Source organism: Bos javanicus, chromosome 1, assembly GCF_032452875.1.
Source record: "Bos javanicus breed banteng chromosome 1, ARS-OSU_banteng_1.0, whole genome shotgun sequence".
Taxonomy (NCBI): Eukaryota; Metazoa; Chordata; class Mammalia; order Artiodactyla; family Bovidae; genus Bos; species Bos javanicus.
The window spans coordinates 3,020,452-3,142,347 of record NC_083868.1 but is presented as its reverse complement, the minus strand read 5'-3'; the positions used below and the strand labels follow the sequence as shown (position 1 = coordinate 3,142,347).

Below are 121,896 nucleotides of genomic sequence, written 5' to 3'. Positions count from 1 at the left end.
ACAGTGTAGAAGGGTTCCCTTTCTTCCACACTTTCTCCAGCATGTTACGTGTAGATTTTTAAAATGATGGCCATTCTGACCAGTGTGAATTGGTACCTCACTGTAGTTTTTATTTGCATTTCTCTAATAGTGACATTAAGCATCTATTCATGTGCCTGTTGGCCATCTGCATGTCTTCTTTGGAGGAATGTCTATTTAGTTCTTTTGCCCATTTTTTGATTGGGTTTTTGTTTACGTATTTTGGAAATTAAGCCCTTGTCAGTCATATCATTTGCAAATATCCCAATTTGTAGGTGTCTTTTTCTTTTATGGTTTCCTTTGCTGTATGAAAGTGAAAGTGAAGTCGCTCAGTCGTGTCCGACTCTTAGCGACCCCATGGACCACAGCCTACCAGGCTCCTCCATCCATGGGATTTTCCAGGCAACAGTACTGGAGTGGGGTGCCATTGCCTTCTCCCCCTTTGCTGTATAAAAACTTGTAAATTTGATTAGGTCCCATTTATTTTTGCTTTTATTTCTATTACCTTGGGAGACTGACCTAAGAAACCACTGGTATGAATTGTGGTAGAAGATGTTTTGCCTACATTCCCTTCTAGGAATTTTATGGTGTCATATCTTATATTTAGGTCTCATTTTCCTGAACATCGTTTAAAGTAACAGCCCCTGAACTGGTGAACCACAGTATACATTCTGAGAAACGCTTTGCTAGGCATTTTCCTCGTACTGGATGAGTCTAACCTCTGAGCCTCTGTGAGAGTTAGGGGTGATGGGGTTGGGAGGAAGCCAGTACAATAACTGGGGCTCAGAGGTCCAGAAGCAGGCCAGTGACCAGTCAACATTGTGTATCAATACTGATTCCATGTAACAATTTTTAGCCTGTCTGCCTTTGCTGAGCAATCTGCAGTCTCTTAGAAACTATGAACCCAATGCCCAGAGACAGTTCTTATTTTCATTTACTTGAAACAACAAAGTGTTGTTTGTCATAATCAAGGAATGGCAACACTCTGTTTACTACATGGATATTTTAGTGTTAGAAATGAGAAGAGTCATTGTAACCATAAAAAAACACAATGTAGCAACTGACATTTTCATATTGTATCTTGCAGCTCTAAAACATATGACTATTTTTAGGAGGATGTCATAATTTCAAGGGAAATTCTCATTTAAAACAAAATTAGGCATTTGTCCAAATGCCCTGAACTATACGTGTTTATAGAGGGTAAAACATTTATAATAAATCATACCCCACAAACCTATCTTTAAAACAACCAGGGAACTCTGTATTTTAGTATATTCTCATGAGGAAGTCACTTAAGATTCCTGAAAATTCTGGGCCAGTTCTGGGTGATGAGGTCATCACTGCAGACAACTCTGGTTCAAGTCAACTGCAGCCTTGTGAGAGATGACATGGATCATACCTGTTTTCCTGAAACTAGGAAGCTGGTATGTTCAACGTGAAAGCATGCTCCTTTACATCTCCAAAGAGTGGCTGTGCTCCTCAAGAACTGTCCTCTACCCCTTACTGAGCTGGTAGAGACACAAAGGCAGGCCAGCTCCTGGAAACACAAAACTCCTCAGGACAATGACTTTGTACTGAGGAATCCGTCAGCCTTGCTCAAACTTCCTGAGGACTCCACTGATGTCTGACACCTTCCTTAATTCCTTCCCACTCACCCTCAGAGGTCACACTTGCTCACAATCTCTTGGCTCTAAAGCTCTCTCAGCCTCCTCCCGCTCCCTTCTCCTTCATTCCCATCATCATTTCCACCCCTCAAATCTCTTGTATATCCAATGCCATCTCAGGGACTACTCCCCAGAGGACCTGAACTAACACACTGGGGGACTTACCCTCCCCCTCCTTTCTTTGGCCAAGGGTTGCTCCCAGAGGTGGTGGACCCTCTAGCCTGTAGCACAGGCTGAGAAAGGCCTCCGGCAGAGCTGCAGGTGTTTGCACCATGACATCAATAAGGATGTGGCTCACCAGCATCATCTGGTACACAACGGTAGTTATCGGTCTTTATGACTGTGGTTTATAGTATCTCAATAACTTTCCTTTTCGAAAACCCTCCTCATCTATTTTGCAAGTATTTTGGAAGACTGCGCCAAAAGAAAAAACTGAAAAGACAAAAACCTCAAGCTTTATTAAAATGTCACCCTCTTTTAAACATTTGACAATTTCCTTCCTAAGAAAGAATGTCCTTTACCTATTTCAGGAATAAAAAACTTCTGGTTGAGATATGAGAACTACTTGTTTAACGCACAGTTCTATGCTAAATTCACCTTATACCAAACTCATTCCTGAAAGTATAAGAGCCTGATGGATTTTATAGGATGAAGAATCTGAGTTTAACTTCGAGTCCTTAAAAGCAGATATAGGAAAAGTAATCAGTCCAATAGGTTTCGAAAAACAAATTTAAGGCACAAATGATGTGCATGTCATATACATATATACATGTTTATATATTTTAGTACACTGAAGTTGAGAATAAGCCTTCTATTTTAGTTCTATTTAGTAGGCCACTGAGTTGTAACAAAATTTATTGAGAATGAATCTGTAGGGATACGCAGTGTTCCTACAATAAAGATAAAATTGACAAGAGCAATAAAGAGTGCATGACACTGTTCTAAATAGTATTTGACTTGACCAAGGCTACTCATGCTAATGATCTCACTATATTAGTCATCTGAAATGCTCTAACTAAAATTAGTCACCAGCCAAATACAACAATGGTTCTATTTAAAAATTAATTTAATGCTTGGCTAAAGCCTAATTACATATGTAACTATCCAACAGTAGTTCTTAATTTCCAAAAAGTTCCTCTTTTGAAAATCACAGAATCATTTACAACATGGTATAAATATTATAGGGCTTCCCTGGTGGTTCAGTCAGTAAAGAATCTGCCTGCAATGTGGGAGACCTGGGTTTGATCCCTGGGTTGGGAAGATCCCCTGGAGGAGGGCATGGCAATTCACTCCAGTATTTTTGCCTAGAGAATCTCCAAGGACAGAGGAGCCTGGTAGGCTACAGTCCATGGGGTCTCAAAGAGTCAGACACGACTGACCAACTAAGCACAGTACATAAATATTATAGAAGACCATGGATATTAAACTGCCTGGGTGTGGGGAATCAGCAAAATGTGTTCTTTATTGCATATATAACTCACATATGTGGGGTTTTAAATATAATGCTAGACTACTAAAATACAAATGCATGTATTTAAGCTGGTCAGGGAGTAAAATCATGAATGAGACAGGACAGTCAGCCCAAAACCATGCAGTTAGGTTGTGGGTCTATTATTTCCAGAAATGAAATGTCTGTGTTCTCTTCAGAAACCTATGTTGCATATATTATTTAGAGCTCACATTAAACGAACAGTTGACTGTAATGCTAACTCAAGGAAGAAAAGTTCACCATTCACCAATGACTAAGTCCACACTCAACTCTCAATTTTAAGGCAGCACAGCTTCAGTGACAGCAACTGCTAACCAAAAGTGATGAATAGTCACTTGCCAGCCCTTTTGTTGCAACAGTGTAGTAATTTCCCTAAGACAATTTGCTACTGACTAATTTTTCTGCTGTTAAAAGGCTTACTCTGTAGAAAAACACCACAAATTTCCAGTGTGAAAGTAACTCCATGGTGGTATAAATATACATATGCATAACTATACAATATACACTGCACCCATCCTTTACAGAGAACAATTAACTGAGAGGGTTAATTTAATTGACCATATAAAATACTTCTGTAAACAAAGTATTGGCAGGCAGTAAGGAAACCATTCATAGACTTCCTAGAAATTGAATTCCTTTCATTGTGAAGAAACTGCATTTAAGGACACAGTATTGAATATTAATAACATTCTTTGTATTAAAATCAGTCAATATTTTACAGTTTAAGAAACTTTACATATATACAAATTTTTTACACTGGGAATGGTATTAGAGCAAATAGGCTTTTTTTTAGTCTCAAAGATCTATTTTCCTTCGATCAAAGACTTAAATTCTTTCACATTGTGGTCACTTGCAACAGACATAGCATGATCCAGAGCTCGAACACTTGCAAGGAGTTTTACTATCTGTTTTATGTTTTCTCTAAAAAAGAAAAAAGGAAACAGAGATAAGCAAGTTATAGCATGTGAAAAAAATTAACCATATTAAAAAAGAAAAAACTTTCCTGTTTAGATGAGTAGCCAGAAAAAGGACTCATTTAAAAAAAAACAAAACACCCCACATCTTGTTCAGATCCATGATTTTCATTTATATCTAGAAAGGAACGAAAGCAATCTATTGCCTAACTACTTCAGAGCCCAGCCACCCATTCCTTCCAAACCCAAGTCCTAGCTCTTCCAGAATATACCAGGAACACAAATTGTATTTGTGAGTATTCATCACCAATCTATCAAGATCCAGCATAACTTCCATTTCTCTAAAATCCAATAATAAAGTATAATCTGGCTTCCTTTATCACCCAGCTACAAGTCATTCTCAGCAATCCTCAAATTTTAGCATACATCAGAATTAGCTAGAGGAGTGCTGAAACACAGACCACCAGGCCCCTCCCTCGGAATTCTGTTCAGCAGGTCTGGGGTGAGGCCTGAGAATCTGTGTCTCTAACAAAGCTCCCAGGTGATGCTGCTGCTGCTGGTCCAGGAAGTACGTTTAACATTAGTTTGAGTCAGTGTGACATTGTCAGTTGTCTCTTCTCTATATAACTGTAGTAAGCACCTTTCTGGGAAGGATTATAATTTGTAAGATGTTGTGACCCACATGGAGCCTACTTTATGTGCACTGCACACAGCAGGTATTTAAATAGTTGCTAAATTCTTTTCTGTAGAAAAGTGAATACTGTTTGTTTATATTTAAACTCCTCAAAACACTGCAACCAACACCAAAATGATATAAAACTTAACATAGAACACAAACATCCCCAAATTGGGATATAACCTTCAATATACTTGGGGTTTCAGTGGCTATTTTTTCTTGGGTTTATATCTGTAAAATGAACCTCGAAAGACCAAGATGCATGACATTCTAAGAGTCTACAGTCTCCTCAATTTTTCATGGGGGAAGGCAGAGAAAATAATGATTCATTCATTCCCCTTACAGCTGGTGCTTACTAGAAGTAAGTCTTCCTTAATATTTTCATGAATAAATAACATACTGAAAAAAGATTAAGAGTTGCAAAAGTGAAAAATACAATGCACATTTTTGGTAGGTTTATCAATATGAAGTCAATGTACAATTTAAAGTAAAATATAAACATGTCTCTACCAAAAGCATTTTAATAATACTAGACCAACAACTAAGACTCTAGATCACTGTTTCATTCAGTAATTATAAATAATTACCTTGCATTTCTTTTTTCCACATCAGAGCACCCAATACTGTTTCTGTAAATTGTATCTGCTAAGTGTACAAGGTATCGACAGAAGTTTTCTAACTGAGAAATAGTTCTTTCTCCTTTAAGATTCACGAACCACTGCTTGGGGAAACAATTAATTACCTATGGAAAAGAAAGATGTAGAACAGTTAAAACAAAAATAAAGTGTCTAAAAGCCAAGTCTAGACAACAGGTATAATGTATTTAACTGGAAGATATGCTATTGAGCTATGTATTAACTAATTACTTAGCAGGGATATTCTTTTAAACCAGATTTTCTACATAAGCTATACAAATATACTTGGATATACTCTAATTTTAAACTTTGACAGACACCCAAAGTAAAAGATAATTTCTCCAAAATTTAAGTACATTGGGGACATAAAATTGATAACTAACTGCCTCACTTTCCAGTCTTCCAAGCCCTACATGAATTGAGCTGCCCTTTTGTCAGCAGTTTTTGGTGTAATAATATGTATAGCATAAACACCAAATCGCAGCCCCTCCCCCGCAGAACGGTTCGGTCAGCAGGCATCCATGCCGACAGCGGGAGCCACACCAGCCCAGCACAGGGTGGAGAGAGCATCATGCCAGAGGGGCAGCCTAGGGCAGGCACCTAAGCAGGGCCAGCACGGCATGGCAGCAACTCAGCATGGGGAACCGAAACCTGAGCAAGGGGAAGCCTGTTCCCACTTGCGAGAAAGCGGCCAGTGGGCAGACAAGGCGCCCCACCGAAGAACCTGGGGATGCTTGCAGAAACAACGGATTCGAACTGGGCCAAGCAAGTACCAGGTGTGCCTGGAACATCGTGCCAGGAAACAAAGAAATGCTCCCCCAAATTAGAAACAAGGTCACAGAGGTCAACCTGAAGGAGCCCCTACTAATCAAGTCTAGGACAATTCTTGCCAAAGATGCAAAATGTGAATATAGCCATGAGAGAATATCAGAAAAACCCAAACTGAAGGACATTCTACAAAAAACTGGCCTATCATTTTCAGGGGTATCAAGGTATGAAGGTCAAGGAAACCTTCAAATGACAACTGAATGCAAAGGATGATCTGGAAATTTCTTTTGCCAATTTCTTTGGATATTATTGAGACAGCTGATAAAACTTGAAAAGAGCCCTAAGAATTAGGTGACAATATATAAATGTAATTTCCTAATGTTGATGTTTATACTGTAATATACAACAAAATCTATGTTTACAGGAAACAAGACACAAAAATATTTGATGGTGAGGGAGTAAGTCAGAGAATTACTCTGACATGGTACAGGTCAAAAAGCTATACTGTACTTGCAGAATTTAATTGTATTATTGTTTAAAAATTAAAAAACTATCAAAATTGTGTATATAACACATGCATATAAAGTAAACTCATGTATATAAAGTGAAACAAAATTAACTAAAATTACTTCTTAAATGAGAAAAGAAACCATTTCTTTAGTAACACTTAGAATAGTATTCATTCAACTGTTATAAAACTATCTCCAAGTTAAAACTTTTATTAGTACCTACAAAAATAAATATTGATATAGATAGATGGATAGAAGGATAAACATAGACATACAACAGCACAAATTTTTACATAAAAAATGCTAAGGGGATTTGGGACCACCTGGGAGGCAAGCTGACTGTCAACATTACAGCAAATTCAATAATCAAAGGGGTTTTCATAAATTCCTCAAATCTCTTCAAACAAAACAATTCATCTTAACGTATATGCTTTAAAAACTACAATATGTGTCATTTAACTCACATTTTGGGCTTTTTTGATGCTGTCATCTCCATATTCTGAATTCTGAAAAGCCATGAGAATGTATCTATTTAATAAACCGTCTATTGATAATTCCTGAAGAGTTTTGTTTGAGAAAATGCCATACCATTGAAGAAAATTCCCTAAGAGCTAGAAAGAAGAGAAAAATTATTTTTCCCAGTTCCAGTGAGATATAATTGACATGTAACATTGCACAAGTTTAACAATTTAAACATATAGTGATAGTTAAAATATATATTGTGAAATGATTACCACAAGTTTAGTTAACATCCCTCTCTTCACAGAGTTACACATCTTTTTTCTATTCTCTTAGCAATTTTCAAATACACAGTACACTATAGTTAATTACAGTCATCATGTTGAACTTTACATCCTGGATGTTTGTATCTTTTGATTACTTTACCCCATCTCCCCATTTAGACAGCATATTAAAAAGCAAAGACATTACTTTGCCAACAAAGGCCCATCTAGTCAAGGCTATGGTTTTTCCAGCAGTCATGTATGGATGTGAGAGTTGGACTATAAAGAAAGCTGAGCACCAAAGAATTGATGCTTTTGAACTGTGGTGTTGAAGAAGACTCTTGAGAATCCCTTGGACTGCAAGGAGATCCAACCAGTCCATCCTAAAGGAAATCAGTCCTGAATATTCAGTGGAGGAACTGATGCTGAAGCTCCAATACTTTGGCCACCTGATGCAAACAGCTGACTCATTGGAAAAGACCCTGATGCTGGGAAAGATTGACGGCAGAAGAAGGGGACAACAGAGATAAGATGGTTGAATGGCATCACCGACTCAATGGACATGAGTTTGAGTTAAACTCCAGGAGTTGGTGATGGACAGGGAGGCCTGGTGTGCTGCAGTCCATGGGGTCGCAAAGAGTCGGACTCGACTAAATGAAATGAACTGAACCCCACCTGTTGCAACCACAAATCAGATCTCTGTTACTACAAGTTTGTTTTTTTGAGAAGGGAAGAAAAGTACTGAGAGGCAATGTAAAGCGATTAAATTAAGTACATACAAAGTAAATTACTTACACACTAAAACACCTTATGAAATACCATGGACCATGTCTTGCCCAAGCACTAAGAAGCAGTTTTGAAGGGCCTGAATATTTCCTAGAATGACTGAGATGTACTAAACTTTAAATAGCCACACAGAGTTAGTAGTTACTGTAGTGGACAATGCAGGTAAGAACAGTTTCCATCATAACAAGTACTGGCAGAGAAGTGATTATTCTTAGATAAATGTCCGCCCTTGAAAATCATGAAAAACGTCATAGTCCTATGACTATGCCAAAAGATGGAAATTTTCTTTCCGACTACCATATTGCATGCTTCCCTGGTGGCTCATTGGCAAAGAATCCACCTGTAATGCGGGAGACTTGGGTTCAATCCCTGGATTAGGAAAATCCCCTGGAGAAGGAAATGGAAACCCACTCCAGTATTCTTGCCTGGAAAATCCCATGGACAGAGGAGCCTGGCAGGGTACAGTCCATGGGGTCGCAGAGTCAGACACCACTGAGAGACTAACCTGTAAGACTTGCATGTTTACCAGACCTCATGAACCAGGACACTGGAAGCTACTTAAGCTCAATACCCAAAAGCCCCCACGCATTCTACCATAAATACTTCTATGTTCTCAGTATCTCTCATCCTAGGAAATACAACATTATCCAACAAATCAAGCAGGCCACAGCCGACATGTCACTCCCAGCCTCTCCCTCAAGCTGTCTCACCCCGCCCCCACCCCTGCTGTCCCTTCTCTCGGTCCCCGCTGCCATGCCCCTAACGGAGGCTGCCGTCATCTCTTTATGGCTCAGGGACAGCTCTTCTCAAGCAGGGTCTGTGACAGAACTCAATCCTACAGAAAATGATCTGCGTAACTCTTTAGTTTTCCCAAGGATGGGACAAACTAATACCATTCCAGATACATACACGATAGAGGTCTGAGGGCACCAGGACCTAAGTGTTTGTTCCCAGAACCGCAGTTGAGAATAACTGCTGAAGAGTCAGACTGGCCTGAAGGAGACTCCCATCTCTACCAGTTAACAAAGGAGTAAGCCTGGGTAGGTGATTCCGCACCCCACTGTCCCATCAGTGGAGTTAAGCTCACAGGACTGTTGTGAGGATTCAAGAGAATATAATCTGAATAAAGAGTGTGGTACAGCGCTTGGAACACAGTAAATATGTGGTAAGTACTAATTCCCATTTTCATTATTACCATCTTTACCTACTTCAAACCATTATCTCCACACAGCAACTGCAATATCTAAAAAATGGCAATATTTTGCAAGTCACCTCCCTACTTAAAAACCCTTCCACGACCCATATAAGGGCAGATGATTTTCAAAAGCAAATGAATTTAATAAAAGATCATCTTTTCAACAAAGTGTGCTGGGGCAAATGAACCTGAACAACCAGGCCTCATGCCATATATAAAGATTAACTCAAAATGGATCACGGACTTAAATGTAGAGCTTAGCCATGAAATATCTAGAAGAAAGGCTAGAGAAAAACTTAGTGGCCTTGTGTTACACAAAGATTTTTCAGATGTGACATGTAAAGCACAATCCATAACAGGGTAAAGTAGTAACTGGACTTCATCAGAATGAAGAACTTCTGAGAGAATGAAGACAAGCTACAGACTCAGGGGAAAAAGTTTGCAAATCATGTATGTGAAGTATTTGTATCAAGAATACAAAACTCAAAGCTCAATAGTAAGAAAACCCAATTTTTAAAAATGGGCCAAAGATTTGCAAAGACACTTCACTAAAGAACATGAGTGTTAGTTGCTCAGTTGTGTCCAACTCTTTGCAACCCCATGGGTTGTCACCCACCAGGCTCCTCTGTCCTTGGAGTACTCCAGGCAAGAATACTGGAGTGGGTTGCTATGCCCTTCTCCAGAGGATCTTCCTGACCCAGGGATCAAACCTGGATCTCCTGCACTGCAGGCAGTTTCTTTACCATCTGAGCCACATACAGATGGTAAGTAAGCACATGAAAACATGCTCAGCATCATCAGTCATTAGGGAAACACAAACCTTAACAAGACCTGAACATACACTTGGAGAATGGCTTAAAAAATAAAAACCCTGAAAGATACTGAGGTGTGTGAGAAAGAAATAGAACACTAATACTGTTGGTTTAGAAAACAGCTTTCAGATATTTACCTAATAATCTAGATATTTATCAAACAGAAATAAAAACTTATATACCCAGAAAAACCTGTATGCTGACAGGTTTATTCATAATTACTCCAAACTGTAAACTATCTAATGGATAAAAAAATGCACCAAAAAATGGTATATCCAGAAGAATCTGAGAAAGGATATGATTCAGTATAACTGAATCACTCTACTATACAACACTGTCAAGTCAACTATATTTCAATAAAAAATTTTTAAATGCTGTATTCACCATTTGAAGACAGGAATGAACATAAAATAACACTAAATCATGAATGCATTATGTTACATGAATGCACCCAGATTCAAAAGGCTAACTAGTATATAATTCCATTCCTAAGACATTCTTACAAAGAAAACTATAAGACAATAAAAAGGTCTTAGGAATTGGGGGATTTGGGTTATAATCTTGATTAGAGGAGTCTCCTATAATGTTTCCACGTAAATTATAGCTTCTGTATCATCTGGATTGCTTATCTCTTCCCTAACTCTAGCCACCCTGGACTTCTCTCAGTTCTAGTATATCTTTCTCTCCCTCACCTCAGGGCCAACTAACAACCTAAATATCACTTCTCAGGATGGATGGGAATCTTCTATGCCCCTTGTCATATGCTCTAATACAACTCTGAATTTCTTTTTTCAAAACTCCTCCTACCTGAGGTTACTTATTTGCTCTAGTCAATTGTGCTGGGTTATAAACACCATGATGGCTCTACTTCTATCTTATTCAGTGCTATATTCCCCCAACTTAGAAGAGTACCTGGTACTCTATTTGCTGAATAAATCAACTGTGGTTTAGTAAGGCATTTTGTTGGGTAGTCTGGACCTTATTGGGACTCAGAATTCATTTTCTCCTCTGGAAACATCAAACCTATGAAGTTACTTAACCAAATATTAAAATACTTTTTGGAAATATACTGTATGAAAGTCAAACAAAACCCAAAGCTTTCAGATAGCTTGTAGACACTTACCTTAACTGAAGACCAAAACTGTCGTTGAAAAAACAAGTAAGGCCCAGAATTTTTATTTTCCAAGACACTAAGGAAAAAAAGAGAAACACATCATGATCAAAAGTTGTGCGTTAAGTTCCATCTTATTTCTAGAAGATTTCTGTTAAGTAAGAGGTGAACAAAGGAAGCAATGAATTTTTCTGATTTTCAATTGTATTCCAGAAGACAGTAATTTTAAAAGGTAATGGCTATGTATTCTGAGATAACGGAGCGCTATTTGTTTTATTCTGCTTAAGGGAAGCGGTTTCCACAATGAGCTCCTCAATCTGGGCTACACGTTTAGACTACTTAGGTAAAGTTTACATTACAAACTACGCTTAGTTTTCCCAAAATTTAAGAAGCTTTCTCTGAAAAACAATAGAGAATATTATCATCTTTAACATTTTTAGGAATAACTCACTTTTTGGGATACAAGGGCATGAATACATCATCATCTAAAGTTCTCCTCATTCTCAATAGAAGTGCTTTTAGGTATACCTGAAGAGTTAAAAATAGATCATGCGTTATAATAAGGGTTATGGTAAAAGTTTAGGAAATAAAACTAAGCCACATTCCAAAGCACCTAATTGAGTATTCAATTTTGAGTGAACAGCTCAAATTTACTTTCTCACCAAAGGTCTTTCTTCTTAGTTCACGCCTCATCAATTACCAAGTAATAAAGTCATTTAGAAATCTTCCAGCCCCTTAATCTACTATATAAAGGTTTAAAATCAGACCTGTAAGTCTGGTTCTTCTCAAAATGAGGTCAGAAAGTAAAACAATGATAAAGAGTACTTTCCTATGTCTATATTGCTTGTAAGAAAGTTCAGTGGGGGCAGCAGCAATTTAAAGTTTGGAAACTAATTATGCAATAACAACACCTGATTGTTTTACATGCTATTACATGTTTCGGGATTTAAATTATCAATTGGTACACATCCCAGTACTTTTCTGCTTTTCTTTCCCTCCCCCAAAATTAAGTTCTTTAAGGGATGTCTGATTGTGAATGGGGATGGGGCGGTGAGAAGGATGAAAACAGTATAGATAAGAAGCTATCTAGACTCTTTTAAAATTAAAAACCACTATCTCAGATTTTCTATATAAAGGACCAGATACCTCAAGTGGGATCAGATTTTCTGACTATAACCCACTCGTTTTCTCAACTTGCTCGTTTTCAAAGGGAGAGAAGATACATAAAAATTTTTAAACTTTTCATAAATAATAACTAAATTACCTGTGTATTTTTATTTTCTGCATTCACCACTGAAGGATATCCATTTATTAATTTTAAAGTAATTCCAACCATTCTTGAAGTCTGTGTTGTAGAAAAGGGGTCCCACATATTTTCAGCAATCACTATTAAGGAAAAAAAAAGGTAGAAAGTACTGAGATATAGACGTAAACTGCAGCTGACGTAACTCTGATGTCAAGCAGTTCTCCATTTAGAAATGCCAATCGTGACTCTTCCTCTAGAGCATGAGCTTCAGTTGTCTTTGTCCAATTAACCACAGAAATGTTGACAATTAGGCAAAGGTGAAGAGGAGACACAGATTCCTATTATTTTCTGCTTCTTGGTGAAAATAAAGATTGGGGATTTTTATATCCCAGGAGATTCTGTCCCAGTGTCAAGAATCTCTAACTGAACCTAAACTTTTTTCATATTTTAAACAGCTCCCTAGGTCAATGATTTCTAAACTTTTGTGAGAAATTGATGAAAGAAATGAAACTGCTCCCTGGAAAAATGCATATTGTTCCCAAAACTATGTATTCAGTTTTGTTCAGGCAGTCCTTAAGAGTCTAAAATCTCCCTACTGCCCCCAATTCCAGGCCCTCCCCAAGGTGGTCTTCAAAGTCCCAAGGTAAGAGACAGGTACCCTTTAGCCATCTCTGGGTCTGATTGTAACTTCATTATTAATAATGTAATTTCTATGAGAATATATGCTCTGATTAAAAACTCCTAACAATAGATATGAAAAACCCAATGCGTGTGAATGTTCAATTCCGTAATCTATACCTGTTAGTTTAGGAAGAATCACCTTTTCAACAATGGTAGGCAACAGTGCGACATCGACATCGTCCTTTTCTTGCTCTCGCTCTTCACAACCATAAAACAGCAAAGATTCAAACCACAGCATGTTCTCAAAGTCACGACATTTTGCCTAGAAAATATTTAAAAGGTTACCCAAACATTTAAAACAGTGGCTAGTTCTGCTTCTAGCCACAAAGAGAGTAACTGGAACTGGATTCAGCCTTCAGCCATAAACTAAATATGCGACACTAAATATAGGAAACATCTATTCTTAGACAATGGACCAGCAGAGGCAGCACAGGGCTATGGCCCCTGAAAGAAGGCAGTCAAAGGAGGTGACTCCTGGTCAGGAGAGCAGAGCAGGGTAGGGAACCCCCAAGCAGAGCAGTGCTGCTGAGTCAGGAGCCAGAAAGGCAGCTCAGGGAGGCTGAGACAGCTGGCGGCTGCGGGACAGAGGGAGGAGCTGTGAAGATGGAGAGCTTGCAGGGGCGCACCACCGCGCCGTGAGCCTCTGCTGTGCACTGGGACACACAGCGCCACGGGGGCTGGGCAAGCAGGAGCCAGGAGCCCAAGAGTCCCCAGAGCTCATGTTTTTCTCCTGTTGTTTCCAGGGCTTCCACCTCAGCCTTCTTTTTGGTATAGTTTACATGCTCAACCCAGCCCATCTCATTCCTGCCCACGGCTCCACCCGTATGTTGCTAACTTACAAAACTGTTATCTAAAACATGACCACTAGATGTACATACACAATTCAACAATTACCTAGACAATTACCTCCCTTAGGTAACAGGCAAACAGTTTCTACTGATTGCACCTCTTAAATCTCATCCTCCTGATTTCCATCACTACTGACTTAGTTCAGGGCCCCACTTCACATCTTCTTCACTGAGCTTTCCCATGACGTTCTACAGTTTTCTGGGATCAAAGGACCAAGTTCTTATTCATTCATGTTCCTATTTCCATGTCAACACTTGTAATTTTAGTTGAGAAAGATACTGTATACAAATTGAGAAGCAATAGATGGTGCTCTTAAAAAGGGACAGAACATAAAAGGAAAGATTGGTAAGATTACACCCAGTGATACTCTGTATCACTTATAGCCCTGAGCATGAGGTACCTCCTGGGAAAAATACTTTATTCAAGCTTCATCTCTTCCCCAAGCATCATGGTATCCTGCCTTCCAACAGTGAGAGAAGACACTCACCTCAAGCGGAGTCCAGGTGAGAAGCTGCAGCCTTATGAGGGGGTTGAGCAGCTTTGGCAAACAAAGGCCGATGTAGGCATGCTTATAGGATGTGTAGTATTTTGAACGCCAGGCTTCAAACTGGGATTTAATACAATCGATTGAATAGAAACTTTCAAGGACATCTTCAAAAACTTTGCTAGACTCTTTTGAAATGCGATCTAAAACCAACAAAAACAAAGAAACCCCACAGAGAAATGTTAACTTAGTATGCAGTAGAAAAAACACAGTTCAATTATTTTCAGCATTTTATCTGTAGCCTGAGTAAGTAATAAGATAGGCTCATTAACAAAGGAACGGTCCATGGGGTCACAAAAAGTTGGACAAGACTGAGCGACTGAAATGAATTATCAACTGAAACTTAAAGGAAAGGAAACAGAGATAAACTTAGCCTCCAAATGTCTATCACACAAACTACAGTGCAGGCAGTTGCCATTCTGCATAGTTCTAATATGTACCATTATCTGCTACCATAGTCTAAATAACACCCGTTCCCCAAAACTCAGTTCAAATTTCAGTTACCATGGAACAGTAAGTGTGAGTAATTGCATAAAATACAAACTCTGTATCCAGCTCTTCAGCCCACAGATCACCATTTAAATAACAGATGTGCGTGATCATCAATAACCAATCATATCTGTTCTTCCAAAGTTGCTTGGTGACTACAATAACTAACAGATAAGAATCTGCAATGGATGCTAGGATCTTTGAGTGAAGTTATTTGATGCTCTATATGACTCTGAACAGTGGACTCTTTATAATGAAGAGACCTAGTCATGACAATCTACTTCTTAAGATCCACCTAAACACTACTTATAGAAGGCAGCCTAACATTTGCCATCTACTATTATATATTAAGAAAGAGCATCTTGTATGAAGTATTCTCACCAAAAAGGTTTAACCTGAATCTAATTAAGACTCCAGACTTAAATTCCAGTTTACAAGAAATACAGTGACTGGAGGAACAAGTTAATACCACGAGGAAACAAATTTAGAATGTAGGACATTTTATAAGACAAATGGCCTTCAGAAAGCAAATGCCTTGAACAAATAGTAGGAGTGTGTGTATTATAAGGTACTCATGATATTCATTAATTCTAGATTAAAAAGGTGCAATGATCAAGTGCAATGCAGAAGCCTTGTGTGGATCCAGGTTTGGAAAACACAGAGCAACCCACAAAAACAGTCCTGAGAATTTGGGAAGTACTGAATACAGATATGATACTAAGAAGTTTCAGTTAATTTTTCTCAAGGGTGGTAATAGTGTTACAATAAGGTAGAAAAGCATCCTTTTTCAGGGGGGAGACATTAAATATGTTAAAGTTTTTAGAGGCAAGTGCCATGATGTCTGTAAGTTAATTTCAAATGGTTCAGCGAAACACACACATATCCGAAACAAACTTGGCCAACTGATGGAAAGAACTGCTGGATTTGGGTGACAGGTAGACGGTGATCACTGTGCTATTCTTTCCAATTTCCTGTATGTTTAGAAATGTTCACTATAAAAAAGTGGGAGAAACAAAATAAGCTTATCCAACTATGTTCCAAAGTTAATAAATGACAGATAACTGCAGCCAATGGTGGGAAATAAAGACTTTTACTTGGGGTTCCTTCTGGAAACGCCTTCATGTAACAGTGCTAACTATTCCCCGTGGTTGAATGATTCAGGACTCCCCAAATCAGGAACTCCCTTTGGGGCTGAGAAGGGCTCCCTACTGCCAACCTTTACCTTTCTAGACCAGACAGGCTGCATTAGGGTGGCCCTTGGGATCTGAAACATTCTCCTGTCACTTTTAAAATTCTACGATTCTGAAGAGTAATATTATTTATAATGCAAATAACTAAGTAAACCCCACAACAAAGTGTTACCACTAATTGCGAGAATTCATCACGCTATTCAGTAATAAAAACAGGTAAAAACAGGTGCAAGCAAGCAACAAGTGCCAAGTTCTAAAGCAGAGGCCACAAAACCTCACATTATTTCATGGTAACAACTACAGCCAAGCAGAAAGCACAATGACAATGAATTTCACTTCCAAATAAAAGTCTAACCTTTTTCCAGATTGAAATTTGTGATATCCGTAGAAGTTTCTTCATCATCACTGGAAAGGCCTTCAAGGTGATCTGCCATCTTACCAGTCTGCTCTCTGGCTTGTCTACGACGAGTCCTAAATAACAAGCAGTGAGTTTCCAAACCAGGTAAAGGAGACTCCTCCCTTCACAATCCGACCAACAGCAAGCATCTGGAGATTACCTCCTGGCCTCCCGTTCTGCAATCCGACGTTTGGCATGTTCTTGATACAGTGCCCGATCTCGTCCAAAGGAGTCAAGATTTGGTGCCATCAGAGCTTTATCTGGAAAACAACAATGGTTAAAATTAAAAGCCTTCCTCCAACAATCTTGAGGAAAGAGTTTGCACAGAATAAGCCATAATGACAGACTGCTTTCTAATCTCAACAGTGGGATTCTGCAATAACTGATAAACCAGATAGTTTGCTAATTTAGAGCAAATCTCAATATTAATCCATGTTTCCACAAAAAGGAGCAGAGAAATAGAGAGTCTGACAACACTACCCCAATGCAAACTGGCTGAATCCCTGTTCTTATGTCTAAGTAACAAAACCAGTTTATGCTATCATGATGACAAAGTAAGTTAAAAACCTAAGTTATTTGTGTAAAGGGAAAAATAATACATTACTTTTTTAGGAATGAACTTAAGCATCATATTGTTGAATGATATGAAATGATAGCAAAGAGTGATTGCTAAGTAGGAAGTATGAAAAAACATCTTTGTTGTAGTAATTTAATGATTTATTCTATTTTGTTCTAATTTTTCTTTGCAGAAATTTATTCTCTATTACTATTTTAAAAAACAAGGGCAGAATCAACAATATAGACTAAAAATCCTATCTGAATAGGACCAAGTTGTGCTTTCTCAACCGCTACTTTCAAAGCACAATTCCCTTATTTCTTTTTTTCCCTTTTTCCATCTCTCTCTCTTTTTAATTTCTAAGACAAATTTTCTAACTTAGCTTTCGACATTCCTATTTATATTTATATATCAGTTACCATTTTTTAGTTTCCAAGGTATGGCTATTCTTCTTAGAATATTTCTTTTTTATAGCGTCTTCTACTTGTGCTACATGTAGGGTCTCTTCTGCCATCTCCCAAGGACAGCAATTATGTTTTAAATTTTCTCCTGCCACCTGCATGTGTGTCCTCAGTCTCTTTGGTCCTACTGCTTGTGTTGGTCTCCGATGATCATTAACTACACAGGAATGAGACTGGAAATTTCGTGGATGCAGGTGGGAGCTGTCTAACAGAGGCGTCTCCATCAGATCACTGGGTAAAAGTCAACCTTTTCTTGGGGCCCCCAGATAATAGTGTCTCATGGTCTTTTCTCTGGACCCACTCTCTTTGTCCAGAGAAGAATCCTGGAGACTCTCTTGCCTAGGGTAGAAGCAGAAATGGGGGAAACATCTCTCTGTGATGCTCTATTTCTACATTCAAGTTCGACACTATGGAGACATCCTGTAATACGCAGGATAGTAATGGGAAGCAAAAACCCCAGAGGGTGTGTGGGGGGTAGGGGGGCGGAATGATGTGAAAAATGAAAGACATCAACTGAAGTTTTTTCCCGATACCAAAGACGTGGCACAGCAACAGGGAAAATAAAACCAAAAAAAGCGCTGGTGTCTACTTCAGTGTATCCTAACTACCCTAGATCCTACTTCTTCTGTGTACACCCGTGGCGGATTCATGCTGATGTATGGCAAAACCAATACAATATTGTAATTAGCCTCTAATTAAAATAAATAAATTAAAAAAAAAAGTTGACTCTTTTACTGCTTAATAAACAAGATGCCCCGGCTTTACCTCAACTGGGACTCCACTACATATCACAGATAAATTAGCTAAAAAGTCTCAAACTACAGAAATGATTCCTGCCTCTTTAAGAGGCAGCCATCATTAAAGAAGTACTCTAAAGAAAATTATGTTAACTTAGTATAATACTTAAAATGTTTATATTTAGAGACTTTTTAAAATATATATTGAAAGAGACAGAGCAGACAACTCAACTGATAGCTTCCTTCTTTCTGTAAGAACTATATGCAGTAACTGTGGTAAAGCACTTGCAAATCTAAACAGAAGAATTTCAGGCTGTATTTTTGTTTCTTTAAAAAAAAGATATCAGAAAAAGAAATCGATAATTCAGTATCCCATGCAATCTTCCTCAAATCTTTGGCAATAATGAATACTCCCTTTAGGACAATACTTTTCACTTTCTCATTACCTTTCATTTCTTTCCAACTGTCAATCTATTGATAATTAACACCCATCATTCAACCCTTACTCTGAATCCCATGTAAGTAAATACCTCCAAATTATAAAGAACAGATTATAGCTAGGAAAAGGTATTTGATGAAATGCACAGCTCACACAACCATTTAACTTAAAAGGAAATTACTTCCCATCATAGATATGATGATTACCTGTAATCTGCCCCAGAAATCTGGTTCTGTCTGGATCAAAAGTGATTTGAGAGGCATGCATTAGTTATTTAGGTGCCCCAAATGGCACTAATCCAAATTTAAATGTGTATGGCAAAAACAGAAGGTCAAAGCCATTCACATGGCTTACACTGAGTCTGACTCATCTGAGGGCCATGTCACCGTCTCTTTATGATGCTCCAAAACCCACTCGGCACACAGGAGAATGCTTTCCAGGGATTCAATGTCTCTCTAATTTAGAGGACACACTATATGACAAAGCATTGTTTTCAGAAAGAATGAGAACAGGGCACTTTGCACTTGGAACACCTGGAGTGGCTGTTTAACATGCAGACTACTGGACACGATCCAAGACCTGGCAAGAATTTCTGGAGACAGGACCAAGAAATCTGCATTTTAAATTAATATCATGGGTAATTCTGATGTATACATCCATTTAAGAACTGCTGACACAGGGACCAAAGAGATGACAAAAAAAGCCAGGAGAAATCCAACATAGGAAAATTCCTATTACAGTACTCAAGAATATAGAGGGCAATGAAAAAGTGGAATTAAAATGTTTTTTAATATGTCTGGTTAAAGAGTTTCAGCTAAACTCTTATTAAGAGGTTTCTAATTCATTTTGGTTTTCCATAACCCACATCACAATGAAAGGAATATAAATTTAAAATTTCCAGATTTTTAGACTATAATTTCAAGAAGTGTTGGCATCAACTGACTTACTAAAAAAAAACCCCCAAAATAAAAAACCTAGTTATATAAGGCAAAACAGGAAAAAAAAAAAAAATTTCAATACAAAAAATTTTGCTTTATGCAAGGGGTGAAGCTCAAAACTCCCCTAATCTTGGAATTGTATCATTTGTTATGTAATAAAACCCTCTCTCCCATCCAAAATTTCCCAATCCCTAACTCAAAACCTTATGATCAACAACAGCATTTGTGTTAGCGTTTATATTGATGTTAAAATGGGGGAAAAAATATCACTTAGGGACAAGTAGATACTGGTTTTAAGATAAAATACTGATGATGTCCTTACTATACTTTGAAGAATGAAAAAATATGCCCAAAGAAGAATAAGACAGAATATTAGTACATGATTTGCACTCCTTTGTGAAGCTATATTTTCTTAAACACAATCCAAGCACATGCCATTAATAATTTTAGATCTACCTGACATAAGAGCAAGGAAATTTGTTTCTTTAAAAAAAAAAAAAAATGCCCTGAGATGTCTACGTTTCAATTAGGATGTACTAAGTAAACAAGGTTGTTTAATGAATAATAAAAACCTTCAAGATGGACTGACTTGAATGGCTTGAAAACTCCGAAGATTCATCTTTAATATCATCTTGTCGTCTTTGGACAAGGCGGGAAGCTCGCTGTTTGTACAGCTGATGTATTGCTGATTCAAGTTCATTAATCAGTGGCACCTGTAAAAATACAACACACTCCGTAACACCAAACTCCTCAGATGCTTATTTATTTGAGGGTTCCATATTATTTCCGGATTTCTGAAGGAGTACCCTCTGGACAGAATAATCATGAATTTCCAATGAAATACAAATAGTAATTCAGTTCTACGACGTCTGGGAAGTAACACTTCTTCTTTTATTCCGTATATGGAACTATAATGTCCAGTGCCTAGTTGTTGGAGCAAAAGTTTAGTTAGGAAACTTAAACACTTTAACAATAGTAAAGAGAGTGAGTAAAGAAATGTCAGAAATTTTAGTGCTTTTCTTTTAAAGTACGTGAATCCATTTTTAGTGTTCTAGCAGCATGATCTACCTTGCAATTTTTGTAGCTTAAAATAAACTAATATTGCTGTGTAAGACCAAAAAAACGGCTCTGAGTAGGTAAAGAGTTTGCTAACTGCCCAATTTTGGACATTTCAATTGCTCTCGTTCACAAGGACCAAGTACTTTACAGTAATGTTATACTACTTTGTGGCTTTATTACACATTTAAAATGTGAACTGCATTCATTTATATTAATAAAGTGAATAAAATTTCTAGCTATCATTAACCTGTCTAAAAATCAATCTATTTGAAACTCAGAAAGTTCTTCTGTTCCCATCAAATATTTAATTTTTTCCATATTTTTAAATAAAATTGCTTGCATAAATTGTTGCTTTACAAAGTCAACAGATTTTTCCAGGTTAACAGCCACAGCTAAACATTCAATTGGTTCATACAGAATACAAAAAGCTTATGGAATGAGACCTAACTTAAAAGGAAAAACCAGAAAACATTCTCTTTTTATAAATACCTTATGCTATATAATCAAATGCTATGAAACTTTCACAAAACACTAACAACCACTAGACATACCTGAGGAAACCAGAAATTCTAGTTTCCTGATGGTTAGTGCGAATAAAAAAACACACTATTTAGAGTTGGGCAACACTGGCACCAAGTGTTATAGCAGCTTCCTGAACTGAACAGACTGCAAATGGAAAATAAAAAGAAGCAGGTGGAATAAAAGCAATTTCATACACTTGAATGATTCCATTGCAAAAGCAACAAATGTTCACAGAAAGGTCAAACTGATGCAGTTATTTCATTCTTTCATATGCTACAGCATGGGCAGCAGCATCCCCAGACCTTGATGATATCAGCTGAGCCCACAGACTCTAACTTGAAGATTAAGCATAATCCATTTTCCAAGCAATTATTGCCATATTGTTGTGACTTACACTCACCCACCCCTCATTTTTTTGCAAACCGTACAGGACTAAGGACGAATGAACCTATGTGCCTGCATGCACTCCTTTAGTCCTGGAGGCTATTAACACTCTTCTTACTGCCAAGAGCTAGATGCCTGAGGCTGCATCAGGCAGAGCCTTAATTATCCAATTTACAGTTAAAATTCTGATAATGTAATTTTTGTTTAGGTAATTAAAATGCCTTTTAACAAAGCCCTGAGAAAATTCTGAGAATAAAAGTCCTAAAGCACATTTTCACCTCTCTTTCATGTTTCTTAACAATATTGATTTATGATTTATTACAAGAGTGCACTGTGACAATTTCTTTACCCTCTCCAAACTCAAAACTGCTACTGACTACCATTATTTCAAGACCAAATTTAAGGCAAAGAACACAAGAAGGAAGACGACTCCAGGAAAACAAAACAATGGAAAGTTAAAATAATCTGCAAAAATAAAAATCTAAGCTTGAAATCACTTAAACCTTTATAATGAAAGAGAAAAAAACAAAAGAAAGCTTATCTTTTTATGGTCTTACCCTGACACAGTATTTCCAGAATGACAATTTATGACATTATTAACTCAGCAGCAGGCTCCGTAAAATCAAATGGATATGGAAATGTCAAAACGAAATAAAGTTATCTTCAAAAGGGAATTACCTACTTCTCTTTTAATTAAAATGTAGCCACTATATAACAGATATGGTTTAAGATCTGCTTCAAAAACATTTACCTAAGTGACTCTGTAAAAACCTCAGCATAGTCTGAGGTATACTTCCCTAGGAACAGAGTAACCAGGAGAGAGAAAGCATACTACTAAATGTTTTCAAGATAATAAGCAACTGAAAACAATATGAACTAGATATTCTACTAGTCTCTAACTCAAGAGTGGTACAATCTAGTTGATCGTATTACTGTCAATATTTTTTAAGAGCTCAGTTTGCAATCACAGTGTTTAAGTTTACTCAATTAAGTTGCAAAGCAAAGACCAAGATATTTCCAAGAAAAACTCCACAGGGACAAATTTTACTTACACAGTATGGTTTAAGACAAAGATCCTTTCTCTAGTCACAAAAGCTTACTGGGCCAGCTCCCACCACCATGCCCCCTGGGTTCACAAGGGCTTTGTTAGTAGGACACACCGCCAGCTCTGACATTTCTGTCCACTTTCCCGCTTAACTCAGCTCCTCTGCACACAGTCGAACTTACGTTTCCTTCTCACCCTGGTACTTATCACCCTAAGCCACAGACCTGCCACACGGGCAATTACAGCCCACAATGTAGCTGCTTCTCCAGAAATCAGATGATCAGGACAAGAACACAAATCCTCCAGAGAAGACTTCATGGATCTGACCAGACTGGCTGGAATCACTAAGACTCATTAGGAAGACACAGTTTGGCACCGTTCTTTAGCCAGTCTTTGGCCTTAAGATACTGATCAAGAGATAATAAAAAGTTAAAATACTCATTTAAACATACTATATGCCTACAAATCCTATGCTAATTCATATGGCCAAGGATAAGAGAGAATGTGCCTTCTAATCCTGTATCCCATGAAAGTTTAGAGACAGGATACTCAAAAGTACTATGAGTTTAATTCTTTTTAAAGACAAGGCTGTGAAGTCCACGAATGCCTTTTTTAACCAGTGCATCAAACAATAGATCTGTCTTAAAGAAAAATCAATTAAAAGTTGCTTGAAAGAGAATTGTGTGTGCAGGTAACAAAAAATGCAAACAAATGGTACAACAGAACGCAAATAACTGCCAATTGACTATCATACCAAAAAGAAAAAAACTCGGAAATGAGACCTTAAAACAAATTATGGTCAATGAATGGTTTCTGAAATGGATAAAGCATAGGCTTATTCAGATGAAAACTATTACTAGCAATGGCAATCAACTTTATCTAGGGTAAAAAATAAAAACTAATAAAATTTTACAACTTTATGCTATACATATTTGGAATTACCTATACAAACAGTTTAAAGATAAGCTTAGATCTGAACCATAAGAAAGAAAATTTCATCAGTGAGTCCCTTATATTCTAATAACCCAGGACAGGCTGGTAATCCATCATTAAGTTATGGCAGGATCTGCCAAAGTCTTTAAATGTGCTTTGATTTATCTTTTTAGTTTTCAACAAAGGCACTAACTAAATTGCCCCCAAGACAGAATGCTGCTAATGAAGTGGAGAAAATGAAGCATGACTTTTCATCACTTCTAAAGCTAAAGTCAGTGGATATTCTCTGAGAAATACAGAAATCTAGACCTCCCTAGGTTTTGCCTTATTCAAAGAGATTAATATTTTTGCATTCTTACCTTTTCACTGAAACACTCAAGCAAGTCTTGGACATACCCTCGCATTTCTTGCAAAAATTTATACCGTTCACCAATACCCCCAGAAGACCCTTCTAATCTCTCAATGGCCCTGGTGGAGTCCGCGCGGCTTTGCAGGTGTTTCTCGTGCTGCTGTCGGTTTGTTTTGTGCAGTTCTTTCATGGAGTCCAACCTTAAGAACAGAAAAGGATAAATATCACACATTTACATCTGGAAGTCTATGCTGTCAGGACACTTGCAATATTTATAATAATGCATTTCGTTCCGCTATTAGAATATAAAAATGCTTGGAGTAGATCTTTTCATCTGTACTCCTGTTTTGCTCAAGAAAATGGCAGTCTACAGACTTCTTATATAAAGTTATTTGGTGGGCTAACCAAAATCTCACTGTTTTGCCTTTCCCCCCATATCCTGACTACACTTTTTTCAGAGTCCAAGAGGAGAAAACTGAGAATTGTCTTCAACCAGATCATGGAGTGGTATTTAAAAAAAAAACTTCGAGGCTTCCACAGAAGGAATCCAAGTAGGTAGCAGAACAAAGTATGAAGTCATCTTCTGGTTAGATTTTGAAGATAGGCCAGTCAATCTTCTTTGCCGATATTCTGTATCTGCTACCCCAGACTACATGTTGCCTGAGGGAATGGAAAGCTAGAAGACAGGTCTTTAAGAAGTTGATCTGCCCTACCTGTCTTTAAGCTGTTTCTTTACCAAATCAATAGTAACGGGAGTCATCTCATTACTGGGAGTTTTGAAAGGGACTGTATTATCTGTTTTTTGAGATTTGGCATCGGATGATCCATAGGCTGAATAACTATACGGAATGCCATAGGATGAACCATAAGGCATTGTCTGGTAGGTGTTCTGGTAGTACATGTTCACTTCCGTGGGCTGACTTGCTTGAACCTAGATGAGAAATGGGATATATATTAAAACCAGTAGCTAAAACTACAAAAAGAATAAAAAACTAACAGAAAATAATAAACCCATTTTTTTAAACAGTATGTAATTAAAGTAAGTAATTGCAGAGCTTCTCAAAATCAAAAGTAGGGCTGGATGAAATTTCTCTTATGGGATTACTGGATTCATTTCCAATAACTTTCAGGAAAACAATAATGAAGAGATTTTGAGTTAGTAGGGACGTTAAATTGTGTCAAAACACTAACAGAAACTTTGTATGACATTTCCATTGAACTACTTACTTCTATAGAACAAGTTGTTATAACTACTTTGGAAGATATTTTTCATCTACAGTTAAAGATTTTTGCACTACTAAGAAATCCATCTTCTACAAAATAATTTTTAAAGTCAGGAAAAAAACAGTTGTGCAAGAAAGAAACATTTAATCTATACAGTGGACAGCTTTTTTTTTTGGCAATATGTTTTTTCATTTCAATAAAACAGGCTAGAAATCTTAATTCACTTTTTCAGGTTTGAAGCTTAGCTGTTTAGCTCTCACCTGCGGGATATTGATTCCTTTCCTTATCTGCTCCTGTTCCCATCGGCTGAGCTCTTCATCCTGCTCCCCAGTTACCAGAGCGTCATCATCACTCCCCTCGATACCTATGGCCATAAGCAGGGAGAAAATAAGTCCAAAAAGCAGCAAGGGAAGAGATGCTACCCTGATATTTCACAAAATCAAGCAAGAATATTGGCATGAACTCAACTTTACTAAAATTAAAGTGTCTGTTATGATCTGTCTCATATCTGACTCTTTTGCTTTACTTGTCTTAATACACAGTTATTCCTTAAGCAAGAGGCAGTATCAATTTAACAGTTAAAACCTTAGACAGGCTTCCTAACCTCTGTTAGTTTGACATCAATTCAACAAAGAGAAGAATGAAACCTAATGCCTCCTCAGAATGAAGAGACAATTAAATCTATTTATAACATGTTGGGTGCTTAGCACAATACCCGTCACACAGTCCTCAGTAAACATTAGCTATCAAAATCATGCTACACTTCCCCCAAAATTCCAGTAAGACACTTAATATCCAAGCAAGAACAGTTCTCCAACATTGAAAGTGAAGTGAAAGTCGCTCAGTCGTCTCCGACACTTTGCAACCCCATGAGCCATGGAATTCTCCAGGCCAGAATACTGGAGTGGGTGGCCTTTCCCTTCTCCAAGGGATCGTTGTCCCAACCCAGGAACTTTACTCAGGTCTCCTGCATTGCAGATGGATCCTTTACCAACTGAGCCACCAGGGAAGCCCAAGAATACTGGAGTGGGTGGCCTATCCCTTCCCCAGGGGAATCTTCCTGACCCAGGAATCGAACCAGGCTCTCCTGCATTGCAGGCAAGTTCTTTACCAACTGAGCTATGAGGGAATCTTCAACATTAAACATAGTTTAAATAAAGGTGATACATTTTACTTGATTGTAGTATCAAATAAAATTTAGTAACAACAAGCTTACTACTGCACTAAATAAAGTTACCTATTTCCTCTGCAATTTTCTGTCTCTGTGACTTTTCTTTCACAGAAAAAACTATGCGGCGTTTCTCATCATCATCTTCATCATCGCTGGCATCGTTCTCATCTTCTCTAACAAGGCGGCCTTTCCCAGGCTCACTATCATGAGGAGTGAAATCTCCCAATTCCCGGGCCATCTGACGCTTTTTCCTTGCCGCATGTATAAAAGCTGCATCTGGAATTTCTCCTGGAAACAAACAGTAAGGATTAGAACCCATGCCATATTAGGAAGAAAGGTTCTATTTTCTTGAAACTATGAAAGATAAAAGAATCTCTCCAAGACAGCCGTGCATAAATGATGTTCTAACATCCCTTGCTGGCATCCCCGCCCCTCTCCCCAAACTCTGCCTGCTGTACGACTGATTTATTTTTTTAACTTAGTTTAAACAGAAACTGAAAGAAGCTAAGGAAACAAAATATATACAATGGCAATATATACAGGAAGGCAGGGAGGGGAAAATTCATGAAAACAGTTTTATTTTAATGGTTTTTATTTTTCATTTTTAAGAACTAAACAAAAGTAATAAAGTCATATTGATTACTAAACTGGAGAACAAAAACAAAAAAGGGATCTACACTCTTACAACCCTAAAACACACTATTAGATTTAGAGTGTATTTCACCTGCAAATAGTTTTCAGTTCACCAGAAAACACATTGAATATATAATCCTGTGTCTAATTTTTCTTCATATTAAAATAGAAGCTTTTCCATGTTGTTTTGCATAAACAATTTTTAGTGGTTTACAACATTCAATAGATAAAGCATAATCTACTACATAATCAAATTAACACTTTTACCTACAGTAAAAATTAACGCCTTGCTACTTTTCTAATTTGTTATTTAAGTAGCTATGGGATATCTCATCATGTAAATGCACCGTAACTTAACTTACTAAGCTATTCCTCTCTTACTAAACATTTTTTCTAAATGTTTCTCATTGCAGTTAATGCTACAATAAAAACATTATTTCCATCAGATACATTTACAGCTATGGAATTACAGGTCAAAAAGTAAGCACATCTGAAATCTCCTGATTCATAATGTCAAACAGCTTCCCATAAAGACTGTACCAATCAGAATGCTATTAGATCTATGTATGTAATTTTTCACAACTTTACAAACCCAGAGCAAACATTTTGACTTTTTAAAAAAATTATTATCAGTTTCTTGGCTGTGTTGCACGGCTTGTGGAAGTTTTCAGACCAGTGATCAAACCTTGGTCACAGCAGTGAAAGCTCTAAGGCGTTCCCACAGAGTAAGCATTTTTAAATTTTATAATGAGTTAAATGCTTACTCTTCATAATTTAAATCTGGTGACTAAGTACTTATTCAAAAGCTGATTAGCCAGTGAATAGATCTGCAAACTATTTCCATTAAAATGTAAAAAAAAAAACCCTGAATATAAAGCTAGCAGCAGTTTTGCTTTTGGTAGCAGTTCTTGAAAAAGTTAAAATCTTAATCTGAAATACATTTTAAAAAAAAGGACTTTTGTACTATTTATCCGTTTACCTGAACCCCTCATTTGTTTTGATAATAAAACTACCTGTCTGAGATGAACTTGAGAACTTTCTAGTTCTCCTTCTTTCTGTATTTGCAAAAGGAAACAGCCTGGCTCCAAACAGATGTCGGAAGAAACACCACTTAGCTAACTCCTTCCTTAACGACCATCATTACAGATGGCTCATTCCTGAGGGATCACTTCGGTTCTGAGGAACATCTGCAAGTACATACCTGGACGGAGAACATTTAAAGAAGATAAAGCATTTGAAAAGGATCCACCAGCCTTTGGCTTTTCTTCTTCCTTCTCACTTTCCATATCCATTTCATCTTCCCCGTGTTCACTGATGATAACTCCATCTTCTAGACTGGTGTCCTTAACATGACCTGCTTTGTCCAAAGGTGGTTCGTCTACATTTTTGGAAAAAATAAATAAATAATACAACATATCTAAAACAAAACCCATAAATTAAGGAGGCACTTCTAATGCAATTATAGGCTCAATTCATTAAAGCATCAACTATTCTAATTGTTTATAAAAATCCTCAAACTTCTGACATGTGACATGATCACAGTAGCCAGCCAGGAGGCAGAAACAATACAGAGGGTAGAGGGACGCATGGCCCTGCCCAATCCCTGCCTTTAGTTAACGTTATTGAAAGTTTACCACTTTACCAAAACTAACTTCTTCCTCTCAACTCTCATAGGTAACTGTTCTCACCTCTTGGGAGCATTATTCACTTTATATGTCAGTATTTCATCAAACTCTAAATCCATCTGTGTTAGTCTCTCAGTCATGTCCAACTCTGTGAGACCCCCACGGACTACAGCCCCCAAGGCTCCTCTGTCCATGAGATTCTCCAGGCAAGAATACTGGAGTGGGTTGCCATTTCCTTCTCCAGGGGATCTTCCGGATCCAGGGATCAAACCTGGATCTCCTGCATTGCAGATTCTTTAACGTCTGAATCACCAGGGAAGCCCATTTGAGGCAGCTTTCTATCAAGAACAAGATAGAAACTTCTCTGTAATGAACACTTTATAGGATATTGTCATAGGTTATAACCATCATCTGAAGAGTGGAGACCCAAAAGTCACAGTTACATTGTGTAAACCCCTGAGGCTGTTGCCACAACTGAATGTTTGGAACAGTGGATTTGTGACTAAACCTGATTTTTCTGGCAACCTGGAACTGGGACACAGAGACAAGTTAGAAACTAGTTAGCACTAAAAACCACCGCATGCAAACCAGGAAGGCAGCTGTGGAGTCGCTACACCCCATCACATGGACAGAGAAGAGAGCTCTCTCTTCTGCAGGCCATTCCGGAGGCCAGCTTCAGACTACTTTCCTGCCACAGGGTTCCAGGGGGCACCACTGTCACAGAGGTTTATACCAAATGGTTTACTTTACTTATAACTATATAGTCCTATTACACCTTCCACCCCAGGCAAAATGCAGAAAAACAGGCATTTTTCGCCCTCAATCACTGAACCTGGCAATGCACATACGAGGCACCAAGAATATAATGAAAGAGTGAAACAAAAAGTTCATTCTAAATATGAAAGATACACTTCTGTTGTTTCCCTAGCATGTGCCCCTCCCCAAAACTGCTTCGAACGTTCTCAAACCATCTCCTACATCTCCTACTCCTCTAAAGAAGAATCCTGGAGATAAGATCCTACCCCGCCTCACCCCCCGCCCCACAACTTTACTTAGAAGATTTAGGTCACTCTGCTTCAGATCTCTTAAATTTTTTTAATTCACCACTCTACCTCATTGCCACAGATTCCCTCTGAAGTGCATTCTGAGGCTGATTTTAAAACTCACTTTATCAGATGCATAAAGATACCGGGAGTCAAGAACTACCCATTTGCTTTTGCTCTCAATTAACACTAAATCAATGGCTTTTAACAGACAAACAGAATTGCGAAAAGGTTTACTTGATCCAGTATGCCCAGATGATTCCTGCAGACTCAGTGTTGTAATAAGTTCATAAGTTATTTGCTTGTGACAGAGCAAATACAAAGTCCAGAACATGGTGACAGGTGAATTTTTGTTAGTCCTGTATTATCCTTCCAGACAGCTTTATAAAAAGAGAGGCTGAATAACCTTTTCTGAGGCTCCTCTTGGGCCTCAATGTCTTCGCTACTTTAGGAAACCTGAGGCCACAAATATCCTCCTCTGACTGTGGGCACGTGTTCCATCTCCTCTATTCTGTCTACAAAGCGACACAGGCTTCTCTTTAGCAAAAGAACTTCAACATGATCCCAACTATTTCTCTAGCTATTGCCATCTACTCTCTGCCAAATGTTCCAAAGCAGCCATGTGGACCTGCAACCTCCAACTTCCTCACCAGTTTGCCAGTCTCGACCTTGGCAAACAGTCTTTGATATCTCCCATTCCAAGCTCACCAACTAAAGCAGAGGCTGCAGCCACAGCTAACTGATACAGTATCACTGAGCAATTTAGCAAACCATGTTCCTTCCCCTAAACAGGCAGAGCTTGGCAAGTAAATTAGTCTCTTTTGCCAGATGCCTCCCCTGCTCCCTGCAAAACCCAGCCACCACACCAACAGCCCTTCCTTTTCCTGACCTTCCTGATACTATTTCATACAACTGACACTCATCAACACTCATCATCTTGAAACTTCCCTATCTGTTCTCCTTTGGACTTTATGACTCTTTGTATCTCTTGAGTAAACCATCCTCTCTATGTGTACACTTATTACAGGTGAAGTCTTTGGTCCTCAGGAATATTTCCTTTATGCTGCAGCCTCGATTCCATTTACCCCTGGCTTCAATCATCACCTCAATGAACAACAAAACAAAATCTACATCTCCAACTATTCACTGGCTATTTCTACCCAAATTCAAGTTCAAAGGTGAACTCATCAATTTGGAATATCCCGAAGGTAGGTTTTCTAAGTTGATACTACCCTTGTTTTCCAGTTAATGCACCTCTGCCTATCTAAGGAGGGTTGGGGGTAGGAAAAGTTTGGGATTGTGAGCTGATTAATGAAACAGCAACAGCGACCTCTACCTTTGGGGAGGATATTAATTGAGTTATCTGCTAAGTAGGAAATCAGTTAATATGAAAACAAGGTGGCCACATAAAACTTTGCACATGCTTCAATTTTTAAACCCAACAGTAAATGGTCTTTTCTCAGTTCTCACTTTTCCTGAGCTTTCTTCTTCAATTTCATCATACACAGTTGGTTCTTAAGAGATCTGGAAAAAATGAAGCAGCTTCCTAGACTCCAAAATAATCAGTTCCCCTAAAAATACTCCTCCTCCCACCTGCATTCCCTATTTCTGTATATCATACATAATTATCCTCTCAGTCACCTGGCACAAAAGCTCAAATCTATTTCTTTTAGATCCAATAGCTGAAGCATACATTACGTCTACCAATTCTTCCTTTGGAATACTTCTTAAATAATCTTTTTCTATTCCTTTCCCCACACCCACAGCAAACATTTTAAATTCACCTACAATTTCCCACTGAGTCAGGAAAAGCCTCAGTCTTGCTCAACTGAGACCTTTTTAAACCCACTCTTACTGGATCAAAGCTGGCCCTTGCATTTAAACTGCTTTAGGCCTCTAATGTTTCCTGTGCCAATCCATGCTGCATGCTAACACCTGGTTAAGATTTCAAAAGGCATTTATCATGTCACCATCCTGGCAGGCCCCTGAAATGGCAACTCTAAACCTCATACTAGATACTAAACACCCTTCACAATCTGTCAACAACGTACCTTTCACCTAAACCTCTGCATCCCCCACACATCATCTATTCAGCCTGTCACATGTACTTGCTCTTTTCCAAAACAGCAAGTCTCTGAATAATAGCCCCACACCTCCCCTATTTTCTTTGCAATTTAAAAGATCAAAAATCCAGCTCAAATTCCACTTTATCTATGAAGCATTCCTTCACCCATCTCTAAAAAGAAAAGTGCAGTTAAGCTTTAAGTCACTCACTAGACATTTTGCCAAATTCGGGATCCAGTTATACACTGAAGTGATGTTGTCTCCAAAATTAGATTGCAAACTTGAGATATAATGACATACGTTCCCACATCAAGCCTATAGTGGAGAACTGGGCAATAATAATTTCTATCTTTAATTCCACAAAATAAAAAGATCTCCCTAAAGCATTTGCGTGAGAATAACTAGACCACAGCATATTATCATGAAACCACTTTCCTAAGGACAAATAAATGCTTAAAAGTTTAACTTAGTCTGTGAGAAGACATAAGAGATGGTTTGTACAATGTAGGCAGGTGCCACACACCCAGGAGTGTGCATTCATGTATCTGATAAGGCTGCTAAATGGGAACATTATCAACATTAGACTTAGGGGGTTCCTAAACGTTCTCGAAGAATTAAAATGACTGTGTAAATAAAACCAAAGGAACCCAAAACTTGTCTCTACAAAATATAAGTACAGAATACAAGTACAGAAATTTGCACAGTACTCCTTCAAACAAAAACAAACTGTGTCTCAGGTTTAAGTGGGAAACCTCTCTCTGTTCAACAGCACTTGGAACACTAGTCAGAAAACTGGAAGAATTTAGTCACTGCAGCAGAAACATTCCAGTGGCAACGGTTCTGTCTTTCTAAATAATGCATTCACAATGCAGTCATGTTGGAATTAAATAAAACTGCATCATTACTCAACTTGAGCCCTTGACAATGACAGAATCAAGCAAACAAGTTCACTGTATATACACCAAATCTATTCAATCCCTGTGAGAGTTTCATTTTGTCACTTCAAAAGAATCAAATTAGTACTTACTGTCGGCAGATGAGTTGAGTTCTGTCTTAATCTTAGATTTTTCAAGATCTTCTTTATATTCTTTCTTAAGCAATTTTACTATCTTTTTGCTGTAACTTGATTTCTTCACTTTGAAAACTTCTTCATTTTCTTTAAAAAATAAACAAAATCTGTAGCAACTATTTTCATTCAATATTTTCCATTCTAACTTTTGAATTCTTCTAAATATACTCAAACATTCCAAATCATTACACAAGTTGAAATTACTTAAAATCTGTAATCGGCTTCTAAAAACTGAATCAACTTCATAATCTGGAATAAAATGCCAATCTGAGACTTTTTAAAGGCATAACACATGTAACTGCACAAAGTTCTGTGTTCTACTGTCTTTCTTAAATCATTTGTTTCAGGAGAGGAAAAGAGATCTTCAAAAAAGCACCTAATTATCAAATTCTTAAGGTATCTTAAATAAAATATCCAAAATCAAAAGGTGCTAGTTTACAGACCTGTCAAGACTGAGTAACTCTATAACCCATCACACACGGACACAGTTATTTCAAGACCAAGCTGAGAGCTAATCAACTTTTCAAAAATAAATTTCGATGGTGTATCCATCATCTTTGATTTGAAAACTTTAAACGTCAATGCAAACACTTTACCAAGCTGTCCCTACATCAGCGAAAACGAAAATGTGACTGTACTCCTGGCAAACTTCAGAAACTGCCTATTACTGGAAACAAGAAAACATCGCGCATCAAGATGCAAGTCAGATTTCCAAAAGTCTTAAATTCTTTTTTCATAACATAGACTTAACTGGATTATACAAACATACACTCAACAATTGGGGAAGTAAAATGATAGAAGGCTCATCTACGATCAGAAATCTAAATCCACTGTAGCCTGGCCCCTCACACCAGATTGGATAAACCGCCTTGAATTACCATTACACCGTCTCTTTTCACCATCCAAATGTTAATGCGAGTTAAGGTCGCACATTTGTACCCCTATTTGCTTTTACAGGGAAACTGAGGATCGGAAACAGGATCGGCGATCGCCAAGGGCTGGCCCAAAGTGACTCGGAACCAGAGCTTCAACTATAGGCTTCTCTTTCCAGACCTAGCACTCCTCTTGACACACTAAGCCTTTCTGGTCAAGGATGTCTGGCCCCTTCCTACTCAAGGATGTCTGACCAGGGCGAGCATACCAAGAGGCGTGGGCACGGGGACCTACGGAAGGCCCGGAGAACGTGCCCAGGGCAGTCCAGGGAGCCATCTAATAGAGCAGTCTGGTTCTCCCTAAAACACAGCGGCTAGGAACGAGGCAGGACAAGGAGACACTGAATTTCCAGGTGAAAAAAAACTCAGAATGACTGATCTTAGGTCCCCATCCCCTCGGGACAGGAGATGCTCGGGAGGCCGGCGAGGAGGAGGCGGTAGTTAAGAGAAGGCCGGCGGCGGCGCGGGAACACATCCCCCCCACCGGCCCCCCCACCCTGCCTGCGCAGAAGGCCGGAGGCGGGGGAAGACGTGCAGCGGGTCGGGGCGGGAAGAAGCGACTGGGTTCCCGGGGCGGGGGGCGGGGATGCTGAGGCTGGGAGCGTCCTGGGAACGCAGGGACCCGCGGTGGAGGCCTAGCTAGGATAGAGATCCCGGGGTCCGGGGGGCCCCCCGAGGCGCGGCGGTTTACCTTCGTCCTCGTCCTGGAAGCTGAGCAGGCTGGCCCGGGGCACCTCTTTGTTCTCGCGCGGCCTCTTGCGCGGCTTCAGCCCGTTGCCGGGCTCCAAGCCGCCGGGGAGGCAGCCCCCGGCCTCTGTCCCCGAGGTCAGCGCGGCCGGCGGCGGCGGCGGCGGCCCCGGGCCCAGCAGGGACTCGCCCGCGGGGGCCCTGTCGCCTCCGCCGCCGCCGGGGCCCGAGCCGGGGCCAGGCTCCTCGCCGGTGCCAGGCGGCGGCGGCAGCAACGGTGGGGGCTCCTGCTCCTCATCGCGCTCTCGCTCCTCCTCCTCCGAGTCATTCCGCTTGCGCACGTTCACCCGCCGGGCCTTTCGGAACATTGCCCCGCGTCCCGCACGGCGCTCTCACACACACACCAGCCGGCTCCCAACTCAGCCGCCCCGGCAGCGCCGAGCTCGCGACAGCGCACGCGCGATCTCCCCGGGAGTCCAGCCGGGCTCCTAATTTCCCTTTCCCAGCTACCGCGCACTGCGGGGAGCGCGCAGGCGCTCACGCGCTCAAAGATTGGAGAGAACTCCTCCCCTCTCGCGAGAACGTGAGTTTTGTTTTGTTCCCCACCCCCCCATCCCGACTCCACCCGCGGCGTCCCCCTGTCGGCCCGGAGGACTATTGGAACGGAACTCTGGGAGTCCGGAGCCGTCCGGCCGGTCACAAAGAGAATCATAGAGACGAGAGGAAAGAGTCAGCCCCGGGTGCTGCAGTGCGTCTCCCTCACTGACGTAGTCACGCGAGGAAACCTCCCGACAAGCGCTGGGAGGAGCAGATAGTGAAGGAGGAGACGGGGGAAAGGCGGAGAAGTAGTGGGGAGGGAAGGAGGAGATCCAAGGTGGAACGGGAGGAGGTAGGGAGGAGCTGGAAGTGGAATCCCAAGGGTGCGATATTTTTTCTTGAGACTGAATTGAGTGAAGTGAAATGAAGGTCGCTCAGTCGTGTCCGACTCTCTGCGACCCCTTGGACTATACAGTCCATGGAATTCTCTAGGCCAGATTACTGAGCCGTGATGTATTAATATGCCTAACCTTATTAGTACGTCATATTTCTACACCTTCATGATTTAAGAGCACTTTCAAAAAGACGGAGTGTCATATAGGATAAAATGTTATTTGGCCTTTTTTTTTTTTTTTTTTTTTAGCACCTTTCCCTCTATTACAATGAAAGCAAAAGTGTCCTTGATTTTTTCAAAAGAAGGCCAGGTTTGCTAGCCGTTCCTCAACTTGGCTGATTTCAGAAACAAGTGTAGGAAAAAATCGACGTAGCGAGACACATTTCAGACATGTCACAGAGGTAACCCTTTAAACTGGCAAGGGCACATTGACTCTGAAGTTGAGTTCACCTACTTTCTCACTGTGTCACCGAATGTAGGGCCTTCTCCTTCGCCTATGTGCCTATATGTGAATTTTCTTGTTTCAAAATTGAAAAGGTTACAAGAGGTATTCACATCCATTTCTAGGCACTTTCCAGTTCGCTGGCAATGTTGAACGTTTTTTGATCCTCCAGAGGACTTCTCAATTAAATGCACCCATTCCCGTCCATTTTAGTTCACTGATTCCTAAAATGTTGGTGTTGACTCTTACCGTCTCCTGCTTGACTAAATCTAATTTACCTTGATTCATGGACCTAACATTATAGCTTCCTCTGCAATATTGTTCTTTACAGTATCAGACTTTACTTTCACCACCAGACACATCCACAACTTAGCTACATTTCCACTTTGGCCCGGCCTCTTCATTCTTTTTGGAGTTATTTCTCTGCTCTTCCACAGTAGCCTATTGGACACCTACTGACCTGGGGAGCTTATCCTTCAGTGTCATATTTTTTTTTGTTTTTTCATACTGTTCATGGGGTTTTCGAGGCAGGAATACTGAAGTGGTTTGCCATCCCCTTCTCCAGTGGACTGTTTTCTCAGAACTCTCCACCATGAGCTGTCAAGTCTTGGTGGCCCTCAGGTGGCTGTCAGCATGTTATGGCTGATAGCATCCTTGAGAACAAGACTGTTATCTGTGTGATGATTTTGGTTAGCTTTGTGTGATCCTGGTTTTCTGGAGGGTGTGGGATTATAGTTCTTGCTTCCTGGTGGGAGAGACTGGTTGTGGGAAAATCTGGGTATTGCTCTGGTGGTTAGGGCCATGCTCAGTAAAGCTTTAATCCAATTGTCTGCTGATATTTGGATCTATGCTATGTTAGTTATGCCCTGATGCAACTCAATACTGGAGTCTACAGGCTCTATGGTAGAACTACTGGCAACCTTCAAAAAGGACTTATGCCAATACATGCCTCCCAGGATTGCTGCTGCCGGTGACCCTGTCCCCCAGGCAGGCTACTGCCAACCCATACCGCTGCAGGAGCTCTTCAACGCTGACAGGCGGATCTATCTCAGTCTTTAGTGGGATCACAGGAATTTAATTCACACCATTATATTTATTACTGTGGGCAAAAATCCCTTAGAAGAAATGGAGTAGCCCTCATGGTCAGTAGAAGAGTCTGAAATGTAGTACTTGGATGCAATTTCAGAAACAACAAAATGATCTCAGTTCGTTTCCAAGGCAAACCATTCAGTATCACAGTAATCCAAGTCTGCACCCCAACCATTGAGGCTGAAGAAGCTGAAGTTGATTCTTTCTATGAAGACCTACAAGACCTTCTAGAACTAACACCAAAAAGAGATCCTTTTCATCATAGGGGGTTGGAATGCAAAAGTAGGAAGTCAAGAGATACCTGGAGCAACAGGCAAGTTTGGCCTTGGAGTACAGAATGGAGCAGGGCAAAGGCCAAGAGAACACACTGATCATAGCAAACACGCTTTTCCAACACAAGCGACAACTCTGCACATGGACATCATCAGATGCTCAATAGAAAGTGAAAGTGAAGTCGCTCAGTCCTGTCCGACTCTTCGAGACCCCGTGGACTGCAGCCTACCAGGCTCCTCCATCCATGGGATTTTCCAGGCAAGAGTACTGGAGTGGGTTGCCATTTCCTTCTCCAGGGGATCTTCCTGAACCAGGGGTCGAACCCGGGTCCCCTGCATTATAGGCAAACGCTTTTACCGTCTGAGTACCAAAACCAGATTAATTATATTCTTTGTAGCCAAAGATGGAGAAGCTCTATACAATCTGCAAAACCAAGACTGGGAGCTTACTATGGCTCAGATCATGAGCTCCTTATTGCAAATTCAGACTTAAACTGAAGAAAGTAGGGAAAGCCACTAGACCATTCAGTTCAGTTCGGTTCAGTTCAGTTCAGTCACTCAGTCGTGTCCGACTCTTTGTGACCCCCATGAATCGCAGCACGCCAGGCCTCCCTGTCCATCACCAACTCCCGGAGTTCACTCAGACTCATGTCCATCGAGTCAGTGATGTCATCCAGCCATCTCATCCTCTGTCATCCCCTTCTCCTCCTGCCCCCAATCTCTCCCAGCATCAGAGTCTTTTCCAATGAGTCAACTCTTCGCATGAGGTGGCCAAAGTACTGGAGTTTCAGCTTTAGCATCATTCCTTCCAAAAAAATTCCAGGGCTGATCTCCTTCAGAATGGACTGGTTGGGTCTCCTTGCAGTCCAAGGAACTCTCAAGACCAACACCACAGTTCAAAAGCATCAATTCTTTGGTGCTCAGCTTTCTTCACAGTCCAACTCTCACATCCATACATGACCACTGGAACAACCATAGCCTTGACTAGATGACCTTTGTTGGCAAAGTAATGTCTCTGATTTTCAATATGCTATCTAGGTTGGTCATAACTTTTCTTCCAAGGAGTAAGCGTCTTTTAATTTCATGGCTGCAGTTACCACCTGCAGTGATTTTGGAGCCCAAAAAAATAAAGTCTGACACTGTTTCCACTGTTTCCCCATCTATTTCCCATGAAGTGATGGGACCAGATGCCATGATCTTAGTTTTCTGAATGTTGAGTTTTAAGCCAACTTTTTCACTCTCCTCTTTCACCTTCATCAAGAGGCTTTTTAATTCCTCTTCACTTTCTGCCATAAGGGTGGTGTCATCTACATATCTGAGGTTATTGATATTTCTCCCGGCAATCTTGATTCCAGCTTGTGCTTCTTCCAGCCCAGCGTTTCTCATGATGTACTCTGCATATAAGTTAAATAAGCAGGGTGACAATATACAGCCTTGATGTACTCCTTTTCCTATTTGGAACCAGTCTGTTGTTCCATGTCCAGTTCTAACTGTTGCTTCCTGATCTGCATACAAATTTCTCAAGAGGCAGGTCAGGTGGTCTGGTACTCCCATCTCTTTCAGAATTTTCCACAGTTTATTGTAATCCATACAGTCAAAGGCTTTGGCATAGTCAATAAAGCAGAAATAGATGTTTTTTCTGGAACTCTCTTGCTTTTTTGATGATCCAGCGGATGTTGGCAGTTTGGTCTCTGGTTCCTCTGCCTTTTCTTAAACCAGCTTGAACATCTGGAAGTTCACGGTTCACATATTGCTGAAGCCTGGCTTGGAGAATTTTGAGCATTACTTTACTAGCATGTGCTGCTACTGCTGCTGCTAAGTCACCTCAGTCGTGTCTGACTCTGTGCGACCCCATAGAGGGCAGCCCACTAGGCTCCCCTGTCCCTGGGATTCTCCAGGCAAGAACACTGGAGTGGGTTGCCATTTCCTTCTCCAATGCATGAAAGTGAAAAGTGAAAGTGAAGTCGCTCAGTCATGCCCGACTCTTAGCCACCCCATGGGCTGGAGCCTACCAGGCTCCTCCATCCATGGGATTTTCCAGGCAAGAGTACTAGAATGGGGTGCCATTGCCTTCTCCAACTAGTATGTGAGGTGAGTGCAATTGTGCAGTAGTTTGAGCATTCTTTGGTATTGCCTTTCTTTGGGATTGGAATGAAAAGTGACCTTTTCCAGTCCTGTGGCCACTGCTGAGTTTTCCAAATTTGGTGGCATATTGAGTGTGGCACTTTCACAGAATCATCTTTCAGGATTTGAAATAGCTCAACTGGAATTCCATCATCTCCACTAGCTTTGTTCGTAGTGATGCTTTCTAAGGCCCACTTGACTTCACATTCCAGGATATCTGGCTCTAGGTGAGATCACACCATCATGATTATCTGGGTCTGACCTAAATCAAATCCCTTATGATTATACAGTAAAGGTAATGAATAGATTCAGAGGATTAAATCTTATAGAGCGCCTAAAGAATTATGGATGGAGGTTTGTAACATTATACAGGAGGTGGTGACCAAAACCATCCCAAAGAAAAATGCCATAAGGCAAGTGGTTGTCTAAAGAAGCCTTACAAATAGCAGGAGAAAAGAAGTGAAAGGCAAAGGAGAAAGGAAAAGTATACCCAACTAAATGCAGAGTTCCAGAGAATAGCAAGGAGAGATAAGATAGCCTTAAGTGAACAATGCAAAGAAATAGAGGAAAATAATAGAATGGGAAAGACTAGAGATCTCTTCAAGAAAACTGGAGATTCCAATGGAACATTTCCTACAAAAATGGGCTCAATAAATGACAGAAACGGCAAGGACCTAACAGAAACAGAAGAGATTAAGAAGAGGTGGAGAGAATACACAGAACTGTACAAAAATGTCTTAATGACCCAGATAAACACGATGGTGTGGTCACATGCCTAGAGCCAGACATCCTGGAGTGTGAAGTCAAGGGGGCCTTAGGAAGCATCACTATGAACAAAGGTAGTGGAGGTTATGGAATTCCAGCTGAGCTATTTCAAATCCTAAAAGATGATGCTGTGAAAGTGCTGCACTCAGTACACCAGGAAATGTGGAAAACAGCAGTGGCCACAGGACTGGAAAAGTCAGCTTTTATTCCAATCCCAAAGAAAGGCAATGCCAAAGAATGTTCAGATTACCGTGTGGTTGCACTCATTTCACATTCTAGCAAAGTAATGCTCAAAATCCATCAAGCTGGGCTTCAGCAGTATGTGAACCAAGAACTTGCGGATGTAAAAGCTGAATTTAGACAAGGCAGAGATCAAATTGCCGACATCTGTTGGGTCATAGAAAAAGTAAGAGAGTTCCAAAAAAGAAAAAACATCTACTTCCATTTCATTGACTACGCTAAAACCTTTGACTATGTGTATCACAACAAACTGTGGAAAATTCTTAAAGAGATGGGAATATCAGACGACTTCATCTGTCTCCTGAGAAACCTATATGTAGGACAAGAAGCAACAGTTGGAACCAGACATAGAACAATGAACTGGTTCAAAATTGGGAAAGTACAAAAAGGCTGTAAATTGTCATCCTACTTATTTAACTTATATGCAGAGTACATCATACAAAATTCTGGGCTGGATGACTCACAAGTTGGAATCAAGATTGCCAGGAGATATATCAATAACCTCAGATACGCAGATGACACCACCCTTATGGCAGAAAGCAAAGAGGATCTACAGAGCCTCTTGATGAAGGTGAAAGAGGAGAGTGAAAAAGCTGGCTTAAAACTCAATATTCAAAAAACGAAGACCATGGCATCTAGTCCCACACTTCATGGCAAATAGATGGGGGAAAAGTGAAAACAGTGACAGATTTTATTTTCTTGGGCTCTAAAATCACTGCAGATGTTGATGGCAGCCATGAAGTTAAGACACTTGCTCCTTGGAAGAAAAGCTATGACAAACCTAGACAGCATATTACAAACAGAGACATCACTTTGTCAACAAAGGTCTGGATAGTCAAACCTATGGTTTTTCCAACAGTTGTGTACAGATGTGAGAGTTGGACCATAAAGGAGGTTGAGTGTTGAAGAATTGATGCTTTTGAATTGTAGTGCTGGAGAAGACTCATCTTCTTGAGAGTCCCTTGGTCTGCAAGGAGACCAAACCAGTCACTCCTAAAGGAAACCAACCCTGAATATTCACTGGAAGGACTGATGCTGAAGATGAAGTTCCAGTACTTTGTCCACCTGATTTGAAGAGCCAACTCATTGGAAAAACCCTGATGCTGGGAAAGATTGAGGACGGGAGAAGGGGGCGGCAGAGGATGAGGTGGTTGGATGGCATTACTGACTCAATGGCCATGAGTTTGAGCAAACTATCGGAGATAGTGAAGGACAGGGAAGCTTGACATGCTTCAGTTCATGGAGTCACAAACAGTCGGACACATCTTAGTGATGGAACAACAAGAGATATTCTTTGAACATAAAAATGAAGATGTGTATTTTATGAATTACCTTTTTTTAATACAATGTGTAACTTACTTTTTTAGTCTAACATACATTGGACATCAGTTCATATCTGTTCATAAAGTGTTGTCCCTTCTACCAACCTGCATAGTGATCCATTGTTCAAATGTACCATAATTTATTAATATTTAAGTAGTTTCGTAAGAATTGGTATTAATGTTTTTTCCAGTCTTGCTATGATAATCAATACTGTGATGAAAAGCTTTGAAAAATGGTCATGAGTAGGATGAATTGGTATTGAAATTACTAGATCCACAGGTGTGCATTTGTAATTTTGCCAATTCTAAGCCGCTCTCTATAGCAGCATGCAATTTAAAAAAAAAATTTTTTTTTTTATGTAATTGTTGTTCAGTTGCTAAGTCACGTCCAACTCTTTTGCAACCCCATGGGCTATAGCCTGCCAAACTCCTCTGTCCATGGGATTTCAGGCAAGAATACTGGAATGGGTTGCCATTTCCTTCTCCAGGGGACCTTCCTGATCCAAAGATCAAACCCACATCTCCTAATTACAGGCAGATTCTTTACCACTAAGCAACCAGGGAAATACAAATGAAGTCACCTGACATATAATATTATATTGGTTTCACGTGTACAACAGAATGATATAATATTTACATATATTGAAAAATGATCACAAGAGTTTAGTTAACTTTCATCACGTGTAGCTACAGAGTTTTTGTCTTGCCATGAGCACTTTTAAGATCCATTCTCTTAGCAACTTTCAAATATGTAATATAGTATTTTTCTGTAATATAGTATTTTTTACCAAATCAAGTTATATTTTATCACTACATTCCCATGACTTATATACGTTTTAACCCCATTCATTCATTTCGCCCACTCCCAACCATGCCAGTTTGTACTCCTACCACAGTGTCTGTTTGCCTACACCATTCTGTCAAAATTTCACTTGAGATTTAAGTTGCAGGCTGAAGCAAAATATTCCAAGCTCAAGATTTCATACACAACTGGCTCTTTTCACTGGTTTTCTTTGATTGCATTTGAAATCTGCCCACCCGTGACTCACTTTTGAAAGCTAGAAAGATGATCTAGGCTGAGAGTGTCCTCTGTAACATTTTCTTCCAGTTAGTAGAGAAAGTTAATAACATCTGGCTTCCATTCTACTCGCATTACTCTAAGTTCTTATATTCTGGCTGTTCAGCATTAAGTTCTGATTCCAGCAGAGTGTTTCGTTGGTGAAATTGAACTCCAGTTCTCATCACAAAAGCTTCAAATTGTGCCTGGTCAGCCTGTAGACACCAGTGCCAGTGCCAAAAGACAAATTTGCAGTAACATGATTAGGACAGAGGTAAGAAAGATAAGGTTCAGAGCAGACTGTGTTAGTATCTTGGCCTGAAACTTCAGAACGGTCTTCCAGTATGAAAGTGATGATTAAATATGGATAGAGAGGAGAATGTTGGTTGTTTAAAAACAAATAAAAAGCCACGATGTATTTATAACTTTTATAATCTACCTATTCAGATAATTGAAGGGCAAAGTTAAAGATTCAGAAGTTATCTTGCTGCTAACACAAGTCAAAGGCCCTTCTAGAGATTACAGACCTTGTGGAAATTAAATTCCTGAAACAGAAGAGCTGCTTTCATCGCCTGTCGGCCAGTATATGATCTGAAACTAATTATTTTATAAACTGCTCTGTGCACTGAGTATTAAACTGACTGTTTACAGCATAGCATCACTATTTAATGTTGGAGTGTTTTTAGACAAACATCGCTTTCGTAGAATGCTTGCGTCCATCATTTTGTTTGAATCAGTTCAGTGCTTTTTTAAGAAAATAAATTTTGTTGTATTTTTTGATCACGTGGACCATTTTGAGAGTCTTTCTTGAATTTTTTGTTTATATTGCTTCTGTTTTACGCTTCATTTTTTAGCTGTGAGCCCTGTGGGATCTTAGCTCCTCGACCAGGGATCGAAACCACACCCCCTCATCAGAAGGCAAAGTCTTAGTTGGACTGCCAGGGAGGTCCCCAGTGATTTTTTTTTTCTTAATTAGAGTGTAATTACAGTACTGTGACAGTTTTTGCCATTCATCAACATGAGTCAACATTAGATATACCTATGTCCCCTCCCTCTTGAAACCCCCCCTTCCCATCCCTCTCCTCTAGGTTGTCACACAGCACCAGCTTTGGGTTCCCTGTGTCATACCTCGAATGCCCACTGGCTATCTTTTTTACATATGGTAATGTATGTTTCCATGCTATTTTCTCATATCATCCAACCCTCTCCTTCCCCCACTGTGTCACAAAATATCGGTGTCTCCTTTGGTACCCTGCCAGTAGGATCGTCAGTACTATCTTTCTAGATTCCATGTATATGCATTAATACATGATATTTGTCTTTCTCTTTCTGACTTACTTCCCTCTGTGTAATAGGCTCTAGGTTCATCCACCTCATTTGGACTCAAACGTATTCCTTTTTATAGCTGAGTAATATTCCACTGTGCATATGTGTCATACCCGGTGCTTTTTAAAGTTACCTTTCCAAGCAATAATCCCAATTAGTTTTTTTTCCTACTAAATTGTGACTCTGCATGGAATAACTGACCCATGATTTCATACAAAATAGGCAAACCACTTTTGTTTGTTTTGTTTGCCAACTCAGTATTAGACTCTGTAACCTGAGACGATGATTACCAAATGTAGCTCTGTGAGCCCGTGAAGTTTTCCCTAGTCAGTTGCCAAATGAGAAGCACACGAACAGTCTGCTCATGTATAGTAGCCAGATGTCTCTTATCAGGGGGGAGAAAATGGTGCTTTGTTCTGAGGTCATCTTCCTCCTTCCATACTAAGATACTAAAATCTCTTTCCTTAAATGAAATAATGATGATGGTATATTTTGTTTCTTTTCATACCCTTATTTGACAAACTGAAAAGTAGTGAAAGCTATAAGTCCCCCCAAATTGTTTGTTATATCTAAAAATTTTATGTGGCATGCAAAATCTAATAGTCTAGGAATTCCTGGTCTACAAATTTTTCCTTTCTTCCTAAATAACTCAAGAATTCTATTCTGGGGGGCAAAAAGCTGGAGAAAACATTTAATTATTTCATTAAATTTCTTGTCCTTGATTTAGCGAAGACAGTTTTGCATTAACTTAATGTAAAATGTAAGCTTCCTGGGGGAGGAGTTTTTTTTGTTTGTTTGTTTTTTTCACTGCTAGCTTCACAGTCCTTCCCAGGTGGCTCAGTGGTGAAGAATCCGCTGGCAATGCAGGAGAGGCAGGTTCCATCTCTGGGTTGGGAAGATCCTCTGGAGAAGGAAATGGCAACCCACTCCAGTGTTATTCATGCCTTTTCATACTGTTCATGGGGTTCTCAAGGCAAGAATACTGAAGTAGTTTGCCATTCCCTTCTCCAATACTTTGGCCACCTGATGCAAGAAGCTGACTTATTGGAAAAGAACCTGGTGCTGGGAAAATTTGAGGGCAAAAAGAGAAGGGAGAACAGAGGATGAGGTGGTTGGATCGCATCATCGACACAATGGACATGAGTTTGAACAAACTCCGGGAGATAGTGAAGGACAGGGAACCCTGGCCTGCTGAGTCCACGGGCTCACAGAGAGTCAGCCACAACTTAGTGACTGAATAATAACAAATCATTTTGTCTGATTTAGTGTTTTATATCTTCCGGTGTTAGTATGTCAACAAGTACAATTCATAATCATAGTACCATGTGATATTTATATTACATTCACAATAAACTCTTTATAAATACATCTAAGGACTATACAACCAATACAGAAGCAAAAATAGCTATGCATCCTTTCTAAGAGAATTCACCTCTATTAGCTCAAAATCGTTCAGACATTGTTGTCTTTCCTTCTTGGGGAAAAAGTTAAAAGCAGATACCTTATCAAAGACAACAGAGTTACATGTATCTCTTTTGGGAGGAAAGATGAAGGAATGTGTCTTTTTTCTGTGCTATTTAATTTTACTCCAGGGCAGCAAAATTGCGCAAGAAATACAGAGTAACAGTATGGTATGATTACAGAGCGAGGCATCAAATCAAGCTTTGAATTTTTAAGATCTTTTAAAATATCCTGTTTGCTTGTTTATTTTTGGTTGCACTAGGTCTTCACTGCTGCTTGTGGACTTTCTCTACTGCAGTGACAGGGGGCTACACTCTAGCTTCGGTTCATGAGCGTCTCATCCTGGTGGCTTCTCGTATTGTGGATCACGGGCTCTAGAGTGTTCTGGCAAGCAGAATCTTCCTAGACCAGGGATCAGACCTGTCTCTCCTGCACTGGCAGGCAGATTCTCAATCACTGGACCACCAGATAAGTCCCCAAGCTCCAAATTTTTGAAAAAATGAAGTGGACTTTTAAAAATAACCTTTGAAAGTATTAGTTGCTTAGTCCTGTCTGACGCTTTGCTTCCCCGTGGACTGTAGCCCACCAGGCTCATCTGTCCATGGGATTCTCCAGGCAAGAATACTGGAGTGGGTAGCCATTCCCTTCTCCAGGGGATCTTCCCAACCCAAGGAATGAACCCAGGTATCCTGCATTGCAGGCGAATTGTTTACCATCTGAGCCACTAGGGAAGTCCCTTATCTAATTATAAAAGTGCTACCTGCATTACTACATTTTAGAAATTTTGAAAATGCAGAACAATACAAAGAAGGAAATAATTGTTATTAATCTTAACACTTAATTTTTGGAGCATTTCTTTCCAGAATTATTTTATGAACATTCACTCTCTCATTCTTCATGTTTTCAACATTCCAGTGCAACTTCTACTTGGAGTTAGTTCTCTAACCTCCTCACTCTAATCTTATCATAAGGACTGCATCTTGGAGTTTGCAACTTGCGTCTTCTCCAAGTTACTAGGGAGTTACTTGGCATCTTCCTTGGTAAAACTTCCAACTCATTCCAACTTCTCAATGAAGAAGGAAATGGCAACCCACTCCAGTACTCTTGCCTGGAGAATCCCATGAAGGGAGGAGCCTGGTAGACTACAGTCCATGGGGTCGCAGAGTCGGACACGACTGAGCGACTTCTCTTTCACTTTGGTAAAACTTCACTTCCATCTTCTAGTTTGTCTATTCCACCTCCAGTCCAGAACCCATCACCTTTCACTGCCCATTCTCTTCCTCCTGCCTTTGTTTCCTGCCTCATCCAGATTGGATTTCATGGGGACAAGATTATAGTCACTCCCTTCCGACAAGCTCAGCTTCCTTCCCCTCTCCTGCTTTGTTGTTGTTGTTTAGTCCTGTCCAACTCTTTGCCACCGCATGGACTGCAGCAGGCCAGGATTCCTTGTCCTTCATCATCTCCTGGAGTTTGCTCAAACTCATTGAGCTGGTGATTCAGTCCAACCATCTCATCCTCTGATCTCATCCTCTCATCCCTTCTCTTCCTGCCTTCAATCTTTCCCAGCATCAGGGTCTTTTCCAATGAGTTGACTCTTTCCATCGGGTGGCCAAAGTATTGGAGTTTTAGCTTCAGCATCAGTACTCCCAATGAATATTCAGAGTTGATTTCCTTTAGGATTGAATGGTTCGTTGTACTCATTCAGAAAAACCCTAGCCATAGCTGAGCCAGACTGTGGCCTTCTCTGTATCTGTCCCTGGTTAGTTAACTTTCCAGATTTCCTCTTAAATTAACTGAAGACATCAAATGGACACTAAATACATTATTTTTTATTATTATTTGTATGTGGGTCTCTGTCTGAATCATGCAGATGAAGTAGTCAAATAATGCATAAGTTTATATAGGATTTTAATAATATAATCAGTGAGCTCAAATATATAGATTAATAAAATTATGTTCTCTCCAAACAGAGACTATTTAATTACCCATGGCATCTGTGAAACATTTATAAATATCAATCATTAACCTGGGTAAACAAATAACTGAACAAATTCTTCAAAACAGAGATTTTTACAGGGAACGTTCTCCAACCAGAGAAAAAAGTTAAATGATGAGCCAAATCCAGGAAGCTGAATGACCCCTCCAATACAAAAAAAAAGTCTTAGCTATTTGGGAATTAATGAACACTCATCTAAATCTCTAAATCAAAGGGGAAATAAGACATACATTATCTAAGATCTCTAGAAATTAATAAAAGTGTCATTTTTATGACACTTATAATGACATATAAAAGTGTCATTTCCCTATATGGTACATACCTAAAGGGGTACTCACAGAATAATGTATAACTTTAGCCCAGAGATAAATCCACACACCTATGGACACCTTATCTTTGACAAAGGAGGCAAGAATATACAGTGGAGAAAAGACAATCTCTTTAACACGTGGTGCTGGAAAAACTGGTCAACCACTTGTAAAAGAATGAAACTAGAACACTTTCTAACACCATACACAAAAATAAACTAAAAATGGATTAAGATCTAAACGTAAGACCAGAAACTATAAAACTCCTAGAGGAAAACATAGGCAAAACATTCTCCGACATAAATCACAGCAGGATCCTCTATGACCCACCGCCCAGAGTATTGGAAATAAAAGCAAAAATAAACAAATGGGACCTAATTAAACTTAAAAGCTTTTGAACAACAAAGGAAACTATAAGCAAGGTGAAAAGACAGCCTTCAGAATGGGAGAAAATAATAGCAAACGAAGCAACTGACAAAGAATTAATCTCAAAAATATACAAGCAAATCCCGCAGCTCAATTCCAGAAAAATAAACAACCCAATCAAAAAAATGGGCCAAAGAACTAACCAGACATTTCTCCAAAGAAGACATACAGATGGCTAACAAACACATGAAAAGATGCTCAACCTCACTCATTATCAGAGAAATGCAAATCAAAACCACCATGAGGTACCATTTCACACCAGTCGGAATGGCTGCTATCCAAAAGTCTACAAGCAATAAATGCTGGAGAGGGTGTGGAGAAAAGGGAACCCTCTTACACTGTTGGTGGGAATGCAAACTCGTACAGCCACTATGGAGAACAGTGTGGAGATTCCTTAAAAAACTGGAAATAGAACTGCCTTATGACCCAGCAATCCAACTGCTGGACATATACACCAAGGAAACCAGAATTGAAAGAGACACGTGTACCCCAATGTTCATCACAGCACTGTTTATAATAGCCAGGACATGGAAGCAACCTAGATGTCCATCAGCAGATGAATGGATAAGAAAGCAGTGGTACATATACACAATGGAGTATTACTCAGCCATTAAAAAGAATACATTTGAATCAGTTCTAATGAGGCGGATGAAACTGGAGCCTATTATACAGAGTGAAGTAAGCCAGAAAGAAAAACACCAATACAGTATACTAACACATATATATGGAATTTAGAAAGATGGTAACGATAACCCTATATGTGAGATAGCAAAAGAGACACAGATGTATAGAACAGTCTTTTGGACTCTGTGGGAGAGGGCAAGGATGGGATGATTTGGGAGAATAGCACTGAAACATGTATATTATCATATGTGAAATGGATTGCCAGTCCAGGTTCGATGCATGAGACAGGGCGCTCAGGGCTGGTGCACCGGGATGACCCAGAGGGATAGGTTGGGGAGGGAGGTGGGAGGGGAGTTCAGGATGGGGAACATATGTACACTGATGGCTGATTCATGTCAATGTATGGCAAAACCACTACAATATTGTAAAGTAATTACCCTCCAATTAAAATAAATAAATTCATATTTTAAAAAAGGAAAAAAATAAACTAAGTTTATAATTACACAAGTGAAAAGAGAAATATTCAGCCTCAGAAAAACAAAGAAAAAAAAACAGCAAAACAATTCAAAGAATGTGTATAGTAGAAATAGTCAAAGATAAAATGATTACTAATAAAAAATAAATTAGAAAATAAAATAAAACCCCAAACATAGGGATTACCAAGAAAAACTCAAGCTTAATTAAGGAACATACATATCCCCCAAAACTTTAACTATAAGTAGACATGACAAACAGCCAAATTAATTGTGAGAAAATGTTGTATGGTACCCAGTGACAATACATTGGAAATTCTACAGAAAATGTATATTTTGGCAAAATACAAATTTCACAACTGATTTAAGAAGAATATAATGCTTTCAAATTGTGGTAATGGAGAAAACTCCTGAGGGTCCCTTGGACAGCAAGGAGATCAAACCAGTCAATCCCAAAAGAAATCAACCCTGAATATCCACTGGAATATTGGACAGTAAAGCTCTAATATTTTGGCCACCTGATGCGAAGAGCTGACTCATTGGAAAAGACCCTGATGCTGGGAAAGATTGAAGGCAGGAGGAGAAGGGGACGACGAAGGATGAGATGGCTGGATGGCATCACCGACTCAATGGACACGAGTTTGAGCAGGCTCCAGGTGATGGTGAAGGACAGGAAAGCCTGGAGCGCTGCAATCCATGGGGTCACAAAGAGTCAGACACGACGTAGCGACAGAACAACAACAACGGCTCTTAACAAACCAATAAGCAAAGAAGTGGGAAAGTTTTGGAAGAGGTAAATAGATTTTGAGTTAATGACATGGGAATAATCATGTGTTTTTATCGTTTCCTGTTCCCATCACTCCAGAGAAATAATGGCAAAGTTTTAAAACATGTGAACATATGGCAATGAAGAGATCATGAGAGAGCCATCTGTACCTTTGGGATTTCAACAAATTTATCTGTCCCGTATTTTTAATGTTCCCTTGTTAAGTTTACTTTCCCATAGAAAGAAAAGAAAGTGGAGTTGCTCAGTCGTCCAACTCTTTGCGACCCCATGGACTGTAGCCTACCAGGTTCCTCCGTCCACGGGATTTTCCAGGCAAGAATACTGGAGTGGGTTGCCATTTCCTTCTCCAGGAGATCTTCCCGACCCAGGGATTGAACCCGGGTCTCCTGCGTTGCAGGCAGACGCTTTAACCTCTGAGCCACCAGCTTTGCCAAACCATGAGATTATGATACACCTCTTCTCAAATCCTTCCTTCTATCCCCAGCTAATAACTAGCTAATCCTTTACCAACAATAGAGAAGCATTGGAGGGAACCACATCTACACACCCACTTTCATCTGTACTTCTCTTGGCTTCACTCAGGAAACTGAAAAAAGTGGCCTTCTTCCTATCAAAGATGAATTTATCATTGTGTTCAGAATTTTTTTTTTTGTATTTGGAACATGAGTTGTTTTTTTTTAATTATGAAAACATAATAACACATTTATAGGAGACTCGGAAAATGCAGAGCAAGGTTACATATAGTTCCACTGTATACTAGTTACGTTTTTCTTGTTCGCTTGTTAAAGCATTGTTTTGGGTTGCATCGGGTCTTTGTTGCTTTGTGCAGTTGTGGTGGGCGGGGGCTGTCTCGCATGCGGTGCTCGGGCTTCTCGTTGCGGTGGCTTCTCCAGTTGGGGAGCAGAGGCTTCAGTAATTGCAGTGCGTTGTTGCAACTGCTTTGTTGTTGCAACAGTTGTTGCAACAGCCCCAACTGTTGCAGGGCTCAGCAGTTGCGACTCCTGGGCTCTAGAGCTCCGGTTCAGTAGCTGTGCACGCAGGCTTAGTTGCTCTGCAGCATGTGGGGTCTTCCAGGATCAGGGATCAAACCTGTGTCCCCTACATTGACAGGCAGATTCTTTACCACTGAGCCACCAGAGGGGACCCAAGAAGTATTTCTTGTAAGAATTACTTAAAACATATGTGAAAGAGCTCTGAAGCTATTAAAAGTCACCAAATGGAAGATATACACATTAAGATACTCATAATTTGTAGTATCAGTAAATTTTATACTTTATAAATAAAAATTATTAAAATTCCATTTGTTACATTTTCAGTAACTAATGACAGTAAATACATTTAATATTAATCTTTTCATCTATATCCTTCTTGCCATTCTTTCTCTCTCTTTTGTTTCCTTATTTATCTTTTTCTACCACTTTAATCTTACCTCTCACATACAATGTCAGTAATAAGGTCATCACATCTTTCTATTAAAATTGGTATCTTGGTCTTAGTTCTGGCCTAATTCAAGCACTGATATTATAGATGCATGCTAATTAGTCTGAATGGCCAAATCTCTCATCAGTTAAGCAAATGGAAACATTTCAGGTTATTTCAGCTATCTGGTGTTGAGGCTAAGAGAAAAATACGTGTTATTTCATGGTAGAACTATTTCTTATCATTACGGTATCATGCATCCAATACGTTCCAACTTTCTGCCTTCTGGGTTTAGGTGTTTGTACCATAATTGCCACAAATTCTTTATATCCCATTTTAGTGTGGAGTTGGATTTCTGTGAAGGAACATTTTCTTTGTCCAATGATGAGTCAGTTTAATTTTTAAAAATGGATACTATCTATAGAATAGATAACTGATGAGAACCCACTGTCCAGCACTGCGAACTCTCCTCTGTGCTTGCTGGTGACTTAAACGGGAGGAAATCCAAAAAAGGGAGGATACGTGTATCCGTTTGGTGATTCACTTTGCTGAGAGCAGAAGCTGACACAACTTTGTAAAGCAGCTATTCTCCAGGGAAAATTAATGAAAAATATTGCCTTGGTTCTTTGTATGAACACACATAAAAGCATTTTATGTTAACCCCATCATACAGAGTGTCTTCACTTTGCAGTCTTAAACTTCCAAATGGACTGAGCCCTAAAAATTCTTCTGTTAATTATCTATAAGTAATCTGGATGTATTTACCCATGCGAGTAGTGTTATAAAGGGGTTATTACATTCCCAGGCTAGCCCCTAATGTAGTCAAACACAGTTCCAGTGGTATTAATCTAAGCTCTGATTTCTGGAGCAGGAGGAGGAGGAGGGGAGGAACAGTGGGGAAGCTGTGTAGCTGGGCCAAAGGTAGGAGGTGGCAAGGCAAGAGAGGGAGAGAAGGGCTAGAGGGAGAGAGCATTCCCCGGATTTAGGCCTCTTTCTAAACAACAAAAATCCCAAATGCACTTGGCTTTTGTGACTTCCCTCTCGGACCCTGATGTTCTTATTCAGCCCTAAGTTTCCACCATATCCGCCAGGCTTCAACCCTCCCCACCGGCACCACCTGCCACTCCCCGTCACTGAACACACTCACAAGACTTCCCTTTCTCAGTGTGAATGTGCTTTACAAGATGTTTGGAAAATACCAGTCTAAGAGGATCTAATCATTTTGAGGGGCTCCTTGTCGCAAAACCACTGAAGTCTGTCATTCTCTATGTAGGGGAATTCCAGCCTATGTAAGAACATGAAGGAGGGGACAAAAAAGGCAATGTTTTGAAGGAAGATGCTTTTCTTTTTTTTAAGGGCTTCCTTGGTGGCTCAGATGGCAGATTGTAAAGAATCTGCCAGGAGACCCAAGTTTGATCCCTGGGTTGAGAAGATCCCCTGGAGAAAGAAATGGCTACATATTCCAGTGTTCTTGCCTAGAGAAGTCCATGGCTAGAGGAGCCTAGTGGGCTACAGTCCACTGGTTGCAGAGTGAGACAAGAATGGGCGACTAACACTTTCAGTTCCCTTTCAGTTTTTGAAAGTCTTTATTGAATTTGTTACACATTGCTTCTGTTTTATATTTTGGTTTTTTGGCCACGAGGCATGTGGGATCTTAGTTCCCTGACCAAGGATCAAATCGGCACCCCCTGCATTGAAAGGCAAGTGTCAATCGCTGCATCACCAGCGAAATCTGGAAGACTCCTTTCTTTAGGGTTTATCCCCTCTGCTGAGCTGCACTAAGCAGTCCTTGGGGTGCACTGATCTGACATTTCCCTACCCTCCCTTAGTAGCAAAAACCTAGCCTCTAGCTGGCCCCCAACATATGTTTATAGACTGAATCAAGTAGGTTTTTTTTATTATTTTTATTTTGTTTTCCCAGGGCCAGGTGTGGGTGGAGCAGAGGGCTGGCTCTGTGTGAAAGAGGCTGGAGGAGAAGTGAAGTTGAGGCTAGGAATACCCATGACCTTGTTCACAGATCCCTTGTTGAGATGATCCAGCAGATGCCAAAGTCCCCGGAGGATGGGCACAGCCACGATGTTAGTAAATGAAGGTGACCACATAGCTTTTGTTGTTTAGAACTGGGAAGGTTTTAAGGTAGGAAAAGTAGGGGAAGTTGTTGGCCACGCTGGCAGAGTTTGCAACACTGTATGATTTTAAGGCGGACTCCCTGTTGAAGAGTGCCATGTCTAAGAAGGAGAGATACATACAGGTTTGCCAGCCTCGCTGTAACGTGGGCTTCTCTCTGGGTTCACTCTCCCCACCGTCGTGGATGAGCAAACTCTGTTCAGGGGAGGGATGCTTGGCCTCCGTGCTGACCCGAAGCCTCTTCAGACCGCAAATAGCCAGGTACTCAGTGGGGAGAGTGTTGGTACTGCACAGGGAAAGCTTCAGGTCCCGGACCAGCGTGAAGTTCAGCAGGAGCCCCAGCGCAGACGTGTCTGTGAACCAGATGGTCAGACGGTCACTGTAGCTTGTTTGCTCAACGGCAAGAGGCAGCACGGTTTTACAGCTGCACATCAGGTTGGCCAAACTGTAGTCACAGTCGCGGATGTCTGCTGAGCAGCTGCACTTCCGAATGGTGTTTTCCTTGGTGAAAATGAGCGTGCCGTTCCTCTGAGCTCTGGTGAAGCAGTTGAGTGCAAAGACGCCCAGCGCACCGATCAGAAAGAAGCTGTGCCCAGAAGGAGGTGCCATTCTCGTCTCAGCGCGGGCCAGCCAGGTTCCCCTTCATGAGCCGATTCATTGAAACTCACCTGAAAGAAAATAAGCAGTTTTGTTATCACAGCCTCTCCTTAGAAATGAGCAGCTTCTGGGAAAAAAAGGAACCCCCGAAATAACATGTCGTAAACTTTCTCACTTGCAGTTTCAGCAAAGGCAGGCGATGCTAGGAGCCCAAGTCCATGCTGTTTTCTAAGAGCCTGGGGTGAGGGTGGGGGGAGGCCAGCAACCAGGCCCCTGAAATCTGAAAAAGTGAGCTAGAAAACTCCCGGTAGTGTCTGTTGGTGGTGAGATGAACACGCCAATAAGCAAGCAAAGAGTAGATGCGGGGGGAGGAGACCCAGTGCATCCTGTCTGTGGATGGAGAATTGGAGTGATTGGAGGGTACTGTCTGTCTTATCCACTTAAGCACGCACATTCCCTCCTCCCCCTCAATATCTGACTTCCTGGAATTCAGGAGACAAGCGGTTTCTTGTTGGAATCAGCTACCCACGTGCTGTCTGTTAACGCAGCATGCATACCGATGATGAAACAGTTAATGGTAAACCTCAATGTCTAACTAGACAAACACGCTCCCCTCCCTCTTATCGCTCTGTTTATACGACCGTTCATATTTTCCTGGTCTCCGAGACCAGGACTGTAGTCCACATTAACTGTGTCACTAGACAAGGAAAAGACCCACTGCACAGCAATTCATCACAGAGATCTTGATTTACCAACTCCTTTCCCCCAAACAAACCTTATCAATTGATTTAAATTTTTTTTATTTTTCAGTTGGTTGCACTGGGTCTTTGCTGCCGCATGGGCTCTCTCTCGTCGTGGCTAGCAGCGGATACTGCTCCTTCCAGCGCTCAGGCTTCTCGTAGCCGTGGCTTCACTTGTTACCAAGCACAGGCTCGAGTTCGCAGGCTCAGTAGCTGTGGCACGTGGGTTTGGTTGCTCAGCGGCATGTGGGATCTTCCCAGATCAGGGATCGAACCCCTGCCCCCTGCATTCGCAGGTGATTCCTATCCACTGTACCCCTAGGGAAGTCCTATGAACTGATTTCTCCAAAATGTGAAACAGTATGTAAACACTGTTAAATGATCAAATTAGGTAGGAACACATGCTGAATTGAAAGAGCAACCCTGATGTCCAACTTGGGTGAAAATGCCCTATGGGTGTCTGGCGTTTAATTGATGTGTGTGTGGTCTTCTTTTATGGTGTGATTGAAATGACACACGTTGTGAAAAAGGACACCAGATTCCAGTTTTTCAAAAATAAGTAAATTTCCCCTGACTTAGCTGATGACCAAAGAGAGAAAACAATGTAATCCAGGGTATCTATCCATATGGCGGTGGGCACGGCAAGATGCTGGGAATGAGACCTCTGAACAGGATCTGGGGACAGCTCCCGCAGGAGGAGTGCTAAGGAGACACTGATGGAAAGTCAGTGCCCAAGGGGTTAAACATGTGTCCAGAGAAGATGGTGACAGTGGGAAAGAAGCTAGGCTGACCCGCACCGCTACAAGAGGGCAGCGCAGGTCAATGCAAAACCCAAGGGGGACAGAGCTAAGAGTGCTGGGGCGGGTACACAGGCAGCACAAGGCCATCAGCAGGAGCTGGAGGGAGTCATCTCAGCCCAGTAAACCTGAACAGGAGGTGAGACGGCGGTTCACAGCCGTCATGACGTCATCCATCCATTCATCCAACAAATGCTCATGGGGAGCTTCCTAGGTGCAGGCACTTTGCTAGCCCTGAGGATACAGTGCAGAATGAGAAAACGAACAAAGAGCTCGATGGGACTTGATTCTGCTTCCAGTGCCCAAGGTGGGCCAGGCCTGCGCATGAGGACCGGAGGCTGGGAGAGTGAAGGGGGCAAAGGCAGGAGTCAGGTAAGGCCAATCAGAAGATACAAAAGGAAACAGAACCTGGATCCTGCCCTGAGGGCACCTATGCACAAGAGGAAGATAAAGAAGGCTGAACTGAGGAAGTCAGTCCTTGGAAGGAAAGTTATGACCAACCTAGTCAGTCAGTCAGTGAATCTGCTCAGTCATGTCCAACTCTGCAGTCCTGTGGACTGTAGCCTACCAGGCTCCTCCATCCATGGAATTTTCCAGGCAAGAGTACTGGAGTGGGTTGCCATTTCCTTCTTCATGGGATCTTCCCTACCCAGGGATCGACTGAGCTACCAGGGAAACTAGTAGACAGCATATTAAAAAGCAGAGACATTACTTTGTCAACAAAGGTCCGTCTAGTCAAGGCTATGGTTTTTCCAGTGGTCATGTATGGATGTGAGAGTTGGACTATAAAGAAAGCTTAGTGCAGAAGAATTGATGCTTTTGAACTGTGGTGTTGGAGAAGACTCTTGAGAGTCCCTTGGACTGCAAGGAGATCCAACCATTCGATCCTAATGGAGATCAGTCCTGGGTGTTCATTGGAAGGACTGATGTTGAAGCTGAAACTCCAATACTTTGGCCACTTGATGTGAAGAACTGACTCATTTGAAAAGACCCTGATGCTGGGAAAGATTGAAGGCAGAAGGAGAGGGGGACGACAGAGGATGAGATGTTTGGATGGCATCACCGACTCAATGGACATGAGTTTGAATGAACTCCAGGAGTTGGTGATGGACAGCGCGGCCTGGCGTGCTGCGGTTCATGGGGTTGCAAAGAGTCGGACGTGACTGAGCGACTGAGCTGAACTGCACTCCTGAAGACACACACAGATGTAGGATCATAGCAGAGAGGCAAGCTAAGAGTCCATTCAGGAAACTGGGTAAGATGTTTGATAGTGCTTTGTGTTTACTTTGAAGTTGGCACAGAGTTTGAGTTTTACTTTTTTAAAAAGTATAAGTAGTGTTTTTCTCCTTTCTAAAGGTGGATTTTTCAAACAATTTTTTAAAATTAATTTTTACTGGAGTTTAGTTGATTTACAATGTTGGGTTAGTTTCTGCTGTGCAGAAAAGTGATTCGGTTATGCACATACGTATATCCACTCCTTTTTAAGATTCTCTTCCCATATAGGTCATTACAGAGTATTGAGAAGAGTTCCCTGTACTATACAGTAGGTCCTTATTAACAGTATGTTTCATATATAATACTGTATAAATGTCCATCCCAATATCCCAAATTATCCCACCCTCCCTTACCCCTTAGGAATCATAAGTTTGTTTTGTACATCTGTGACTCTATTTCTGCTTTGTAAATGGGTTCATTTATACCATTTTTTTTTAGGTTCCACATATAAGCAATATCATATATTTGTCTTTCTCTAACTGACTTCACTCAGTACACCAGTCTCTGAAAGTGAAAGTCACTCAGTCGTGTCCTACTCTTTTCTACCCCGTGGACTATACAGTCCATGGAATTCTCCAGGCCAGAATACTGGAATTGGTAGCCTTTCCCTCCTCCAGGGAATCTTCCCAACCCAGGGATCGAACCGAGGTCTCCCGCGTTGCAGGTGGATTCTTTACCGCTTAGCCACCAGGGAAGCCCAAGAGTACTGGAGTGGGTAGCCTATCCCTTCTCCTGCAGATCTTCCTGACCCAGGAATCAAACCAGGGTCTCCTGAATTGCAGGAGGATTCTTTACCAGCTGAGCTACAAGGGAAGCCCCACACCAGTCTCTAGGTCCATCCACGTTGCTGCAAATGGCATTATTTCATTCTTTTTTATGGCTGAGTAATATCTTTAATACACAGATTCAACATATTCTTGTTAACTGTGTCCCTTCTGCCATTTTAACTTAGTGGATATTCAGAGTGTTCTTGTTTGCATCCACCTCACCCATGCATCCACATCGGAGTATGTTCTACTTGTTTTACTGCAAGTTCGTAGACCTGTTTTCTGCCTGTTTACATCATTTAGTAGTATCTATATTTCACAGGGTTTTCTTAAAGGATTTATTCATTAGTTCATTTTGTAGCAAAAGAAAGAATTTGAGAAATATGTAGAGCCATAATTCTCCCTGAACCAGAGGCTTAACGGTTTTACATTGTGTTGCAATGTGATGGTAAGTACTCCACTTAGTAAGGAACAGTGCATAACTTATTAATTACAAGACAATTTTAGATGATTATCTGTCCTAGATTCCACTGAAGGTTTCTAGGACTTCATGACCCAGAAACCTCATCATCCCTGGACTAGGAATGCTGATGCCAGTACCACTGGCCTGCTTTGCTCCCAGACTTGGAGGGAAAGGAAGGGAGGGGCATCTACCCATCAGCTGAAACCTGGCAACAAAGTATTGATATCATTCTCTTAAGTGTTGATACTGATCAGAGGCACAGGTGGAAAAAGACAGGGGTAAGACACTTTGGCCACCTGATGGAAATAACTGACTCATTTGAAAAGTCCCTGATGTTGGGAGGGATTGGCAGCAGGAGGAGAAGGGGACGACAGAGGATGAGATGGCTGGATGGCATTACCGACTCAGTGGACATGGGTTTGGGTGAACTCCGGGAGTTGGTGATGGACAGGGAGGCCTGCAGTCCATGGGGTCGCAGAGTCAGACACAACTGAGTGACTGAACTGAACTGAAGACAGGAAAAGAACATGAATTTCCCGGAACGAGTTGGGCTGGAGATCCCCAAAGGGATTTGTGAGCAACTTACCAGCAGTCAAAGACCTGGCCAGACCTCAGCAGGAGCCCTGCCTTCTGGATGTCAGGGAGATTGAAGGCCAGACCAAGGAGGCCAGATGGAGCCTCATGAAGGGGCACAGAGTGGGCCAAGTGTCCCTGCTAACGGGTTTACGTGGTTTCCTCAAAGATGCCATGTGGACATTGTTCTCCTTCACTCTTACTGTGGATTTCTTTCTTCAGGTTTCTTGACTGTGGATTGTGAGCACCCGACTTTCACTATGTATTAATATCTATTCATGTGTGCTCAGTCGCTCAGTCATGTCTGACTCTTCGTAACCCCATGGACTGTAGCCTGCCAGGCTCCTCTGTCCTTGGGATTCTCCAGGCAAGAATACTGGGGTGGGTTGCCTTGCCTTCCTCCAGGGGATCTTCCCCACCCAGGGATCAAACCCTCGCCTCTGGCATTGCAGGCAGACTCTTTTCCACTATTCATCTGGGGGTAAAATTCCAGACTGGCGTAAGCAGAATGGGTGCAAGAGTGTCACATTGCCCCACCCTCCCCACCCCCCTTTAATATTTATTTACTTGGCTGTGCCAGGTCTTAGCTGCCGCCTGTGGGATCTAGTTCCCTGGCCAGGGATTGAACCTGGTCCCCCTGCATCAGAAGTGCAGAGTCTCAGCCACTGGACCTGCAGACAGGTCCCTACCCCCTCCGCTTGCTCTGCCTCTTCCCATAGTTGGGGTGGCACTGTGGGAAGGATGGTTTTCTCTGGAGGCTGCTGAACTTGTAGAAGGGAACCATGGATCTGTTGGCAACTGCCAAGTGTCCAGAAGGGGTGAGCTTGCGAGTGAAGCCAACCCAGTGAAAAACAGAGATAAGAAGTAGAAAGATATTCCTAACAATCTTTTTTTTTTTTCCCAGCACCCAGATCAAGCCATGCCCGACATTCTTTCTTTAAAACAAAAAAAAAAAGATTTATTTTGTTTTTGGTTGCGCTAGGTCTTCATTGCTGCACAGTGGCTTTCTCTGTTTGCAGAGGGCGGGGGCTACTCTCTAGCTGTGGCACACAGGCTTCTCGTTTCAAAGTCTTCTCTCGTTGAGGAGCACAGGCTCTAGGTGCGGGGACTCAGTAGCTGCAGCTCAAGGGCTCCAGAGCACTGACGCAGTAGTTGTGGCCATGGGGTAGTGACATTCTTTCTTGATTTTTAAAAAAAGATGTGAGCCACACTTTTTCCCTATTCAAGCCAGTCTGAATTGGGATTTCTATACTAAGCAGCTGAAGGAGTCTTGGTGCACTGACGTTTGATACACTATGCTTTTTTCATTCACTCAGTAAACATTTGTTGAGCACTTGCTTTGTGCCTGGACTGTGCTAGAAGTGGAGGAAAGAAAGCCATTAGGAGCTCTGTCAAGGAGTTACACTCTAGTCAAGGACACACTGAACCAATAGTCACAGTGTCATGTGATAATAATCATAACCACAGTTTGTATGGGATATTCAGTCTGCACTAGGACCCCACTCCAGTACTCTTTCCCATGGATGGAGGAGCCTGGTGGGCTGCAGTCCATGGGGTCGCTAAGAGTCAGACATGACTGAGCGACTTCACTTTCACTTTTCACTTTCATGCATTGGGGAAGGAAATGGCAACCCACTCCAGTGTTCTTGCCTGGAGAATCCCAGGGACGGGGGAGCCTGGTGGGCTGCCGTCTATGGGGTCACACAGAGTCGGACACGACTGAAGTGACTTAGCAGTAGCAGTAGGACTCCCTGGGAGTGGCTAAGTTCACAGGGGAGGTAATATCTGATTAGAGAAATATTTTTTGAATGGGAAAGATAAAAGGAAAATTATCTATGTAATTAGCAGAGGGTGATCAGAATTTTTACAATCAAAAAGTAGGATAAAGAGATGGACAGTTTATGAAGATGGCAGGAGTAGCAGTCAGTTCAATTCAGTTCAGTCAGTCAGTCATGTCCAACTCTTTGTGACCCCATGGACTGCAGCACACCAGGCTTCCCTGTCCTTCACCATCTCCCAGAGCTTGCTCAAACCCATGTCCATCTAGTCAGTGATGCCATCCAACCATCTCATCCTCTGTCATCCCCTTCTCCTCCTGCCTTCAGTCTTTCCCAGCATCAGGGTCTCTCCAATGAGTCAGTTCTTTGCATCAGGTGGCCAAAGTATTGGAGTTTCAGCATCAGTCCTTCTAATGAACACTCAGGACTGATTTCCTTTAGGATGGACTGGTTGGATCTCCTTGCAGTCCAAGGGACTCTCAAGAGTCGTCTCCAACACCACAGTTCAAAAGCATCAATTCTTTGGTGTTCAGCTTTCTTTATGGTCCACCCTCACATCCATATATGACCACGGGGGAAAACCATAGTTTTGACTCCACGGCAGTAGGAAACCAGAGCAGCAGTAGGAAAGGGCTGTGGGGGGTCCTGTGGGGCTGGAATCCTCTGACTTGCTCTGACACATCGTTTTCTCAGTGTCCCAGCCTTTCCTGTGCTCACTCCATCACTGAGATTTGCCTGCTGTGTCCTGATATGAACCCCTTCCACAACCCTAGGGGCAGGGACATAGGGAGGGGCAGGGGGCATGGGATCTATCTGTGCCCATCTTTCTATGCCATGCTAGAATCTGCCCACAAATGAACAAATGCATAGTGAAACCAGGATAAAGGTTAATTGCTTCCTTACATTCCAGTCTAATGCCATTAAAGGCATAAGGAGGATTTACTCGGCTCCACACAGTCATTCAGGGACTCAGGCTTTATTTTTTTTTAATGCTAACTTCTAGGGCCTGCAGGTCCTCCACAGCATTTTCTGCCCACATTTCATGGGCCAGAACTGAGCCACCTGACTGCAAGCAGCTTGGAAATGATGCCCTGCAGTGTGCCAGGAAGGAAGAGGAGAGCATGGGTATTGGTGGGCACTAAAAGTTACTGACCACACCTAGGCTGTAAGACACAAAGAATGACTTTATGCAACCACGGCAAAAGCTCAGATGGTGTCAGTCCTCCTAAACCTTTCAGGCAAGAGGCTGAAAACCATGTATGATCATTAACTCTTTGATCATGGAGTCACTGAACATGTCCAGAAACCAGAGCTCCTATTCAGGCTTAGTGCAAATATCATTTTTATATTGCAGTTGGAGAAATCCTGAGTGCAATTAATGTGAACGGCACAAAAGCAAAGACTCCTGAATTGAGCAGATACAGACATCAGTAACTTCAAAACAAATTCCACACAGATTCCTTCCCAATCTAGGATTACACCCAAAATTTAGATAATGTTTATACTTGGCTCCAAAAGGAACGTTTCAAACTGGACTAGTTTTGTTTATAAGAAGATATTACTAGTAAGGAGATAGTGTGTCAGTGGGAGGATAGCATTTGGACCATTTTCCTGAAAACAGATTTGAAATGTCACGAATAACGATGTTTTGAATTCTATAGTCTTAACACAAAAGACAAGAAAAATGACTGTGGGAATATAGAGTAACGTTCTCCAAATCCTTGCAGCAATTAAAACTGAAGACTGATCTCAAATTTTAATTCAGAAGTAAATTTAATTTGAAATTAGGAGTGATTTTTTTTTTAAAGCAGAAAGGCAATTTAAGGAAAAGGCTCAATTTAAGAAACTAGAGAAGTAAGAGAACCAGACACTGATGAGATGCTCCAGTAAGAAGCAGATAGTCTGAAATATAAATCTAAATGGCAACACGGGGTAGAAAGGCAGAAGAAATCCAGTGTCTGGATGTCCAAAAAAAAAAAAAACACTTGGATGCAGGACTTGAGGAGTTAGGCAAGGATGTCTCCCCCAAATGCCATCCCTGGAGGGTGTCCCTGCAAAAATCCTCTAATATTTGGAGGTGGTGAGAATCAGAAAAATTCCAGAAAAGGAGACAATTTGGAATCTTGGGTGTGTCCCATAAAGGGAGACATGTACCCACACTCTGGAGTGTATCAAAAGGGTGCCCACTGCTTGCTGACACAGACAGTGGCAAGACGGCCTCACTTACCACAGTGGCCTAATGGGTCACCCAAGGAACACTGCGTGTACTGTGGGAGCAAATGGCTGGGAAGCTAACTGTAAAGTGAGGTGACTGGTGGGTGCTAATTAAAGACACAGCTCAAGCGTTGTGCAGGAATGTGAAAGACTCCCAAAGAAGGTGCTGTCTGGACTGAGAAGAGAGAGGCTGGGATAAAGAAAGCTGAGATGCTGAAGACAGAAAAGCAATTTCAGCAAAATCTCAGTCTAGAGTACTTGGTGTGTCTTTGGGTCATGAGGCTAGGAAAGAGGCTGGAACTGTGCCAACCAAGCTAAGGGGTCTGGTCTCCAAACTCTTCTGATCTTCACTCCTTTAATAAGAACCCTTCCCAACAGATATAGTTTTTAATTTATAAAGGTTTTAGAAATACCACACTTACATTATTTACATTGTAAACAATATACAAAAAGAATGGACTTTTAAATGTTTGAGATGAATAATGAAAATGGCTTCCCTGGTGGCCCAGCCAGTAAAGAATCTGCCTGCAATGCAGGAGACCTGAGTTTGATCCCTGAGTCAGGAAGATCCCCTGGAGAACATCATTACTACCCACTCCAGGATTCTTGCCTGGAGAATTCCACAGATGGAGAAACCTAGTGGGCTACAGTCCACGGGGTCACAAAGAGTCGGATATGATTGAGTGATTAACACTTTCACTTCACTGGCTTGTGTATATACACACCCTCTTTGGAGATCCCTGCAAGCAACAAAAGTGAGGAGCTGAGGGTTTGTAATCAGGGGCGACCTGGGTAGATCTGTGTTCATGGAGGTGCCAGGTGGAGACTGAATTATGAGAGCAGAGACCAGACGACAAAGAGTTCTAAGTAAAAAAACACATTTCACCTGCATTTTCTTTGATGGTTTATCTCTCTCCATTTGCTGACTCCTTCTAACTCCAGGCTTTCCAGATAAATTTATTTCAATATCTGGAGTCCTTGAGGGAGTAGAGAGAACCAAGAGGGTGGGATTGAGGAGGTGGGGAGGAGGTCGAGTCTCCTGCCCTGCTGTCCCCTGCTGTACCTTCATCTTAATTCCTCTCCATCCACTCTTTCCAGGTTCAGTTCAGTCGCTCAGTCGTATCCAACTCTTTGCGATCCCATGGACTGCAGTACGCCAGGCCTCCCTATCCACCACCAACTCCCGGAGTTTACTCAAACTCAGGTGCCCGGTGCTAAAAACCGACTCTCATATAAGGGTCGAAAATCATTTTTGTTGTTGTTTGGTCCCTAAGCTGTGTCCGACTCTTTGCAACCCCATGGACTGCAGCACTCCAGGTAAGCCTTAATATAGATTTAAATAAACACATTCTTGCCCAAGGGGATCGCTCTTTAAGCCTTATACCTACCTTGCTCCTTGTTAGAGGCAGAGCAAGGGATAAATAGAAGCATGGGAGAAGTGTGGGGTGAGACTCTTGTCTAGAACCCAGTGGCCATCTGATCTCAGGCCCACTTCCCACTTGTTCGTGGCTGTGATATCACTCTGCCCATGGAGGCCAGAGGGGAAATATTGGCTACTCTGTGTTATATGGATGAGATTCTCACAGAGGTGCTGGATGAAGGCTTTAGGTGAAGAACCTTGAGAAGGACTCTTTGAAAAAAAAAAAAAAGGATTTTCAGCATTTTCCTTTTCTTTGGCTCTGGTCCATAAGTGCACTGCAGGAAGCAGGTTAGAGATAAACACTACGTAAACACTACGTAAGATGATATCGGAAAGAGGAATGACGTGCTTAGTGTTTAATACCTCAACGCTTACGATGTTGAAGGTAATCTGGGTTTCTCCCCAATATTTTCTTACTGGGATAAGTGCTGCCTTTTCTATCTTTCTGCCTTGTCCGTGGGACGAGCCGCTCAGTTTTCACACGCCCTCCCAGGTAATTCTGAAGTCACCACCTTGTGCGGTCTCTGTTGACAAAAATCACTTCCCTTCCACAGAGGTTTACATAGCTCATCATGAGGGCCAGGAAACTGGGCTCACTGTGACTCTGAGGGGACTGGTTTCTCCTTAGAATTATACAGTAGGACCTCAACTATTTGCTGTCATCTGATGGCTTTCCTCATCCAGAGAAAGTACAAGTTTGTCTCCCCAAGTTGGAATTCAGGCAGAATCAGCACCAAGCATTCAGGTCTTCAGGAGATGCAATTTAAAGTATTTTCATGATTATTAAACTCACTGGATATTTTGGATCCAAAGAGTCTTTTCTTAATAATTTCTCTTAAAATAGCATGGGGATGAAACCACACAGGGTTTAACCACACAAGGTTAAAATAAGCATAAAGCAAGATGCACGTTGTAATATTAATATATATCTATTAGTGCTATTCACTTTTACAACTACTCATAAGAACTGTAATATTAATACACAGAGTACTTTAGTAGTATTCCTAAACTATGACTTTTGTAATGTCAAAATTATATTAATAGTAATAATAGGAATATATATATTTGGGATATTAGAGCATTCCAAAAGCCACCTCCGCAAACCTCTAAAGTAATGGTTCATTTAACACACTGCTTGCGTTGAAAATCTGAATGGAGAACGGGCTCAGAATAATGACGATGTGTGGGGGTCTGGAGGAGGGGCCGGTGGAGGGAAGGGTCAGCACTCGTCTCCCCTTTTTCCTTGTGCTGCTGTTCAGTGGCCAAGCTGTGTCTGACTCTTTGAGACCCCATGGACTGCAGCACGCCAGGTTCCTCTGTCCTTCACTGTCTCCCTGAATTTGCTCAAATTTATGTCCATTGAGTCAGTGATACTATCTAACCGTCTCATCTTCTACTACCCTCTTCTCCTTTTGCCTTTAATATTTTCCAGCATCAAGATCGTTTTGAATAAGTCGGCTCTTCGCATCGGGTGGCCAAAGTATTGGAGCTTCAGCTTCAGTATCAGTCCTTCCAATGTATATTCAAGGTTGATTTCCTTTAGGATAGACTGGTTTGATCTTCTTTCAGTCCAAGGGACTTTCAAGTCTTCTCCAGCACCACAGTTTGAAAGCATCAATTCTTCAGCACTCAGTCTTCTTAACCCAGACTAGTTGAAGCTGTGGCCTGAGTCCAGAGGAGCTGTAGGCAGATTTTGCCTAGACAGCTCTCAAGAGCTCTGAGATGTGGGGCTTAGAGGTGGGGGACAGAGGCATTCTCCCCACTTCGGCACTGAGGGCAGCCCAGGTCTGGCACAGTGAGGGGTGAGGGGCAGGCAGCATCATTCGGCCCCGCCTGGAGGACACACTGGGACGCTCCTGAACTCTACTCTCCGGGAAGTGAATCGACAGGAAGCCCCTTGGCAGCAGCACGGGACAGTTAACATCCAACGGTGCCAGAGGCACATGAAAGGGCCATTTGGGAGAGCAGGTGAGGCAATCCGGGGACCCCAAGAAATGATTAGAGGAGACTTTATTGTGTAGACATGTGGTATGGAAGGAGGCAAGGACCTGTATCAGGAAGGTGGGGACACAAACCAGTCAATTATAAGCAATTAGTGTTAATTTAGCCTTATATGTGCCCACTGGTTGGTGAAGCCAGGATCTCTTCAAGTATCACTTGGATTGCTGCTTTCAGATAAATGTGTTTAATGATAGAAATGAACCAATGTTCTCAAAAGCTTCTAGTCTGAGATAATTAAGAGCTAAGTGAAAACAGGCATTTTATGTTTTGAAAGCACTGAGCTTAACTGAATGTTGATATCACCCACAGTTTGCCCATTGGATGCTGGACGCATTGCTGTTGGTATGTTGTGTAAGTCAGATCTCTGATGTGACAAAGCCCTGGTCTTCTGGTTGACCTTGGTTTCCCAGTCCCTGGTGCCTGACACGTGGAGGCCCTCCATAAACACTTGTATTATTCAAGTGCATCCCTACGTTAGCTAAGTCAGAGTGCATGTATTCCTCCTTTGCTTCCTTTTTTACTTTTGCCTCCTAGAATTGTGGAGTGTAGCATATGATCAAATCAGCAAGCAAAATCCATTTCAGCATGAATTTCAGTGCATGCCCCAGCCATGACAGAGGAAGCATGATGAACTTTTGTGTCTTAGTCAAAGAGTGGGTGTATTTGAGCTCAATAGCCTCTGAATCTCCTCGAAGGCCATCGAATGACATCTGGCATAAGTCCCAACAGGCAAACCCAACCTCTTGCGACTTTACCAGTGAGCATCCTCTAAGTTTGCAGTTGCCTTGGACCATTTCTGTGAATCTGATGGAGACACAGGACGAAACACAGTCACGCAAGATGGGGACCATGAGCCCCAAATCAGGGCCCCAGATTGCTATCCTTCCACCTCATTCCACAGACTAAAGGGAAACATGAGTAGAATCAGCGTTGAGTACATATTGATCGCATAGATATTTGTGGGCATCAGAAACTATTGTCTGAATTGCTTTTGTTGAAGGCTTATAAGAACCCTGCTGCAAACTTCCCAACAATCTAACATTTAAGCATCCAGTCTTATAAAACTAACACGGGAAGAGCTTTGCTCAAATTACTGGGTCTGTATTATATGAGCGGGAGGTTGCCAAGGAAAATAAGTCAGAGTAATCCCTTTGCTAGGAGATAAGAAACAAAAAATTCTGGTAGACCTTTAATATTTTAATTACCTGCTTCCAGAACAATAAAAAGGGACTCAGGTCTTCCAGTTAACAGTTGTACATTATTACAGCCCCATAAAGTATCTTAAACTATTTCCTTAAAATGTAAGCCTTAAGCTTTTTCCTTTCATCTGCATTCAATGATTAGATTTCAGAAAAGTTAAGGGTTAAATTTTTCCTTTAGTGGTTTTAGTTACAAATATTGGAACAAAAGGCAATTTGAAATTTGTTGCTTTCTTGGAAGATTTTTAAGAGTTTTTACATGTCTACAACTAAAGGTAATGTGAGATCCTGGAACAGAAAAAGGACTTTGGGTATCTAAAAAATATCTGAATAAAATATGGATATTAGTTAATAATAATAATGCATCAGTATTGGTTCATCAGTGGTGACAAATGTATACTATAGCAATGTAAGATGCTAATAAAAGGGGAGACTGGTTGTTGGGTACATGGGAACTCTCTGTGCTAGCATCACAATTTCCCTGTACGTCTAAAACAATTCTAAAATGAGACTTTTATGTGAAAAGAATGCCTTCTGATCTCATTGATGACTCACAGAAGATTATTTTTGTGACAAGAACAGGGCTCCAGTGGATAAACTTGGCTACACAATTTGGGTCAAATAGAACATCCATGAAGTGGTGACTAGGCATCACTCCAAGGACCCCTATAGAGCTCCTGGCCTTGGAGAAGATCCTGGCTTCCTTACTGACCTGGGAGACCAGGCATTTCAGAGATGCAAATGAGAAGTGGTCCTTTAATGGGAAATAGGTCACAACTGGAAAGAAGAGGCATCGGGGAAAACTGTTAGAACAAGTCCTGACGTGTGTGCGTAGGTGTTTGTGTGTGTGTGACGCTACCTCATACTGCTTATGTTGCCCCGTGTCAGAAGTGTTTTCTATTTCTCATCTGCTAAGAAATCATCAGGATTCCCAGGTGATCCAGTGGTAAAGTATCTGCCTGCCAATGTAGGAGATGCAGGAGATACGGGTTCTGTCCCTGAGTTGGAAAGATCCCCTGGAGAAGGAAATGGCTGTCCACTCCAGGATTCTTGTCTGGGAAATCCCATGGACAGAAAAGCCTGACGGGCTACAGTACACGGGGTGGCAAAGAGTTGGACACAACTGAGTTCAGGTGCGTGCACACACACACACACGAAACCACCCTCATCTCTTAAACTGTCTTCACATCTTTCACGAATCTTTGGTAGACTAGATTCACGGATGACAGTTCTTGCCTGCCTCCAACCTCTTATAGGTCTACCTCAGTTAACCATAAAGGAAAAACCAAGCTTGTATAAGCAAATCTATAGTCACATAGAAAGTCAGTGCTTGTTTATGTCAGATTTTTAAGCCACTCTAATCAGGCTGTCCTTCGGGTGACCCCACTGGAACGATTGTCATCAGGTTCCCAATGACTCCCATTCCCCAATGTGTCAAAAGCCAATGATTAATTTCCTTGTCTCGTTTTGCCTGACCACTCACTATCATTTGATATGGTTGCCCACTCCCTCCTTCTGTTCTTCCTTTCCATTGCATGCCCCTGTTTTCTAGCCACCTCAGTGGTCACTCCTTCTCAGTATCTGGCTAGCATCTTCTCTCCTTCCATGATGTTGTTGCATACCTCTTGCTCAGCAACTGGCTCTCTTCCCCATGTATATCCACTCCCTTGGATATTGCATGCTGACCCCTGCATTTCAGTATTATCTATATGCTGATCATTATCCAGCTCCCAAATCCTCCCTTGAACTTCACGCTCATGTATCCAGCATCTTACTTGATGGCTCTACCTGAATATACAACAGACACCTCAAATTTAATTCGTCAAATGTACACTACTTGACTCCTAAGAAAGTTCAGACTGCTAGATGAGGAAGAGATGTTATTGCATTAACGTTTTACTACACAAAACTTTGGGCTTCCTGGGTGGTGCAGTGGTAAAGAATCTGCCTGCCAGTGCAGGGGACGCAGGAGATGCAGGTTTGATCCCTGGGTTGGGAAGATCCCCTGGAGAAGGAAATGGCAACCCACCCCAGTATCTTTCTTGGAGAATCCCATGGACAGAGGAGCCTGGTGGGCTACAGTCCATGCGGTCACAAGGAGTTGGACACGACTGAGTGACTGACATGCACACACACAAACCTTTACTGCCCCTCAGCCCTGTATTCCCAGGGTTAAACTAGCTAAACATAGAAAATGGTCATTGATAAGAGGCAATGTACTTTCAAATAAGAAATGTGGGAGTTACATGTGTGTTGAAAAATGACTAAAATTAGGAACTACACGTTTCCTTAGTATTAATAATAATATTTAATGAGTGCTTCTTTTGGTGCCAGGTACTGTTTGAAGTATCATTGCATGTCTTATATCATTTAATCCTTGCAATAATCTTGAAAGTAGATATTATGACCCTAATTTCACTATCAGAAACACAGACATAGCATGGTCACAGTCACAGAGCCGTAAGGAAACAGCTAAGATTTGAACCCAGACAGCCACATATACTCTAGGGAGTCATGATGGAAATGACAGTCGTATTTCCCATCCTAGGGTTGAGTTCCTACTCACATGACCTCCTGTACCTTGGATTCCATTACTAGATTCTGTGGCCTTTAACCCCAAGTGTGTATAAAACCTCAAGCTAAATGAATGGGAAACAAAAGGAAAGAAGAGAGTTCCATTTTGCACAAGCATCATAACACTTTTTTTTAAGAAGACACTTGTAAATTAGATCTTTAAGGACAACATTGGTTGAATGCTACTTCTTTTGACATGGTCAGGGAACATGGGACAAAGACTTCTGGAGAGTGAGCCAATAGGCAGTCTTAACTAAAATATGCAGCTTTCTAATCGACACAGGTTCTTGTGAGAGTTAATTAATCAATGGTTGCAAACCCCTCAAGCCTTTCCTGTAAATGGCTTGGTATGCTTGTATGTGTGGTAAGTTGCTTCTGTTGTGTCTGACTCTCTGTGATGCTATGGGCCATGGCCCGCCAGGGTCCTCTGTCCATGGGATTCTCCAGGCAAGAATACTGGAGTGGGTGGCCGTGTCCTCCTCCAGGAGATCTTCCCTGACCCAGGGATCGAACCCATGTCTCTTACATCTCCTGCATTGACAGGTGGGTTCTTTACCAATAGTGATGCCTGGGAAGCCCAAATGACTTGGTACACACTTCGCTAATCTGATCACTGGTGCTCCAGCTCAGCGCATCTGGCCCCTGATCACACAGCCATGGGAAACTGGGTGATTTTGTCTCTTCTGACCATGGACACAGAGACATGATCCACTGCGCCTGATTTGTTTTTTCTGTCCACACCACGTGGCTTGTGGGATCTTAGTTCCCCAACCAGGGGTTGAAGCCAGGCCCCTGGCAGTGAGAGTGCCACTGAACCACCAGGAAATTCGGTGGACCCTGAATTTTAAAGGTAGATAGTATACTAGGTTTAAGTAATTAAAATACCGAGGTGAAAAAGAAAATTGAGAGATCCAAACCAGCTATTGAGAAGTATTCATGTCCACAGATGCTTTGTCGGACCTGTTCTTTTCAGAAAATGCCCAATTTCTGTCAAAAATATGATGTGAAGTCTTTTATCCCTTTCAAACATTTTAAAATAATGCATTACATTGAATTATTTGGTATAAAAATAAAAGTAAAAAAACTTCCCAAAGATCACTCTTTTCATCAAAAAAATTTTCAAGCAAAAGAAGTCTGATATTTCTGGCAGTTTTTAAGAACAAGTTTTTATGAATATTATGCCCAGTTCTTTTGAAACATTTCCTTTCCTCAATATGCACCAAGACACGTATTGCTAAGAAACTCCCCCAAAACATATTTATGAAACAATGGAATATACGTAGAACTGTGTAAGGATTACTGGTTTTGACTAAGACATCGCTATAAGCCTGTTGCTTTTGCTACAGTATTTATCGTGTTTGTTTCACTTTTGAATACAGGGACCAATTTTTTTTAAAAAAGTTAACCAGTCTAAATGTTGATGCTCATTTAAATTTGATTTCTTCTTGTCTTCCTATGTTTTCTAATGAAGAGTGTGTAAATAAACAGTAAATATAACACCATTATATAAATATAACATTATTAGATAAAAACAAAGAAACGATAAAAACCAATGTTTTGAGAGTTCCCAGTTTTGCTTGTGATCCCAATAAGGAAAAGAGATATAACACATACTTCTTTCACTGAGTTCTTATTTAGTGTTAATGACCAACAGGAAATATAGCTGGATTTTTTTGTTGTTCTTTTTTTTTTTTTTTAAATTTTCGCCAGATCTTAAAAATAGAAACAAGAAGCCCAGATTCCACAGAGATATCTGTTACATAATATTAACCTAAGTGAGTCTATCTATTTAGGGAATAATGAGAAGACCATTTCATTCTTTGCTTGATGTTCTGAAAACATTTCCTTTGAAAGGAAAGAGAATCTCAGTACAAAGCGATTCACATGCCCGGAAGCTTAAAGGAGAGTTTCACGGTGAAAGTGACTCATAAGTGTGCGTTATACTCATGAAACACAAACACTGCAGAAGAAGGTGGTGCTGATGGTGGCTCTTCAAACATTACAGAACTTTCCTGCCATGCAGCAGAAATCTGAAGCTGTAAAAAACTGTTAAGCTAGATAGGCTTTTCAAAAAAGAACAGAGAAATGACTTACATCTCAGAGCTCCACTAAGAGGTTGTCTCCTGCACTCCCGGGCTGATCCTTCACTCAGGCTTGACAGCTGGTGTGATCTGCCGGCAGGAAGGACGGAGTGCCTGTTCTTGCACTTGCTGTTCTTTTCCGTTTTCAGAAGGCCAGTGGCCCTGGTCATTTCCATGGCAACCAGAAGCACGCTGCCAGCCCTCCAGTTTCATGAACCACACAGCAGAAGAGAACCCGTCTTGGTCACTGCTGGCCACTCTTTGGGAGTTCCAAAGTGGAAAGCTTCCAGAAGAGTCAAAGGAGACTGCTGCTCTACGCTGACCTGAAGGGCTGACGGTGATGCGAGGAATTCTACTTTAGCAGGAAATTGAATGGATTAAACATAGAGCGTGGAAGACTCCTCGATGCTTTTACTATCATGATCATGCTTTGTTCCACTCTTTTTGGCCCAGTGAATTGTTACTTATGGCAAACACCCGAACTAGTATAAAAATTGTCCCAGTGTAGTTGTTCCAAAGAGAAAATGAACTCATTTTAGCTCCAAAGACATAGTCCTGCCGAGAGATTATTACACTGTGTGAAGTAAGTCAGACAGAGAAAGACAAAGATCATATGATATCACTTATCTGTGGAATCTAAAATATGATGCAATTTTAGTATATGTGCTGCCAAAGCTAGTGCTAAAATATGATACAAATGAACTTATTTACAAAACAGAAACAGACTCACACACATAGAAAACAAACTTATGGTTACCAGGGACTTCCCTGGCGGTCCAGTGGTTAGGACTCTGAGCGTCCCATGAACGGGGCTGTGGGTTCGATCCCTGGTGGGGGAGCTAAGATTCCACACTCCGTGCTGCATGCCCCTTCCCCAAAATAGCATCATACAAACTTATGGTTACTACAAGGGAAAGGGGAGGGGGAGGAATACATTAGAAGTTTGTAACTAGCAGGTATAAACTATTGTATGTAAAACAGACGAACAACAAGGTCCTGCTCTGTAACACAGGGAGCTATACTCTATATCTTATAATAACCTATAGTGAAAAAGAATATGAGAAAGAATATATACACACATATCTGTGTATATCACTTTGCTACACACCAGAAACTAACACAACATTGTAAATCAACCAAACTTCAGCAGAAAAAAAAACAGAACAAAGATATAGTCCTGCTCTCTCTTCAGTTCGGTCGCTCAGTCATGTCCGACTCTTTGCGACCCCATGGACTGTAGCACGCCAGCCTCCCTGTCCATCACCAACTCCTGGAGCTTACTCAAACTCATGTCCATTGAGTCAGTGATGCCATCCAGCCATCTTACCCTTTGTCGTCCCCTTCTTCTCCCACCTTCAATCTTTCCCAGCATCAGGGTCTTTGCTAATGAGTCAGCTCTTTGCATCAGAGGGCCAAAGTATTGGAGCTTCAGCTTCAGCATCAGTCCTTCCAATGAACATTCAGGACTGATTTCCTTTAGGATGGACTGGTTGGATCTCCTTGCAGTCCGAGGGACTCTCAAGAGTCTTCTCCAACTCCACAGTTCAAAAGCATCCAGCTTTTTGATTCGGCACTCAGCTTTCACATCTATACATGACTATTCTCACATCTATACATGACTACTGGAAAAACCATAGCTTTGACTACACAGACCTTTGTTGGCAAAGTAACGTCTCTGCTTTTTAATAAGCTGTCTAGGTTGGTCATAACTTTTCTTCCAAGGAGCAAGCTCTGTCTTAAGTTTATTTAAAAAATGTTAAAAACAAATAAACATGTAAAATATTCTGTTACATTAACTGATGAGGGCTCATTATGGGAGGAACCAGATGGATGGTGGTGATGAAGAAAAGTTTTGCTACTTAAAAACATTAGACAACAAGAGCAATTGAATTTATCATTCCCCAGATACAGATTAGCCAATATGCTAAACAGAGAGCACCTCCCTAGGGAAGTTTTTTCATTTCTTTATCATTTATCCAGTGAGCTCTTTCCACACTCCTGCACTGTGCCAGAAGCTTAAAAGAACAATAGAGATGAATGTCTTCATTCTTGTCTTCGAAGAAGTTGCAATACGAAAAGGGTAGTTATATATGTTGATTGTGGGAAATGTTTGAGGAGTGGGCACAAAGAAAATATGTGGGAGAGTTGGAAAAAATAAGACCACATTTTGACGGGAAGACTGGAGAAGCGTCTGTGGAGAAGTGCTTGATGTGGGGCTGAAAGGGTGGCTGGATATGAGTAGAACAATGTTCTGGAAAGGACAGTGTCCCATGGGACAATTCTCGGATTCCGATGGATAATGTTTCCTCCTTTTCACCTCATACAGTCCGGATACACATGCCATCGAGCTTCTCAGGTGGTCCACAGGATCAAGATACTCAAAGAATTAAGAGAACTGCTGGATGCCATGACGGTTCTGAGGCCAAGTATCGGAAGACCAAAAAGTGGGCTGTGACCCAGTTCCGGGAAATCCCCGCCCCTTCTTTGAAATAGCTGGAACAGTCCTCAATGAAATTAAGTAGCAATGCTATCTTTTGAGGCTACTCTCTCCTGAGATGGCCCACACTCTGTGGCGTGTGTTTCTCTCTAAGTAAATCCACTTCTTACCTGTTAAAAAACATAACAAAACCAAAGAAGAAAATTGCTGAAGCAAGGTTTGGGGGCCAGAGAGCAACTGGCCTCTACAGCTCTTTGAAAGCCAGGGATTCATAATCAGAACAAAGGAATTAAGAATAACGAGAATCCATTATGGTTGGCGTTTAGTTTCAATAAAGCAGGCATGTGAATTCTACCACATGAGGAGAGTGGAATGTGAACTTTAGTTCAAAATCTCGATTCTGCTACCTTCTGGAACTGTGGTGTTGGAGAAGACTCTTGAGAGTCCCTTGGACTGCAAGGAGATCCAACCAGTCTATTCTGAAGGAGATCAGCCCTGGGATTTCTTTGGAAGGAATGATGCTAAAGCTGAAACTCTAGTACTTTGGCCACCTCATGCGAAGAGTTGACTCATTGGAAAAGACTCTGATGCTGGGAGGGATTGGGGGCAGGAGGAGAAGGGGATGACAGAGGATGAGATGGCTGGATGGCATCACTGACTCGATGGACGTGAGTTTGAGTGAACTCCGGGAGTTGGTGATGGACAGGGAGGCCTGGCGTGCTGCGATTATTCATGGGGTTGCAAAGAGTTGGACATGACTGAGCGACTGAACTGAACTGAACTGGAACATTATTACTTTAAATGTTTTTAGTTATTGCAGTACACTGATTTGCAACACTGAGTTAGTTTCAGGTGTATAACAGTGATTCAGTTATTGTTTGCAGATTATATTCCATTATAGGTTATGAAAGATATTGAACATTGTTATTTGAACTTTATGAGCCTCAGCTTCCTTGCCTATAAAGTGAAAGCTAGAGATAGGATTAAATGAGATGATATATGTGGCAAGGATGCCTCGAATGGAATAAGGGAAGGACGACTATCCCTATACCAGCTTTCCCAACTTTCAGAACAATTGTGGCTAATATTGGGTTGGCCAAAAATCCATTTGAGTTTTTCTGTAACTGCTTACAATACAATGGCCTGTCACAGTCAGCCTCCGTTCCTACACTTTTCTCTCTTGCTTGCCTCAGCTACAGAGATTAGAAAACCAAAACACTCAACTTGCAGAGTCCTCAACTACCATAGCAGCTGGAACTCCATGCATGAATTCGGTTTTATTGATTATTTTTTCTTGATTCAGAACTGAGGCACATGGAGAGAGGACCATGAGCACTTGTTTGGAATTTGAATTCAGCGGGGAGCAAGAGAAGAGTTCTGAGCATCTCTGGTGCTGGCCTGGGTCTCGGCACAACTGGCCCAGTCTGGGAGCGAGTGCTGGGGGGAGTGTTTTCTGATCGACTTGCTTCCTGGTTGTCGTGGATGCCTTGAACTCGTGACTGGCACTGGCTTCCTGTCGGAGGAGGAGGCCTCTTAATTCAGCCGCTGTCTGGTTACGGACGAGGCAGCAGCTCCCTCGATGGCCCAGCTCTGTGGTGGCTTCCTGAGTCCGGCTAAAGTCTTTCCAGCCCTCCCCAGTGGTTTAAGACTTTCTGTATAACTTAAGGAACTCCTTGCTGTTTAAACCAGCTGAAGTGTTGTCTGTGATCGACATGATCCCTGGCATGGTACACTAGTTCTGGGCAATACAAAATGAATGGAAGTTTGCTGTTACTGCCTCTTCTGCTGCTTCTTCCTGCTTGAGCACAGACACAGACTGGGGGCCGGGGTGTGTGTGTGTGTGCGCGTGTGTGTGTGTGTGTGTGTGTGTGTAAATACTATCACTATAGAGGGCAGAGCAGACGCATGAAGGAGCCTCGTGTCCCAAGGACACTGCTGAATCCCTCAGCAGCCCTGTACCTCCCAGTCTTCAAATCAGAGTTAATATCACCCACTCACAGTTATTTTAATGACTAACTAGGATAAACTACATAGAGTATTGGGCCTAAACCATGCACAAAGGAGGCATTCAGTCGTGGTGCTATTATGATCATTACTTGTTGGCACCTTCTCTGTGCAGGACATGGATGCCTTCCGGGACCTCTTGTCAAGTGGGATGAAGGCACAGACGGGGTGGGGTATACTCCTCCCTGGAAACCTGAAGGGCAAAAAAAAAAACCCAACTGCCAATAACATATGGCTGGATCTCTGTGTGTGGCATGTTAAACATTTACCCTAGGTTGTATCCCTCTCCATTTCTCTGAAATCCTTCCCTTTGCTCTTTGTGTTAATGGGGTCACATGGTTTAAGTTGGTTTCACGAAGATGAATGTTGGGAAGCATAATGAAACCATTCCCCTGCCTGTTCTGTTCAGCTGTGGAGTCAAGGGTGGTGGACAAGTGTTTGTTTTCTGTGGGCTTGAATTCTATTTTTGGCCTTGACTAATTTTGTCCCTTTCATTCTTTTTCATCACAAGAGCTATGCAGGCTTCTGCTGGCACATTCAAATAATACCCAGTGTGTTAAGTAAAAGTGGAAATCTCCACAGATCTGTCCAGCACATCCTGAAGAAACAGAGCTCATGCAAGTCTGCAGTGAAACAAATCTTGCTTTGCTTTCAAACTTCAGCAACTGCCTTGATTGCTCATTAATACGCTGGCTCCTTAAACTCTTATGATGAAATCTCAAACCCACTGTCTCCAACAGGCTTTCTCTGTGCGCTCTCATCTGAAGTCTCTAGGGCCACTGTCTTGCTGCCGTTGTTCAGTCGCCCAGTCGTGTCCGACTTTCTGCGACCCCACGGACTGCAGCATGCCAGGCCTCCCTGTCCCTTACCATCTCTCAGAGTTCACCCAAGTTCACGTCTATTGACTCCGTGATGCCATCCAACCATCTCATCCTCTGTTGCTCTTTTCTTCTGCCTTCAATCTTCCCCAGCATCAGGTCTTTTCCAACGAGTCGACGGTTCACATCAGGCAGCCAAAGGATTGGAGCTCCAGCTTCAGTATCCACCGTCTTAACCACTTCCAAATCATTATCAGTATCATCTAATCCCGTTTATTCTGTCCCAGGCAACTTCAGGAACCATGTCAGTCTCCTCCTTTCCTTCTCAACTCCGTCTATGGCAACGTCAGCAACCACATTACTCAATTTCCTGCAGGACACAGACCCTTATGTCCTCACCTCGTAGCACTGAGTGTCCTTTAGACTTTGTCATCAGTACAGGGCTCTGTTCCACCTTCAAGATGCTTCCTTTCCTTGGTGCTGTCACACGGCTTGTGGGATCATAGTTCCCAGACCAGGAATTGAACCCGGGCCCTCAGCCCTGAAAGTGCAGTCTTAACCTCTGGACCACCAGGGAAGTCCCAAGATGCTTCCCCTTTATTCTTCCCTCCCTTGCTCCTGCTCTGCTCATACCCTCACAGACACCCCTCTACGTGGGGTACCTTGGTTTTACTTTATCATATCAACCCTTCGTTCTCTGATCAGCTGCTTCTGTGCTGCCTTCCCCACCACTCTGATGACTCTCCCACCTAAACTCTGCAGGACGCCCCATACCAGCCCACCCCTGGATTACCAGCAGATCCTGCTTTTAGGGTGATGGCACTCTTGAGAAAATGCAAAGAATTACAAGTCCATAATGCTTGGCATCAGAGGAACCTACTACCCCACCATTCTTTTAGTCTGCTCTTCCCAGTAATTTTGACAGGTCCTCTCTGCTTATATAGAACACTCATTCCTTACACAGCATCCTCATTCCTATAAGAGCACCCGGTGTCTTTTTTCCTTGAGAGGAGCCAGGACCTGGCTTTTCTTATCATTCTGCTCATACCAGCACACATCTTCTTACACCATGAACATCTTGGATCAGGCACCTCCCATGCACCACTTCAGACTTTTCTTCCAGCCTCCACTTGCCTTTTGTTCCAGCCACCACTGTGGTGACCAGTTCTCCCAGGGGTCCAGCCGGTAGCACACGGAGACAATCTGTCAGCCCCTCCTGCCTCCCATCCTAGAACTTATCTCTTTTCACTATGGCTTGGGACCCTGCAGGCACCCCTCAGAATCCTCACAAGTACACCCCAGAGTGCTGGGGTGTTCCGGCCTCCTGGAGTGTTTTTTGATTAGTGGCGGCTGCCAGCTGATGAATAAATGCTTCTTCCCTTCTCACCCTAGGCTGGCCATCCCAAGATGCACATTATACAGATTCTCAAGAGGTCCATGGGGTCAAGCAACCCAATAAGGCACCGTGTGCAGCTTCTCACTGCTTCATGCCTTTACCCCTCCTTCTTCAGATTATAGTCTCCAGTAAAGTACATGGAGACACTATTTTCCTGATGTCTGCTCTCTGGGGAAATCAGTCGGAGACACATCCTTTATTCTTCTTTCCAAATTCTTCTTTCTCTAAGCTCAAATTCTTGTTTCTTTAGGCTAAAAACCAGCCATCTCATTTCTTGAGAGAACTTTCTTCTATAATGATGTCTCCCCTCTTCCAATAATCAGAATCTTAATAATTTTAAGAAATGCGCCCTGAGAGCTTCAAAAATAACACTGTTGTATCACTCACTTATGATTACCTTCAAAAAATGGAAAGAATATCCAAAACCTTACAGTGATGTTTTTAGACACTTTGGTTTCGCAAAGTACAGTTGACCCTTAAACAACATGGTTTGAACAGCATGGGTCCACTTACACATGGATTTTTTTTTACATTAGTAAATAATATAGCCCTACATGATCCATGGTTGATGGAATCTATGAATGTGGAATTACAGATGTGGAGGAACTGCAGATACCAAGGGTCCCCTTAAATTATATTAAGATTTTCTACTTCAAGGAGTGTTGGTGCCTCTAAACCCCATTGTTCAAGGGTCCACTGGACTAAAGTAATTTGTCATCGTACGTCAGCTTAATAGCAACATTATCCATGAAGCGTGCCTGGAGCTACGAAGAAGGAGAGTTCCTACCACTTGATGACAGTCACACTGTTCAGAGATTAGTAGAGAATAACAAAGCCACGATGTGATACAGATGTCGGACAGCTGGCCAGGCTTGCTCTCCAAATAAGAGACTCACGCCTGCCCAGAAGTTTCACAGCAGATGTGATTCCACTGCGTGCCCTGGCGACACTGAAAAATCAATACCGCCTTCCCTCACGGGGTCGTTAACAAATGGTAGGAACCACGACTACCAAAACTACAGATGCCAGGATCGACTGTACTTTCTATCTCTAAATCCCTACTGTCTGGGCTCTGAAATATGAAAGTGCACAATGTCTTCAACTTGAAATGAATAAAGCTTCACCCGACTCACTCACTCCTGGTGTCACTCAGCCATGACTCCACCGTCAAATACATGTCCTGGACTTTCATCTCCAGGTCCTGCTGGGACTTTGTTTTCGCATCTAGTGACTCTTTCTAAGCTTCACTCTTACTTACCCTCCCTGCTGCACCTGACCACTAACCAACCTGTCTTTGGGCCTCCATGATTGTCATGGGTCTGTGATTTTTCTCTGGGGTTTTGTTCATCATTTGAATTATATCTTTCTCTTCTTTCAACTTCTCTTTCTCCTTCCTTTGAGTACAACCCAAAGTCGATCCTTGATCTTCTTTTACATTTCTTCTTCATGAATCCCAGTCCCTTGTTTCAATTATACTAAGGTCATTTGGAGAACAAATCATCAGCATAGACTATTAGAAATAGGAGGGCTGTCATCTTGATAATCCACCCTCACTTGAATGCCTCCAGAAATGGAGGGTTTACCTCCTTACACAGCAGTTTTGTTTTGTTTTTTTTCATTTCTGAGAGCTCTACTATGTAAAATAGTTTAGTATGAATGGCTGAATCTATCTCCTCATAATTTTGAGACATTGACTGTTTTTCTGTCCTCCAAAATAACATTGAAAAAAATTCCCCCTTCTTTTTGATAGCCCTTAGCAATACTCTGTCAGCTTATATTAAGCTCCTTTTAGTCACCAGACCAAGGCAATGGCACCCCACTCCAGTACTCCTGCCTGGAAAATCCCATGGACGGAGGAGCCTGGTGGGCTGCAGTCCATGGGGTCGCTGAGGGTCGGACACGACTGAGCAACTTCACTTTCACTTTTCACTTTCACGCATTGGAGAAGGAAATGGCAACCCACTCCAGTACTCTTGCCTGGAAAATCCCATGGACGGGAGGAGCCTGGTAGGCTGCAGTCCATGGGGTCGCTAAGAGTCAGACATGACTGAAAGACTTCACTTTCACGCTTTGGAGAAGGAAATGGCAACCCACTCCAGTGTTCTTGCCTGGGGAATCCCAGGGACGGGGGAGCCTGGTGGGCTGCTATCTATGGGGTCACACAGAGACGGACACGACTGAAGAGACTTAGCAGCAGCAGCAGCAGCAGTCACCAGACCCAGAATCTCAGAAACACTTTTGATTCTTCCTTCTCCTTTAATTCATGGAAGAAACAGTTACTGATTACTCAAGTCTTGTTTTGAAGTTTCTGCAGCAGAAATTCCATGTTTCAAGGTAGAAGAATTAAGTATTGTAAAAATGATAATTTCAGTTAACTTACAGAGCTAATGCAATTGTGATAAAACACCACTGGGCTTTTTTTCAAAGGCTTTTTTTCAAATACAAGTTTTCTGAAGTTAACTGAGATAATAAAGAATATTTCAAAAATGAAGAATGATAAGGAGAGATTAGTTATATGAAACATTAAAACAAAGTTTACAGTCTTTAAGGTTATGCTCAAAATCCTTAAAGCTAGGCTTAAGCAGTATTTGAACTAAGAACTTCCAGATGTACGAGCTGGGTTTAGAAAAGGCAGAGGAGCCAGAGATCAAATTGCCAACATCTGCTGGATCATAGAGAAAGCAAAGGCTTTCCAGAAAAACATCTACTTCTGCTTCATTGACTACACTAAAGCGTTTGACTGTGTGGATCACAACAAACTGCGGAAAGTTCCTAAAGACATTGGAAGCCCTTCTCTTGAAGAGCAGAGAATGCCACCTTGCCTGTCTCCTGAGAAACGCGTGTGCCGTCTTCTCCTCCTGCCCTCTTTTCCATCTCCCCGGCATCAGGGACTTTTCCAGTGAGTCAGCTGTTCGCATCAGATGACCAAAATACTGGAGTTTCAGCTTCAGCATGAGTCCTTCCTATGAGTATTCAGGGTTGATTTCTCTTAATATTGACGGTTGGATCTCCTTGCAGTCCAAGGGACTCTCAAGAGTCTTCCCAGCACCACAGTTTGAAGGCATCAGTTCTTCGGCACTCAGCCTTCTTGAAGGTCCAACTCTCACAACCGTACGTGACCACTGGGAAGACCACAGCCTTGACTAGACGGACCTTTGTCGGCAGAGTAATGTCTCTGCTTTTCAACACACTGCCTAGGTCTGTCATAGCTTTCCTGCCAAGAAGCAAACATCTTCTGATTTCATGGCTGCAGTCTCCACCCGCAGTGATTTCAGAGCCCAACAAGAGGAAATCAGTCACTACTTCCACTCTTCCCCCCTCTATTTTCCATGAAGTAATGGGGGCTGGATGTCACAATCTTAGTTTTTTTTTTAATATTTAATTTTAATCTGGCTCTTTCACTCTCCTCCTTCACACTCATGAAGAAGCCCTTTAGTTCCTCTTCACTTTCTGCCTTTAGAATGGTATCATCCTCCTATCTGAGGTTGTTGATGTTTCCCCGCCTATCTTGATTTCAGCTTATGTCATCCAGCCCGGCATTTCTCATGATGTGCTCAGCATACAAATCAAACAGGGTGCCAGCAGACAGCCCTGTCGTACTCCTTTCTCGATCTTGAATCCATCAGTTGTTCCGTACAGGGTTCTAACTGTTGCTTCTTGATCTGGATACAGGTTTCTCAGGAGACAGGTAAAATGGTCTGATATTCCAACCTCTTTAAGAGCTTTCCACAGTTTATTATGATCCACACAGTCAAAGGCTTTGGCATAGTCAATAAGACAGAGGTAGATGTTTGTCTAGAATTCCCTAGTTTTCTCTATGATCCTGCAAATGTTAGCAATTTCATCTATGGTTCCTCTGCTTTTTTCTAAACCTAGCTGGGACATCTGGAATTTCTTGGTTCATATAATGCTGAAGCCTAGAAGGAAATGGCAACCCAGTCCAGTGTTCTTGCCTGGAGAATCCCAGGGACAGGGGAGCCTGGTGGGCTGCTGTCTCTGGGGTCGTACAGAGTCGGACACGACTGAAGCGACTTAGCAGCAGAAGCCTTAGTTATATGGAATTTTCCAGGCAAGAATACTGGAGCGGGTAGCCATTTCCTTCTCCAGGGGATCTTGCTGACCCAGGGATTGAACCTGGATCTCTTGTGTCTCCTCCACTGGCAGGCAGATTCCTTATCACTAGGTACCACCTGGGAAGCCCCTAGCATGGGTTCCAGTGGAGAGTTCTGGCAAAACACGATCCACTGGGGGAGGGAATGGCAAAGCACCCCAGTACCCTTGCCGTGAGAACCTCATGAACCGCATAAGAGGATAAACAAGTCAGAATGATTGCTTATCAAATACAAAAATATGATATATAAAAGATGGGAATACATATCAATGAGGATATTAAAGATTACTCAGCAACGTTTCTGGAATCACTGGCAAGGAATCTGGAGGAAAATTTCAAATGTATTGAATGAAGCTCATACGAGATTAGTGAAAGTGAAATGTAAAATCATAGAAAAATAGGAATAGAAGTAACTGAAGTTTGATTAACTCTCTGGGACGCTGAGAAACTTTTCAGGTGTGAGGTCATTGATGGTGCAGCCACGTTGGAAAACGGTCTGAAAATTCCCTGAAGGATTAAATACAGAGTTGCCATATGACCCAACAATTTCACTGTTAGGTATATATCCAAGAAAATGAAAACATACATTCACACAAAATCCTATACACAAAGATTCGTCACAGCATTATGCATAATACCCTAAAACTGAAGACAACCTACATGTTCTTTACACATCAACTAACAAATATTAATAGATAAATAAAATGTGGTATGTTTATACTGGAATATTATTTGGCAATAAAAAAGGAATGAAGTACTGATACATGCTGCAACATGGATAAACCTTAAAAACATTACCTAAGTGAAATAAGCTAGTCTGAAAGAACTATATATGCTATAATTCTATTTATATAAAATGTCTAGAGTAAACAAATCTTTGGAGACAGAAGGATTTGTCATTGCCTATGCCTAGGGGGTGGTGGTTTAGTCTCTAAGTCATGCCCAACACTTGTGACCCCATGGACTGTAGCCTGCCAGGTTCCTCTGTCCATGGGATTCTTCAGGCAAGAGTACTGGAGTGGGCTGCCATTTCCTTCTCCAGGGAATCTTCCCAAGCCAGGAATCGAACCCAGGTCTCCTGCATTGCAGGCAAGATTTTTTACTGACTGAGCAGAGGCTTGGGGTTAAGTAGCGAGTGATTGCTAACGGATGTGGGTTTCTTTATGAGGTGATGAAAAGTTTCTGAAGTTGACAATGGTGATGGAATCACAATTCTGTGAATATATTAATACTAAAACCGTCAAACTTCGCCCTTTAAATGAGTGTATTTCCACCTGCCAGTGCAGGAGCCATAGGATACATAAGTTTGATCCCTGGGTTGGGAAGATCTGCTGGAGTAGGAAATGGCAACACACTCCAGTATTCTTTCCTGGAAAATTCCATGGACAGAGGAGGCTGGCGGGCTATAGTTTATGAAATCTCAAGGAGTTGGACACAAGGGAACAGAGGGCAGATTGTATAATATATGAACCATATCTCAATAAAACTGCTTGAAAAAGCCATTGAAAAAGTCAGAAAATACTAATATCAACTTACTACCCTCCAAAACATGTAATCTTACCCTAAGTCCTTTCTTTTTAAAAAAAATTCTGTGGGGAGGGAGGAGGGAGGAGGGTTCAGGATGGGGAACACGTGTATGCCTGTGGCGGATTCATTTCTATATATGGCAGAACCAATCAATATTGTAAAGTTTAAAAAAAAAATTCTGTTGATTTATTTTTGGCTGTGCTGTATCTTCACTGCTGAGTGTGCTTTTCTCTGACTGCAGTGAGCAGGGGCCACTTCTCATGGCAGTGCACGCGCTTCTCATTGCGGTGGCTTCTCTCATTGCAGAGCACAGGTTCTAGGGTGCGAGGGCTTCAGTAATTGGGGCATGTGAGCTCAATAGTCACGGCTCCCGGGCTCCTGGGTATTGGCTCAATACTTGCGGTGCACGGGCCTATTAAATAGTTGCTCCGCAGCCTGTGGGGTCTGCCCAGATCAGGGATCAAAGCCGTGTCTCCTGCACTGGCGGGTGAATTCTTTACCGCTGAGTCTCCAGAGAAGCCCCTCAGTCCTTTCTTAAATGAGATAGGGGTATTATATGGTGTTCAAAAGGGCAGAGAGATCAAATGAAGTCAAAACTGAATTTTTTTGATTGGATTTCTTTTTTTTCATTCATTAATTGCAGTGAAAGTCATTAAAATGTTCTGTAGCCAGATTTCACAATAGCTTACCTCAATTCAGTCTTCACATTTCTCCATGAAGTCTCCACCTCATTAAACACCCTCCCCAGAAATCACCCTCTACTAGGAACCCAATGGAGATCTCCCAAGATCAACCTCTTCATTTCTGAGTGAACCCACTAGATGCTAATACTGTGCTATAAGGAAAAATGGTCCCAACTCAAACTAATTAGAAAAGAAATAACACTTCCACAAAGGACATTCTAAGAGGTGCTTTCTGCTTATGGAGAGAAACCAGTGAGTCCTCTAAGAATAAGAAAGGAGAGTATTTTACAGTTAAGCACATGATTTGGAAAGAAGAATTCAGATGTTGCTGTTCTGCTGATCCAGGCTGTTAATACTCTGCCGGTCTTTGTTGTGGGGCCCCCTTCCTTCACTAGGAATCATAAAGCTTTATCCTTGGCACAAAGATGCTACACTCCTAATACTCTTTGTACTCCTGGCAAATCAATTCAATATTCCTTAGCTTTCCAAAGCAGAAATCCTTTGCTTCTCCAATTTGTTTGCTATTGTGGGGCACTGACCTGCTGTGTTAATTTCACCGCTTTACAATACCCATTGCCTAAACCAGGATGCTTTTCTCCCACACAGAACCCTATGAGTAATTGTGTCTACATGGGTCTCTAAGGAGCTGCTGCTGCTGTGTAGTCACTAAGTCGTGTCTGACTCTTTGTGACCCTATGGACTGTAGCCTGCCAAGCTCCTCTGTCCATGAGTTTTCCCAGGTAAGAATACTGGAGTATTACCATTAATACTGGTTACCATTTCCAGTAACCAGTATATATATTACCATTAATATAGTTTACCATTTCCTCCTCCAGGGAATCTTCCCTACTGAGAGATTGAACCTGAGTGTCCTATGTCCCCTGCATTTGGAGGTGGATTCTGTACCACTGTGCCACCTGGGAAGGCCCCAAGCAACTGCACTGATGTTTATTCAAACTGTAACAGCAAGGGAACATGCTCTTGATATATCTTGACCTTGTCTAGCAGCTATAGTAAGGTTATAGTCTTTCCCATCATACTTGCATAAAATTTTTCTTGAACTACTGAACAAATTTTAAAAAGACTTGGAACTGTCTTTCAATGAATTGTCCACAAGAATTATTTTGTCAACATCCATTCTCTTAAGACCTGCTTGTATTGTAATATTTTAAATTCTGGTTATACTCATGATTTGGCTTAGTTTGGAATTTCCCTTTCTTCAAGGCAATATAACCAGGGAACAGCATTCCATTCATTAACAGTCAGCAGCCTCCGTGCACAATGGTTCCATCTTTGTTGGGACCAATAACAGAGACTCATTCGTTCAAGCCAGAATCACCTCTTACTGGAAGCAGATTCAAAATTGGAATATGATAATGGAAGGACACCCTTTATGGTGTCTTTATGCTGTGAATATAATGATGCTTTAGAGATGCCACAGAAGTGGATGGCTGGGCATTTAGATGGTCATCAGGGTTCAGGATCTAGTCTAATTTTGAGGCACCAGACATTCCATTTTGGGGGGACTGGTTATGTTACTACAGCCTCAGAAGACCTGGTGGGCATTTGATTGCCTGGAGTAGGGTACAGCTAATAAGGGGCAGGGTGAAAAAGAAGAAAGGGCTGGACAGCATTAGTCTGTTTATTAATGTACAGGAGCCCAGGGAGTGAAATCTATGTCTATGAGGGAGGGGACTCTTAGGAAACCTAGAAGACCAACTGGCCCAGGTGTTTACACTGACCAGTGTGATGTAATGGGGAGGTTCACATGTCTCAGATGAGGGAACTTGCTGGGCCTACTTCCTGAATCCACACTAGGCCTGTGCCTTCAATTATGCTGGGGATTTGCTGGCTGCCTGCTGAAAGGCAAGTGGCTGGAATCCATGAACAGCTAGATGAACCAGAGACTGGGCTCCTTTTTCTTAGAAGAAAAACTATGACAAACCTAGGCAGCGTATTCAAAAGCAGAGACAATACTTTGCCAACAAAGATCCGTCTAGTCAAAGCTATAGTTTTTCCAGAAGTCATGTATGGAAATGAGAGTTGGACTATAAAAAAGCCAAGCACTGAAGAATTGATGCTTTTGAAACATGGTGTTGATGAAGACTCTTGAGAATCCCTTGGATTGCAAGGAGATCCAACCAGTCCATCCTGAAGGAGATCAGTCCTGAATATTCATTGGAAGGACTGATGCTGAAGCTGAAACTCAAATACTTTGGCCACCTGATGCAAAGAACTGACTTATTTGAAAAGATCCTGATGCAGGGAAAGATTGAAGGCGGGAGGAGAAGGGGATGGCAGAGGATGAGATGGTTGGATGGCATCAGGGAATCAATAGACATGAGTTTGAACGAGCTCCAGAAGATGGTGAAGGGTAGGGAAGGCTGGTGTGCTGCAGTCCATGGCGTCGCAAAGAGTCGGGCACGGCTGAGCGACTGAACAGCAACCCAAGAGAGTGCTTGTGCACTCAAAGTGGAGGGCTATACCAGCTTAGCGGTGCCATCTTCACTTACAGCCCACATATTCAGCTAGTCTGGTGCCTCAGTCATTAACTACCCACTTCCTGCTGTGTTTTGAACCGTTGGGACCACGAGCATCACCTCTGTTTCTGCTTCCAACGTTTGTAGCTCAGTCTGTAAACCTTCTCCATACAGCCCCGCAACCTATGGATTTCCGACCAAGTACGCCACCTAGTGGTGACACTGGACTCTGGCGGAATCAGACCTTAAACCCTGCAGTTTATCAGCAACACCTTAACGAACTCTGTTTTACAGGATATACTCACACTCATTTGACCTCATGTCTTCTAGAAGTTTCAAACTATGGGCAAAAAGTTAATGTCTGTTAGAGATGCTATTGGCCTCCCAGGTGGCGCTAGGAGTAAAGAACCCGCATGTCAAAGCAGGAGACATAAGAGATGTGGGTTAGATCCTTGGGTCAGGAAGATCCCTGGGAGGAGTGCATGGCAACCCACTCCAGTATTCTTGCCTGGAGAATCCCACGGACAGAGGAGCCTGGCGGGCTACAGTCCTTGGGGTCGCAAAGAGTCAGACACAACTGAAGTGATTTAGCACACGGTACAGATGTTATTAAGCAATAAGAGATTAGTTTTGTTATAAACCAGATACTGATATGAAACGGGACAGAAAAATGAGTTTCTTGTCTTTTTCTGTCACACCACACGACTTGAGGGATCTTAGCTTCCCAATCAGAGATCAAACCTGAGCCTGCTACAGCGGAAAAGTGGAGTCCTAAGCACGGGACCACGAGGGAAGTCCCCAGCGTCTTGCGTTGATGGGAGGGGAAAGGATGCCAGCTACTCAAGAGGATGGATCGAAAGGCCTACTGCAGTATCCAACTCTGTGCTAATTCTCATGTTTCTCCTAACCTGTAGCCCTCAGATGGTGATCTGGGTGTCTATCATAAACCCTTAAAGTGTACTGGGGAGGAAATAGCAAACCCTGGATATTTCAGATCATAGAACTATTATCTATGTGACTTGCCCCAAATAATGTTTTTTTTATAAACTCATTGAAGTCTCTGGATTTAGGTGGCAAATCAATGCTGCTATTTGGTCAGTTAGAAATGCAATTTAGGGTTATGGTTCACAGAATTTTTCTAAAAATCAATTTTTCAGTATTTTAAATACCACTTGCAAGAGCGAGAAATAGTACAAATGTGTTCAACTGGCTGACAAAATTAGGATGACTATAATCTTCTAATAAAATGCATGATATAGTAGTAAAATTACTGCTGAAAAAAAAAACACCCTTATCGTGGCAAAACCACAAAGCGTTATATCTGCATAATGACATTTGTTTGGGCAGGTGAGGCATTATTCTGTACACGGCAGTTTTTCTATGTTTTATGAGCATGTAGTAAAATTACTGGGCTTCTCTGGTGGCTCAATGGTAAAAAATCCACCTGCAATGCAGGAGATGTGGGTTCGAAACTTGGGTTGGGGAAATCCCCCAGAGGAGGCAGTGGCAACCCACTTCAATGTTCCTGCCTGGGAAATCCCATGGCCAGAAGGGCCTGGTGGGCTACAGTCCATGGGGTTGCAAAGAGTTGGACATGACTGAGCGCACACACACCCTTTACCTTAACAAACTGCATGTTAAAGGGGGTGCTCACATTCACTTGGTCTTTCTGATGCACCTCACATTTTGGAATGTATAAGTAGACAGAGAGAAGTAAAAAATTATACCCCCTGGAGCTTATTCTTGGTGGGGGCTGTTTGAGGGTCAGTTGCCGGGGTGCACACAGACAAAATGATGACATAAAATGGTCAGTAGAGTAGTTCAACTCATTTATATATGCTTGTGTTGGCTTTTGATAGGAGTGGATCACGAACTCTTAAGTTGTTATCCATTTTTTTAATTGCTTTTTCTTCTTCTTAGCTACCCTCCACTATTGACTATTCACACAGACGCGCGTGCGCGCACACACACGCACACACATTTTCCCTTAGTTACTAAAATTGCTGAACTTTGTTAGGTCAATCTGAGCAAGCATTGTCCCTTGTAACTACGTGTAGCTACTTCTACAACAACAATGAACAGTACGAACAAAAATGTATATAGCACTTCATAAGTGTCAAGCAGTTTTCAACACTTGTAAGCATTACTCATGGAATCCTCTCAACATATATATATATATATGGTGGAGGCTACTAGTATCCTTATTTTTCAGATGTGGAAACTAAAGAACAGAGAGGAACTTGCCCAGGCTCTCACTGCGAGTGCTCCTAAAGCTGAGACTGGAAGTGAGGGGGCTGGCCCCAGTGGTAGCAGATCACTCAGTCATGTCTGACTCTTATAACCCCACGGGCTGTAGCCCTCCAGGCTCCTCTGTCCATGGGATTCTCCAGGCAAGAATACTGGAGTGGGTTGCCACACCCTCCTCCAGGGGATCTTCCCGACCCAGGAAGCAAGCAGATGGATTCTTTATCGACTGAGCCATCAGGGAGCTCTTCCCTAATCTGAAGTTAGATTTTTTTTGGTCTAGCATATCTTTATCCCTCATTCCTTTATTCATCATCACTATTCTCGTATTTATACATTTTGGATTTATCTTTTGTTAATAGAATATAGCTAAAATTTTAACCTAAACTGTGTGTGATGATTTGAACCATTAATATTATTATTGGTATATTTAAATTTGTTGTTATCATTTTTCTCCATTATGGATTTCTTTATTTTTATCTCAATCATATCGTCTATTTTTACTATACGTATTCCAGAGTTTGCTTTGCTGAGGTCTACAGGGCACACCTGATAATGCTCATCATCCCCAACTTGGATGACATAAATTTTAAGCTTTTACTCTGAGTTTTAGATCATCAGTTTTGTGGAGCCCTATACCAAGGGCTTCCCTGGTGGCACTAATTGTGAAGAACGCACTTGTCAATGCAGGTAAATGTAAGAGATGCATGTTTGAGGTGTGGGTTTGATTCTTGGGTTGGGAAGATCCCCTGGACGAGGGCATGGCAACCCACTCCAGTATTCTTACTTGGAGAATCCCATGGACAGGGGAGCCTGGCGGGCCAGTCCATGGGGTCACAAAGAGTTGGACATGACTGAAGTGACTCGCATGCACGCATACCAAGGTCACAGGTGTAAAGCCTTGTCCACAGGCCATGGAGCCCTGTCCCAATGTCATCTCTGGAATAGACTGAGTCCCTAGCAACCGTTGCCATGAGCCCCCTGACCTAAACCAGCTAGCTCTCTGACCTCATATTAGGTAAAAATTACCCACCCTATAGCATACTAACCAATCAGCTGATGCCACTCTTCCAGCAGGGATTTTTACTGTCTTGAGGCTATAAAAATTGACCACTAGCCCACAAAGGCATCGGCTCTGCCTTGAGTTGGCTGCCTGTTCTAGCAGCGTCTCCTGCTCTAATAAACTATTCTCTCATTCTGCCTTGTGTCTGGAAATTCTTTTCCAACCTGTGCACAGACCAAAACAAGTTTGTCTCTCTCTCTTTTTTTTTTTTTTTGGCCCAGCCATGTCACATGTGGGACCTTAGTTCCGTCCCCAGGGATGGAACCCATGCCCCCTGTAGTGGAAGCGTGGAGTCCTAAGCACTGGACTGACTGTGAATTCTGGTTTGTCTCTATTTTGAAAGTCATTTCTTAACGGCATCAGGAAGTGTTGCTATATGAACATATATGTAATCTGAGTCCAGGGGACTGGATTAGGTGAAGCTTTTGACAAAGGAGTCATAATATGGACACACACAGGGAAAACCACCAGCAATGAAGAGGAAGACAGCACACTGGTCATGAACTGAAGTTGCTTTATTCTCTCCTCATCCCCTTTCCTGTCTGGCTTAGGCTTCTGGTGATTTGCATAGGAAAGAAGTGCCCAATTATGTGTTTTTTCAATTCACTGAAGTATACGTTTTAGGGTAGAAAGACGATCAAATGTTTTCCTGAAAAAATTTAAATGTGATTCAGCGTAAAAGTGAAATGGTGCTATCAATATTTTATCCCCTGTGAGCTCAAGAAAATGAATGGAACATTGCTTTTTCTGGCGCTAGATGGCAGTCTTTCTCTGCAAACCAAACCGGATGGACAGGCTCTCTGACAAGCTGGGTGACTTCCCCAGGAGGTGCCTAAGCTCTCTTAGCAGCTTTCCTGACTGAAGAAGCCAAATTAGAAGTGGTTCGGTTCAGTTCAATTCAGTCACTCAGTCGTGTCTGACTCTTTGCAACTCCATGGACTGCAGCACTCCAGGCCTCCATGTCCATCACCAACTCCTGGAGTTCACCCAAACCCATGTCCACTGAGTCCGTGATGCCATCCAACCATCTCATCCTCTGCCGTCCCCTTCTCCTCCTGCCTTCAATCTTTCCCAGCATCAGGGTCTTTTCAAATGAGTCAGCTCTTCGAATCAGGTGGCCAAAGTATTGGAGTTTCAGCTTTAACATCAGTCCTTCCAATGAACACCCATGACTGATCTCCTTTAGGATGGACTGGTTGGATCTCCTTGCAGTCCAAGGGACTCTCAAGAGTCTTCTCCAACACCACAGTTCAAAAGCATCTTCCATTTAATGCGGAAGGAACGATACTGATGGTCCCCTGAGACTTGTGGCTGAGTTAGAATTAGGGGAGGGAAGAGAGTGGGGGAAAGAGAAGACGGGGTATAGTTAGTTATAGCAAACACTTCAGTGAAGGCAGCAGAAAGCAAATGCCTTTCTGAGGAAGTATCTTTGGACCTAACTTTGGATTTGAGAATGAATCTTGCTTGCCTTCTTTTTGATATTCTATATTCACAGGCTTTCTTCCTCTGGTTGTCTTGGAAAGAACCTGAATAGCAGACAGTGCAGCTTTAGGTTTTAATAGGACTCAGGTAGGAATCAATTCACCTTACAAGATGCTTACTGTATGTCCTTGTGCCTCCTAATTAAAAAAAAAAAAATCCCCAGAACATTTCTCTTAGTACTGCCACTTTCCATCAATAAACATTTATGAAGATAATTCTTATTTTAAAAATTGTGCTGGCACTTTGGTAGATACAAAAAAGTACTCAACAGGCCCTGAGGAAATACTATTACCCGGGTCTCCTGCATTACAGGCAGATTCTTTACTGTTTGAGCCACCAGGGAAACCCAGGGGTACGTTGACTGGGAGGTGAGAATTTTATCATTGAACCACCTATGCTGTATAAGCATACTGAATCATCAAAAATGATTTGATGTGGTGCAACCAGCCACCTCTCTGTAGAGGGCTGTGTTTTCACGTTTTGGGAACTTAAAATGTATTTTCTACTTAAGGTGTCTTATTACATGGCTCTTAGTTGACTCTCGAGAGTCCCTTGGACTGCAAGGAAATCCAGCCAGTCCATCCAAAAGGAAATCAGTCCTGAATATTCATTGGAAGGATTGATGCTGAAGCTGAAACTCCAATACTTTGGCCACCTGATGTGAAGAACTGACTCATTTGAAAAGACCCTGATGCTGGGAAAGATTGAAGGCAAACGGAATAGGGGGCGGCAGAGGATGCGATGTTTGGATGGCATCACGGACTCAATGGACATGAGTTTGAGTAAACTCTGGGAGATGGTGATGGACAGGGAAGCGGGTGTGCTGCAGTCCATGGGGTCGCAAAGAGTCGGACACGACTGAGCAACTGAACTGAACCGAGTTTTCCAAATTAACCCATAATATTACTACATTATATATTTTTTTGTCATTTTCCTTTATTATTAAAGTAATCTATGGTTATTTTTGGGCTCCCCTTGTGGCTTAGCTGGTTAAGAATCTGTCTGCCATGCAGGAGACCTGGGATCGATCCCTGGGTTGGGAAGATCCCCTGGAGAAGAGAGTGGCTACCCACTGCAATATTCTGGCCTGAAGAATTCCATAGACTGTATAGTCCATGGGGTCACAAAGAACTGGACATGACTGAGCGACTTTCACTTCACTTTATGATTATTTTTAAAAATATAAAAAATTAAAATATTGTAATCATCTAAATTCCATCCACAGACATGGCCACTGTTAATATTTTGATGTCAATATTTTTCTCTGTTAATTACAAAAATTGTCATAATTATTAATTATCATGCTCATTTCCCTTCATCAGCTTAAATTCTTCAAACACGTGGACTTAGGGGAGAGACTGCCTGATGTGGTTTCTGGAACTAACGTTGAACTTGGTCTTTTCATCTGCAAAGTGGGAGTAATACGAGTCCTTCCAACACAGAATTATCTGTAAATAAGATAGTGCAGGCAATGTGTCTGGCACGTAAGAGATGCGCAGTAAGGACGCCCTGGTGGTCCAGTGGCTAAGACTCCGAGCTCCCAGTGCAGGGGGCCTGGGTTCAACCTCTGGTCAGGGAGCTAGATCCCACACGCCACAGGAGGACCAAAGTTTCCACGTGCTGCCGCGAAGACCCGGAGCAACCAAGTAAATAAATACCAAAAAGGAAATGCCCAGTAAATATTAGCTTTGATGCTGCTATGACCATTATTACATACAGTTTTCTCCTATTACAAAATCATGATAAAATGTTTAGCAAATTCAAAGGAATATAAATAAGAACATAAAAATCATGTATAGTCTCACAACACAGAGATGGTCATTGTTAATCTAATTCTTCTTTAATAGTTTTCTTAAAAAAATCCAGATAGGGATCCTGATGTATGGTTTTGTTTGCTGCTGTCTGACTATTTCACCAAAAGAACCCTGATTTTATTGGCTGCAAAATAGTCTATTGTGTGGAAGTTTCAGAAATATTGTGATTAACTATTTCCCTATGTTTGAGGGCCTTCCAACTGTTTGCTACTATAAACAATGATGTGATGAATATTCTAGATATGAAGCCTTGCTTGCATTTGGCTTATTTATCTAGATTAGTGTCACAGAAGTAGAATTATTGAGTTGATGTATATGAACTGTTTTTTAATTCTTGATGTACACTGGCTAAATTCTTTTTAGAACATTTCAACTGATTTATATTTCCTCCAGCTTCAGTGCCTGTTACTTCAAGTACTCTCGTATTTTGAATTCTGGCTAATTTGAAAAGTAGTTTTGTCTTACTTGGCATTACTTTGGTGGATGATGGGGTAAGACTTTTTTTCATGTTATCATCCATTCTGTGAAATATGTTTTTCCTTTGTCCATTTTCTTATTGTGGTTTTACTTTTTAAAAGCCAATTTATGTCAGCTTTGTATATAATACTTGCCTGCATGCTAAGTCACTTCAGTCGTGTCTGACTCTTTACAACCCTAGGGACTGTAGCTCTCCAGTCTCCTCTGTCCATGGGATTCTCCAGGCAAGAATACTGGAGTGGGTTGCCATTTCCTCCTCCAGGGGATCTTCCCGACCCAGGGATTGAACTCAGGTCTCTTACATCTCCTGCATTGGCAGGCAGGGTTTTGGTTTTTTTAAACCATAGCACCACCTGGAAAGCCCATGTAATACATAGACTAACTCACTTCCATATTCATTTTTCAAAATTTGCAGTTTACTTTTTAATCAGGCTTACAGTGAAATTTTCTTGAGGGAAAGAAAATTTCAATTTGTGTGCAATCAGACCTGTTTAATTTGTGTGTATTTCAGGGGGTGGATTTCTTCTTTTGATTTTATGCTGGAAAACATCATTCCTTACCCACAGATGAAGTTAAATTTTCTTCCACAATTAAAAAGTAATCTGTGGGATGAAGCTTTGAGTCTACGTGACTCTCTTGTTCCCCCAACAAACTCTGGCCCACTGGCTTTTTTAACCCATTGATAATTCTCACCTGAGTCAATTATTTCATTGATGATTGCAGCATACAGTTAATTCTTTAAAAATTAACAATTTTAATCCACCTGGGCTTCCTCAATGGTTCAGCAGTAAAGAATCTTATTGCAATGCAGGAAATATGGGCTTGGTCCCTGGGTCAGGAAAGATCCCCTGGAGGAGCAAATGGCAACCCACTCCAGTATTCTTGCCTTGAAAAATTCCCATGGACAGAGGATCCTGGTGGCTACAGTCCATGTGGTCACACAGGGTCGGACACCACTGAGTAACTAAACTTGTGCTGACTTTGGTTTGAATACAGTATGAGAGCAAATGTTAAACTGAGCTTATTCCTTCCAAGTGTGGGTATTTACTTCTTATTAGTTTTTTTCACTGAAAAATAACATGTGAGATAAAAATGCAAGCAGTGAAAAAGGAAACACAATGAAAGTAAGGACTCCTCCTACAGCCTTGGTGGGAATGTAAATTATGGAGAACAGTATGACGGTTCCTTAAAAAGCCTAAAATAAAGTTACCATATGATCCGCCAGTCCCACTCCTGGGCATGTATCCGGAGAAAACCATAATTCAAAAAGATACACAGCCTCCAGTGTTCATGGCAGCACTATTTACAATAGCCAGGACATGGAAGCCAAATGTCCATCAACAGAGGAATGGATAAAGAAGACGAGGTATATATCGTTCCTAGGTCATGTCTGACTCTTTTGCAACCCCATGGACTGTCGCCCACCAGCGTCCTCTGTCCATGGGTTACCAAAGGGGAAGGGCGGGAAGGGATGAATTAGTGGTTTGGGATTAGCAGATACAAGTATAAAATAGATAAACACAAAGGTCCTACTGAACTATATCCAGGGAACTATCCAGTATCTCAATCTATAATGGAAAAGAATAAATATATACATTTAACTGAATCATTTTGCTGTACATCTGAAACGAACACAACATTGTAAGTCAGATATACTCCAGCCAAAAAAAAAAAAAAAGTTTTCTCCTCTTCTTACCCTGCGCTTTTCAGTTCCTCTCTTCAGAGTCCATCCGTGCTTCCTATTTCTCGTATAACTCTCCAGAGCTATTCTAATACTCAGATTCATCTGTGCCCGTGTGCCTCTTTGTGTGGATGTCCACAATGCATAATGGAAACACGCTAGCTGTTGTGTCCATGGATTTTCTTTTCTTTTATAATTGGAGGATAAATGCTTTACAAAGGTCCATCTAGTCAAGGCTATAGTTTTTCCAGTGGTCATGTATGGATGTGAGAGTTGGACCATAAAGAAAGCTGAGTGCCGAAGAACTGATGCTTTTGAACTGTGGTGTTGGAGAAGACTTTTGACAGTCCCTTGGACTGCAAGGAGATCAAACCAGTCCATTCTAAAGAAAATCAATGCTGAATATTCATTAGAATGACTGAGGCTGAAGCTGAAGCTCCAATATTTTGGCCACCTGATGAGAAGAGTTGACTCATTAGAAAGGACCCTGATGCTGGGAAATATTGAGGGCAGGAGAAGGGGATGACAGAGGATCAGATGGTTGGATGGCCTCACTGACTCGATGCACATGAGTTTGAACAAACCCTGGGAGATGGTGAAGGACAGGGAGGCCTGGTGCGCTGCTGTCCATGAGGTCACAAAGAGTCAGACACAACTGAGTGACTGAACAACAATAACTGCTTTACTATGTCCTGGATTCTTAGCATTTCTTAAGTCCATTTCTTAAGTACACAAAGGGCTACCTCAGTCTTTTTCTAAATTACTGCAAAAGAGTTATATTTGAAAGACGTATGGTTTATTTGGGGCTTCCTGGTGACTTAGTGATAAATCTGTCTGCCAATGCAAGAGACTTGGGCTTTGATCCTTGGGTTGGGAAGATCCTCTCTAGAAGGAAATGGCAACCCTCTCTAGTATTCTTGCCTGGGAAATTCCATGGACAGAGGAGCAGACTACAGTCCATGGGGTTGCAAAGAATTGGAGGCAACTGAACGACTCAACAACAGCAATAGTTTATGTGACGGATTTCTAACTTCAAAATCGACGTTCATGAGCTGGGTTGGGAAGGTGTGAGAATAGACGTGTGGTCACCAGTGGCCCCTGGGGCCTTTCCAACCCCTGTTAGTAGGTAAGCTCATTGATGGCATTGGTTTGCTTCTTCTCTGCTGCATTCCTGGTGTCTATCACTGGGGTATAAATTAATCCATTGTGCTCTCATAATCTTCTATTTTTTAGCTCTAACACTTTGGCCACATGATGCAAAGAGCCAACTCATTGGAAAAGACTCTGATGCTAGGAAACATTGAAGGCAGGAGGAGAAGGGGACGACAGAGCTAAATGGCAATGAGCTAAACTGCTAATGCCAGCAGTTGGATGGTATCACCAACTCAATGCACGTCAGTTTGAGCAAACTCCGGGAGATGGTGAAGGACAGGGAAGCCTGGAATACTGCAGTACATGGGGTTGCAAAGAGTCGGACACAACAGAGCAACTGAACAACAGCAAGATGGAGACTATTACATTTAGAATGGATAAACAACAAAGTCCTCCTGTATAGCACAGGGAGCTACATTCAAAATCCTGTGATAAGCCACAATAGAAAAGAATTTAAGAAGAATGTCTATATGTGTGTAGCTGAATCACTTTGCTATATAGCAGAGATGGGCACAACGTTGCAAATTGACTATAGTCCAATAAAAATTTATTTAAAAAGCAGTCTTTGCCCTAGCTGTTATGAGTCTCAGAATTGGAGAGCTCAGAAGGAGCTGAAAAGCATTTAATGCATGCTCTTCCTTTCGCCCACGGGGGCCAGGCCTGTGTGAAGACGGCCTGTGTGCCGTCACCTGCTGTTTCACCGCCTCCTCCGGGGCCGCAGTCCTAAACATCATGGAGCCACGCCAAGCGGCTTTGTTTAGCTCAGTACAGGGAGGCGCTGACCGCACCAGGCCTGGAGCCGCCCTAGTGCTGTGTCCTCACTGAACTGACAGACAGCCACGAGGCCTGCGACCTTGCTGCCTCAAGGCTGAAAGGTGAAGGCCCCTGCAGCTTTGAGACCTGGGACTTAGCAGGCCTGGTCACCTGGGCCTGTGGCCCATCGGTGTTCTCCTGCTTTTGTGAGAGAACTATAACTTCTAACGCTCTCCATACATCTCAGAGGTAAGGTTTCAGATTTAATATAGGTATTTATTTTTATTTACGTATTTGGCCATGCCGGGTCTTAGTTGCAGCAGGCAGGATCTTCACTGGAGCATGGGGATCTTCAGTTGTGGCACGCGGGATCTAGTTCCCTGACCAGGGATCGGACCGGAGCCCCCCGCATTGGGAGCTCGGAGTCTTAATCTCTGGATCACCAGGGAATGTCTCAGGTGACATTCTCAGGAAGTCACCTGAGAATTTAAATTCTCAGATTTAAATCGAAGAAGCAACCTGACTACCTAAATTGACAGGAGGGTGTCAATGTGGTTATCAGATCTTTAACCAACAGCTGAGACAAGAAGGGGCACAAAGAATGAGAAAAGAGGAGGCTACGTGCATTCAAGATAAATGGGGCACTCACCGACACTTGCGCTTCTGTTCCCAGCTCTGAAGCTGAAGTAGGAAAGGTGGGCAAAGCCAAGTGCCCCTTGGCAGATGGTGCTAGGCTCCAGACCTCGGTGTCCTAATGAGCCTGGCAGAGCTGGGGCCTGGTATGGGGAGACTGCCCTTTCTCGGGCTCTGATTTCCCCCAGGAGAGTTGTGTAGCTCTCTAGTATTTTATTTTTGTCACCAGCCTTATGGTGCTAACGCTGTCAATGTGATTACAGGTAGCAAACAATCACATATAAGCACTCACATCCATTTTTCCTTAGGAACTGTAGCCATCAGCCAAACACTCCCACCGTAAACTGAGCCCAGCCAGTTAAATACAACTGTAAATTTTTTTTTTAATGTGTTCATACAAAACCACACATCTTCGCAGAATATTATTATTATTCTCTTTGTAATTTTACGGCTGTTGAAATATGGGAAAATATTTTGAAACTCTAGAAATCAGTTGTTTCAAAAATTTAAAATATTTCCATGCTTATATTCAAAGGATTTGCAAGGGTGCTAAATGAAGGTTACAAAGACCCGCATATTGCAGCTCTAGAGACCACAGTCCTATCCTATTCATGCAAATTCTCTCCCTCTTACAGTTGAAAATGCAGGAAATCTGTTGCAACATTGTGCCATAACATGTTTTCCCAGGGCAAACTTAATTCTGTCAATTGTTCTTTACCACATTCAACATACACTAATCATCCACAGTTCAAGGTCAGATTGCATTTTGTAACTTGGTCTATTAATGCAACAAATTTGTGTTTCAGTCGATTTCAAAATCATCTCTGGTTTGAACAGACACATTTTTTTGCACATGGTTATGGTATAGTCACTTCCTCATGTCGGACCCTTTGCGATGCCACGGATGGTGGCCTGCCAGTTTCCTGTTTGTGGGACTCTATAGGCAAGACTACTGGGGCGGGTTGCCATTGCCTTCCCTACGGGATCTTCCCGACCCAGGGATTGAACCCGTGTCTCCTGCATTGCAAGCAGATTCTTTACCATTCGAGCTACAGGGAAGATCAGTATATATATGTGTGTATATATATATATATATATATTTTTTTTTTTTTTGCATAAGATTCAAGTAATAATAGACATGGAGAAATGGTATAATTTTAAAAAATAATTTTTATTGACGTATAGTTGATTTACCATATTGTGTTAATTTCAGGTGTACAGCAATAGCACAAATTTTTAAAGCCATCAAACTGTAAATAAAATGAAAACACAATGTAAATAGATTTCAAATTAATTTGCTATAATATGATGGTAATTTACTATGACTTTGATTTCCTTTAGCCACTAGAAATTACATTTTATTAGCATCTGTTTCAATATGGGAGGACTATCAGTTTAATTGTAATTTTTTAAAAAATAAACTTTATGAAAAGATTCTGAGTTTTAAAAATATTAAATGTTTACCTAGAATCATTTGCAATGATCATCACTCAAACATGGCCTGATATTTGTACTGGATGCTAAGGCATGAAATGAAAGTCAATAACAAAGTATATTATATTTAATTCAAATGATTAATACAATCATAATGATGGCTCAGCAGGTAAAGAATCCGCCTACAATGCAGGAGACATGTGTTCGATCCAGTTATTTTCCCACTGACTCTTTCTTAGCCAGAAATAGGTTGGGGGCCATTATCACATGTTGAAAATTGAAAATCCTGCCCCTCAAACTTTATTGAGGTTAGGAAGATCCCCTTGAGGAGGAAATGGCAACCCACTCCAGTATTCTTGTCTGAAAAATCTCATGACAGAAGACCCTGACGAGCTACAGTCCATGGGGTTGAAAAGAGCGGGGTATGGCTGAGCCACTGAGCACAGGTGCATACAATGTTGCTATATTTCCTGAAAAAGAAGGAACGCAAATTAATAAGAAACTGTGTAAGAATAACACAAAAGCCTTCTTAATAAAGCAAATATTTTATCTCATTAAAATTTTTTTTATTTTATATTGGGGTAGAGTTGATTGAAAACAGTGTGATAGTTTCAGGTGTAGAGCAAAGTGATTCAGTTTTGCATATACATGTATCTACTCTTTTTTCTTTTAGGTTGTTGCAGAATAGTGAGCAGAGTTCCCCGTGCTACACAGTAGGTCCTTGCTGGTTATCCATTTTAAATAGAGCAGTGTGTACACTTCATCCCAAACTCCCTACCTATCCCTTCCCCCAACACTCCCCCATCTCCCCCCCCCAATAATTATAAATTCCTTCTTTAAGTCTGTGATAAACCATACATTTAAAAAAGCAGAACCCTAAACCTGAAGAATAAATTTTCTCTATTTAAATAAGGTGAGAGAAACATTTTCACTTTTTGAAAATTGTTTACCTGAAAGATAAACTTTCTTTATTTAAATAAAGTGAGAAAAGCATTTTCATTCTTACTTGAAAACTTTACTTGGTTAATGGTTACTTTTCTTCATTAGGATTTCACAAGGTACAAGGCAAAAACCAAAGAGAGACTTGCATTAATAAACCTGTTTATCGACAAACCGATAATTATAGTGCATTGTTTGTGTGTGTCTTAAGGTTTAGGAAAAGAAAGGGATTTGCTACCTTGAGCAAGCAAACAATGTGTTTTTACCAATTACCTCTAATAGCAAAGAATTTTTATGGTTATGGTTCATGTTTATGGCCTGCCCCAAATGACGTGATAAGTCCTGGGGTTTTGGTCTCTTTTTCACTGGTGTGCCGTGAAGATGGGAGCACACATTTCAGAACCAAACCGCTGCTTGGTTGAGCTCTAGGTAAATGCTGTGGGTCTCTGTGGCTCCCGGCCCACTCAGCTTTTCTGCAGAGTCACAGCACCCCTGCCTCAGATGGCTCCAGCAGCTTTCTGACTCTCCGCCACAGCTGCAATGTGGATCCATCATCTCCTGGGGAGACTGGCTGTGTCATGGGACGAGAACAGCCTTTGGAGGCAGACCGGCTTTAGCTCATCCTGCTCTGCCATCAACAGCCTGGGCAATTTTATCTCCCTGAGCCTCAGTGCCATCCTACGAGCCACTGCTCATCTGGAGAGGTTGGAAGAATTGCATGAGATAATGTAAGTAAACAGAAGCTTGCCACACACTCAGGAGACACAATACAAATACCATTCGATGTACACTTCCAGGCTTCAAGTGGGTTTAACTTGGCTCCTGTGACCTTAGGCAATTCACATGACTTCTCTGAACCTCAATGTTATCATCTGTAAAATGAGTCCATAGGGTTCAGTTGGGCTTTCTGGATGGGGCTAGTGGTAAAGAATCTGCCAACGCAGGAGAGGTAAGAGACCTGGGTTTGAGTCAGGCCTGAGTCAGGATCCCCTGGAAGAGGGCATGGCTACCCACTCCAATATTCTTGCCTGGAGAATCCCATGGATGGAGGAGCCTGGCGGGCTATGGCCCAAAGAGTCACAGAGTCAAACATGACTGAAGCGACTTAGTATGCACACGTGCACGAATACTCACATGTTATAAGGTTAATACATACTTAATACATATTCAAAGAATATACTATAGGATCAATATTCACATATTATAGAGCCATACACAAACATTATTCTAATATAGTAATACTCAAGTGTTATAACACCTTACTCAAATATCATGCCATTATATTCACACACATATTATAATTACAATACTATCATTTGAGCTCTCTTATAGTTACCTCTGTGTTTTGTGGTCTGCCGTTTACTTCCAAGTTCTGACCCTGTGAACATGCGTGTCCTGGATGGAGCGGAAGTTCCGCGTGGACAGCACAGCCGAGCCCCGGGGCCAGGCACCAAGTGCTTTCTGTGGACCAGCTCCTCATGTCCAAGTTCTGCTCTCACTGATCCACGGCAGGGCAATTTTGCCTTCTCTCTCAAGACTTTCCTGAAAGCCCACTCCAGGCTACACGGTCTCCCCATCTCCTGATCCCTGGGATTCACAGAGGCAACACCGTCAGATTCTGTAACACACTACAGAAAAGGGCCAAAGAGTCAGCGTCAGGCGTCGGATGTGGAGAAGCCATCGTGGAGGGCTGCATTTCAAGAACACCTTTAGCTTGGGTCCTTGGTTCTTGAGAGTTCACTGACCACAGAATCCTGCAAATATGCCTATACATAAGTGATATTTTAAAGCTCAGGTTGGTTTCTCTACCTGCTGTCGTCTCTCTCTCAAAACCAGGGGAAATTTGGTCATGTATAAATAGATAAGTAGTCACAGACACGAGGAATTATCTTTCATAAAGGAAGACATGAAAAATGTTCAGATTTCACCAGTAGTCCAAAATGGAAATGACCACTTGTACAATTAGCCAATGTGTTTTAAAATAAAAATTTGCTGTGTCCATGCTGCTGCTGCTGCTGCTAAGTCGCTTCAGTCATGTCCGACTCTGTGCGACCCCATAGATGACAGCCCACCAGGCTCCCTCGTCCCTGGGATTCTCCAGGCAAGAACACTGAAGTGGGTTGCCATTTCCTTCTCCAATGCATGAAAGCGAAAAGTGAAAGTGAAGTCACTCAGTCGTGTCCAACTCTTAGAGACCCCATGGACTTCGGCCTACCAGGCTCCTCCGTCCTTGGGATTTTCCAGGCAAGAGTCCTGGAGTGGGGTGCCATTGCCTTCTCCGGCTGTGTCCATGAGGCCTTGGCAAAACGCTACTTCCACATGCAGCCAGTTACAATGGAAATTGGTTCAAAGCATTTGAAAATCAGGCAGCCATTCAGAGCTAAGATCTAACAACGTGAATAAAACTGTTCATATTTTTTGATCCAGTAATCAGACTTCTTGGAATCCCTCTTAGGCAAGGAATTCAAAAGAAGTTGAACATTATGTGTTTAAAAATGTTTGCTGTAGTCTTTATTGTCAAGATTCAACATTTGGAAACAAGCTAATAATAACTACCACTTGTATGGGCTCTGCAACATAGAAACAACTTTCATACACATCATCTCCTTTGATTTTTCAGTGGCGCTGGGAAATAGAATGCTGTTATCCTCAAGTCATAGATGAAGAAACTCACGTTCAGAGTCATTAAGGTATAGAGATCACACTGCTGGAAAAAGGTAGGCCAGGGCTGGAGCCACCTCGCCTATAGTTTTTTTTTTTTTTCTAATTTTATTTTATTTTTAAACTTTACATAATTGTATTAGTTTTGCCAAATATCAAAATGAATCTGCCACAGGTATACATGTGTTCCCCATCCTGAACCCTCCTCCCTCCTCCCTCCCCATACCTCGCCTATAGTTTTATATCCCTTTGTGTGCATGCATGGCTTCAGTCATATCTGACTCTTTGTGACCCTATAGACTGCAGCCCTCCAAGCTCCTCTGTCCATGGGATTCTCCAGGCAAGAATACTTGAGTGGGTTGCCATGCCTTCCTGATCCAGGAATCGAACCTTGTCTCTTATTTCTCCTGCATTAGCAGGCCGGTTCTTTACCACTAGCATCAACTGGGTATATCCCTTTATATATATATCCATGTGACAGCTGGACTATAAAGAAAGCTGAGCACAGAAGAATTGATGCTTTTGAACTGTGGTGTTGGAGAAGACTCTTGAGAGTTCTGTGTACTACAAGGAGATCCAACCAGTTAATCCTAAAGGAAATCTGTCATGAATATTCATTGGAAAGAATGATGCTGAAGCTGAAACTCCAACATTTTGGCCACCTGATGTGAAGAACTGACTCATTTGAAAAGACCCTGATGCTGGAAAAGATTGAAGGTGGGAGGAGAAGGGGATGACAGAGGATGAGATGGTTCGATGGCATCATTGACTCAATGGACATGAGTTTGAGCAAGCTCTGGGAGTTGGTGATGGACAGGGAGGCCTGGTGTGCTGCAGTCCATGGGGTCGCAAAGAGTTGGACATGACTGAGCAACTGAACTGAACGGAACTGAATAGAAGGTATCAAGGACCAGCATTTTTAAAATGCCACAGGGACTCTGGGGCAGGGGAAAGACACACGGTGTGAAAGCCACCTCCTGACCATGGCTCCAGTCTCACCTTCTGCCTGTGGTGGTACTCGGCGATTTTCTTGGGCTGATGGATATGAGGAACAACTTTCTCCCCACTTTCTTACCCCTTTCTTGACCAGGAACGCTGTGTCATGTGACGCATCTTAGTCTAGCTAGTTTTCTACCTTTTTTAGACAATACATTTTGTGCCTGGCAGTGTCATCTGTAGTCTCCTTAGCAAGCTGATTTTTGAAGATATTTGGTACTTAGTTTTCCCTGGTAACTACGGGCACCCACATAGGATCCATCAGGATGCCATCACACTAACCTAGGATCTCGGGCTAAGCTTAGTATTCTTTCTGTCTGGGTCTCAGTAAGACAGACAGATGTTAAATAAATATTTAATAAATTAAATATTAAAAGGTAAGGGAGAAAGATTTACGAAAATACTACCCAGACTAAAGGGATATAAACATTAGATTCATTACTTGGGCCTAACTTTTTATTTGCTTTTCTTTTTTTAAAGGAAAGTGTATTATGTAGTGCCTTCAAAATAGGAGGCACTCAGTAAGTATATGTTGCTGTTGTTTAGTCACTAAGTCGTGTCTGATTTCTGCGACCCCATGGACTGTAGCCCTCCAGATTCTTCTGTCCACGGGATTTCCCAGGCAAGAATCCTGGAGTGGGTTGCCATTTCCTTCTCCAGGGGATCTTTCTGACCTAGGGATTGAACCCAAGTCTCCTGTATTGGCAAGTGGATTCTCTACCACTGAGCTACCTGGGTAGCCCAAGTACATGTTACAGTTGAATAAATGAGTGACTTAGTGAATCAAAGCATAATTTCTCATGACAAATTGTCTGGACTTTGTCACTTGCTACCTGTGTGACATTGAACAAGTAACTTAAGCTCAGTTTCCTCATCCGAAAAACAAAGATGATGACAATGATGGCGGCAGTACCTTCTTTACAGAGCTGCTCTGAGGACTGAAGGCATTGTTGTTGCTGTTCAGTTGCTAAGTCCTGTCACGCTCAAACTCGTGTCCATTGAGTCAGTGATGTCACATAACCATCTCATTCTGTCACTCCCTTCTTCTCCTGCCTTCAATCTTTCCCAGCATCAGGGTATTCATACATGTAAAGCTGTTAGATTAGCATCTGTCACAGACTATATGCTATATAAGTGTGAACTACATTATTATTATTCTTTGCTTTCAGCAAAAAAAATTCTAGAGCTGTATTAACAGCATCCCCTTTCCTACAGTGTCAAAGAGAATAGGAACATCAATATATCTTTTTATTGTATATCCTTAAGTCAATTCTAAAAGAAGATCTTAGCATATAAAGGTCAGTTTACTAAAATGCAAAAATTATAAGAATTCAAGGATAGTTTGAAATTATGAAATATGATATCAAATTCACTATATTAATAGATCAAAGGGCAAAACCCCTATAATTATGACCTTGGTGGCCAAAAGAGCTTTATATCAAAATTTAACAGCCATTTTTATTTAAAAATTTTAATTAGGAATAGATGCTTCACATAGTGGGAAAAAAAACATTTTCCCATTGTCAGAGATAAGACAATATTGACCACTATGGAAACTATTATTTAATGTTTTCTGGAAGTACTGCTGCTACTGCTAAGTCGCTTCAGTTGCGTCCGACTCTGTGAGACCCCACAGACAGCAGCCTACCAGGCTCCTCTGTCCCTGGGATTCTTCAGGCAAGAACACTGGAGTGGGTTGCCATTTCCTTCTCCAATGCATGAGAGTGAAGAGTGAAAAGTGAAAGTGAAGTTGCTCAGTCATGTCCAACTCTTCGCGACCCAATGGACTGCAGCCCACCAGGCTCCTCCATCCATGGGACTTTCCAGGCAAGAGTGTTGCAATAAGAAAAGAGAAGACAAGAGAAACAAACAAAAACCCCTATGCATATGGGGAAGGAATTATTTGCAAACCATATTATTATATATTTCTAAAGTTCATACAAATCAGTTGAAAAGCTGTTAGAAACAAGATAAGTAACTAGGGTGCCTGGTTACAAAGTTAGTTATGCAAAATTGAATAAGTTTCCTACAAGTAAATACAGAGGGATGAAATCGATCACTTCAGAGTCTGATAGGCTGTGCTACTTTTGCCTCAGCAAACCAGGCTTCATTTTGCCTCTGAGCAGTGGGCTGTGACAGGATGAGTTTCTGTTGGGTCAACTGAAGTGACGCCTTGGACAACAAGACAATTCTCACCCAGAGACACCTTTGTGTTGCTTCTGATTACCTGCTGGCAGGAACTAAGTTTGCCTGTTACATGGATGCCATGTGTGTCAAGTCAGAGTCTTTGAAGTTTTCAGATAAAGAGGATTAGTCATAGTTCTAGGGAGATACAAAGACTAAGCCAGAAGCAGAGTTCATATGGCTTCATGCATCTGTTAACACATTTCCTTGATGTAGTACAGGTATTTTATGCACTGTTTGCCTCGAAATGGTCACAGGTTTAATCAGTTCTTTATTGTGCTAGACTTCTTGTATCCACAAAGAAAGATGATGTCCGTCAGTATCTTAATAGCGAGTTTAACACAGAGTTAGTACAATCCAATCAGGAAGTTATTTCTCAGATCATTACATCTATACATAAACTCCAAACACCATATATAGCTTTTAAGTTTATTTTCTGATCTCCAGCTGTCCAAGCTGGCTTATAGCTTTATTATTTATTTTGATTAACTCTATAAAAGCATTTACTTTTTTTCCTCTAAAATGTGTTCTAAGGCTGAGGCTGTTTCAATAACATTTTTGAAGTTATGTGATCTATTCTTACTCAACACTGTCAAATACACTTTTCAAAGATGTTTTCTCATTTTCAAATGCTAACTAGCTGGGGAACATAAAACTCCGTAACTGGTATAAAGCTTTGTTCGTAAATCTCAAGTGCTAACATTGCGTGTCCACTTCCTCCATAGTATAGCATGCTAGGTTGCTTCAGTCATGTCCAGCTCTTCGTGGTGGACATGTCCCTTTCATCTCCTGCGATGGTAGGCGGATTCTTTACCACTAGTGACACTTGGGAAGCCATAGTATTAGAGGAAACCTGGCTTCTCTGGTGGCTCTGTGGTAAAGAATCTGCCTGCAATGCAGGAAACACAGAGACTTGGGTCTGATCCCCGGGTCAGGAAGATCCTCCAGAGGAGAGCACCGTAGCCCACTCCAGTTTTCTTGCCTGGAGGATCCATGGACAGAAGAGCCTGGTGGGCTATAGTCCATAGCGTCTCAAAGAGTCAGACACGACTACAGTGACTGAGCACACAGGCACATATATAACATACGTGCTGAAAAAACAGAGGTGCTTGCATATGTTTATTAAGCCTCCCTGGTAGCTCAGTCAGTAAAGAATCTGCCTGCACTGCAGGAGACCCGGATCCGATCCCTGGGTCTGGAAGATCCCCTAAAGGAGGAAATGGCAACCCGCTCCAGTATTCTTGCCTGGAGAATTCCATGGACGGAGAAGCCTGGCGGGCTACAGTCCATGGGTTGCAAGAGTCAGATACAACTTAAAGACCAAACCGTGACGTTTTTAGTTTAGAAAATGTTAATCATTTAGAAAAGACCTAAAGACTTACTTTAAAAATCAGCTTAAAGACTTCTGATTATTTATTATTTTGACTATAGATACTTGGTAAATATGTAAAAGGCAAAAATAATTATAAAATACGACCCCATTCAAATAGCTTTGTGCTCCCTGTGCATATATCATCATGTAAATAAAGGGAAATGAGACTTAACTTTAAAGTTTCATTTCTTTGTTTCATTACAGGAACCACACCAAAAAAGTGATTCTTTAAATAGCAATATCCTTTAGGATAATTAAAATATTTAATTTACAAAAATTAAAAATACACACATATTCTTAAGAGCTCATCCAATAATTTTTTGAGTAAAAAATTTCTGGCAGATATATCTTTGTTTTCCTTATTTCTACCTCCTTGTTTATTGGTTTGTAATCAACTTTGAAATCCATTATAAAATAAAAATATACAGCATAAATATTTAACATTTATACATGTTTAATTTTGAAGTTCTTTCTTTCAAAAAAGATGAAAGATGAAACACCTACCATGGCCAGGTATATGTGTCCTGGGTTATAACAGTGAATAAAATACCTGTCCTTATGGAGCTTCTATTCTGATTCTGGCAGAGATAAGAAACTGATGACTTAAAAATTTTTTAAATCTATCAGTGCTGGTAGACTCTTGTAAAAGAAAAGAGAAAAGAAAAGAAAGCTCAGGTCAATACATGTAATCTGGCTAAGCTAAATCCTGACCCAGGGATTGAACTATAGCAAATCCTTCTTGGAAACAGGGAAGGTACATATCCTTTAATTTTCCACCATTTGGGCATTCTAGGTGCTTCCCTGGTGGCTCAGATGTTAAAGAATCTGCCTGCAATGCTGGAGACCTGGGTTTGATCCCTGGGTTGGGAAGATTCCCTGGAGAAGGGAAGGACAATCTACTCCAGTATTCTTGCCTGGGGAATCCCATGGACAGAGGGCCTTGGTGGGCTACCATCCATGGGGTTGCAAAGAGTTGGACATGACTGAGCAAATAACACTTTCACTTTCATTCTGGGATGAGTCATTTGGTGGGAGCAATGGGCTGTTGGAATTTGCCAACAGTTTCGTATAGTCAAGTGCCATCCTGGGAATGTGACATCCTTTGATGTCGAAGGAGCCCACCTTCAGATCTCACCTCTTACTATGACATTAGGACAGTTACTTGATTCCTCTGAACTCAATTTTTTACCAGGTAAGTGGATATATTAAACCTCCCTCAAAGGAATATCATTCAGATTAAAGAAAAAATCAGTGGAGTGTGCTTAGCAGGTGGGAATCATCTTATCCAAGGTCCCCCACTTAGTGGCAGAACCGGGATTAGAACCCACTTCACTGTCTTGTGTCGTGTTCGCATTTTGTAACCACTGGTGATTTTACCCACCTGACAAGACAGCACGTCCAGTCATCTTTTAAGAGGACCTGAGTCCCATGCTGTGCTTCTCAAGGACCCCACTGCGTCTCAGCTTCTGCTTGTATAAGATGAGGAAGTTGGATGACATGGTCTTTGGGGGGTCTCTCTCCACATGTCCCTCTGTGTCTCCAAGTAGGGTGGCCAACTGTCCTGGTCTCTCTGGGACTGAGAGGTTTCCCTGGACATTGGACAGCTGAAACTGGCTGCAGGCAAACAGGAATGAGTTGACTCCAAACTCAGGCTTCCTCTCTCCTTGGTTTCCACCATCACCCTTTCTGCACACTTAGAACATAATCCTACAGAAGAATTTGAGCATAAAGTTAGCAGACCAACCATACTGCAGCCATGGGGCCTCTCTACCTCTCCACTCATCCTTTCTGCACCCTTAGCAGTTTCCTAGCTGAAAGCTGGTTTGAGATTGATGGTGTTAGTCACTCAGTCATGTCCAGCTCTTTGCGACCCCATAGACTGTAGCCTGCCGGGCTCCTCCGTCCATGAAATTCTCCAGACAAGAGTACTGGAGTGGGTTGTCATTCCCTTCTCCAGGGGATCTACTCGACCCAGGGATTGAACCCCGGTCTCCTGCAATGCAGGCCAGATTCTTTACTGTCTGAGCCACCAGGCAAACACAAAACCTTTTCTCATCGTCTTCTGCTATGGTTTTAGTTTTGGTAGCTAGAAGCTCTAAAGTGGTTGACCAGTTATCTCAGCTGACTGAGGTTCAGCCCAAGAGCCTTTCTTTTCTGCCAGGTTGAAGTCTGCTTACCTTGGTGGCAAGAAACCAGTATTTCCAGAACACCACCACTAGGCCTCATCAGAAATATTCCCTAGTGAATGTACACGCAAGTTTTATGTCCTGCTGCTCTCTCTCTTATTTTTATTCTCCTCATTATTATTATCATTACAACTAAAAAGCAGTCACCTCTATGGGAACCACAACAGAAAGGGAGCACTCGGAGCATGATGTTTTGATTTCTTCCCAGAGGCTGCACACCTTTGGGCTTGTCCCTAATGGGGACGCCAGCTCTGCCAGCCCCAGCTGAGATATCACTTAACGGTGCCAGCCTTCAGGGGCAGGATCGACTCAACATGTTTACAAGATGTGTAGCTATTAGCAACATCTTACAGCTCATGCTAATTAATGGAGACAGTGGCTGAGGCAGCCTGGCTCTAAAGAGGGCCAAATTGCATCAGTGTTTGGGCTTTAAATTGATACCAAAGAATCACTCATCACAGGTGTGTTTTGAGTAGCTCCTTCCCCAGCAGGTTGGTTGGTTGCTACGCTTCAGCTGCAGTAGATCCCAAAGTGGCCCTAACGCCAGGGTTACGAGTTTATTAAGATCATTTAAATTGGTTAAGCCTATCTACTATTTCAGCTGAGTGAAAAGGGCTCTGCATGTGCACCAAGCCCCACGAATCCCACACCAGGAGCCACCTGGTCACTAGATCCCGCCTCATCCTGGTTGGGGGCATAGATTTGTGTTGTGTTCTCAGGCTCATAATGGAGGGACCACACCCCACTCTAAGACACACATGCCCCTGTTATTCCAGCCAGAGCACAATGTTTCCATGACATTTATAACGAACTCTCTCCATGCTGAATGTTTTTAATCAGACCTATAGATGAGTTTTATTTCTCACTAAAATCATCCTTTTGCATTATGAGTCGCTCTTTTGCCAGGCAATGACCTCAATGATGGTTCATTCAGCTTCTGTCTATTTAAAGTTTTAAAGATTTCATTTGGTTAAGGAAAAAAGCTTGGAATTTTGAGACCACTAAAATTGCCACTCTCCTGGATTCTATTGTCCTGGATACCTAGCTATTTATTGCCGCATGGTAGAAAGGTACTGGGTTTTATCACGTCCTTTTCATGAAGGGTAAACTAGCACCCCTACGATCCTCCCAGAGTTTAAAAAAGTTATCAAGATAAAAGTCAGTATCTCCCAACTTCCAGCATGAAAGCCTATGTTATTTGTGAGATATTCCCACCAGGGTGAAGTTACAGCAGCATTTTTGCCTCATTCTACAGCATTCTCATCTCACAGAGGAGATTCCAATAGCTACTGGGAACTTCACTGGGCACCATCTAAGATCCCTTTCAAAATACAGAACATGCCAGTAACAGTGGCAGCCTTGAGCAGAGGGAGAAGGTTGGTCAGAAAGATGGTCAGTTGATAAGATTTCACTTTTTATTTTATCCTGTACAGTGTATTTCCAAAAGTTTTTAAAAAATCATTTCTTATTTTTCAAAAAAAAAAAAAAAAGTTTTGTTTTTCAGGCTGTGAGTCAAAGATTCCCTACCTGCTTGGCTGTATTTGTCTCTGAATAGACACAGAAGGGGTTACAAACTTAGGGGTGCCCTTAGGGGTGGTGGGCAACTTTATGGTGGAGGTGATGGTGGTTTAGTTGCTAAGTCCTGTCTGACTTTTGTGACCCCCGTGGACTGTAGCCCACTAGGCTCCTCTGTCCATGGGATTTCCCAGGCAAGAGTACTAGAGTGTGTTGCCATTTCCTTCTCCAGAAGATCTTCCCAACCCAGGGATAGAACCAGGGTCTCCTGCATTGCAGGCAGATTCTTTACTGACTGAGCCACCAAGGAAGCCCCATTGTATGGTGAGAGGGACAAAGGGCTACACACAGACTAGAAAGTAGGAGTGACCCATGGTAATCTTTTCTCCCCTCAGTTTTATTGAAATATAATTGACAAACAGCTCTGAACTAATTAAAGGTATACTGAAGAATGACTTGACATATACTCCATGGCTATCTGAATGGAAACGCTGTACCCAAGTTGGTTAAGCTCTTTTATTTTGGGGGTGCTTTGAGTGGAGGATGAGAAAAAGGGTTGCAATTTGCAGAGAGGAAGATGGCTTTGACACCATCCCATGCAGGGCTCACAGGGGCTCTATGAGGAGAGGTGGTGGTTTAGTTGCTAAGTCGTGGACCCCATGGAGTGTAGCCCGCCAGGCTCCTCTATCCATGGGATTTCCCAGGCAGGAATACTGGAGTGGGTTGACATTTCTTTCTCCTGAGGGTCTTCCCAACCCCGGGATAGAACCTGAGTCGCTTGCCTTGTAGGCAGTCTCCTGCATAGCAAGCAGATTCTTCGTTGCTGAGCCACCAGGGAAGCCCTCTGTGAGGACTGCTTTCTGCTAATTATACTTAGGTGAGTGTTCATCCTCCTTGGAGGAAAGACCAGCTGCATCAGTGCAAAATAACAATCAAAAACACTGCTCCTAATGTTGCTGATGACTTTTCTCTTGAAATTCAAGGGAAAAGCCTCACCTTTCAGTGGCCTATAAACAGCCTCTTATAAAGCCTGAAGGTTCCACTGAACCCAGCAGAGGCTGACAAAGCTGCTCCGAGGCTGGCTCTTCCACACAACACCGTCCCCTCTCTCTCCTGATCATTAAAGAAAATCTTCTGCCTTTCAGCACGTCTTTTAACTGCATGTAATTATTCCTATTTGGATTCTCAAACCTACCCCCCGTCTGCCATGCCTAATAGAGAGGGCCAAAAAATAGATTTCTGAGAGCTCCACGTGCCTCCACGTGGTGGGTCTGAGAACAGACCTCTTCTCTGCCATGACGGCTGCCACCGGGATGGGCAAACAGGAAAAGACAGACAGTTGATTTCCTCCTGCTAACCTGATTCCGTCTCCTCTCCTTCACGTCTCACATCCCGGTCGCGCTTCCGACAACAGCAAGCCCGCAATTAGAAGCAACTACTTTTATGAGACATTGTTTTGCAAAAGCAAATACTCTCAATGCGTTGATTTAGAAGGTTTCGGGGAGGCGAGGGGTGGGGGGAGCCACGATGGGCCGCTTGCACGATGCCAGGCTAACTACTTTTGAAAGAGGGCCATATGTTGCCTTTACAACATCCCTTTGGTGTTTAATTTGATGAAACAATGTGCCGTAATCAGCGCTGAGGACAGCAGCGGTGGCGGATGGAGAGGGACTCGCGTGGTGCGGCTCTGATTTCAGTATCACCACGCTAATCCCATCATGCGCTTGAGTTGGCTTGTTTTGGGCTACCTTAAAAAAGTTATTTCTTTAATGGTCAAATTGCCTTGAGGTCTGGAAGACTGAATGTATCATAAAACTCATTAAATAACTAGCCTGGCAACCCCTACCGCTGGGTAGTGTTCTGGCGTTTGGGGGATCCTAGCGGCAAAACTCCAGTCTTCATTTACACACCTCCTTGCCAAAGCCTCAAGCGGCAACTTGAGAGTGTAGAGAGAAGTGTATTGTAAGTGGGCGTCCCTCAAGTGTTAACTTGTATTTGAATAATCCCAGCGTCTTATCAAAACAGATTCTGATTCAGCAGGTGGAACGGGGCCTGAGCTTCTGCCTTCCTAGCAAAGTCACGCTGATGCCGCTGGTCCAAGGACCTCACTTAGAAGAGCAGAACACAGGGGGATCTTGAGAATATCCAGTGCCACCCCCACATTATAGATGTAGAAGCCATGGGAAACTCAACCAAGGTACAACATGGCTGCTGCTAAGTCACGTCAGTCGTGTCCGACTCTGTGCGACCCCATAGACGGCAGCCCACCAGGCTCCCAACCCTGGGATTCTCCAGGCAAGAACACTGGAGTGGGTGGCCGTTTCCTTCTCCAGTGCATAAAAGTGAAAAGTGAAAGTGAAGTCTCTCAGTCATGTCCGACTCTTTGTGACCCCACGGACTGAAGCCTACCAGGCTCCTCCATCCATGGGATTTCCCAGGCAAGAGTACTGGAGCGGGGTGCCATTGCCTTCTCCAATGGAAAACAATATGGAGGTTCCTCCAAAGACTGAAAGTAGAACTACCATATGATCCAGCAATCTAACACTAATTTGAAAAGGTTCGTGCACTCCAGTGTTCACAGCAGCACTATTTACAACCGCCAGCACACGGAAGAAAACCAAGTGCCTGTCCGGAGGTGACTGGATTAAGAGATGGTGTACATACACACAAAGGAGCGTTGCTGCTGCTGCTGCTGAGTCGCTTCAGTCATGTCTGACTCTGTGCGACCCCATAGACGGCAGCCCACTAGGCTCCCCCATCCCTGGGATTCTCCAGGCAAGAACACTGGAGTGGGTTGCCATTTCCTTCTCCAATGCGTGCAAGTGAAAAGTGAGAGTGAAGTCGCTCAGTCAGAGACAAATACTGTATATCACTCACCTATGGACAGTGAAGAATAATACAAAGAATGTATGTGCAAAACGGAAGCACACTCATATAGAAAACAAGCTTGTGGTCACCAAAGGGTGAGGGAGGGGCAAATTAGGGACATGGGATGAAGAGATACAGTCCATTATGTATACTACAGACAAGCAACAGGGATATACCATATAGCATAGGGAGTTAGTCATTATCTTGTAATAACCTGCAATGGAGTACTGTCTGCAAAAATATGGAATCACTACGCTGTACACCTGAAATTAACACAGTATTGTAAATCAACTATACCTCAATAAAAAGTTAACTCAAACAGTCTATACAAGCAGAAAAAAATAACTAAGGTCATACAGCTTTGGAGTAGCTGAAACAAAATCAAAGCAGTGTCCTCTGACCACGTAGTCTGTTTGCTTTTTATTTTGATTTTCAACCCCTACACTATATTTCTTCTTAAATGGGATTGACTATAGAGGCCCCATGTTTAGCTAAAGAGTGAATTGGTGGCTGCTGCCTGCATCTGCTGTGAGCTGAAGGGCGAAATGATGAAATCATCTTGGGGCTCTAGCTTCCTCTTTCTGTATCCCTTTCTCTAAAAGATAATCTCTGCCAAACTGGAGTGCTGATAATACTTGAATTTTAAGACTCTGTTGAGTCAAGGCAAGATTTAGTCCAAGTGATGAGCAGCTGATAGCCTAACCTGAGCCTTGAAGGGTAGCTGTTTTAGCTTCTGGCCCCTCTTGTTGAATTGGTGCTTGCGATGAAGCTGGTCTGGCAGCCTTCCCAGAAGGGAAATGGCAAAGGAGAAAGCAAAAACCTCTCAGAGGTTTTTCTAGGGGACCCGAGGTTATCTTAAGGGAACCTATGTAAGGTAAAGCAAGTACATTTGTCATAAATCCTGTTGTAATAGGCATTTCTGTTTGCCATTCATTTTCCTCTTGGGCACTGGTTTAGGTACAGTTTCCTCAAATCAGTAAATCTTTTATGTGAAAAATGCATTTTCGATGTCAAGATTTTAAAAGACATTAAGAAAAAAGAGAATAGATATGTTTTAAAAAAAAGAAGTTTCGTTTGACTTTACAAGTAACAAAACAACAATCACCACTTCAGGATTTAACTAGGAAAAAAAGCAGACACTAATTCTAAAAATAGCTCTTACAGATCCACAAACACACCTAGAAGGCAAAAAGTGGCCAGTGTCGATTAGAAAATTCACTGAACTTACCCAAATATCCCGTTTTATACAAATAAAATTATGTACCCAAAAGATCATTGGCTTTTCAGGTGGCACAGTTGGTAAAGAACCCGCCTGCCAATGCAGGAGATGCAAGATGTGGGTTCGATCCAGGGGTTGGGAAGATCGCTTGCAGAAGAAAATGGCAACCCACTTCAGTGTTCTTGCCTGGAAAATCCCATGGACAGAGGAGCCTGGCGGGCTATATAGTCCATGGGGTCGCCAAGGGTGGGACATGACTGAGCACGCATGCACGCACCTAAAATATAAACCAGGTTATAACATTTATGCTGCTGCTGCTGCTAAGTTGCTTCAGTCGTGTCTGACTCTGTGCGACCCCATAGACCGCAGCCCACCAGGTTCCCCTGTCCCTGGGATTCTCCAGGCAAGAATACTGGAGTGGGGTGCCATATAGTATTTCCTTTAAAATGAATGTGGTGGGGGCTTTCCTAATGGTCTGTGTGTGCGTGCTAAGCTACTTCAGTTGTGTCCATCTCTTTGTGTGTCCAGCTCCCTGGTGGTCTAGTGGTTAAGAATTTGCCTGCCTATGCAGGGGACACGGGTTTGATCTCTGGTTCGGGAACTTAGATTCCACATGCTGTGGAGCTACTTAGCTCATGCATGACAAATACCAAAGTCCATGCACCCTAGAGCCTGTGCTCCATAACAAGAGAAGCCACCTCAGTGAGAAGCCTGGGCACCACAACTAGATTAAGCCCGTGTAGCAGTGAAGACCCAGCAGAGCCAAAAATAAAAATAAGTAAAATGAATGTGTTGAAGACAACATTATTAGACTGGGGGTTAGGGGCCCTGATTTTTAACCCCAAGTTGGAGAAGACTCTTGAGAGTCCCTTGGACCGCAAGGAGATTCAACCAGTCCATCCTAAAGGAAATCAGTCCTGAATATTCATTGGAAGGACTGATGCTGAAGCTGAAACTACAATACTTTGGCCACCTGATGTGAAGAGCTGACTCATTGGAAAAGACCCTGATGCTGGGAAAGATTGAAGGTGAGAGGAGAAGGGGACAACAGAGGATGAGGTGGTTGGATGGCATCACTGACTCTATGGACATGAGTTTGATCAAGCTCTGGGAGTTGGTGATGGACAGGGAGGCCTGGCATGCCGCAGTCCATGGGGTCGCAAAAAGCTGGACATGCCTGAGCAACTGAACTGAACTGAATTTGAACCTGAGTTTCCTCATCTGTGTAATAAGGGAGGCATCCATCGAGACCTGACATTTGATGATTTAAGTTTTACCAGGTAGTCTAGCACCCGAAAGCGGTTTACCAATCAGGTGAGATTATTAAGCTGAAACTACGACCCTGTGTTTTCCATTGGGCTTTTCGGATGCCTCTGGACACTAGGACTTTTCTGCTTTAGCCAGTTGAGATTACTCTGAAACCTCATCAGAGTAGGGATAGATCCAGACATAGATATTGATTTTACATGTCTAATTTTAATTGCTGGACCAGGTGACCAGGCACTGTGTTAGGTGTAACTTATTCATCACAAGAACAGTCTGAAATACTGTTCTTCCCGTATTGCAGGGGCAGGGTGGCTCTGAGAGGGGTCACTTTGCCACCCTGGGAGACTGTACATGTAGGTCAATGGCACCTCTTTCTGCAGAAACCTGAAGCCCTACCCCCCCACCCCCAACTAATTATGCGGCTTTCTTTAGCACCAGGTCTCCTTTTTAGAACAGGAAAGCTTTGTATTTTAATACTTACCACTTGCTATTAGAAAAAACTTCTGCCAGCAACTTGTTCTCATCAGCACTAAGGCAGCCCTAAATTCATTTTTCTTCAATCTTTGCATGGAGCTTGGAGCAGCTTTGGCCTTGTTCACCCCCGGGTTCTTTTTAATCCTAGTGGATTGTAAGGAGAAGCTTACCCCAAATAGGTAACTGATTACTGGAGCCCTTGAATTTTCCAATAGCTTTCCATGGTAAAGGAGTCATTCTGCTATAAAATTCACGGCTGCTGCTACTGCTAAGTCGCTTCAGTCGTGTCCGACCCTGTGCGACCCCGTAGACGGCAGCCCACCAGGCTCCCCCATCCCTGGAATTCTCCAGGCAAGAACACTGGAGTGGGTTGCCATTTCCTTCTCCAATGCAGGAAAGTGAAAAGTGAAAGTGAAATCACTCAGTCGTGTCCAACTCTTAGCGACTCCATGGACTGCAGCCCACCAGGCCCCTCCATCCATGGGATTTTCCAGGCAAGAGTACTGGAGTGGGGTGCCATTGCCTTCTCTGATAAAATTCACGGAGAAATGCCATTTCTCTAAGCATATTTCTCTAAAAATATTATTTCACTAACTATATGCATTTTCTCAGCCCCAAGTTATTCATAACTCATTGCCTATATCTTCAAAATGCTCTAAAATGTCATGATGAAATGGTAAAAACAAAATCTTAGGTTTGCTGGGAAAAGGAATGCCTGCTGTATATAGGGAAATGTTGGCCGAGTTCTGGGAGGAGTGGGGAGAGAGAGGAAATGCAGAGACCCTCCAGGGCTGGTCTTGTGTAGTGTCCTGTAGAGTTTGTTGTAGAGTTGTTTGAAACTTGTCCCCAGATTTAAAGGACCGATGTCCCCAGATTTAAAGGACCAATGCTGACTTCAGAAGCTCATGTATGCAGTATATTCTATACTTGGACAAAGTCATAAAAAATGATTCAACCACATGAGGGCCGAAGGCTGTCCGCTTACTCTTTAGCAGCCTAATGCTTTTGCTCTATTCACATTTCCAAAGGCCAAATGTCATTGACCTTGCACATTTGTGAGTTAACAGTTACTTACTGTTTGGAACTCAATGCTGCAAAATAACAGTAGGATTTAAGCATGAAGGGTAAAGGTGTTAAGGGATGTTTGAATTTACTCATAACTGCAATGGCACCCCACTCCAGTACTCTTGCCTGGAAAATCCCATGGGTGGAGGAGCCTGGTCCATAGGCTGCAGTCCATGGGGTCATGAAGAGTCGGACACGACTGAGTGATTTCACTTTGACTTTTCACTTTCCTGCATTGGAGAAGGAAATGGCAACCCACTCCAGTGTTCTTGCCTGGAGAATCCCAGGGACGGGGGAGCCTGGTGGGCGGCCGTCTATGGGGTCTCACAGAGTCGGACACGACTGAAGTGACTTAGCAGCAGCAGCTGCTTACAAATTTGCCAAAAGATCTGAGTTTTTAAAAATTATTTTTAGGTTATGTAGAAATGTGATGATGAACTTACTAAAATATGAAATCCCAGCTCCTATTTTTATAAGGAATTGGCCTTCCTGGGATTGTATCTGGTCAAGAAGGAAAGAGTTATTAAGTCAGAAATGTTAGTTACCTCAACCTTGACTTTGAAAAACTGTTAGTCTGTACCTTTGTTTCTCCTATAAAGTGATAGAAATATGTGGTCCTAATTTTGTCTGCTGTTCTCTTGTGGTTATAATAAATCAAAGAATTATACTTAACCCAATCCAGACTAAAAATGATCACAAACTGATGATAAATCATATGGTAAGAATATTCACCTTATTACCTGTAATGCAGTCTCCCTCAATACATTAGTTTCATGTATTCAAAAAGTTGAAACCTGCACAGAAAAATAAAATGGGTTTTGTCTAATTTGCACATAATTGCTGGAGAGGGCAATGGCACCCCACTCCAGTACTCTTGCCTGGAAAATCCCATGGATGGAGGAGCCTGGTAGGCTGCAGTCCATGGGGTCGCTAAGAGTCGGACACGACTGAGCGACTTCCCTTTCACTTTTCACTTTCATGCGTTGGAGAAGGAAATGGCAACCCACTCCAGTGTTCTTGCCTGGAGAATCCCAGGGTTGGGAGCCTGGTGGGCTGCCGTCTATGGGGTTGCACAGAGTCGGACACGACTGAAGCGACTTAGCAGCAGCAGCAGCAGCCCTATGAAAAAGGTTCAAAAATCTAAATGACCCATTTTAAATGACCAATGCGATCAAAAGGGAGGTATTGTAACTACTCTTAAACAACAGGTACTAAAATGAATAGAACCGAAAGTTTTTGATCTCCTCCCCTCCATCTTTTAACATCACACGTCTTCAATTAATTCTATTAGATTTTCAGCTGCTTGCTGAGAAGCAGGATGCCTGAGCAGCACAAAATATTTCCTACCAAACAATGATCCAGCTTCATTCGATGCCTTAAGTAAAAAAAGCCAACAATATTCCACGAGACTATTACATACTATTTTATCCTTTTCTTCTGTCTGTCTCTCTCTCTTTTTTAATGTTTCACTTGCAGGAGCAGGGAGGGGAGGGGAGGGGAAAAGGCTAAAACAAACTAATTTTTGGTCATTTTCTTCCTTTTGCAAACAGTTTGAAGACTAACCAATTTGTACTTACAAATCTGGGGCATTAGCAGGTGGGGACCCTAAATCCGCATGCATACAAGTAGTAACTGTTTGTATGCCAAGCTGTTTGTAAGCCTGATTTGACAGGAGAGAGCTATTCATTCTTTTGTCAACTGTCCGTCTAAAAACGGTAACCTGCCCGGGTCCTGGGGTATGGGAGCGCTAAATCTTCCGTCCTACGACTGTATAATGAACAGACTGTTTCATTAGTGGGACAATTCACTCGACAAATCCAGCCCAAACAACTTATTTCACAATTTGTGAGCAGAATTAAATTTAAGGGGAGCCGCGAGAGGGGGGCTGGGAGGGGAGGCGCGGAGTAGGTGAGCCGCACACAATGTACCCAGGGGGCTGGATGCTGGGACAAGCGTCGCAGGCAATTTGGCCGGCAGTTGGGGGCTGAGGCTCGCAAAGCCATGGCATGCAGATCAGCGGATTAGGGGGGGCAAAGCATTAGGTCAAGTGTCTCGAGGGGGGCTGATAAACACCCCAAACCTGACAACAGATTTTCCTTTCTTCCCGCACCACTTGTTAAGTGTCAGAGCAAATCTTTTGAATGGCAGTCGAGTTTACTTAGAGGCCCTTTCTTTAAGAAGACACTCTATCCATTTTCTGAAGCCCATTCCAGGCTGCCTCGGGAATAAATTTGCCACCATCTCGCACACAAAAAAACGTCTTTTTCCTCCACATCTTGACTATGAGCCTTTGTCTCAAGGTGTGTGAACCAGAACAAAAATCCACATCGAGAGCCCCTAAGGTTTCAGAGCCTCGGGATTTAGCTTTAATACAAATTAAACACTTTGAAGATTATACAATCGCATACTTTTTTTGTTTTTTTTGGTCTCACAAAAAAAACCTCATTTTTAACATTAGCCATGTATAGATTCTGCTAAATGGGAAAATTTTAAGCGGTGAACGGCCAGAGAATAACTGGATCTTAATAATATCCTTAAATACATTGCTATTAATTCAAACCAAGTAAACTGCCAACATGCTCTATTTCTTGTCTTAAGAATCCCCAAGGGGAGAAGCCATGCTTCTTGTATTAAGTCCTATCTCTGTGTTAACTCAAAGTGCATGATAGAAAATCTGTCTCGCAACATCAAATATTTTCTAACTAGGTTTGAGAACTTCGAGATGTTC

At 41.9% G+C, this 121,896-nt stretch overlaps 2 protein-coding genes across 3 annotated transcripts; both read right to left on the bottom strand.

Moving 5' to 3' along the window:
• Nucleotides 1-2,115: 2,115 nt before the first annotated feature.
• PAXBP1 (PAX3 and PAX7 binding protein 1) lies at nt 2,116-35,123 on the bottom strand. Its single transcript, XM_061417060.1, has 18 exons — nt 34,571-35,123; nt 32,906-33,034; nt 28,348-28,524; nt 26,580-26,801; nt 25,603-25,706; nt 24,832-25,049; nt 24,129-24,318; nt 20,416-20,539; nt 16,856-16,955; nt 16,654-16,769; nt 14,563-14,762; nt 13,344-13,488; nt 12,564-12,685; nt 11,751-11,827; nt 11,312-11,378; nt 7,138-7,284; nt 5,349-5,503; nt 2,116-4,092 (listed from the first exon to the last, which is right to left on the bottom strand). The coding sequence occupies exons 1-18, from the start codon at nt 34,932-34,934 to the stop codon at nt 3,975-3,977; spliced, it is 2,775 nt and encodes a 924-aa protein (XP_061273044.1). The 5' UTR covers nt 34,935-35,123; the 3' UTR covers nt 2,116-3,974.
• A 12,279-nt stretch (nt 35,124-47,402) lies between these two features.
• EPCIP (exosomal polycystin 1 interacting protein) lies at nt 47,403-72,796 on the bottom strand. Of its 2 annotated transcripts, none has more exons than XM_061414923.1 (2): nt 72,248-72,796; nt 47,403-54,423 (listed from the first exon to the last, which is right to left on the bottom strand). In XM_061414923.1, exon 2 carries the CDS (start codon nt 54,362-54,364, stop codon nt 53,708-53,710), a length of 657 nt encoding a protein of 218 aa, XP_061270907.1. In that variant the 5' UTR covers nt 54,365-54,423; nt 72,248-72,796; the 3' UTR covers nt 47,403-53,707. The 2 variants fall into 2 exon arrangements, with proteins under 2 accessions (XP_061270907.1, XP_061270950.1); XM_061414966.1 differs by lacking the exon at nt 72,248-72,796 and adding an exon at nt 54,528-56,376.
• Between the last annotated feature and the right edge of the window lie 49,100 nt (nt 72,797-121,896).

What these genes read in the sequence shown, in the direction of transcription:
- EPCIP (XM_061414923.1), bottom strand. Translation starts at nt 54,364, where the DNA reads ATGGCACCTCCTTCTGGGCACAGCTTCTTTCTGATCGGTGCGCTGGGC.
- PAXBP1 (XM_061417060.1), bottom strand. Translation starts at nt 34,934, where the DNA reads ATGTTCCGAAAGGCCCGGCGGGTGAACGTGCGCAAGCGGAATGACTCG. An exon ending in AAGGAATCAATATCCCGCAG is followed by an intron (nt 25,050 to 25,602) that starts GTGAGAGCTAAA and finishes TTTCTCATCTAG; the next exon opens with GTTCAAGCAAGTCAGCCCAC. An exon ending in ATGCCCTTGTATCCCAAAAA is followed by an intron (nt 11,379 to 11,750) that starts GTGAGTTATTCC and finishes TTTTTTCCTTAG; the next exon opens with TGTCTTGGAAAATAAAAATT.